Source organism: Erythranthe guttata, chromosome 11 (assembly GCF_056151865.1).
Source record: "Erythranthe guttata isolate IM_541 chromosome 11, IM_541, whole genome shotgun sequence".
NCBI classification, from domain to species: Eukaryota; Viridiplantae; Streptophyta; class Magnoliopsida; order Lamiales; family Phrymaceae; genus Erythranthe; species Erythranthe guttata.
Window position 1 is genome coordinate 17,397,364 of NC_142543.1, and position 114,961 is coordinate 17,512,324.

At 36.1% G+C, this 114,961-nt stretch overlaps 16 protein-coding genes across 20 annotated transcripts; 13 read left to right on the forward strand and 3 right to left on the reverse strand.

Moving 5' to 3' along the window:
* The first annotated feature begins 10,203 nt into the window (after positions 1-10,203).
* Positions 10,204-13,656, forward strand: GAUT9 (galacturonosyltransferase 9). Its single transcript, XM_012979595.2, has 3 exons — positions 10,204-10,764; positions 11,260-12,498; positions 13,078-13,656. The coding sequence occupies exons 1-3, from the start codon at positions 10,606-10,608 to the stop codon at positions 13,351-13,353; spliced, it is 1,674 nt and encodes a 557-aa protein (XP_012835049.1). The 5' UTR covers positions 10,204-10,605; the 3' UTR covers positions 13,354-13,656.
* An 8,312-nt stretch (positions 13,657-21,968) lies between these two features.
* LOC105955802 (uncharacterized) lies at positions 21,969-22,710 on the reverse strand. Its single transcript, XM_012979597.2, has 3 exons — positions 22,562-22,710; positions 22,381-22,449; positions 21,969-22,226 (listed from the first exon to the last, which is right to left on the reverse strand). Exons 1-3 carry the CDS (start codon positions 22,616-22,618, stop codon positions 22,152-22,154), a joined length of 201 nt encoding a protein of 66 aa, XP_012835051.1. The 5' UTR covers positions 22,619-22,710; the 3' UTR covers positions 21,969-22,151.
* Positions 22,711-25,192: 2,482 nt separating this feature from the next.
* On the forward strand, positions 25,193-28,470 carry LOC105955801 (ribosomal RNA-processing 7 protein). Its single transcript, XM_012979596.2, has 7 exons — positions 25,193-25,435; positions 26,049-26,150; positions 26,233-26,478; positions 26,592-26,741; positions 27,102-27,199; positions 27,299-27,509; positions 28,098-28,470. The coding sequence occupies exons 1-7, from the start codon at positions 25,324-25,326 to the stop codon at positions 28,181-28,183; spliced, it is 1,005 nt and encodes a 334-aa protein (XP_012835050.1). The 5' UTR covers positions 25,193-25,323; the 3' UTR covers positions 28,184-28,470.
* Positions 28,471-28,499: 29 nt separating this feature from the next.
* On the reverse strand, positions 28,500-31,981 carry LOC105955762 (proline dehydrogenase 2, mitochondrial). Its single transcript, XM_012979556.2, has 4 exons — positions 31,045-31,981; positions 29,455-30,103; positions 28,890-29,130; positions 28,500-28,789 (listed from the first exon to the last, which is right to left on the reverse strand). Exons 1-4 carry the CDS (start codon positions 31,816-31,818, stop codon positions 28,759-28,761), a joined length of 1,695 nt encoding a protein of 564 aa, XP_012835010.2. The 5' UTR covers positions 31,819-31,981; the 3' UTR covers positions 28,500-28,758.
* A 1,844-nt stretch (positions 31,982-33,825) lies between these two features.
* LOC105955803 (uncharacterized) lies at positions 33,826-37,596 on the forward strand. Of its 3 annotated transcripts, none has more exons than XM_012979598.2 (6): positions 33,826-34,142; positions 34,466-34,781; positions 35,412-35,557; positions 35,667-35,943; positions 36,571-36,843; positions 36,951-37,596. In XM_012979598.2, the coding sequence occupies exons 2-6, from the start codon at positions 34,473-34,475 to the stop codon at positions 37,413-37,415; spliced, it is 1,470 nt and encodes a 489-aa protein (XP_012835052.1). In that variant the 5' UTR covers positions 33,826-34,142; positions 34,466-34,472; the 3' UTR covers positions 37,416-37,596. The 3 variants fall into 3 exon arrangements, with proteins under 3 accessions (XP_012835052.1, XP_088681262.1, XP_012835053.1); XM_088825136.1 differs by having other exon boundaries at positions 33,996-34,159; XM_012979599.2 differs by having other exon boundaries at positions 34,011-34,142; positions 34,469-34,781.
* A 463-nt stretch (positions 37,597-38,059) lies between these two features.
* Positions 38,060-40,554, forward strand: LOC105955805 (2-oxoglutarate-dependent dioxygenase DAO). Its single transcript, XM_012979600.2, has 3 exons — positions 38,060-38,730; positions 39,085-39,403; positions 40,056-40,554. The coding sequence occupies exons 1-3, from the start codon at positions 38,384-38,386 to the stop codon at positions 40,311-40,313; spliced, it is 924 nt and encodes a 307-aa protein (XP_012835054.1). The 5' UTR covers positions 38,060-38,383; the 3' UTR covers positions 40,314-40,554.
* Positions 40,555-52,300: 11,746 nt separating this feature from the next.
* On the forward strand, positions 52,301-54,290 carry LOC148767120 (uncharacterized). The gene is made up of 4 exons (XM_088825965.1): positions 52,301-52,913; positions 53,136-53,952; positions 54,071-54,146; positions 54,236-54,290. Exons 1-4 carry the CDS (start codon positions 52,305-52,307, stop codon positions 54,288-54,290), a joined length of 1,557 nt encoding a protein of 518 aa, XP_088682091.1. The 5' UTR covers positions 52,301-52,304.
* Positions 54,291-59,994: 5,704 nt separating this feature from the next.
* LOC105955808 (2-oxoglutarate-dependent dioxygenase DAO) lies at positions 59,995-62,438 on the forward strand. The gene is made up of 3 exons (XM_012979605.2): positions 59,995-60,458; positions 61,335-61,650; positions 62,085-62,438. Exons 1-3 carry the CDS (start codon positions 60,124-60,126, stop codon positions 62,331-62,333), a joined length of 900 nt encoding a protein of 299 aa, XP_012835059.1. The 5' UTR covers positions 59,995-60,123; the 3' UTR covers positions 62,334-62,438.
* Positions 62,439-63,139: 701 nt separating this feature from the next.
* LOC105955807 (2-oxoglutarate-dependent dioxygenase DAO) lies at positions 63,140-65,351 on the forward strand. Of its 2 annotated transcripts, XR_016034323.1 has the most exons (4): positions 63,140-63,767; positions 64,142-64,460; positions 64,902-65,237; positions 65,290-65,351. XR_016034323.1 is itself a non-coding variant. In XM_012979604.2 (3 exons), the coding sequence occupies exons 1-3, from the start codon at positions 63,433-63,435 to the stop codon at positions 65,148-65,150; spliced, it is 903 nt and encodes a 300-aa protein (XP_012835058.1). In that variant the 5' UTR covers positions 63,140-63,432; the 3' UTR covers positions 65,151-65,351. The 2 variants fall into 2 exon arrangements, 1 of the variants encoding a protein (XP_012835058.1); XM_012979604.2 differs by having other exon boundaries at positions 64,902-65,351.
* A 1,092-nt stretch (positions 65,352-66,443) lies between these two features.
* On the forward strand, positions 66,444-69,566 carry LOC105955763 (protein trichome birefringence-like 19). The gene is made up of 2 exons (XM_012979557.2): positions 66,444-67,405; positions 68,512-69,566. Exons 1-2 carry the CDS (start codon positions 66,581-66,583, stop codon positions 69,277-69,279), a joined length of 1,593 nt encoding a protein of 530 aa, XP_012835011.1. The 5' UTR covers positions 66,444-66,580; the 3' UTR covers positions 69,280-69,566.
* A 1,715-nt stretch (positions 69,567-71,281) lies between these two features.
* LOC105955809 (protein trichome birefringence-like 19) lies at positions 71,282-76,485 on the forward strand. The gene is made up of 2 exons (XM_012979606.2): positions 71,282-71,846; positions 75,470-76,485. The coding sequence occupies exons 1-2, from the start codon at positions 71,322-71,324 to the stop codon at positions 76,265-76,267; spliced, it is 1,323 nt and encodes a 440-aa protein (XP_012835060.1). The 5' UTR covers positions 71,282-71,321; the 3' UTR covers positions 76,268-76,485.
* A 3,661-nt stretch (positions 76,486-80,146) lies between these two features.
* LOC105955764 (uncharacterized) lies at positions 80,147-82,370 on the forward strand. The gene is made up of 2 exons (XM_012979558.1): positions 80,147-81,230; positions 81,337-82,370. The coding sequence occupies exons 1-2, from the start codon at positions 80,147-80,149 to the stop codon at positions 82,368-82,370; spliced, it is 2,118 nt and encodes a 705-aa protein (XP_012835012.1).
* A 5,306-nt stretch (positions 82,371-87,676) lies between these two features.
* LOC105955810 (proline-rich receptor-like protein kinase PERK8) lies at positions 87,677-92,313 on the forward strand. 2 transcript variants are annotated; one of them, XM_012979608.2, is made up of 9 exons: positions 87,709-87,892; positions 88,036-89,153; positions 89,321-89,725; positions 89,864-89,950; positions 90,702-90,772; positions 90,891-90,973; positions 91,242-91,389; positions 91,628-91,789; positions 91,912-92,313. In XM_012979608.2, the coding sequence occupies exons 2-9, from the start codon at positions 88,265-88,267 to the stop codon at positions 92,098-92,100; spliced, it is 2,034 nt and encodes a 677-aa protein (XP_012835062.1). In that variant the 5' UTR covers positions 87,709-87,892; positions 88,036-88,264; the 3' UTR covers positions 92,101-92,313. The 2 variants fall into 2 exon arrangements, with proteins under 2 accessions (XP_012835061.1, XP_012835062.1); XM_012979607.1 differs by having other exon boundaries at positions 87,677-89,153.
* A 1,103-nt stretch (positions 92,314-93,416) lies between these two features.
* Positions 93,417-97,241, forward strand: LOC105955811 (uncharacterized). Its single transcript, XM_012979609.2, has 9 exons — positions 93,417-93,794; positions 94,483-94,591; positions 94,692-94,792; positions 94,911-95,036; positions 95,113-95,233; positions 95,343-95,427; positions 96,288-96,401; positions 96,511-96,550; positions 96,658-97,241. Exons 1-9 carry the CDS (start codon positions 93,609-93,611, stop codon positions 96,808-96,810), a joined length of 1,035 nt encoding a protein of 344 aa, XP_012835063.1. The 5' UTR covers positions 93,417-93,608; the 3' UTR covers positions 96,811-97,241.
* A 1,720-nt stretch (positions 97,242-98,961) lies between these two features.
* Positions 98,962-101,428, forward strand: LOC105955813 (transmembrane ascorbate ferrireductase 2). The gene is made up of 4 exons (XM_012979611.2): positions 98,962-99,384; positions 99,500-99,548; positions 100,408-100,586; positions 100,868-101,428. Exons 1-4 carry the CDS (start codon positions 99,238-99,240, stop codon positions 101,177-101,179), a joined length of 687 nt encoding a protein of 228 aa, XP_012835065.1. The 5' UTR covers positions 98,962-99,237; the 3' UTR covers positions 101,180-101,428.
* Positions 101,429-101,911: 483 nt separating this feature from the next.
* LOC105955812 (translation initiation factor eIF2B subunit delta) lies at positions 101,912-106,666 on the reverse strand. Its single transcript, XM_012979610.2, has 7 exons — positions 105,903-106,666; positions 105,646-105,777; positions 103,945-104,282; positions 103,082-103,826; positions 102,906-103,002; positions 102,760-102,814; positions 101,912-102,447 (listed from the first exon to the last, which is right to left on the reverse strand). Exons 1-7 carry the CDS (start codon positions 106,363-106,365, stop codon positions 102,385-102,387), a joined length of 1,893 nt encoding a protein of 630 aa, XP_012835064.1. The 5' UTR covers positions 106,366-106,666; the 3' UTR covers positions 101,912-102,384.
* Positions 106,667-114,961: the final 8,295 nt, after the last annotated feature.

The following is a 114,961-nucleotide window of genomic DNA, read 5'->3' on the forward strand; positions in this document are numbered from 1 at the left end:
GATTTATTGTATTTTAGGTACAAATTGAAGAATTGGAAAAGTATGGGGTCAAAACTGCAATTTTGGCGAAAATATGGGTCAAAAGTGAAAATATCAAAATTCTGAAGAAACAAGGCTCGGACCCCCGTCCCAGTTTTAGGGCAAATTATGGGACCCCCGTCCCATACCCCGAAATTGCGCAGTAAAGGGATTTTAATCGCACAAGGAAACTGCCTTCTTCCCCAAGTTCTTCACCCTATATAAGACCATTCCAAGCACACAATTATCCATCTTTTTACGCAATTTCAAGAGCAACAAAGCAATAACGAAGACGAAGAATACGAAGACTTCGAGCAAAGATTTATCGTCTATGATTTATATTATTTGCGTTTTTGATTTAATCATGAGTAGCTAAACTACTTATTTCTAGGATTTTATTTGGAACCCTATGTGGGATTTATGAACCCAATTCTATGATTTTATGCAAGTTTTAATTCCGGATTATTTCTTCTACTTGTTTTATTAAGTGCATGAACTTGATCAACTTATGTGCTTTTATGTTATTGTTAATCGCATGAATCGGAAGATCGGGTTAATAATTAGAACTGTGGTAGAAGAGCCTTTGTGGTATTAACATAGGAATATAGTTAATCTCTTAGGTAGCCATTATTGAGATTTGTGCTTAATGCTGTGTTCTAGAATTAATTGCATAGGAATATAGTAATTGAATCTAGAGTATTAGAATCGTAATACACGCGGAAGCGGGTTATGATTATTTTAGCATCTCAGGTTAATAATCCGGGTTAATTGCTTGCATAATTGAAGGAATTGGGGGAATAATAATCACATAGGGGGAAGAATAAAATCCTAGGCTTGTCTACTTTGATTAATCTTCGTATTTTAAATTGCTTTCTTGTTTTTGTCGTTTTAATTGCTTTAGTTTAATTTAGTTTATTAATCATCTTTCGACTGTGTAGGGTGGGCTTGATAATAATTGGTAGAATTTAGCGTCTAGGGTTAGATAATTAAATATTCCCTGTGGGTTCGATATCCGGACTTAATTGTCCACTATATTACTTGTACGATACGTGCACTTGCGTGTAGGTTTTCGACCAACAAGTTTTTGGCGCCGTTGCCGGGGAATATTTTAATTATTTATTTTATTCTAGCTCTAGATTTGAACAATTTTCACAATTATTTATTTTACTTGTAGATTTGAACAATTTTCACGCAATTTTGTCCCGCATCGTATCTTTTTATCGTATCTTTTTTTTTTTTTTTTTTTTTTTTTTTTTTATATTCCGGAAAAACGAGAAAAACAATAAAAACGAATAAAACCTAATGCATGCAAACTAAAACAAATAAGCACAAAAATAACATGTTTTTCACCCCCAAACTTAAAATTTTCGTTGCCCTCAACGAAATTAGCACAAAGTTTAAGGATAGAAAACACCTGATTTATTCGGAGTCGGTGTGATCGGGGTGCTCCTCCCTCGCTCTCTCATGCTCATCCTCATCGGAAAGCTCGGGTACGGGCTCAAGAATGGGTGCCGGTAAAGGTACCGGCTCGATGCAATCGGGCGTCCCGCATCCCAAGTGTTGGACAATAGCTTGTAGCATCTTGCTTGACCACCGTTGAAGTGCCTCCACCGTATTGACTTTATGCTCGACGGTAGTCACTTGGTTCCTAGTAATTATCATCTCTCGCTCCATCTTCTTTCGGAATCGTCGATCGGAACGGGAGCTTGAGGCTTCGGGCTCGTCTCGGGCTTGAAGAGCGGCTTGCGGCTCGTCATAGGTGGCTTCTTTGAATAGCGAAGCCGCAAAATCGGCAATCGGCTTCCGGATGTTGAGCTCGATATCATTGGGCAATTTGGGGACTTTCTCTCTTTTGCACAATCCCGTGACGAGGCTAGGGAAGAAGATGCCCTTTGTATTGTAGCGCATGGAAAGCCAAATTTGATCGGACATAATTGACCCGATGTCGACCGGCTTCCCCGTGATAATGTAATAAGCAAGCGCACACCGTTCGTGGTTGATTCGACTAAACGATGTAGTCGGGATTATGTTGGCGCAAATAAACGTCAACCACGCCTTGCCTTCATAATTGATGCTTTTCCAACTAAGCTCATACGTTCCTTTGTCCGGGTATTCGATCCATTTTGGATGCCCATCACTCAACACTTCACCAATTTGCTCTTTGGTGACTTCGTTGCTCATCTCTCGCCAATTTTGACCCAACCATGGGAGCCCGTAATATCGATTTATATCATCCGTCTTCCAACTAACATGAATTTTTCGTACCACACTTGCGAATTCTCGTGGATGCTTGAGCACCAACGTGTTTGCATAAAACTCTCGTACGATCGATATGTTGTAAATTGGCTCCGGTTCACAAACCCTTTGCCATCCCCGTCTTATGATTTCTTGGTTAAGATTGGCCAAGTGTGACAACGTGATTGTCAAGGCCCGTTCCGTGATGACGGTCTTTTTGCCTTGTTTATCGAATAGAGCCGCGGCGCCTTCCACACTAAAAGCTTCTTTTTCGGGAAAAGGAATAGACGTTTTGGTGGCACCTTTCTTGCCTTTGCCTTTGCCCTTGGAAGATGAAGCTTCCTCCGTGCGACCTCGTTTGTTGGACGTCATATTTGGGAAAACTTTTGGAATGAACTCGGTGAGAATTGGATGAGAATCGACCTCCAATTTTGGTTTAGGCAATTTGTCGAACACCTTGTGGGCGTGCCTTGAAAGATGAAATTTCGAAGAAGTTGGTTCGATTCTCTAGCCTCCCTGTCAATACCAACACAAAATAAGAATTAGAGAGTGTGTGGGGAATTATGTGAGTGAAATTTGAAGAATTTTCGGAAGAAAAACTCAAAAATTCGAAAATTGTGTATAGGAGGTTGAGAGGATGAAAGAGAAGGGTTTAGGGAGAAATGGGGGGCAAAATCTGATTTTTAGAAGTTTATAATGCCCAATATGTGCCTCGGACGGCCGTCCCACTATTTAGCCTAATTCTCGGACGGCCGTCCGAGTCTTCTGCCCAACCACTGCTCACGGGACGGCCGTCCCAGTTTATGCCTAGTTCTTCGGACGGCCGTCCGAAGATAATCGGTCCTTGCTGTTTTTGGGACGGCCGTCCGGGTCTTGTGCCCATTTTTTGGACGGCCGTCCGAAAATTACCGGTCCTCACTGGTTTGGGGACGGCCGTCCCGGTTTTATGCCTTTTTTTGTGGGACGGCCGTCTCAACACTTGTTCAATTTTTTTTTTTTTTTTTTTTTTTTTTTTTTTTTTTTTTTTTTTTTTTTATCCGGACGCTCGACTCGACCCTCGATCACGTTTTCGACCCTGAAAAGTAAAATTCAAATAAGAAGTTAGAATGCATGCTTATGATACTAAAAACGAAACGAAAAATTAAAGAAAAATACGAAAAACAATAAAGCTCGGGTTGCCTCCCGAGAAGCGCTAAGTTTAAAGTCTTCAGCCGGACTTTGCTTCTTTATTTTCAAGCAAAAGTGACCGAAGTCACTTGGCAATCTTCACTCGCTTCCCAATATGGTTTGAGCCGGCTCCGTTTTACGTTGAACGTACGATTTGAATCGCACTCCTTTATTTTGACAACCTCGTGAGGAAGAATTTCTTGGACAATAAACGGCCGCGACCACTTTGATTTGCGCTTCCTTGGAAACAACCAAAGACGGGATTTGCACAATAACACCAATTGTCCTTTGTGCAATTCCTTTTTGATTTGCTCCTTACGACCACAATAGCTTGACTCATCCTTCCCTCGTGACTTGCTCGAGCCTTTAGTTGGCAACATCTTCCTTGCATTCTCATCGTCGTTAAAACCTCGACTCGCATGACTTTCTCTCGGAGGATTTAAAAGTGAGTCCATGAAATAAACTTGCTCCGTCCGATTCCCGTTTCCGCCATCATCTCCTGCACTCAAAGATGCTTTCCCATTGTCCAAGATCGAAACATCAAACTTTTCATTATTTGTGAAATCCATAAGCTCAATAGCAAAACAATCATTATTATCACATGGATTTTTATTAGCACTAAAAACATTGAATTTGATTGTTTGATCATGCACAGTCATTGTAAGATCACCACTAGCACAATCAATGAGAGTTTTCGACGTGGCTAAAAACGGCCTCCCTACGATAAGAGGTATCTCCCTATCCTCATCTATATCTAGTATAACAAAATCGACAGGGAAGATAAATTTGTTGACTTTCACTAGCACATTCTCTAAAATACCTTTTGGGTAAACTAAAGATCTATCGGCTAATTGAAGAGTTATAGCCGTCGGTTCAATTTCTCCTAACCCAAGATTTTTAAAAGTAGAGTATGGCATTAGATTAATGCTAGCACCTAAATCAATGAGCGATCTAAAATTTTTACCTCCTATAGTACAAGGAATAGTAAACTTACCTGGATCGCCGAGTTTTTGTGGAAGAGGCCGAGTAAGAATTGCACTAATTTGCTCCGTGAGTTGGATCATCTCGTTTCCTTGCAATTTCTTACTTTTCTTCACGAGGTCCTTGAGGAACTTTACCCACTTTGGCATCTTTTGAAGTGCTTCAATGAAAGGAATATTTATGCGAATTTCCTTCAACTTGTCCAAAAATCTTTGATATTCGACATCGAGCTTCTTCTTTACAAATTTTTGAGGATAAGGAATTGGGGGGACTTGTGAAGGCACCGTTGATGGTGGCTCTTCATGAGTTGATTCTTTTTCCTCATTCACTTTCGGCTTCTCAATTACCGTGTTTCTCTTCTCTTTTTGTGGGGCTTCCTCCAATTTCTTGCCATTCTTCAAGGTGACTGCTTGGCACGTCTCGACCTCGATTTTTTTTGTTAGCAATCTTTGTGGATATGGGATTGGCTCGAACCATTCGGCTACAGTGACTTGCGGCTTGACTTGAATTTCTTCCCTTTTTTCGATCTTGACGTCGATAGCTTGGCACGTCTCGAACTTTTGCTTTCGAGGATCTTCCGTATTCGATGGCAATGCTCCTTGCGGACGGTTCTCTTGATTCAAAGCTAATTGAGCGAGTTGATTCTCCAAATTTCGCAACGAGGCTTGGGTAGCGGTCATGAATTGGGCCAATATCTCATCCGTGTTTGATTTTTGGGCCGGTGGATTGTTGCTTTGATAGCTTTGTTGAGGAGGGGCTTGATTTTGAAATTGACCTTGAGGTCTCTGATATCCTTGGCCTTGTTGATTTCCTCCATATTGCCCTTGTGATCTCCACCCTTGATTTTGGAATTGGCGAGGCGCGTTGTTGACGTAGTTGAGCGACTCCACATCTTGTTGGCATTGGAGTGTGTAGTGATTTCCACCGCAAATTTCACAACATGGAGAATCAATTGCTTGGACTTGTTGTGGTGGACTTGCTTTGATGTGCTGTAGAAGGAGTTGATTTTGTTGAGCAATTTGGGTCACTTGAGCTTGAAGGGCCGTAATTGCATCTAACTCCAACACTCCGGGAACTTTCTTGGCTCCACTAACCGTCCTTTCGCTTGACTTGGCAAACCGATTTTGTGCAATTTGATCCAACATGATAAATGCATCCGGTATCGATTGACTCATAAAATTACCCCCGGTTGAGGCATCTAAAACGGTTCGTGCATTCTCGTTGATCCCTTGGTAGAAGATGTGGATTTGCCGCCATTGTTCGACTCCATGTGTTGGACACTGCCTCAAAAGGGTTTTAAATCTCTCCCATGCCTCGTATAATTGCTCGCCTTGCTCTTGGACAAAATTGTGAATTTCTCGTCGGATTCTCTCGTCCTTCTCGGGTGAGCTATAGACTTTCATGAAAAGGTTGAGGAGTTGAGGCCACGACGAGATAGAGTGGGGGGCTTGGGACATCAACCACTGGCGAGCTCTTCCTTGTAAGGAGTGCTTGAAGAGGATTAATTGTAGCGCCTCTTGGGAAACGCCGTTTTGACGGTGAGAATTACAGGTATCTAGAAAATTGACAATGTGAAGATGGGGATCTTCACCTGCCAACCCACTAAATAGCCCGTTATTTTGGAGCATCGTCAAAAGGCCTTGCTTGATCTCAAAATTGTGCGCCTCAATGGGTGGATATTGGATGCTCGGGCGGAATCCGTCTAGAGTTGGGATTATGTAGTCTTGAAGTGCTCGTGGACGAACTGCCGGCTGTGCTGGAATTTGAGGGGGTGGGTCTTGGACTTGGTTTCCGTTGGCCTCGAGTAAATTGCCCGCGGCCCGTCTGCGTTCTTCGTCCTCCATTGTATTGTTTTCGCGTTGAAGTCTCCTAGCCGCTCGAAAAGTACGTTCGATTTCGGGATCAAACGGTTCTCTAGCAAGATCGAGTCTTCTACGCATACACAGTACCTAAAAAAAATAAAACAAAAATTAAATGGGTGAATCGTGAAAATTGTTCAAATCTAGAGCTAGAATAAAATAAATAATTAAAATATTCCCCGGCAACGGCGCCAAAAACTTGTTGGTCGAAAACCTACACGCAAGTGCACGTATCGTACAAGTAATATAGTGGACAATTAAGTCCGGATATCGAACCCACAGGGAATATTTAATTATCTAACCCTAGACGCTAAATTCTACCAATTATTATCAAGCCCACCCTACACAGTCGAAAGATGATTAATAAACTAAATTAAACTAAAGCAATTAAAACGACAAAAACAAGAAAGCAATTTAAAATACGAAGATTAATCAAAGTAGACAAGCCTAGGATTTTATTCTTCCCCCTATGTGATTATTATTCCCCCAATTCCTTCAATTATGCAAGCAATTAACCCGGATTATTAACCTGAGATGCTAAAATAATCATAACCCGCTTCCGCGTGTATTACGATTCTAATACTCTAGATTCAATTACTATATTCCTATGCAATTAATTCTAGAACACAGCATTAAGCACAAATCTCAATAATGGCTACCTAAGAGATTAACTATATTCCTATGTTAATACCACAAAGGCTCTTCTACCACAGTTCTAATTATTAACCCGATCTTCCGATTCATGCGATTAACAATAACATAAAAGCACATAAGTTGATCAAGTTCATGCACTTAATAAAACAAGTAGAAGAAATAATCCGGAATTAAAACTTGCATAAAATCATAGAATTGGGTTCATAAATCCCACATAGGGTTCCAAATAAAATCCTAGAAATAAGTAGTTTAGCTACTCATGATTAAATCAAAAACGCAAATAATATAAATCATAGACGATAAATCTTTGCTCGAAGTCTTCGTATTCTTCGTCTTCGTTATTGCTTTGTTGCTCTTGAAATTGCGTAAAAAGATGGATAATTGTGTGCTTGGAATGGTCTTATATAGGGTGAAGAACTTGGGGAAGAAGGCAGTTTCCTTGTGCGATTAAAATCCCTTTACTGCGCAATTTCGGGGTATGGGACGGGGGTCCCATAATTTGCCCTAAAACTGGGACGGGGGTCCGAGCCTTGTTTCTTCAGAATTTTGATATTTTCACTTTTGACCCATATTTTCGCCAAAATTGCAGTTTTGACCCCATACTTTTCCAATTCTTCAATTTGTACCTAAAATACAATAAATCAACTTTTTAAGCACCAATTATCGTTAAAACACACCAAAAGCTCAAATAAAAAGTTACGATAAAGTGTAAAAATATACACTTAACACTCGGTCTCGGTCCGGGCGGGCGGCGGCGGCGCGCGTGTGGCTTGGTACTTGATCCCTCACTTGATTATACCTCTAGCTATCCATTTGACACTATTTAAAGTGTTAACGAAAAAAACAAATTTTGAACAGCACTGTGAAGTTAACACGATTACAATTCTCACCGTCGAAACGTAATAAACAACGCCAACCACATCTAAACGGAATTGTAGGAGAAACGGCGTTTAGAGTTTGGAATCGGAGGATCTTTGAATCTGAACGGAAAAACTTTCGAAATTTCCGGAGTTGAACTGAAATTTCGCGCGGAAAACGTCTCCAGAGTAGAAAAACGTTTTTACGTTCATCTTTAGCTCATAAACTTTGCCATTTCTTTTTCTTATAATATTTTCATTTCGGCCCTGAAAGATTCTGATATCTACGTTGAATGCTTTTAAGTTTGGATATTTATATTTCTAGTACACAAAATTGGAAAAAATGAAATGGTACCATGGAATATGGATCGTGAAAAATACTAGCAAAGGGGCCTTTTTGGTTTGATGTAATTTTTGTTTTTCTTTCACATTGAAAGATGCTGATTTTAGTGTTATTTTCTCAATTCAAGTAAACTTACTAAGTTAAATTAAAAAAATTAAATCGATAATGTGACTGTGTTAATCTGAGTTTGTTAGTAATTGTCTACATGGGGAAGATTTGATAATGGCAGCCTACAATTAAATGATGTGATAGTTTGTGTGTGTTTAATGCACTATAAGGCCAGAAGTTTGCGCATTTTTCTTATACCGATTGATTTTATGACAACTGATAGAGGGGCAATCTCATAATGTTTTTGCAGAGGGGCAATCTCGTAATATGTCACTACTTTTTGGTGGAACTACATATTCTACTTGGATGAACCGTATGCAAGAATTCCTAATTTCAGTACGTTATGACCGATGGATTATTATACTAGAACAACCGTTCATTCCGAATTATCATCTAATACTTGCAATTATTGTGGTAAAATTGGGTATAAATTTTTTTCGTGTCCATTGTTGAGTGTTTACACTCAAATTACATTCTCTTACGTGATTTTTTGTAGATTTAATCGATTATATGGTGTTCAATGACTTGTTTTATGTGTTTTAGGTGCATGTTGGGAAATCGAAAGACAAAACGGTCAAAAAATGGATAAAAATGGGAAAAAAATTGAGAAAAGGCCGAAGTACACCAAGGAGGGGTTTCGGACGGCCGGCTGGAAAATGACCTGGAAACTCAGACGACCGTCCGGTTGAGAAGTGAGGTGGTCTATTGGACCAAGTGATTAAATTGGGCCATTTTAAGCCCTTAAATAAAGAAAACACTATGAAAACACAAGGGCTTGGCCCAACCCTGCCTAGTACTATTTCATAACACTATGGTCATGAACAAATTTAATGCTACTTAGATACTAATTATGATGTGATACGTTTTCTTGAATTTATAAATCTTCTATCCATACAAACTAAATGTATAACATATAAAAAAAATTAAAAAAAATAGAGTATTTTATTTTACAACAAATATTATTTGTTTTGTAAAACTATTTAGAATTAAGGGGTGAAAAGTTCTTCAACAAGCAACCTAATTTTTATTTTTATTATATTTTATGATTTTATCAATTCGCTCTTAATAAATCAGATAATTATCTCTATATATCCCCCTTTTATGTGCCTTCCGTGTCAAGTTAACCTATTAAAATTAGTTGAATCGAGTGAATTACAATAAAATAAGTTAACTGGTATACAATTGAGTCAAGTGATTTAAATCAATTGATTCGACCTATTTTGACTTAATTGGTTCGAAAAAAAAGGCAATTCAGTGCTTGAATTGTTGCATTTGAAAAGACGAGGGACTTTTCACAAATAAACTTATGAAAAAATATATACTTTTGCCCTACCGGGCACAAGTATATTGTACCGGACATCAATACCGTATATTGTATCGAATATCAAAATTTTAAAAAATCTTTATCGAATACCAGATTTTTGGTTCGAATACCCCTAATTTTCTCCAATTGCCCCTAGAATCAATGATAAATTTTCAAGGGGATCTATCAAAAAACACACACAAGAAGAAAAGGGTAAATTACAATCACCCTTGAGGTATGGTCAAATTACGAAAAATCCCTCATGTTTGGATAATTACAATTACCTCCTCAACCATGAATCTTCTTACACGTCCACCCTTATGGTGTCAAATTCAACATAATCTTCTAGATTCCGTGGAATGTTCTGTAGTTTGTACTCGTTTGGTGCAAAATGCAGTTTTTAATGCACCACAATCTGATATATACAAGCCAAAAAACACATCTTATGACCATCTTGCTTAAAAACATGGAGCTCAAATGGGATAAAACGTGTACAAAATTGAAAATATCCCATATAATCTTGAAAATTCCACTAAATTAAACACCGCAAGGGTGACGTGTAAGAAGATTTATAGTTGAGAGGGGTGGTTGTAATTACCCAAACATAAGGGGCTTTTTCGTAATTTGACCTATTTACAATTAGGGTGAAAAATGTAAATAAAGAAAATTGAAGAGGTTAACTTTTAACAGATTCCCTATCGGAAAACTCTTTCACATCAGATAATAATAAATAAATAAATAAAAAAAAAAACACACACCGACGCCGACGCGGGTCGGACCCGTAAATATCTCCATTTTCTTCTACACCTCGAAGCTTCACTCTCAGATCTCAACTCCTCTCCGTACACACACACACACACACACACGCACTACTCCGGCTAACAATACATACAAATTCACGTATCTATATCCCTGCTCGGAGACCCCACACACAACGCACAAATCCACCACATTTTCGTATTTTGTGTGTGTTGAATCGAGACCTTGATTTGTAGCAGCACTCGAAGAGATTGGGAATTGATTTAGGGTTCGTGATTTGAGAAACTGCAGTAATTACGGATTTGTCCTGGGGCGATCGTGATGGCGGTGGCGGTCCGGGGCGGTCGGGTCGGATCGGGAGGCGGATCCGTGATCCGGAGCTTCTTCAGCTACAAGATCTTCGTTTCGGCTATGTTCACCCTCCTCTTCCTTGCTACTCTCTCAGTTCTGCTCTCCTCTCACCAGTCACACAACGATGCCGTAAGCACTCAAAAATCTCCTCTTTCAATGCGTCTTTTTTTTTTTTTTTTACTCTTTAGCTACGGAACTCTGTGCGTATTTATGTTTAATTTAGTGTTCCCAGTCTTCTGAATTTTTTAGATTGCTTCGCGGTTTTGTTTACTTCGAGAATTTGAATTAGAATGTCTGAGAAAAATCTCCCCCTTTTTTTATTTTTTTACGAAATTGAAACAGATGTACTCTGCATTTGTTTATGAATTTTTGGTAAACACCAATTCCGTGTCGAATCCATTTTGTGTGAACTTAATTTCCTGGGTAGAATGTAATCTACATTTGATTTCTAGCAGTGGCAAACATCCTATGTTTCAAGATGGGTTTTTCTTGTTTAATCGGCATATAGTTTGTTTTGATGCGATTATTACTCGACTGTTATATTGCTGCTTTGTTGGAAATTTAATGTAAACAGCTTGATATGAACTTACGGTACTTTTCCGTGATTTTCCCAACTATGAACAGGTTATGGATACTACAGGAAATACACATGTACGGAGAACTTTTCTAGCATGGCAGTCGGATCCGCTGAAGACTAGGTTAGATATGATATACAATCAGGCAAATAATCACATTGCGTTAGTTAATGCGTACGCTACATATGCGAGGAAGCTGAAACTCGAGATATCTAAGCAGCTGAAAATGTTTGATGATTTGGCTTCGAATTTCTCGGACCTTCAATTGAGGCAGACCTATCGTGCCGCGTTGTTTGAAGCCAACGGGCCGGTTGACGAGGATGTGTTGAGGCAGTTCGAGAAGGAGGTCAAAGACAAAGTTAAGATTGCTAGGCTAATGATAGCAGAGTCTAAAGAGTCGTACGACAACCAGTTAAAGATACAGAAATTGAAAGACACGATTTTCGCTGTCAACGAGTTGCTTTTGAAGGCCAAGAAGAACGGTGCATTTGCCAGCTCGATCGCTGCAAAGTCAACCCCCAAGAGTCTGCATTGCCTTGCGATGCGGCTTATGGAGGAGAGAATTGCGCATCCAGAGAAATACGTGGATGACGAGCCAAAGCCTGAATTTGAGGACCCCACTTTGTATCATTACGCGTTATTTTCAGACAACGTGATTGCAATCTCTGTGGTTGTTAACTCGGTTGTTAAGAATGCAGAGGAGCCGTACAAGCACGTTTTCCATATTGTTACTGACAGGATGAATTTTGCTGCCACCAAAGTTTGGTTCAAGATGAGGCCGATACAAGGTGGGGCCCACATCGAGATCAAGGCGGTGGATAATTTCAAGTTCTTGAGTGCGTCGTACGCACCGGTCTTGAAACAAATTAAGTCCACAAACTTGCAGAAATTCTACTTCGAAACAAGGGCAGAGAACACTACTAAAGATGTGAACAGCATGAAATTTAGAAATCCCAAGTATTTATCCATGCTCAACCACCTCCGATTCTACCTGCCTGAACTTTACCCTAACCTGCAGAAGATTTTGTTTCTGGACGATGATGTAGTAGTTCAGAAAGATTTGACCGCCCTCTGGAAAATCGATATGGATGGAAAAGTTAACGGAGCTGTCAATACCTGCTTTGGGTCGTTCCATCGCTTTTCTGAATATTTAAACTTTTCTCACCCTCTCATCAAGGAGAAGTTTAATCCGAGGGCTTGTGCATGGGCTTTCGGCATGAATATGTTTGACCTTGATGCTTGGCGGCTGGAAAAATCCACCGACCAATATCATTATTGGCAGAATTTGGTAAGCTTTATGTTTTACTACCTTTATTTGGTTCTATAATTCTTCATATGTGCACGCATTCACACACACACACACACACACACACACACACTTAGAGGTGGAAATTGGACGGATTGGATTGGAATTCGTACTTTGAGATAATTCCATTTTTTTCAGAAGTGACGACTAATTCCAATTTGGCTGAAAAAGAAACAGAAATCGGAATGAACAAACTTGTCCCAAAATTGGAGATTTTTGGATAGGAATCGGTGGAGTGCGAAAATTTTCAATTTTTCAATTTTTCAGTCACCTAGAGCATAAAATGCATAATAATAATGATTAATAGTGTTATTTTCAGAAAAAAAAAAATCGGAATTTTCGGAATTTATTTGAAAATCCAAATTTCATGTACATTCCAATTTCCTACCAAAAAAAAAATGGAATTGGAATTTCCGGAATTCGGAATAAAAGATATTGTTCCAAAATTGGAAATTCCATTCCAATTTCACCCCTACACACACTGATACACATACATGCATTGCACATACAAATTAGATTCGCTAATAAAATATCTTTTTTATTTTTTAACGAATGATGCAGAACGAGGACCGTACATTATGGAAAATGGGTACACTGCCAGCTGGACTCGTAACTTTTTACTCAACAACGAAGTCATTGGACAAAGCATGGCATGTGCAGGGGCTTGGAATAAACCCCAGCATCAGCATGGAAGAGATCGACAAGGCTGCGGTTATCCATTTCAGCGGCGATATGAAACCTTGGCTGGATATTGCTATGAACCGCTACAAGCATCTCTGGACAAAGTACGTCGACAATGAAATGGAATTCGTGCAGATGTGCAATTTCGGCATGTAAAAGGAACACTTTTCAATTCGATGTAAGTCGGTTTAACTTTCATAAGGAAGGTTCTAGATTGTTCTAATGTTATTTGCTTTCTTGTTACTACGGGATTGGCCTAAAATCGAGACATCGTCTTTTTTTTGTATACACGAATATATTCTTTTGTAGAGGGTAGGCATAATGACTCGGAAATAGAGAGTGGGAGGGTTACTATCTTTGCTCTCTTGAAAGGTTCTTGATCCCGTTTTTGAGCTTGCCGTTATATTCTACTTTGGTTAGTTATGTGAAAATCCCACGTCGATTCGGTATTTTGGTAAATCTTTTAGCTACTGAAAATTGGTTTCGTTCCAAGATTGCACCTTCGATTCTACTATTAATGATATCCATGTATTATTAGACTGCATGTTCGATGCGTCTAACACTTCCCATTTTTTTTATGTCCGAAATAAATCGAGGGTAAATTACGGCCACACCCTGAGGTAAGGTCAAATTACGAAAATACCCCTCTCATGTCTGACTAATTACACACTAATTGTAATGAATGACCTCTAATTTTGCTTCACATTTTGTCATAAAAAAGCTGACATTTAATGTTGTAAATAATATTTGGGTTGAAATAAATTTATCTCATTTTCCACGTGGGCAAAGTTGATGTGCTGTAAATATCTTGTAGCATACAGGATATTTACATGTAGTGCTAACCAGGTGGTGCCGATCGGAAGTGGAGCAAATCCGCCGCCGGAATATACCATAAAAGATTTTTTGTGTCCGCCAAGTTAAAATGTTGCCAACAGATAAAGGGCACTTGGACTTGGTATTGAATGATGAATACCACTATTAATATTGCAATTTTGTCTCCCATTAACCATTTATTCATTATATATTTAACCAAAATAAAAATGAAAAACCCTTTTTTAATAAATTAAAATTCTATTTCTCCATAGTCATCATTGAATCATTGCGTGCACGAGCCGCTGCGTCCACCTACACAAGAATATAAGGAAGCTTCTTGCTAAATAGTTGGTTTTTGGATGCGATACATGTCGTTTTAGTTTTAATAATACTGTTTCGACTTTGTACGTGATTTTGATCATTTTTCAATTTAAATTTGGAAAAACTCAAAGTATTAAGTTCGTGGTTTTTTTAGTTAGCTTTGTAATCCGATTTGAACCACCAAAATCGGATGCCAGGTGAAAAAAATATGCATAAAGCAATGAACAGAACCTGCAACTTTGATATTTTGGATTATCTGAAATTCAAAATTTAACTATGCATAACTTTGTTATTCTACGTCCAATTTAGATGTTTCAAGTTGAATTAAAAAAAACTAATTCAAATGACTACGGTTTCCGTGTTTTGAATTTTGCTAAAACCAGACTAGAAAAATGGTCAAAACCACGTTCAAAATAAAAACAAGGGTAAATTACAAAAACCCCCCTGAGGTATGGTCAAATTACAAAAATCCCCCTCTTGTTTGGATAATTACATCTACCCCCCTCAACTATGATTTTTTCTTACACCTCCACCCCCATGGTGCCAAATTCAACATAATCATCTAGGTTCCATGAAATGTGCTCTAGTTTGTACTCATTTTGTGTAAAAATACAGTTTCCGATGCACCACAAACTGATATATACCAGTTAAAAATCACATATTCTGATCATCTTGTTTTATAATGTAGAGTTTGAATGAGATAAAACGGGTACAAAAGTGATAATATTCCATATAATCTCGAAGATTCCACTAAATTTGAGGAGTTGAGGGGATGGTTGTAATTATCCAAACAAGAGGGGTGTTTTTGTAATTTGACCATACCTTAGGGGGGTGTTTGTAATTTACCCTAAAAACAATATTTGTAAAATTAAAACGACGCTTAACATTTCAATTCTTTTCTAATCGAAAATTCTTGATTAATAGTTTGATTAATGCCCAGTATTTGAGTTCCAATTGTACAACTAGGGGAGTAATGGGGAAGGTGGACTCCAAATTTCCGTACTACTTTTTAGACGAAATGTATCGAATTTATCATTAGTACTCATTCGAACATAAAATTAGATACATTTATATTCGTGTATAGATCGATAGACATATTTTAGGTAGATCGATATCGTGTCCAACTTATCTATTTAATATGACATATTTTGGATCATTTATTCATTTGGTTTCACAGTTTGTGAACTTCGACGAGTAAGATATCATCATACACGTGCATTGATAACTATCCATTTTACACACATCTACATAGTTTACATTCACATTGAAGTCGCACAATAGTAGTTAATTTATTCAATAACTAATTTAATCAACAAATTGAGTCAAATTTAATTTCCATAAATAAAGGGATATACCTTTTTTAAATTATAAAATTGTCTTTTTAGATACATAAAACAACTTAGAAAACAAAATATAGCTAAACACCCTTGTTTTTCATGTTAAGAAGAGGAGACTGAAGTCAACTATTATCCACTTTCATGGTGACCCCACCTATCTAAATTGTGGAGAATTTAAATTGCTATAATTAATTAATTAATTAATTAATCATGTCTTCCACTAAAGTTGGTAAGAAAATTGTAACTTACTTTAGACTAATAATTGGATACAGCATTTAATTGGTTGTACTTTGAAGCCAATTCTCTTCTTCATTTTTTAGTTTTTTTTTGGGTAAATTACAAAAACCCCCCTGAGGTATGGTGAAATTACAAAAAAAAACCCCTCTTGTTTGAATAATTACATCTACCCCCCTCAACTATGATTTTTTTTTACCTTTATGGTGCCAAATTCAACATAGTCATCTAGATTCCGTGAAATGTGCTCTAGTTTGTACTCTTTGTGTAAAAAATACAGTTTCCGATGCACCACAAACTGATATATACAAGCTAAAAATCACATATTATGGTCATCTTGCTTCATAATGTAGAGTTTGAATGGGATAAAACGGGTACAAAAGTGATAATATTCCATATAATCTCGAAGATTCCACTAAATTTGATGAGTTGAGGGGGTGGTTGAATTATCCAAACAAGAGGGGTGTTTTTGTAATTTGGTCATACCTCAGGGGGGTGTTTGTAATTTACCCTTTTTTTTTTAAAGGAAACAATTCCCATTTTCAAACAACTTAATTACAGTAAAATTTCGATAAATTGATATTTTTTTCTCGATCCCAATTTGAAGACAACGTTGTACAAATTATATTGTTAAATTAATATTTCGACTGTATTAATTTATAGAGATTTAAATATATTTTCTAACATGTCCAATACGCCTCGAATTTCATCGACTAATCTCGTAAACAAAGACCATTAGCAAAATTATAATTTTATCGACTAATCTCATAATTCTTTTTGATATTCACAAGTACAAATTTGAACTTTCTGTTCTATAGTATAAAGATATAGAAAACAAAAATAATGATATTAATATATATAATTACAATTTCCTCAACAAATAATTAAAAAAAAAATCCAAACAAATAATTAACCTATCTAAACTCTAATGTCTATATAATTAAAATAGGTAGCAAAAATAGCATGTATATACACTAACCTATGATACTCAAATGAAAATAAAAAATAAATAAATAAATGCCATAAATAAATAAATAAAAGTTGTATCAAACTTGTTCTTCAATTCGCCTGGCGGCGGCGGCGGCGATTGGCTTAGCGAGATGGGTGGGGTTAGTTTCTCCGGCCATGATCACCACTATTCTGTGTTCTGCTTCAGCCTGTAAACTGTCCACGTGTTTCTTCGACTTCTCATTCGACGATTCCGAAGATGATGACGTGGCGGAAGAATTTCTGTAAGAGCAAGCCAGAATTACTAATGCCAGAGCTATGGCTCCCAGCATCAGAGCTATACCCCCGAACAGGTACGGTATCGGCGAATTCCACCGCTGCAGTCCGCCGCCACCTGCCGCCGCCGTCGTGGTGGTGGTGGTGGTCGGGTGTTGGATTCTTGGACTGATCATCTCTCTTAATTAGTTATATGTATATATACTCTCTCTCTAGATATATATATATCTAGTTTCTTGTCAGTTTTATGAGGATATGGTGTTGTGCGTCTGTATATATATATATATATATATATATATATATATATATATATATATATATATATATATATATATTATATATATATATATATATAAAAGTGGGGATTCTTTTCTTTTGCTTTGCTGTTTTCATGCTGATTCTCTATGGATTGATTTCTTCGCAAGTCTCTCTATTTATTTACTACCTAGGTTTCCAATTTTACCCTTTCTTTTTGGCCAATATTACTCTATACAATAGTGGACTATACAAATGGCAATTTTGATGGTGGTTTATTATATAAAGGGGCAAATAGTTGAGGTATGGTTAAATTACGAAAAAACTTTTCTTGTTAGGATAATTACAGCCACCTCTTCCTTTTAAATACTTTTACATAAAATTTATGCAATGCAGTTATTATCGAACCAAATTTCGGTTCAATTTTACCGATTTAACATCCCTAAATTCACCTATGGAGAAGTTTTTTCGTAAGATAATACACAGTTGAGGGGCGTGGCCGTAATTTGCCATATATATATATATATATTTGTTCAACATCCTCATTTACATGAATCTAACATAATGAATTGTCACTACTTAGACAAAAAATGTTGTATGCTGTGTTTTTTGTCACTATAAATCACTAATTCAATAGTAAATAATGATCGTCACTTCTCTGTAGTAAAGTGACAGTAAAACGGAATAACTGACAATAAAACAGATTAACCGACAACTTTTAGTGATTATTTTTGTTGTTGTCACGATTAGGGTATCACAAATGTTGTTTTTTCTTGTAGCAAGTAATACAACAATTCATCAATAATTCAATATATTTTGAATACAATAACGAGGTGAGGGTATTTTGGTAATTTGACATTTTAATTTAAATTTACAAAAGTAGTTAGGCTAAGGGACTTCTTTGTTTAAGTATGGCCTTCAGTACTCATTCTCACTGGACCCATTAAACGTGTTCTTTTTGTTCAAGTATATCCTTTTCTCATGGAATGGAAATAATTAGGGTTCGAATTTAGGTAATAATTAGTTTTTTTCTCTATTCTTTAATCTTTATTTAATAAATTCATAAAATTGATTCATGTTCGATTTCGCTTGCAAACGGGTCATTAGGTCGAGCTTGTTACACATGATTAGAGTAGTGTAGCTTACGTCTCGCGTATAGTTTAATTTGCTGATCGATAACAAATTAAACTCTCACCATCTTGAATTTGATTTTGATTGTTGTTATTATGAAATCGACAATGTGTGTACTCTTTAAAGCACAAAAGGGACCCAAAAATTATTCTCAACTTTTCCAATTTATTTTTTGTTAATTGTTATCTAATTGTAATGAGGCCACCACAAGTATTAATTCTTCTTAAACTTTTTCTCTTAGGTGACTAATTAAAAAAAAAAACTTGTTTTTAATGGATTAGTTAGGCATTAGAAGTAAAAGTGGACAATTGAGTCAAATTAGTGGAGTGTTTGTGACCAAACAATCTTGATTTAGTCATGGAGTAGTTGGAAATAAGGACAATAAATTGAGGTCACAAAGTAAATATTCATGGTCGTATTCGAGATGCTATATCTGGTGAAATTTATTGAATTTATAATCTGCTTACTAATGAATTCTTCAAATTCAAGTAACTATAATTATCCATATATATATATATATATATATATATATATATATATATATGTGTGTGTTTAAAAGGTGGTGGAAACCTGAGTTGGGAGGATTAGTATGAGATAATATGAATGAGTACTTGAGATTAGAAAGTGTTAGAGCCAGATTTTGTCAATTGGCCTCTCTCTCTCACCACTAATCCACTTTATTAAGTAATTAATACTTTTGCTTTTGAACACATTAATATCTAGAATTAAATAATGAAGACTTAATTGAAAAGGGAATTTGGAATTTGGAAATTGGGTTGATATATTCTCATTGCTTTTCTACAAGTTTAATTATGATTCTTTTTATATGGAAGTTTCGGATAAAATTAAATTTATAATCATGAGTTTGACTTAATTGCTTCCAAGTACTGGATTAATTATCAGCACGCGGCATCCTCTGACTTAAGCTTTGGAGTGTAATTGCTAGAGAACTCCCTCGCGTGTCATATACTGCGTTAAATGGTTTTGCATGAAAAACGAACTAGCGCCGTATACCTAGAACCCGTATTCCTAAACTAATTCTCTAATTCGACATTTGAACTATTCATATCAAGTGATCCCGCATCTCTCACACACACACACACACACATATATATATATATATATATATATATATATATATATATAAGAGTTGTGATAGAAAACACATTATTTATTAATGAAAATCGAATTTTGAGATTTGATCTAGATTTTGGAATGATGATTTCTTTAATGCTATGAAGCAACAAACCTCAGGTGGCTTTTCATGTACCCCCACAAGCCAATGTTGTTAATTATTAACAATTGATTTATTAAATTAATGTTCATTTAATTAATTAATAATAGATATTTTAATTACAAAAGACCATGGCCCAATCCATTTGTACAAAGCCGGATGACTCGTTACACAGTCTTGGGCCAATTTTAGTGGGCCGGGTAAGCTGTATGCACCGATTCGACCCATTTGTTCTCCAATTGAAACGGGCTAATTTGTTCACATTTAAATAGAAATAAAAAATAAAACAAAATAATAACAAGATAGTTTTGTATCAATTTTGTTTGGGGCCCTCACTATTTTTTTTAATTGAGGGAGGCCCAAAATATTTTAGTCCATTTGAGAAAAGTCTACACCCATTTTCAGCCATTATGCTTTCCAGCTTTGCCCCCACCCGCCACATCATCACTGGGTCACGCTCAGCGATTTTTATTTATTTATTTTTTTTTTCCGTTTTTTTTTTCTTCCGTCTTTTCTGTATCAGTTTCCTTAATCGACTATGAAGCATAGTCGATTAGCCTTAATCGACTATGCTTCATAGTCGATTAAGGAAATTATTTAATTATTTAATTATTTTATTTTTTTTTATTTTTGTTTTATATCAGGTATAGTAATCGACTATGATGTGAAGCATAGTCGATTAAGAATCTGCTACTAAAAATAACAAATCACAACTGCGAAAAAAATACAAAATCAACTATATATTACAAAAACAAAAAAATATACAAATATTATAAATGATTTATACAATTGAAAGCAATAAACAAAAAATCCAAAAAAATAAAAAAAAATTAGAGTCGATGAACCTTAATCGACTACCAGAGCATAGTCGATTAGATTAATCGACTATGAACATGTACATAGTCGATTAAGGTAACTGCGCGAAATTCTCTACACGCGCCTTCATCCGTTCAATCCACCAAAAAACCCTAAATCTGCCTCCCCATCGTCACCACACCGCCGTCACAACACACCATCATCACCTTACTTTGATATTATGATGGTTTTTTAATTACAAATAAATAAATAAAATCACAACTCGCACCACCAACCAAATCAGAACCACCACCCATCAAAAATTCGATTTCGATGACAAATCGACAATTTATGGCTTTTGTTAAGATCTGCCGACGACGACCCCGACCCCGACTTCGACAGCGACGACGAAGGAGACGGCACCGACGACAATGGCTTCAACGGAATTAGCATCGTTGTTCCGTTCCGATTGGTTCTTCATCTTCCGATCAAGAGAGAGTAATCTAAGAATTGAGAGAGAAAAGTATAAAATGGAGAAAAAAAAAACAGAGAATGGACGGGGAAAGAAGAGACGGAAGAGAAGAGAAAATAAGATTAGGGTTTGAAAGAGTATAGTAGATAATTAAGGGTAGTTTTGGAATTATGAAAATATCACTTGGGTGGAATGTTAGGTAAGGGGGTTTTCTCTAATTATTTTTGGAATGGGGTGTTTTCTTAACTCATTTACCTAGATGAGGGGGTTCTTGCTAATTATCCCATTTTGTTTATATTTCACCGCTTAATCGATTTTATGCTATATAGCATGAAAACTTCAACTTCTTAACGTATTCGTGTTTCGGGTATTTTTCATGTCCGACACTCGATGACACATGCCGAACACTTTAACGGTCATTTTGCAATTTCTAAAGTTAGACACATGTTTGAATGATGAATTTTCAAATATTTTTGTCGGTACAAGTAATTAATTACATGATTTAATAATCAATTGCAAATTGATAGTTAATAATAGTACTTATTTTGAATGTGTTTCTCTCTCTCTCTCTCTCTCTCTCTCTCTCTATATATATATATATATATATATATATATATATATATATATATATATATATATATATATATAAACTTATACATGTTTATATAGCATATTTATAAATACACCTATATACTTTTAATATTTATACGTTTCCCACGTATATGTTTCACCATTTTCCCCTATCGCCGTTTTCCGTGTCCGTGCTACATAGATTTTATATCATTTAAGTTGTGTTCGGATCGAAATCTTTTAAAATGAGAAAATTAAAAACACAAAATAAACAATGTTATTCTCAAAATGTTTAAATTATTTTATATAGTAATTCATACTTGCTATTTTATTTGATCCACTTAATTTTCTTCTAATGATGAAACTAAACATAATGAGATCTAAATTAACCAAAATAAGGGCAAAATGTATTTATTTGATCAAAAAAAGTACAGACTTTCGTGGCAGACATTTTTTATTTTTTATTTTGCCAAACTGAAGCAACCAAACATTGCCTAAATCAAAATCTGAAAAAATAAATAAAAATAAAATAGAAAAATAAAAAATAAAATGAAAAATGAAAAATCTCTCATTTGTTCATGTTTGTTGCATCTTTCACAGAGTCCACTGCACCTTGTGCCTTAGCCTGCATTTGTTGTCCTGCCTAAAAATACAAATAAATAAATTATTTATATAATAATTGTTAATTTAGCATAATTAATTATTATTCTTCATGAATATATATACATATATATACGCTAATATTAATTAATTTATTGTTATTATTATTATTTTTTATTTTATTCGAAAAAGATTACCTCTTGCATTGATTCCTTAGCAGATTGTGCAGCATTACCAGCCTTCTCCATCATTTGGCTACCCTTTTCCTGCACTCAATATATACACAAACTTTACTATATATACAATTATTAATATATATATATATATATATATATATATATATATATATATATATATATATATATATATGAAGGTAACCTGTGCTTGGCCCTTGGCTTCACCAGCTTTGTAGCTCATATCCTGGGAATTATCCATTTCTATTTATTAATATAATTTCTAATTAAGTGAAGCAAAATGTAATTAGTAAATATTTAAACTTAATTGAAAATTAGTAGTTGTGGTGTGAATATTTCATGTTATTGAGCATATGTATTTATAGTATTTGAGTCACTTAAACAATTATGGTACACTTTGTTCTTGACTATGCCCCATTTTCGCCACGTGTATTGATCTATGTGGTACACCGTTAGACTAGGAAGACGTTGAAATTTTTGCGGTGAGGTCTATTTATGAAAAAATCCTTAATTTTTTTTCATAATTACGTCGATCCTCTTGCAGTTTAAAGATTTCCTACATTAATACATATTTGTAGGGGTGAATGTAGGAAATTTACAAACTCTAATGGTCTGAATGCAATTTCTAAAAACGAGGTACCTTTTTCGTAAATTAATTTTATCTTAGGGCGGTGGTTGTAATTTATCCAAAATTTTATATTGGTCAGTTTATCCTAAAAATTATGAGAGGATGTTTAACTATTTGTATGTTTGTTATAACTATTTCTATTTCACATAGTCATGTTACAAGCATTTTATATATTTTTGTTTTTATTATTGACCAGATAATCAACAATTACTCAAAGTATATTCGGTAAATTTAGCTCTAGGCTGTAATGTAAATCATATTAAAGTATTCATTTATGATAAAATATATTATGGGCAAATTACCAAAACCCCCCTGAGGTAAGCATAAATAACGAAAATCCCCCCCATGTTCTCGTAATTACGAAAACCCCCCTGAGGTATGCAGACGTCTTACCAATTGCTCTAACGGTGTTAGACTCGATGGAATCTTTTTGATTCTCCCGAATATTCCTCCGATAATACCAATTTTGCCCTTGTACACGAAATTACCCTTAGGGGGGTAATTGTAAGCATTTTATTTAATGAGGGGTCATTATGAATGTACAAAATACTTATTTTTCTTAAATTAAACCCAATATAATCAATCATTATGAATGTACAATGTATTTTTATTGGATTAAAAAAAATCAATGAATGAGATTTCAAAATTTAATTATTTTTTATATATAAAATTAAATATTTTACAATTCGAGAAATACAACCATGCATCATTCAAGCTAAAAGCATAAATCCGTATGAATACTCCTCTGGATAAATAAAATCAATTAAAATATATAAATAAAAAAATATATAAGTGTCTGCAAAATACTTATTTTTCTTAAATTAAACCCAAATATAATCAAACATTATGAATGTACAATGTATTTTTATTGGATTAAAAAAAATCAATGAATGAGATTTCAAAATTTAATTATTTTTTATATATAAAATTAAATATTTTACAATTTGAGAAATACAACCATGCATCATTCAAGCTAAAAGCATAAATCCGTATGAATACTCCTTTGGATAAATAAAATCAATTAAAATATATAAATAAAAAAAATAAAAAATTATAATATCAAATTATCAATACAAATTACAAAGTAATAAATAAATTTATAAAAGCAATAAATCATCAACTGAAAGGGATGTCAGGGGGGATTTTCGTTATTTAGGCTTACCTCAGGGGGGTTTTGGTAATTTGCCTTTTTTCTTTTATTTTTCACATATTTAACAGAAGGATATAATAGACATTTCACGTTTTCGGTTAAAAAAATTCGGTCAACCGTTAGTCAAGGGGGGTTTTCGTAATTACGAGAACATGGGGGGGATTTTCGTTATTTAGGCTTACCTCAGGGGGGTTTTGGTAATTTGCCCAATATATTATCATTAAAATTAGGGTAAATTACAAACACCCCCCTGAGGTATGGCCAAATTACAAAAACACCCCTCTTGTTTGGATAATTACAACCACCCCCTCAACTCATCAAATTTAGTGGAATCTTTGAGATTATATGGAATATTATCACTTTTGTACCCGTTTTATCCCATTCAAACCTTACATTATGAAGCAAGATGACCATAATATGTGATTTTTAGCTTATATATATCAGTTTGTGGTGCATCAGAAACTGTATTTTTTACACAAAAATAGTACAAACTAGAGCACATTTCATGGAATCCAGATGACTATGTTGAATTTGGCACCATAAAGGTGGAGGTCTAAGAAAAAATAATAGTTGAGGGGGGTAGATGTAATTATCCAAACAAGAGGGGGGTTTTTGTAATTTGACCATACCTCAGGGGGGTGTTTGTAATTTACCCTTAAAATTATGTCATGCAATTTTTTTTCTTCGTTGCACCAAAATTGGAATAGATAGGAGTCACATTTTTTTATATGATTTTAATTCTCAAAAATAATTAAAAAAATTAAAAAAATCAGAAAATTTGTAAATATTATTATATAATTTATATTATATGTAAATAAAATATAGAATTTTCAAATTCTACTAATATTTACTAGTTTTTGTTTCGAAATTGTCGATTGAAACAAGTTCTATTATTTCGACTAATCCGATTTTTTTTAATAATAGAATTATAATTAATTTCCCATAAGTGCAAATTCGGATTATATCCGATTTTTTTTAATTTTTTATTTTTTGAGGAGGAAAAAAAATAAAAAAAGTTAATTGGTAATGAATATTTTGTAGGCAAACAAACTAATTTAATCCACGCAGCAAAACCCCCCCCTCTTCCAAAAACCCTAATTTCAATCTGCCTCTCTCTTTCAACCCCACTCCCTCTGTATATTTCAATCGATACTGAAAGTAGGGAGATATGGCTGCTGATGATTCACTGAAGAAATTAAGAAGGAAGAAAAACCCCTTGAAGAAGAAGATAGGAGAAGAAGCGAATTCGGAGTTGAGGAGCTCTCATCCTGAAAAAAAAGGTGCTTATTTCTTTTCCGTTAATTTCTGTATATTTTTTTTTCTTCTGGAATGAATTTTTTTAGTTGTTATTCATTTGAAAGAGTTCACATTTATCTCAAGATTTATTTTTTCTGTATATATTCAGCGCAGCTGGTCTATATATAGAAAATTCGAAGAGAAAGTTGTGATTTTACGTCATGAATTTAGAGAGAGATTATGTATGAGTGTGTGTGTGTGTGTGAGAGAGAGAGAGAGAGAGAGAGAGAGAGAGAGAGAGAGAGAGAGAGAGAGAGAGAGAGAGAGAGAGAGAGATAGAGAGAGAGAGAGAGAGAGAGAGAGAGATAGAGAGTTGGTTTGTGGGGGTGAAATTTCTGGATTCATTCGACTATAGGGTGTGTTCGAGGTTATGTTAACCACATTATTTGGGATGGTGATTGATTTATTTTCGATTCCAATTAAAGTACGAGAATTAAGTTTTACCGGAGATCGCGTTCTTAACAACTAAAAGACTAGAACTAAACCTCCTTCTAATTGTTGTAAAATCTGTACTCGAATGTCGTGGTTTTTACTTCCTTCCATTTTCCTGCCATTTAATTTTTTCGTCTACTACTAATCAAGTGTTTTCCCTTGTAGAAACAAACTCTTACAGAGCTAACGAGGAAAACAAGAAGAATAAGAATAAGAAGAAGAAGAAGAACTCGCCATTGAATATTGCCAACGAAGTCGATTCCAAAGGTAGGCTAAACACATGGATATTTCAGTAATAATCATTATTCGTTTCTATATTTACAGTAACCCTTTATGATGATATCAATAGATGAAGTAGACGACGTAAGTGGAGGAAATAAAAAGAGTAAGAAGTTGAGAAATAACAAGAGGAAGAAGACTGAGGAATTGGTTGCAGAGCCAAGTAATGAAGTTGAAGATGGAATTTCTAGTGAAAAATACGTTGAAAGTGAAATAGCAGAGGAAGATAAATTGCAGAAGAAATCAAGGAAAAAAAAGAGAATCAATAATGGTGATGAGGTCAGCAAAAAAGACGATGCATCTGAAAAACAAAATGGTATTTAAAATGAAAAGACAATCATTGTTATCAGAGTATATATTTTAGTTTATCTTCTGATGCTTCAATACTTGTATTTGGAAAATTAAATTATGGAATTATTTGTTCGATAGGCAAGTCGAAAAAGGCTGGAAAAAGAAAACAGAGAAGTCGGGCGGTGGCGAATGAATTGTCTGTAGATAGTTTGCCGGAAAAGGCAGATGCGGAAGATGAAGTTTACGAGATGTCATCAGGGGATGAAGATCACTCGAAAGGAATGAAAAGTATGATTCTTTTATAAGAACACCTTTTTTTTTTAATGTTATGCATTTTATATTGCTTGTACCACTCGAGAGAATACACGTCTATATAAAAATTTCAATGTGATATGTTTTATTCTTCGAGGTTATCTTATTTGGTTTCACATTCTTGAATTCAATGTCTTAATCAATAAAGCGTCATTTAGTTCAACCAGCTTGAACAATTAATCTTGGTTTTGCGTTTGTATCAACATAAATTAAATTTTAGCCAATTTTGTTAAATCATTTCGAATTTTGAAAAAAATGTATATTACAGTAAAATGCTGTTTTGATTTTTTTTGCTTTTTTTTTTAAACCAGTTTAAAATTTTTGTCTTTTATTCAGAATGGATAATGCAATACCATCAGAGTAGACCTGGGCTCGAGGTGCTGCAAGAAAGAATTGACGATTTCATAGTTGCTCACGAGGCAAAGGAGGAGCAGGTAATTAGGGCTAACTTATATCTTATAATTTTTAAATACGCAGCAAAAAAAATTCACCGTTAAATCAATTTTTTTTAATTCTTTCCTAATTTTGTGCAGGCAAAATTAGAGAGAGAAGCTAAAGCTGCAGAAGGTGGATGGACAGTTGTTGTACATCACAAAGGTCGTAAAAAGACAACCGAGGATGAAACTGGAGTTGCTGTGGGGTCCGTTGCACAAGCTGCTGTTCTTGATAAAATGGCTAAGAAGAAGAATAAAGAAGTTGGTCTCGATTTCTACCGATTTCAGAAAAGGGAAGCTCAAAGAAATGGTATGTGGTAATAATTCAATAGCAAATTGTTTTTACTTCATTTTTCAATAACCTTGATGGGCGTACTTAGGGGTGGAAATCGGACGGACTGCATCAAAGTTAGCATTTTTTGGGAAAAAAATCCAATTTTCTTCGGAAATGAAAAATTAATTCCAATTCCGTTTTGATTATTTTTATTTGGAAAATTGGAATGAAAACCCTCGTTCGAAAATCAGAATTTTTTGGATTCGAATTAGCAGGTTTCAGATTTTCTTATTTTCAGTTACTATATAATACATGATTAAATTGATATATAAAGTGAAGTTTTTGGGAAAAAAAAAATCGGAATTTTCGGAAATTAAAACTGATCGGGATTAGAAGCTAAATATGTATTCCAATTCCGTTCCTAATAAATCCGAAAATTCTGAAATCAGAACTTTTGGAATTCATAATGAAAATATTATTTCAAAATAAAAAATATTCGGATAAGAATTGGCGAAATTTCGTACCAATTTCCACCCCTAGCGGACACTCCATTATATGGTTATTTTATTATTCTCTGCTCGTTTTATATTGAAATAGTCACCGAATGTTCGTTGTTGTATGCAGAGGTGATGATGCTGCAGAGCAAATTCGAGGAGGATAAGAAACGGATACAGCAATTGAGAGCTGCAAGGAAATTCCGCCCCTATTGATTGCCTTTGTAAGTATTTTAAAACAATTTAAAATAACTTTTGTTTTTCTTTCACAAGTCGAGGGCTCCACGTGAAAGCGCACCAGGAGGTCGATCCAATTTTTGATATTTCTACACTTTTATTTAAAGATGAATTCAGTTGTTGTAGGTGTGAAATTGTAATTTCAATTGGGTTTTAGCAGACATCAATTAAGAGGTATATCTTAGCAGCTTCAGTCTGCTTTACAAATTTCTCGATGCTCGATCAATTAATAACCTTGCTTAAATAATATTTTTTACCGGTCCTCACTCTCGTTGTGAACGTACGTATGAAATTATTAATTCGATAATTTATATTTTGCTACACTTTTACACTTTTTTTTATATATAACTGCAAATTGATCAAACATTAGACAATAAACAGTTCAGGCATGTATAATTAAATTAAAAACTACAAATAAATTAAAGCCTCAAACAAAAAAAAAAAATTGCTTATTAATCGAAAAGAGACGACAATATTTTGTTTTGCTGTTCTCTTTATGAACTATGTACATTCGAACTCTGTCATTTTTACGACTTCGTCATCATCTATATATTTCAAGAAATGATCCTCCTCACCAACTCCTTCCTGCACATATAAAAAAGAACCCGAAAATTTAGCAATCTAACCCCGGAATTAAACTTAATCGAATCGCTAAAAAAACGAGATTCTATATAATTTTTATTACCTCATGAGTTGTCTGTCAAGAGAAGAAGTAGACAGAAGACCTCTATTCTCCTCAGCCCTCCTCAAAAGATAAGGCATAATTTGCTCCACAGGTCCAAACGGGACGTATTTACTAACCTTAAAACCCGCATTTCTCAGACCAAACGAAAGCGCTTGTGCCATTCCGTACAGCTGAGCAAATTCGAGGTTTTCGTTGTCCTTTTCTAGCCCTAATTCAACTGCTTTAGCAGCTGCCAATTTGCCTGCCCGAAAAAAAAAAAATAAAAAAAATAAAAAGCATCACCAACTTGTCATCAATGATTGAAGATAACAAGGTAAGCTTCCAAGATTTCTATTTATTTGAATTTATTGCGTTCGATACCCCTATGTTATATCGAATTGCTGTAAAACTCCTCGTGTTATAAATATATTAGCGAAAAAACCCTATAATGCATTTATGTAGTGCACAACCCCGCTAAACGATGCATTTTTTAGAGGCAGTTTACTATTAGAGTAGAGGTCTAGGCTTCGAATCCTGCCCCGCCCCTACTTCCCCGGTATATATCACATACTTAAAAAAAAATTACCCGATTCAATATTGTGGGTAGCAAGAACCAAAGAACCGGAGCCCTTAGCAATCTCCTCGAGCATAAAAGAAGCGCAACTATTGAAGCAAGCATGAGTATCTTGTATAGTCTCGTGGATGGGGGACTCGGCCCCCACGAAGAATGCCAATTTCCTCTCGCTCGACATGTAGGCCCCCCTAACCAACTTAACCCCCAGCGGGACCCCCATTTTGTTGGCGGATATCTTCGCAATCACGAGCCTCTCTCTCGCGTCCTTGAGATACGCTTGGATCGTGTTGAAGATCAAAGGGATGTTGTGGGCCCTACGGTACTTAATTGCGGCACAGTACGCGAAATAGTCGATCGCGGGTTGGATTAGTGTGTCCTCTGCATCGATTAGCATGGGGAGATTTGCTTCCAAGCTTTTATCGCAAATCTTGACTAGTCTTTTGTAGGCTAGATCGAGATCGTTTTCTTCTTTTGGGGTTAGTGGTGGTGGCATTTGTGGCGTGTGATAAAGTGCGGTTGAATCGGAGAAAATCGGGAAACTTTCGCGCTTCCACGGGAGATGCATTGACTTGTCCTTGTGCTCCCATCTTAGTAGATCACTCACTCTCTTGAGCAAACTTGGAGGGCAAATTGCTGTAATCTTCACCACTACAAAGCTAACCTGCACATATATAGGAAATACATATATATACCTTTAGGCCTCGTTTGGCACGACGAAAAATTGTTGTAATCTCACTTAAAATAAACTGGTTTAAGCTATAAAATTTCTAAAGCATCAACTTTTCTAGTTTAAAAGCACTTTTATTAATCAATGAACATTGCAACTGGTCGTATTATTATTTTTATTATCTAAAACTACTTTATTAAAATATTTTTGAGTACTTTCCAAAAATAAGTTGAAAATTATAACTTATTTGCAAACAGTACATTTAAATTACTCCCCTGTCCAGCAATATTTGTCGTTTTGGGTTGGTATGCACAAATGAAGGAAACAAATGAATATGCATGGATGGATTAATATCCAAGATTACTAAAACGCCCTTGTTATTAATTGATCATCTAGTAAGATGGTGTTTGTAAAATCTTACTTAAAAACAGAAGTAATGGATTGTGAGTTAAGTTGATTTTAATTGTTTATTTCTAAAAATTGGGGGTATCTGCGAATTTACTGAAAAATAAACTTAAATTAAAAAAAAAACTAGGTTATGGGTGCATAACAAATTATAGCTTAAAGTTACTTATTTTAACATAATCAAAAATAAAAATTCATTTTTGAAACACTTAAAAATAGGTTATATATAAGAAGAAAAAAAACTCATAATCTATTTATAATTTTTTTTTCAAACACCACCTAATTATCTTTCAATTAATTAAAAAAACTGATAAAGCACATAACTGATTTAAAAAAAAAAATTAATGCGTCTTTGGAGTTCTACGGTGTCAGATAATTTGAAAAGAATTCCAAAGTGACAAATATTTTGGGACACACGGAAGCAATTATTTCAAGATTTTCTTATGATCCACCATACGTGATCGAATGCATCAATACGATATTCGAAATTAGTTTAGTATTTTTGGAATATCGAGAAATTTTAAACTTACGGGTGAAGTTGGCGAGTGAGTGGCCGATTGAATCGTTTGAATGAACTCGTCCAAATTCGAGTCGCACGACCCGTTATCGAGGGCGTGCTCCATTCCGTAATCGAGCATTGCCCTAAGCCCGTAATCATCCCATATTCTCTTCACGGTGTTGTCGGCCTCCTTCAAATCTTTCCCGCCACAGAAATGCTCGTAAAACGTGTGCTTAATCGAACCCAAAACCAACCCCTTCGAAATCGGGTTTTGCATCAAACCCGATTTCAACACCCACGAACCCATATCCACCATGCTATCCATCGACGCCATGTGTAGAGTCACCGTCGATTTTATCAGCTTCGAAGTCGGAACCGACGAGAATAATTCCCTCGGATCGTCGAGGTTGATCGGAGGTTCGCCGCCGGCGACGGCGGCGCCGCCGCCGGAGCCGCCGCCGGAGCCGGCGGTGGTCGGGTCAATCGATTTGACCGGTGGAAGCTCCTCAGGATCATCGAGGCTGACCGGAGTTTTGGGGATTTTGATGAAATTCGGCTGCGGGACGGCGGCGGTGATGAACGGAGGTGCGGCGGTGTTCAGGCGGATCGTGACTGTTGACGAGAACAGATCCGTTGGATCATCGGCTGTTGATTTGGTGTCGAAGGGGTTGGGATCTCCGGTGAAATTCGCCTGCGGCACGGTGGCGGCGGCGGCGGTGGTTGACGGAGATGCGGCGGTGTTCAGGCGGCGGGAGAAAACGGGAAGATTCAGTAGTAGCTTTGAATGACCGATACGGCTGGCCATATAAATGTGATCAACCGAGCCTAATGACGATTAGCAAAAATTATGTGGGATTAGTGTATATATAATGAGGTGATTAATTAGTGCTTAAGTGTGTTTAGGAAGAACGGTAATATTTCTTTTTATTTATTTATATTACTTTATTTTAATATTTTCTAAGAGAAACATTCGGTCGATAGTCACCGCATGTATTTAGAATCTTTAGTGAACGTAAGAAATTGTTTGGCTAAATTTATCAGCTATTATAAATAGATTATAAGCTCTTTTAATGTGTTCGTAATTTTCTCAAAAAAAAAAACAAATTCAATGTAGAGTGTTTAAGATTGTTTTTAAAAAAATATCTTACAATGAATAATAGTTTATAAGTTCATTATTCAAATACTTTAAAAATTAATTCTGAAAATAAAACGTAACAACTTATCGACTTTTAAAACAGTTTATTAGACGTAATAACTTATCAGCTGTTTAAAATTAATATAGCCAAACAAGCCTCTAAGACAAGTGACTAGTGAGTGTTATGTCCTAAATCAAGTTATTATATTTTAGTTTTAAACAAAAATACAATATGAGAAGTTCTCCTTGAATCACTCTTTTACAAGGTAAAAAACCATTGAATCCACACAAATCCGTTGAACATGGGAGTGAGGTGTATTATCTAAGTATTTAATTAATGAAATTAAAAAGAAAAGTTGTTATGGAAGTTAGTTTTTTTATTTTCTTAAAGGAATCTACGGAGAAATTTTTTGCGCAGTGCATATTACCGTTACCGTTACCGTTTTCATTTTAAATACATGTAATAAAAAAGTTCAAAAATAAATTCTCGAAAGTCTTCAAAACAAAACCAATTTCAAATATAATTTGATTACTAGTTACTACACTAATAAAATAAATGTCTTCATTAAATAGAAATATAAAAAAAATTCGTATTTAATAGCATCAAATGTCACCCCCTAAAGAAATTAATGTACGTGGCCCCCACGGAGTTTAAATCTTGGTTCCGCTAATGACTCTGTCACACAGTTTCCTTTTAACATTGAAGATTATATTTGAAAAAAAAAGGTCTATATAACTTAGTTTGATGGTTAATTTAGTTATAGAATTTCTTTTTCACAACCTAATATTTTGGTGTATCCCATAATCCTTGAAGTTTGAAAGTTTGTAGAATCTTTTATTTTGATTTTAATTTTGATTTTGATTTTGATTTTGATTTTCTAGTTGAATATAAATAAAAAAATTAAATCCCATATGGGATTATTAATGAAAATAAATAAAATATTATGGAAATACTAATTATCATAGTATATTTGCAATTAAAGTGCAATTGCTTTAGTGCACCTAAACATTGATTTGAAAAAAAATTAGTCTTGCATTTGGATTTGAGGAAGATATTTGACATTCGTAATAACAAATTTATCGGACTTATCTAGACTGAGTCACGGCGAATTTCAAAATATTACTATTTAATCAATTGTGTAAGTTCACTTGTAGAGTCATTTCAAATCATTCCCATTTACAATTATTTTAAATCTTTGTATTTCAACTTTCGCAATTCAAATTAATCTCGGCACGTGGTTTTATGATTCTTGATAAATAGAATGATGGCAAAATTTTAGTACTTACCCAACATTTATCCGGTAATTTAAGTAAGATTTTTTTTTTCAAGCCAAAGGAAAAACCCTGATTATAATGTTAGAGACCGCTTCACCAATAACATTGTAAATCGGGGATATGCACGATTAACAGGAGTTCTGAGAAAGCGAACCAATAATATACAAAACACAAGACAAAACCCCCCAATATTTAAGTGAAAATTTACTACACACAAATTCGAATGCGCACTGCCGGGGAATGTTTCTCGCACCACTTCAACTCTTACGAGTTACGATCGCTACATGTTTCGATTACGCTAAAGTTTCGGTGAAAATCAACTATCTTTTAAAGTCTCTATGGACTTTGATTGTCTTCAATGGGCATCAATTATTTAGTTATTGAGCTTTAAACGTATTGTGCTCACATTATTTATCTAAAAAATAATAAAACTTGAAATTACTAGGGGGTAAAGTGTGAACGTTTCAGAAACAAAGGGGGCGGATATGTAATTCACCAAGCTTTACAGAGTCACAATTGCAAATTACGAATATTCTCTGGGAACAAGAAATTGCATTAAAACAACGCTACCTGGAATATGAAGACCCATAATCCTCTGCATACTATCCCAGTTCGATCCTTTGAAGCACAATATTTCATATTCTGCAGAAACCCAAATTTTCTACAAGTCAAGGAAAAAAATTAATCGCATTTCGGAAACACGAGATTTAAGTTCGCAGGTACGACATTGATTCTGGTAATTACGGATGAATTTTGATCCAAATGTTGTTAATCTGGGAGTTGAATTTTAGTTTTTATGCAGAAAATACAGTTTTCTTCTCCGATTACGATTACGATTCTTCATTTTCAGAAATGCTTATTTAGATTGAATTATGCTTTTTTTAGTAGATTAGTTCGGTTGATATCTGAAATTAAGAATTATTGGTGATTGGGAATTTAATTAGGGTTTTCCTGTGTCCGATTCAATTGAGAATTTTTTTTAGGGTTTCTGAAATTTAGGCTTACTTGAGCTGATTTTTGCTAGCTTGTGGTTTTATTACAGCAGAGAAATGGTGAAATCGGAGGAGGCAAAGAGAAGGGTAGCTTTTGTGCTGATTGATGGTTTGGGAGATGTATCACTGCCAATGTTTGGTAATAAAACTCCTCTGCAAGTAGCTAACCTACCTAATTTGGATGCTATTTCGTCGGCCGGAGTTAACGGGCTAATGGATCCAGTTGAAGTTGGATTAGCATGTGGAAGTGATACTGCACATCTTTCTCTATTGGGGTACGATCCTAGGGTTTATTATCGAGGACGAGGGGCGTTTGAGTCAATGGGTGCTGGTCTTGCAATGTCGCCTGGAGATATCGCGTTTAAGGTATTATTATGCATATCGATTTCGTTTGTTAAAGTTAGTAGTATACACTATCTTGTTATTTAGGGAATAATTTTGTGCAAATTCTTAACATGTTATCGTAATATGGTTGATTTCGCATGAAAATACTACGGTGCGTTTGGATTAAAGGATTTGAATCAATGGGTTTGAAAATAAAAAAAAATGAGAGCTAAGGATTTCTAATCTATTGTCAAGCGACTCAATCCAAACAAGCTGAATGGATTTTGTTGTTATGGATTTGAAAATCTCTCCCTCATATTGCTCATCCAAGTGCACCCTTATAAGTGGTTCGGATATCTTTTGGCATTTTGTACGAAGGTGAAATGATTGTGCCATGTAATTCCCCTTTTTGATTCTCCAAATAAAATATCGGCTTTTTTCGTACTATGTCAGTAATTCTTTATTAATTTACATTTTCTTTGTCTTGGACCTTTGATGTCTTGAAGAAAAAAAGTCTCGCATGTTGTTGTGTATCTCTCTTCTTAGATTTTTTTATTTATTTATAAATTATGTGATCTGTATCAACATCATTTATCGTTCCTAATTTTGGAAGTTCTTGGTTGCATGGTTGATTCTCAAAGTTGGCCTTTAATATTTAATTTCATTTTCCAGTCGAACTTCGCAACTCTAGATGAGAAAACTGGAGTAGTTACAAGCAGAAGGGCCGATAGGCATTTTGAAGAAGAAGGGCCTATTCTTTGTGCCGCACTGGACCAAATGAAACTGCCCAATTTTCCTCAATACGAAGTTAGAGTCAGGTGCAATTTTTTTGCTCCATCAAGTGATGAATTTTATTTTAATTGTAAGATAATGCAATATCGTAGACTTTATAGTACTATCATGTAATAAATCCATCTCCTTTTCTAGGTATGCAACGGAGCATAGATGTGGGGTAGTTGTGAAAGGACCAAAGTTAAGTGGAAACATATCTGGAACGGACCCATTGAAGGATAATCGTTTGCTTTTACAAGTTCAACCCCTCGATGATTCTGAAGAGGCAAAGAACACAGCTGCAGTTGTGAACGAGTTATCAAAGGAGATATCTCGTATTTTAGTCGATCATCCTATTAATGAAACAAGGGCAGCACAAGGAAAAACTATTGCCAATGTTGTCCTTTTACGAGGTTGTGGGATTCGAATTGAGGTAATACTTCTTTTGTTTGGCATAGGTAAATAGTAAATACCCTCTACTCTATCATTTGAGGAATATAACTAGGGTTGAAATCGAACGGATTGGATAGGAATCAGCACTTTCGGAAAATCCCTATTTTTTTTTTGCGGAAGTCAAACTATTTCCAGTTCCGTTCCTAGAAAAAATCGAAACACAATCGGGAATCTGAATTTCAGAAATTGGAATAAAAAGACTAATTCCAAAATCGGAAATTTTTGGATCAGAATAGTTGGAATTAATTCGTAAAATTCCAATTTTCAGTAACCTAAAATGTAAAATACATAATAAATTTGATATTATACATGTAATTTTCGGAAATAAATCACAATTTTTGGTATTATTTTCTGAAATTAAAATCGGATCGGGAAATCGGAATCTCATATATATTCCAATTCCAAACAAGAAAAACTGGAAATTCCAGAAATCAAATTTTTGCAATTCGAAATGAAAAGTATTGGTCCCAAATTTGCAAAATCGGCGGAAATCGGAAATTTCGTTCCAATTTCCACCCTTAGTTTTAACTATAGGAGTTCGTTTTTCTAATTTAAAAAATCTGTACTTTATATATTTGAGAGAAACTGAAAATTAAATTATCCGTAGGTGCCCGAGTTTGAAAAGTTGCACGGGTTAAGGCCATGTATGGTTGCTCCAACAAAGATTATAGCAGGTTTGGGTTTATCTCTTGGTATCGATATTCTAGAAGCTTCCGGAGCAACGGGAGATTACAGAACTCTTTTAACATCGAAAGCAACTGCAATAGCAAGTGCACTCTCAGCTCCTTTCAAGTCATGCCCTAATGTCTTTGTACCTGGTGAAGATGAACATAAACCTGGCCCTTCTGATGGCTATGATTTCGGTTTCCTTCACATTAAGGTGACCATATTACAAAAATGCCCCCATTCTATTTTGTCACCTAAATTACAATTATTTTCATGCTCGAATCCTTCAAAATTCGTTAATTGTAATTATGTATAATGCAGGCAATAGATGATGCTGGTCATGATAAAGCGAGCATCTTCAAAGCAAAAGGATTAGAAGCTGTTGATCGAGCAATAGGACAGCTGGCGAAGCTGCTTTGGCAAGCGGAGACAGGTGGCGATTTTCAGTACTACATTTGTGTAACCGGTGATCATTCTACTCCGGTCGAATATGGGGACCACAGCTTCGAACCGGTCCCTTTCGCACTTTGTCGTTTGAAGGACTTTGTCGGTGCAGTTGGTGGGGAATCACGGCTTCTGGAAACTTCTCTCGACCCGTTTCCACTTCCAAAGGTCGAACCCGGGGAGAACCTTCTGGATGGTTCTAGAATTCAAGAAGAGAAGAAACGGGCTTTTAGAGGTGACGGTGTTTCCGAGTTTAACGAGGTAGCTGCAGCCAGAGGGTTTCTTGGGAGATTCGGTGGGAGTGAAATGATGGGCATTATAAAGACATTTCTTCAGGTCTAACTTAAAGCTGCTTTGATTTTTTTTTTTTTTTAATATTTTTTTTATGTAACTCTTGTTTCTAATTGTGCATTTGAGGTTCTGTTATACACTGTTCTTTGTCTTAAAGGTTAATTAGAATAAAACTTTGGATGCTGTTCAGGCATTAAAGAAAAATGATATCAATTAATATTTCCGGTCTGAATCGTGTATGCAATATTTGGTGACGGAAAAAAAAAATATTGCGAAATTGTAATATCTTATGAGGGTTGTTTTTGTCATTAGCAAAAAGAAAATTACCCAAATACCTTCCATATTTGGGTAATTATAATCATTTCTCGACTATGAATCTTCTTAGACGTCTATCTTATGGTGTCAAATTAAATATAATCTTCTACATTATGTGAAATATTCTATAGTGTGTACTTGTTTTATACAAAAATACAGTTTTTGATGCATCACAATCTGATATTTACAAGGTAAGAGACACATCTTATTATCATCTCGTTTTAAAATGCGAAGCTCGAATGGGGTAGAACGAGTATAAACTAAAAAATATTGCACATGATCTAGAAAAATTCTAGTAAATTTGACATTGCGAGGGTGTAAGTGTAGAATATTCATAGTTGCGAGAGTATTTATAATTACCCAAACATAAGGGATTTTTTCGTAATTTAATCTTACTCGGGGCTGGCCGTAACTTATCCTTAAAAAAATTAACAGCAGCAAATTGTTACCTAACACTTGTTTAAAAAGAAAAAAAATTGTAATTCAACATTTTTCAGCATGTCGAGGACTGAAAACGACGCCGTGTCAAATGAACCGACCAGGAAACACGAAAACGGAAAACCCTGTCTGCGCTAACTGTCCAAACTCAAGTCTATATTTTCATCCCCACCCAAAAAAAAACAAATTGAAATTAAATCAAACGCCTGCAGCCTACATTTCTAACACCCGTCAGAAATTATTGCGGCGGAGCAATTTTTCCGGCCATGGCAAGCGGTGGCAGCAGTCCGATTCCGGTGATCGACGTGCAGGATTTCCCGGCGGAGTCCGAAAAGCTGATCGGCGCGTGCGAAGAATGGGGGTGTTTCAGGATCGTGAATTTCCAGAAAGTTCTCCCGGAATCGCTGATGCAGGAGATGAAGGCAGTGGTGAGATCTCTGTTCGAACAGCCGACGGAAATCAAAACGAGAAACCAGGCCGTAATCGCCGGCAGCGGTTATATGGCGCCGTCGAAAATCAATCCTCTGTATGAGGCTCTAGGGCTATACGATACATCCTCCCCTGAAGCCGTTGATACCTTCTGCTCAAACTTAGATGCAACTTCTCACCAAAGGTTCTAATTCCAATCCCCCCCCCCCCCTCTCTCTCTCTCTCTCTCTCTCTCTCTCTCTCTCTCTAATTAACTTTCTCTCTCTCTAATTAGCTCTATCTCTCTCTCTCTCTAATTAACTTTCTCTCTCTCTAATTAGCTCTATCTCTCTCTCTCTCTAATTAACTTTCTCTCTCTAATTAGCTATCTCTCTAATTAACTTTCTCTCTCTCTCTCTCTCTCTAATTAGCTCTATCTCTCTCTAATTAACTTTCTCTCTCTCTCTCTCTCTCTAATTAGCTATCTCTCTCTCTCTAATTAACTTTCTCTCTCTCTAATTAATTCTTAATTACGTTATAATGGTGTGATTATAATCAGGGGAGTGATCTTAAAGTATGCGAAAGCAGTGAATGAGCTGATGATGGATATCGGCCGTAAGATTGGGCAAGGGCTAGGGATCAACGGTCCGATTTCGTTTGAGGATTGGGCTTGCCAATTCAGGATCAACAAATACAGTTTCACCACTGAAACTGTAGGCACCGCAGGAGTGCAACTGCACACAGACTCTAGCTTCCTGACTATTCTGCAGGATGATGAAATCGTTGGTGGGCTTGAAGTGATGAAAAGATCTGGTGAATTTCAGGCCGTTGATCCTTCCCCCGGTACACTTGTTGTTAATCTTGGAGATATTGCACCGGTAAGTGAAAATTCTTCAACTAATATATATATATATATATATATATATATATATATATATATATATATATATGGATTTGAAAATTTAGTTACACTTTTCTTGAAATTTGGTTACGACGAGGGGTGGAAATCTAATGGATTAGACTGATATCAATATTTTCGGGTATTTGAATTGTTGTAAGTAAAAAATTAATTCCAATTTAGTTCCGAAAAAAATCTTAAAATCGAGAATCCTTGTTTTGAAAATGGAAACGAAAAAACTTGTTCCAAAATCAGAAATTTTCATATTGAAATCGATGAAATTCGACTTTTTGTTTTCTCCTTATTTACATATAATAATAAAATATTGCTATTGTAAATGTAATTTGGTAATAAAAAAATTGGAAATTTTGGTTATCGATATTGGAGTCTCGTTTATAATTCCAAGTCGGAAAAAAAATTCAAAATTTTGAAAATTGGAATGTGTAATATTTTTCAAAATAAAAAATTTCCGAATCCTGCTCCGATTTCCACCTCCTAGTTTCAACCGAAAATCCAACCTTTAGGTTTGAATAATTCGTCGAATTCGAGTAATTTCAGGGAAGTAATTCAATTTACTCTTAATATTCATCTTATGAGTCTAATTAATTATATATATGTTTGCATTACAAAAGGTGTGGAGCAATGGGAGATTCTTGAATGTGAAACACAGAGTGATGTGCAAGGAAGCAGGGGCAAGATTGTCAATTGCTTCATTTCTATTAGGACCAAAGGAGGGTATGGTTGAAGCGCCGCCGGAGCTCGTCGATTCCAAACATCCTCGTACGTTCGCTCCTTTCACATATAACGATTATAGGAGTCTCCGAATATCTAATAGCTTACACACCGGTGAAACCCTTGATTTGTTTTCGAATTCGGTCGCAAGTGTTTAAGCATCCGGTTATTTGGCCTAAGTGACAAAATAAATAAAATTAGCCCTATATGGGGTGTGAAAAATATGTACCATTGTACCAATTAAACATGTACAATAAAATAAAATTAGCCCTATATGGGGTGTGAAAAATATGTACCATTAATACAATTAAACATGTACCATTAAAATTAGCCCTATATGGGGTGGGACAATCTTCAATTACAATTAATACATAATTAAGTAGTATGTTTGATCTTTCACTTGTCAAGATACTATGAATCTTACAAATTGGTGAAACATTCTATTGTTTTGGATACATTTTGATATGAATTATGCCTTTAATATTAGTTTTGAAAAGTTTTAAGTAAATTCATGCCTTTGACTTGATTTAAAAATTAGGGTAAATTATGAAAAATCGTCTAATGTTTGGGTAATTACAATCACCTTCCTCAACTATGAATCTTCTTACACGTCCATCTTTATGATGTCAAATTCAACAAAATCTTGTAAATTTCGTGAAATGTTCTCTAGTTTATCCAAAAATGCAGTTTTTAATGCATAACAATCTGATATTTATAAGCCAATAGACATATTTTATGATCATCCAGTTTCATAATGTGGAGTTCGAACGAGGTAAAACGGATATAAACTGAAGAATATTCTAGATAATGTAAAAAATTCCACTAAATTTGACACCGTAAGAGCAGGCGTGTAAGAAGATTCATAATTAATGAGTGGTTGTAATTACCCAGAGAAAATGAGTTTTTCGTAATTTGACATTAGATCGTAATTTACTCATAAAAAATAGGGGAAACTACAGATAAATCCCTAATCCAAAACTCAAAACACAGATCAGTCCCTGGGTAGTTTCCCCAAGCAATTCAGTCCCTATTCACGCGTCTGACATGCAGATCAGTCCCTAATGTGAATTTTATATATTTTATTATATTTTCTCTTCACTCTCACCCTTTTCTCTCTCCTGCTTTTCTCTCTCTTCATCTTCTCTTTCTTTCTTCTCTCTCTTCATTTCTATCTGCTCTCTTTCTTCTCTATTTCTTCTCCATTTCTCTCCTCTGGTTTCCTCTTTTTCCGGCGAAAAAATCACTGTAAAACCCACAATGGCTACAAATGATGTATCTAATGATGCACCCACTGTGATTCTTGGAAGTTGTCGATACAAAAATCAACTTCACATTATTTCCATAAAAAGTAATTCGACCATAATGGAGATATATGGTGCTATTATCAACAAATGGAATCATATCCATCCAGATGCACTGATCCTCCAATACTTGGCTCCTCGGGAAAGATTGTATGTGACATTGGGCAGTGATGAAGATGTGGAGAATATGGTTGCATTGCATCTGATAATGAAGATGAGTGTGGTCGACATTGTCGTGATCCGCAAAGATGAAGCTAATTCGCGTGGAAAGAGGGTTCGCACCGATGGCTCGTAGGTCTCCATCTTTTTCTGTACTGCTGAAATGCATTTCTTTATGGTTGTTAATTATTGTGTGATATATAGTATAAAATATGGCACATAATAGTATCATGCTAATATAAATATGGTATGGACGTATCGTACTTACAGTACGTAACCTTCATCTGAGTAGTATGGGTGATAGGTAATGAAACACGTTGTTATAAAGTGTTTTTAACTCTCTTACTTTCAAACTAAATTTTAGTTATTACTTAGTGGCCTAAGTGTTATGACTTAGTGGGCTAAGTAGTGATTAGTGGGTTTAATTGTGGGTTTTATTCTAACTTCCTAACTAACCCACTAACCCATTATCTTGAGTGCTCTTGTGGTTGGTTTTCTTGCAGATCATGGGCTGAGGAGTGGAAGCTTGGCAAGTCTATAAATACCAAACTCAAGACTCAAGATTGATACAGATTTCGAGGAAACCAAAATAGAGCTGAAGTTTTAATCTCGAGAATTTTAGTGTGTTTTCTAGGATCTGTTGTACGTACTCATTATGAGTACATTCTTTGAAATCTAGAATTTTTAATATTTTTCTTTTAGTATCTAGATTTGATTGTAAGAATGGTCTTGAAAAAGATTCATTCATAAGGAAGAAGTTTTCGCACCTCTTCTGTTTGTATTCTTAGAATACTGTTTTTAATATATTTTTCCGTCCTGTAAAGGGCAAGTTCACAAGTCTTTACTTGTGAACATTTTTACTTCTGAGTGTTTGTCTTTTAATCTTTATATTTCCGCTGCATGTTGTCTCAAGTGTCATAACATTTTAGATAACATCTCTGTATAATACGAATTCGGGACCATAAATTCTTTCAATTGGCATCAAGAGCCAACACTTGACGTATACTAAGTGTTTGTTCCTATTTTTCTTTACAGAAACGAATTCGTGATGGATACTCAGATGACTGCTTCTATGCGACCTCCTGTACTTGATGGCACGAACTACACCTACTGGAAAGTCAAGATGAGGGCGTACATCAAAGCCATTGATGAGAGAGCATGTAGATCTATTCTCACTGGATGGAAGCCACCAACTATCACAGATGTGGACGGAGATGTTTTTCCAACTCCAGAATTACGGTGGACACCAGACGATCTATCAAATGCTAACCAAAACTCAAAGGCGTTAAATGCAATTTTCAATTCAGTAGATTTAACAATGTTTAAATTAATCTCTGTATGCACTTCTGCGAAGGATGCTTGGGAAGTTCTTCAGCTACATTGTGAGGGATCAGATAGTGTCAGAAGAACCAAGCTCAGATTACTCTCTTCCAAATTTGAGAGACTGAGAATGGAGGAAACTGAAACAATTTCTCAGTACAATAAGAAGTTGATTGATTTGGCTAATGAATTTCAATCCTTAGGTGGTCCTTTGAGCAACGAGACACTAGTGAATAAGGTATTGAGAACTCTTCCAGAAAGGTTCAGCATGACGGTTACTGCTATTGAGGAGGCTAAAGATACATCATCTCTACGGCTGGACGAATTAATTGGAAGTCTCAAGTCCAGAGAGATGAACTTCGAAGATCAAAGAAAGGAGAAAGGAAAGGCTATCTCAAATGCACTCCAGGCAGAATTAGAGAAGGAAGATGTTGCTCCGGAATATGATGATGATGCAGAAGAATGCCTCAACAATGTGGCATTTCAGATTCAGAAATTCAATAGGGCGTACAGACGAAGTGGAATCAAGCCCAGGCAGTTATTTTCAGAAGGGTCTCCACAAAATCGACAAACTCAGCCCCGGAACAGATCTATTCCACAGAGAACATTTCCTCAAACACCTTCTCAAAACAATTTAAAAAATTCTTCTTTTATTCGTTCAAATTCTGAACCACCTAACTTGGATCATATTAAATGCAGGGCCTGTTCAGGATTTGGACATTATGCTAATGAATGTGCAAATACCTTGAGAAGGAGAGGAATGAGTTTGATTTGTGCTGTCAGTGATGAGGAGGAAGAACAACCTGAACAGACAGAGGAACAACAATCCTCTAAACAAGCTCTTTCTGTCAGATATCTTACTGGAAGTTCCTCTGAAACAGAATCCCAAGGAGTCTCCCTGGATGCTGCAACACTTTCTGAAACGCTTTCAGTTTGTGAGTTAAATACTGATCATTATACATGTTTAAACTCTATTTCTGTGAATGCAGCAGAATCCAGTAATGAAGCAGTCAGTGATGATGAAGAAATGTGTAAAAAGCTGATCAGAAACTTGGAGAAGAAGACTCAAGCTCTAGATGCAGCCAACAAGGAAAATTCCTCCCTCAAAGAAACAATCACACATTTGGAGGTTGGAATCACCAAGAAGGATCTTGAACTGGCAAAAGTGAAAGAATAACTCAAAAAGGCAACTCTAGCAATCAAGAGGATGAACACTGGCACAACTAAACTCGAAGAGATTGTGTCAATGGAAAAGCACTACAAACATGAAGGGCTAGGGTTCAAAAAACAAATGAAGCCAGTTAAGAAGAAAGAAATTGTCTTTGTAAAAGAAAAGGGTGCAAACAGAAAGGATTGCAGGAAGTCCACAGTCACCACTCCAGATTCCAGAATAAGAGGTTATGTTTGTCATTACTGTTTCTCACCAGGACACATTCGTCCATTTTGTGAAAAACTCAGCAGTGACAAAATGTTGTATAAAATAAGCCACAACACTTCAAGGAACACCTCAAAGAAAAAGGTAGAATCTACCAAAAAGGAGTGTAAAATATGGACTCTCAAAGGTAAACTTTTGTGCAAGGCAGTATACACCTCTTTAAATGCTAACATTTCAGGTTCATGGTACTTTGATAGTGGATGCTCTAGGCACATGACTGGAACAAAAGAATTTCTATCAAACTACCACACACTAAATGGAGGACGTGTAACCTATGGAGGAGGAGCTAAAGGCAAAGTGGTTGGACGTGGAACACTCAGTATTGAGGGACTTCCAAAACTGTCAAATGTCCTGCATGTTGAAGGATTGGGATCAAATCTCATCAGTATCAGTCAATTGTGTGATGATGATCTACGTGTAGAATTTGATAAATACTGTTGTTCTGTGTTTGATAATCAAAACCATTGTGTATTGACAGGTTCCAGATCAATGGATAATTGTTATCAAACAAGTGACACCATCTCATGCAAGAGCTCAAGAGTGAGTGAAGTAGAGCTGTGGCACCAAAAACTAGGACACACAAATTTCAAGAATCTGAAGCTGCTCAACAAGTACAATGCTATACGAGGAGTACCAGATCTCAAGATCAAGGATATTCCTATATGTGGAATGTGCCAGAAGGGAAAACAAACCAGAGTACCATACAAAGTGTTGCAGCACGTTGGTACCACTATTTGTTTTGAACTTGTACATATGGATCTTATGGGTCCTATAGAGGTAGAAAGTCTAGGTGGTAAAAAATATGTCTTTGTATGTGTTGATGATTTTTCAAGATATACTTGGGTGTATTTTTTAAGAGAAAAATCAGACACTTTTGAAGTATTCAGAAATTTGTACAGGTTTGTTAGAACTCAATTTCAAGTTTCTGTACGTAGGATAAGATCTGATCATGGAAAAGAATTTGAGAATGCTTTATTTCTTGCATTTTGTAATAAAAAGGGTATAAAGCATGAATTTTCTGCTCCAAAAACTCCTCAGCAAAATGGCATTGCTGAAAGAAAAAACAGAACCATCCAGGAAATGGCTAGGGTGATGATGAGTGCAAAAAATCTGTCTAAAAGGTTTTGGGCTGAGGCTGTCAACACAGCCTGTCACATCTCAAACCGTGTGTATCTAAGATTAGGATCTATGATGACTTCATATGAAATTCTTTATGGTAAGAAACCTAATCTAGAATACATGCATGTGTTTGGATGTGTCTGCTATGTTCTAAATGATAGAGATCATCTAGCTAAATTTGATTCAAAAAGTGATTTGAGTTTATTTATGGGATACTCTAATAACAGTCATGCTTATAGAGTATATAATCTAAGAACTCGAACCATTATTGAATCTGTAAATGTGGTATTTGATGACTTTGCTGATCTCCGCAGTAAAACAGCTGAAGATGAAGTTGATGACTTAATTGCTGAAAGAGAAACAACAGAAGAAGACACTTCTACCACAAATAGCCCAGACACAAACAGTCCAGTTTTAAGAGAAGAAGGTGTTGAGCCAAGTGTCACCACATCTGACTCAGCACATCCTACAGAGACTGAAATGCAGCCAACCTTTGATGTCTGCAGAAAGGAACCATCAAGCAGAATCCAGAAAAATCACCCATCTACTCAAGTAGTGGGAGATATCTTTGATGGAATAAGGACCAGAAGAAAAGAGAGAGTAAACTACAGAGATATGGTAAGATTTGCAAATTTATCTTCTGAATGTGCACTAACTGGAACCACTTGTTTTGTGTCTTCAGTGGAACCAAGGAATATTGCAGAAGCTCTGAAGGATGAATTCTGGGTCAATGCAATGCATGAAGAGTTGAATCAATTCATCAGGAATGATGTTTGGTACTTAGTTCCCAGACCAAGCCATGTAAATGTGATAGGAACTAAGTGGATCTTCAAAAACAAAACTGATGAAAAAGGTACTGTTGTTAGAAATAAGGCTAGGCTAGTAGCACAAGGATACACTCAAATTGAGGGTATAGACTTTGATGAGACTTTTGCTCCAGTAGCTAGAATTGAATCTATTAGATTACTTCTTGCTATAGCCTGCTTTCTTAAAATCAAACTGTATCAGATGGATATCAAAAGTGCATTTCTGAATGGGGTTTTAAATGAAGAAGCATATGTAGAACAGCCAAAAGGTTTTGAAGATTCTGCCAAACCTAATCATGTTTTCAAGCTTAAGAAGGCACTGTATGGTCTTAAACAAGCTCCTAGAGCCTGGTATCAAAGACTCACTGACTTCTTACTTGAAATACAGTTCAATAGAGGGGAGGCAGACAGAACCTTGTTTGTTAGAAGAACTAATAATCATATCATCATTGTTCAGATATATGTTGATGACATTGTTTTTGGCTCTACTTGTGCTAACCTTTTGCAGTCTTTTGTAGATTCTATGTCTCACACTTTTGAAATGAGCATGGTAGGGGAGTTAAATTACTTCTTAGGACTCCAAATCAAACAGACAGGTGAAGGAATCTTTGTGAATCAAAAGAAGTATGCTCTCAATCTGGTCAAAAGGTTTGAGTTGGAATCAGCCAAGCACATGAAAACTCCAATGGGTTCCAGCCAAAAACTGTCTAAAGATGATGTTGCAGAAGATGTCGACATCACTCTCTACAGAAGCATGATTGGAAGCCTTCTGTATCTAACAGCAAGCAGGCCTGACATTATGTTTAGTGTTTGTGTGTGTGTCAGGTATCAAGCTAATCCCAAAGTCACTCATCTTAAAGCTGTGAAGAGGATTATTAGGTATGTTGCAGGTACATTAGACTTAGGGATTCAGTTTTTCAAAGACACTAATACAAATTTGATAGGTTTTAGTGATTCTGATTGGGCTGGGGATATTAGTGACAGAAAAAGCACCTCAGGTGCATGTTTCTTTTTGGGGAATAATCTAGTTTCTTGGTTTAGTAGAAAACAAAATTGTGTATCTCTTTCAACAGCTGAATCAGAATATGTAGCTGCTGGAGGATGTTGTGGTCAACTAATTTGGATGAAACAAATGTTGGGAGATTATGGATTGACCAGTGATACCCTGACCATATATTGTGATAATTCAAGTGCTATTGACATTTCAAAAAATCCTGTTCAACACTCACGAACTAAACACATAGATATTAAACATCATTTTATTCGTGATATAGTTGAGAAAAATATATTGTGCTTAAAGTACATTCCTACAGAAGATCAGCTGGCTGACATCTTTACAAAGGCATTAGATTATGAGAGGTTCTCTAAACTCAGAAAATCTCTCGGGATGTGTACTCAATAAACATGTCCTGAAATGTGTTGCAGCACCTCATCAAATATCTTAAGCTGCAACATAATTTATTGAAGCATTAGCTTCATTAAATAATGACTTCACTGTGATGTATTATTTTCTAAATTAGTAACTGGAAGTCTTTCACCTTGAAACGTGATCATGCTTCATGTAAACATTTAGACAATAATTACACTCACACAAGTCAAACTCCTCTATTTTGATAGTCATATCTTAGTAATTGAGGAACCTTCAAACTGAACACTTGATCATGTTCCATGTGAATTGTTTGACTTGAAAATAAGAGTTTATATATATTATTAAAAATATATATATATATATATATATATATATATATATATATATATATATATATATATATATATATATATACATACATATATAATATCATGCATGTCAGCAAATTTTTTCTCACTATTAATCATTAATAAATATATTGTTTTCATTTATGTGAATATTTCATGAGTGCTACGGTTTTTATTTTTTTATTTTTTTGAATTATCCCTATTTATATGGGTCATGGGTACATGGGTTAATTCCTTATTTTCCACTAAGTCCACTCCTTATTGTGCCATGTGTCACGGTTCTTCTTTAAACTGCCAAGGAAATATTATTCTCCTTAATCACACTCTCCCCAAGAAAAACGCACACCACTTCTTCACCTTCTCCACTTCAATTTTTCTTTCTTTCTTCAGCAAAATTAGGGCTTATAAATTTCGTGCTTATTCTCTCAAAAAAATCACACTCAAAAATTAAAAGCACAAAGAAGCTATTTTCCTTTATCTACTGTATCATGGCATCCCCACCTAGAAATCCTCCTCCAGCCGCCGATGGTGATGTCCACAACGATGCTGCAGCACCTGTACCAGCAGACCCAAATCTGGCCATCATCGTTCATCCAATCAACTTTGAAGCTGTACCAATCAGCTACATTGAGCCCGGAGATGAGCTGAACCCGATTGACCCAGACAATTTTGATTTTGTGGGTCCCTCTTCCACCGCCGGAAGGTTTCCAACGCGCCGGTCCAAGCGCACGAACCCTTTCCCAGATCTGAATACTGCGGTGCCACAACGCCGGAGAGGAGAAAACTCTCCCCGGAGAGGAAGCAGAGGTGGAAGAAGAGAAGGCAGAGGTGGCCGTACTCATGTTAGGCCAAATCCACCAAGAGGTCTTCATTTGGTGGATGAAGAAACTGATGATGAAGAAGGAGACCCTAACTTTGCAGCACCAGAGGCTCAACCTCCATCCTCCAGCTCCTCTGAGTCATCATCAAAGGATTCATCTCCCCCAGTGTCAACTCAGGGGGAGTCATCTCAGTCTAGCATGGCAGCAGCAGCCTCTCAACAGCCTGTCTCTGAAGATGTTACTGCACATGCTCCAGAAGATGCTGCTGCACTTACTGTCTCAGCAAATGTTCCTCAGAATGCTGCTGAGGATGCTGCCCCTTATCAGGATGAAGAGATGCCTGATTTTTCTGGAATGTCATCTGCAGAGCATGTTGCCATTCCATCTGTGGATGCTCAAGACTTCACTACTACTGAAGAAACTCCATCAGCACCTCATGGAGATCCTCTGGAAACCCTGGCAGAAGCAGCAGTTCAAGCAGATACATCTCCTCCTCAGGCTGAAGAACCAGAGAAAAGTGATGATAGTTGGGAGGTTCCTCTAGCTGCTTTTCGCAAAAATTTGCCCTCCTCTGATTCTGACAGTGAATCCTCTGAAGACTCTTCTCAGCAGGAAGAAGGTGTTGCCCCACCTGCTGCATCACCTGAACCAGCATACGTCCCTGATGAGCTTGAAGATTCAGAAGATGATGAATCCTCAGAAGACGAAGAACCAGACTTGGATGGGAAGAATTTGTCAACCCCTTTTGAGGTAACCAATGCCTTCAGTCCAAATTTTTATTTTGAATCTGATTCACTGTTGAGTCCTCAAGTCATGAATTGTCAATTCATTGAAGAAAAGAAAATTTCTAAGGAAGAATTTGATAGGCATAGGATAACTGCTTTTCTTCACCAAAGAAAAATCCTTAACCTAGTTGAGACTGCCTGCTCTTATGATCCCATGGTTGTGAAGGAATTTTATGCCAATTTGCAAACTTCTTTTTTAAAGAAAAATTCTCCAAACTTTGGCAAAGTTTTTGTGCGCAATTCCATCTTTTCTTTTTCTCCCAAAATTATCAACTCTCATTTACAAACTCCTACTGTGATTGATGAGGATAATTATGGTGATTTTACTGAGATTTGCAAAGTTATTTCTGGAAACCGTTTAAAAAGTTGGCCTGCACACCCAAGAAAATTCCAAGTGTCTCAACTCACTGCTTTTTACTCTGTCTTATTTAGACTCACAGTGGTGAATTGGATTCCATCCAAAAATGTCTCTGTGGTAACTAAACCTCATACTGTACTCATGTACAAATTGGGGATGGGATTACCAGTGGATTTTGGCAAACTGTTTTTTGATACTATTGGTCATCTTGCCCAGAAAATTTCACCCTCCACTCACCTTCCCTATCCTTCTCTCATCTATTCCATCTTACTCTCTCAAAACTTGGGCCAAGATGACTCAGAATATCTTCACACTCCACAAGGCATGATCATTGTTTCTCAAAATTTTCTAAGAGCTCCTCATGTCCAAGATCTTCCCTGGAATGGAGATAATTTTCTCTCAAGTGAATCAGGTCAAAATAATACTGGTGCTGAAGGTGTTGCTCCTCATGTTGACAACACTTCTAACCTTCTTGTGTCTGTCCCTAGAGATCTTCTGTTGCAACAGCTTACTCACTCTCTAGCTCAGCTTACCTACCATCAGTCCATGGTGGAGATGATTCAGAAGGCTCTTTCTGATCAAAAAGGGGGAGAAAAAGGTCATGAAGCTGAAGCAGGAACATCTCACCCTTTGGATGCTAGAGGCAGAGAGCAAGGGTTTAATGAAGAGGAAGCACAGAAAGAGGGTGAAGCTCAAGGAGCAGAAGAAAGCAGTGGATCTAGTGATGGAGGAGCAGCAGCTGATACTGAGGAGACTTTGGAGATTCTACTTTAAATGTTTTCATGAACAATATGTTGATTTTGTTCTGTTTTTTTATTTTCCCCTGAACCTTTAATTAGGACTGCACTTTGGTTATTTTTTGTTGGACTATCTTGCTGAATTTGTTTTGAATTGATCTTTCTATATTATTTTTGGTATTTTCAAATTCAGGGGGAGTTCTAGCTAAAATTTAGTTTTGATCAGAAAGTTAAAAAGGGGGAGTTTGAAACACGTTGTTATAAAGTGTTTTTAACTCTCTTACTTTCAAACTAAATTTTAGTTATTACTTAGTGGCCTAAGTGTTATGACTTAGTGGGCTAAGTAGTGATTAGTGGGTTTAATTGTGGGTTTTATTCTAACTTCATAACTAACCCACTAACCCATTATCTTGAGTGCTCTTGTGGTTGGTTTTCTTGCAGATCATGGGCTGAGGAGTGGAAGCTTGGCAAGTCTATAAATACCAAACTCAAGACTCAAGATTGATACAGATTTCGAGGAAACCAAAATAGAGCTGAAGTTTTAATCTCGAGAATTTTAGTGTGTTTTCTAGGATCTGTTGTACGTACTCATTATGAGTACATTCTTTGAAATCTAGAATTTTTAATATTTTTCTTTTAGTATCTAGATTTGATTGTAAGAATGGTCTTGAAAAAGATTCATTCATAAGGAAGAAGTTTTCGCACCTCTTCTGTTTGTATTCTTAGAATACTGTTTTTAATATATTTTTCCGTCCTGTAAAGGGCAAGTTCACAAGTCTTTACTTGTGAACATTTTTACTTCTGAGTGTTTGTCTTTTAATCTTTATATTTCCGCTGCATGTTGTCTCAAGTGTCATAACATTTTAGATAACATCTCTGTATAATACGAATTCGGGACCATAAATTCTTTCAGGTAAATTTGGTACTGCTGGTTGGAAAACATAGTATCATATAATGAGGAAGATAGTACGTAACCTTCATCTGAATAGTATGGGTGATAGGTAAATTTGGTACTGTTGGTGGGAAAACATAGTATCATATAATGGGGAATATAGTACGCAACCTTCATCTGAATAGTATGGGTGATAGGTAAACTTGGTACTATTTGTGGGAAAACTTAGTATTATATAATGGAGAAGATAGTATGGAACCAGTGCATTGTTATGATATTTTCATGTACATTGTTATTTGGATTCCACTCTATTGTAATCCATTTTTAAAATTTTTTTTAAACCAAAAGCGGCGATCAGTCGATGGAAATCGAGGGTAATCCGCTTGGAAATTCAATTGATGCATGGAGACATTGCATCCGTGGGGAGAATCAGTTTTTTAAAGATCCTGATGATTTTCGGCATATGCTGAAAAACTATTCTATTGCTAATAATCGATCATTTAAGTACATGAAAAATGATCAACAAAAGATCATAGCAGTATGCATTGACGAAAACTGCAAATGGAGGGTTTATGCATCATTGTACAAGTCGGATAAGTTATTTAGCATTCGCAAGTGCAATCTTGAGCACACTTGTGGTGATGTTACTCTTCGTACAAGGGGTCATCCTAAAGCCGATGCTACATGGATTGCCCAAATTATGAAACGAAAATTGAGAACGCAACCAGCTTACACACCATGTGGTATGTTAGAAGATATCCGAGACGATTATGGTCTGGAGCTTCAGTACTACACAGCATGGAGGGGTAAAGAAAAAGCAATGCGTGATATCCATGGTGATGAGACGACATGTTATGATAAACTGAGACGCTATTGTCGTGCATTAAAAATGCATAAACCTGGTAGCATGGCAGAGTATGAGATTGAACCTGCTACTCAAAAGTTTATTCGAATATTTATTAGTTTTGGGGGTTCTATTTCCGGCTTTCATCGGTGTAGGCCGATGATATGTTTGGATGGGACTCACATTAAAAATAAGTACAAAGGATGCTTGCTTTCTGCTGTGTGCAAGGATCCAAATGATTCCTTATATACATTGGCATACGCAGTTGTTGATGCTGAGAATGATAAAAACTGGGAGTGGTTTTGCATTAAACTGAAACAAATTCTAGATCTTCACAATGACAATAGATCTTTTACCATTTTCTCTGATCGTCATTCGGGGCTTCTTAAAGCCGTCCCGTTGGTATTTCCTAGTAGCCACCATGCATATTGTTTGCGACACTTGGTGGATAACTTTAGAACTCAGGTATTTTGATTCTCTTTAATATGCAAATTGGAACGTACCATTTGTCACCTCATGTCATACTTTTGTATAACATGTTTCATACTTTTGTATAACATGTTTCATACATTTGTGTAACATGTGTCATACTTTTGTATAACATGTTTCATACATTTGTATAGCATGTTTCATACATTTGTATAGCATGTTTCATACATTTGTATAACATGTTTCAAAATAATATAGGTCCTGAGGAAGTACCCATTGCACAACAAGTCATATTGGGCGAGTGTTTTACATAATGCTGCATATGCTCCTACTCGGCAGGAGTTCGATGCAACTATTTCTCGTATAGTGCAATCTATGCCTCTCGCGGCATCATTTATTTCGAATTCTGATCCAAATCATTGGGCCAATGCCTATTTTTCTGGAGAAAGATGGGGAATCGTGAACAATAATCAGGCAGAAAATTGGAATGGTTGGGTTAAAGATGCCCGATCTTTGCCTGTTCCATCCATGATTGATCACATACGGATCAAAATAATGGAGATGCTAGTTAAACGACAAGGAAAAAGTTTGGCAATGACTGGCATATTGTGCAAGAAAATTCTAAAGAGATTAACAATCAATCATATGTCCTCTCGTTCCTTAAAATATTGTAGATCAAGTAGTACCGCTTTTGAGGTCTATGATGAGGACAAGTCGTATAAGGTTGACTTGCAGCACAAGACTTGTTCTTGTAAAGCATGGCAATTAGAGAAACTTCCATGCAAACATGCATGTGCATGTTTGGAGTCAAAAGGATACTCTGTATATGAGTTTGTTGATCCATGCTTTCATATTGATACGTACAAACAGGTATATCAATTCACGATTAACCCAATTCCCTCGTTTGATGAGGACTTTGACTTGTACGATGCGTGTAATGCTCCGCCCGATGTCTTTGTTAATGCACCTGATTCGAGAACTCGACCGGGACGTAGAAAGACAAAAAGAATTCCTTCACAAGTGCAAACTCGTAAACTGAAGTGTACTCGGTGTGGGAAGCCTGGACACAATCGTCGTACTTGCACACAACCAATCTGACTAGCAATTTTTTTTTTAATGTAAATATTGTCTGCATTTGTGTTACTTAAACTAACTAGTTTTGTTTCTAATGTAAATTTTATGTTTTTCATCAGGGAGGACAAGATGGAGGAGAGCTTACATGATTGCCCATTATGTTATTCAAGTGATTGAAGTGAATGAAAACTGGCTGTTTGTACTTTATTATTATGTGATTTGTACTATGTTGATTTGAACTTTGTACTATGTTTCAATTTGCACTATGTTTTTGCTATTTGTAGTTTGTACTATGTATTAGGTACTCTGTTCATTGATGGTTTATCATTTTCAGTCTAATGGTACTATTTTTATTTACACATGGTATTATCTATGAGATAGGATGGTATGACTTACTCAATTTATGACCGTTACAATATAGCCGTTGCTTATAATATAGCCGTTGCTTATTGTCAGAACTAGTCAAGTCATAATATGACCATAAATGACACATAGGCTCATTTGTTTCTAATTCATGGCTTCTTCGAGTAGCACCACTCAAATGAGTGGGTTAAAATACAAAAAAGGGAAATGCAAGCGTCTTGATTGTGGGAAGAAAACAATAATCATGGTTTCAGAAACTATTTCGAATCCTGGAAGGTTATTTTACTGTTGCCCACACCATGGCTACTCCCATTGGTGTGAACCATTTGAAGTTGGGCAAACTTTTTCCAACTCAAATCGTGAAGAAAATGAAGCTACAAGTGCGTCGATGAACCAAGTCCATCAAGAAAGTGAAGTGAAGAATTGTAATTCTGAAGGTGGAGTAGTTCATAGTTTGATAGTGTTGAATCTAGTAATATTTGCAGTCTACATGCTATGTAAAACCTATGTACTGTTGTTTAATTAGTGAACATAAGAGTGCAATGTATAAGCTGGTAAAGTTCGGGTTATTCGTGAATATAGTACGTTTTGTTCACCAATTAAGTATAATGTATAAGCTGGTAAAGTACAAGTGAGTCGTGACTATAGTACGATTTGTTCACTGATAAAGTATATGTTTGCCATTCATATAGTATTTTTACACTCTATATATTATTGTCGGGCCAATGCATCCATATGATCGCATTTTAAGACACAACTCTTCAGTTTTAGACTATTAAGAATGAATGGAGACAATGTGGGAGTAGATCAACATCGACTATGGTAAGAATTGAGGAAAGTATTAGTTTTACACTTGAGCAATGTAGACTTGTATGAATATCTTGTATAGTATATGAGTATCATGTATGAAATTCAACATATTTATGGGATCTTGTATTCCAAACGCAAAAATAATGCTCACCTACCTTAAAATAATCATTTAAAACATAATTTATGCATCTCCCGTACTTATTGATCATTAAAACGTCGATGAAATTGGCACAATTCAATTCATCAAAAAATATAGTACGCTTTGTTCACCAATTAAGTATAATGTATAAGCTGGTAAAGTACAAGTGAGTCGTGACTATAGTACGATTTGTTCACTGATAAAGTATATGTTTGCATTCATATAGTATTTTTACACTCTATATATTATTGTCGGGCCAATGCATCCATATGATCGCATTTTAAGACACAACTCTTCAGTTTTAGACTATTAAGAATGAATGGAGACAATGTGGGAGTAGATCAACATCGACTATGGTAAGAATTGAGGAAAGTATTAGTTTTACACTTGAGCATTGTAGACTTGTATGAATATATTGTATAGTATATGAAATTCAACATATTTATGGGATCTTGTATTCCAAACGCAACAATAATGCTCACCTACCTTAAAATAATCATCTAAAACATAATTTATGCATCTCCCGTACTTATAGTACCATGTGTTCAAAAGGCAAGTACATTTCATCGAAACATATAGTACAATGTATACAATGAAAAAGTACGAGTAGAGCTAATCAATAGTATTATTAGCTCTACAACAAAAGGACAGATTGTTTATGGCGTAAAAACACATTCACCTGTTCATTAATTAATTACAAAAAAACACAAAAACCCCAAACCACTTCCACTCCCAGGTTTTTCACAATAACGCCAGATCTATTTCATATTTAGCTTCCACTTCTACTCCCCGATGCCTCAGAAAGATAGCTGCTAGTTTTGGGCGAAGTGTTTTGATATCGCAAGTTTTTGCCTTAAACCAAATATCTTCACTGTCTACAGCATGACAATATGCCCACATGCAGACAAACAAGCCGCAATCAAGGTTCCCATCCTGCTGCCTGCATCCATGAACCCATTTAGCTTCCGATTCTATCTCCAACCCAGACCTTCTTTCAATCACCTTGCTGTAAAACGAGGCCTACGAAAATAAAATATTATATTAGTCTACAAACTTTTATCAGAACAAGCAGGAACCAGTGTTCACTGGAATTGAGAGGTATCATGACAAACTTTTTACTGAAGATATTTGCTGTGTTTAGCTTGTCAAAAGCCATCGTTCCAAAAATAGTAAAATCATTGAGAAGACGATCAAACTTGGCATCGCTCATTCGTTCTACGTCCACCCGAGGTCGCGACAGTAACTCTTGCTACGGAACATAATAGAGAATATTAGATAAACATTGTAATGTAAGACATAACCACGTACTATTGGATAAGTAAACTTGTACTATGTACAAAGTTGCTACATACTATAACATGCAGTGAACATATACTATTGGATAAGTAGACTTATACTATGTACAAAGTTACTACATACTATAACATGCAGTAAACATGTACTATTGGATAAGTAAACTTATACTATGTACAAAGTTACCACATACTATAACATGCAGTCAACATGTACCATTGGATAAGTAAACTTATACTATGTACAAAGTTACTACATACTATAACATGCAGTCAACATGTACTATGCATTCACTTGACATATACCATTAAAGACATTAACGTGTACTATCAAGGTGGTTGTGCTCTTACCCTAAATCAACACTTTCCAAGAACTGATCCAACAATATCCTATCTTCTTCGGATATTTGGTCACGACGTACGTGGTCCTTTCTTCCCCGGTAATAATCGGCATTCTATATAACGAATAAATCACACCAATTATGACAAAAAATAATAATAATGTAATACTAATATTAGATAAAAATACCTTGATCCCAGGGACTGAAACCGAAACCTTGGACACAGGAACTTGTTTACGGCCACGTCCTCGTCCTCGTCCTCGCACGCGTGGAACTTTGGCCTTTGACTTTGACTTTGACTTTCGTCTCCTTCACCTTCCATCCCCTCTACTTCATTTTTTTCTCCTTCATTTTCCCTTTCCTCTATCTCTATCTCTGCCTCTATCTCTATCTCTTTCTCTGTCTCTGTCTCTCTCTCTTTTTCTGTCTCTCTCTCATTCTCTCTCTCATTCACTCTCTCTGTCTCTTTCTCTTTCTCTTTCTCCTTCTCTTTCTCCTTCTCTTTCTCCTGCTCTTTCTCTATCTCTATCTCCTTCTCTTTCTCTATCTCCTTTTCTTTCTTTCTCTTACTCTGCATTTTTTTTTCTTTATTTTTTTCTTATGTTACATTCCCCCTCTTCCTTTTTAAGTTATTCTTCTTATGCTGCAACTAAAAAAAACAATAGTACGAAACATGTTATACAATAGTATTATATTAGTTGACATATAGTATGTTCCAATGTGAATGGAAGTATGAATTTTAGGGTATATTGTATTAATGACTTACAGGTGTTGCTTCCACGTCTCCAATCTCATCTTCACTACTCTCAGAACTTATTTCAACAAATCTGTCAGCACTAATTCCAACAACTGGACCAGAAATTACTTCCAAAACCGGAGAAAGCAACGCTTTCTCTTTCGGGTACACAGAAAATGGTATAACCTAATAAACGTAAAAAAATTGTTAGCAAATACCTAATACATTATATATTTTGTAACTCAAAGTGTTACCTGCACTTGTTTTATCTGATCAAAAAACAACCTAGCTGCTTCTTCATCGATTGGGATTTTGCTGTCTTGCCACCGGAAGAACCGGGGAAATTTGTAAACACTGGTGCTAACCCCTAGTAACGTGATCCTTTCATGCACCCATGCCTGCGTATTTTGGAATCAATATTAATTGGTATATTCAATATAACATAATATATATTCACTATTAGATATCACTTACCAATAAGCCGATAGTGCATCCATCAAAATACTTCAACCCCCCCTTCAGATACCCTTCCATATTCTCAACAAGAATATCATACACCAACTTTCCCCATGCAAAAGACCCTAAAACCTCCAAATCTTCTACATGCGGATAAACCCACCTTTCTAACGTTTTGTTCCCCTTTGGCAGTAGAATAGTATTAAACAGATAAATAGTGTACAATCTGCTGAAATCTTCAACAGATTGTTGATCGGTCATAACTGCATAGGCCTCCAGTTTATAACCAATATATGGCCTCGTCATTAAAGATAACTTACCATAAAAAATACGTGTGATGAAATCAGTGTCTCTGCCATCCATATTCACATCCACCGGTACGCCTTTGTACTGCAGCCCTAATACGATAGATAATTGCTGCGGAGTGAATTCCAAGCGTATAGTATTTCCCCCAAACCAGAAGGCCCGATCTTCTGGATTGTACGCTTGCATGAGAGACACAACCCTATGGAAGCTGTGGTTTATTTTAGGCATGTCCATGTAGTGATAGAAGGGATTTTTCTTCAGTACTTCATGATGTTGTTTCTTCATCACTTTTTTCACACCTTCCATAGTTGTTTGAAAGGCGATCGGTGAGCACCTGCAGCCTATTGATAGCTTGCTGCCTTCTTCTTTTACAACAATTCCTGCAATTACATACACATAAAACAAATACAATTATAACAAATACAATTATAACAAATACAACGTACTATAAAGTTCCACATGTCAATACCATCCGAAGTTACTAGTAATACCATTCAAAGGCACTAGTAATACTATTATGGCATATGACTTATACTACAGGACAATCAAACATTATACTTCTAGTACCACATGTCAATACCATCCGAAGTCACTAGTAATACCATTCAAAGGCACTAGTAACAGTATTGTGGCATATGACACATGCTACAGAACCATCAAAGATTATACCATCTAAATGCACTATTAATACCATTACTGCGCATGACACATACTATAGAACCAGTACGAAAAATACAATAAGCCTCTTTCCCATATCCTATATGAAACCCTTGTTAGGACTCAAAATGCTTTGGGGACATGCTAATGTCACCGAAGAATAATACCCATGAGAAAACTGTTACAAAATCATGAAATTCGACAACAAATAAATGATCTTTGCAAACCCAAACAACAGAACAACAAATATTGGAACCGATTTAATGATTAGGGGAAACACCGAATAAAGTCGAGGCATAATACCCATGAGTGGATATGTTCAAAATCATGCAATTCTATAACAAATAAACCTTTTTGCCCTGCTTAAGCAACACCCAAATGGGTCTGTTTCCAAGAAAATGAAAAAAAAATAAAAAATCAAACCTTGTTGTTTGCCCTGCTTCACCATTGTTTATAAATGGGTTTGTTTATTTCTATTTTTCCGTTCGCTTTATACTATTTTTCTGCGGTTTGTTGATTCTTCGTGCTTCGTAATTTCTTCCTTCTTTGTTGTTTCTCTGTTCTTCGTTTCTCTGTTGCGTTTCTTCTTGGTCTGAAAATGGGTATAACTGAACGGTGGTTTTTTTCTGCGCCTTTTTAGCTTCTTTTTTGTTGTTTGATTTTTGAAATGTAACGGGCAAAGAGCGTGTAACACAAACGGCGCGTTGGAAGTTGAAAAGAAGTTATGTAAAATTAGTATAAAGTAAAGGGTATTTTAGTATTTGCACATTTTATTAGGGACTGATCTGCATGTTAGGCGCGTGAGTAGGGACTGAATTGCTTGGGGAAACTACCTAGGGACTGATCTGTGTTTCAAGTTTTGGATTAGGGATTTATCTGTAGTTTCCCCTAAAAAATAATATATAATGTTGGTCAAAGTACTAGTCAACGCACATGTAGCCGCCGAAGAAGAAAAGGAGAAAAGCAACACTCGATTCAACACCGCCACAACAATCCAAAAGTGCACCCACTTCTTAAATCCGCCATTCAGGCATTAACACAAACACTTAACGAGCAAAACCAGAAAAAAAAAATGGTGGAAGAGATTCCGGTGATCGATTTGCAGGATTTTCCGAGAAGCTTACCGAAGCTGGTCGAGGCCAGTAAAGAATGGGGATGCTTCCGGATCGTGAATTTCGAGAGGATCCTACCCGTTTCGCTGATGCACGAGATGAAGGCAGTCGTATCTTCTCTCATGGAGCTGCCGTTAGAGATCAAACGGCGTAACGTCGACGCAGTTGCGGGAAGCGGGCACAAATTGTCGGGTGGGGTCAACCCGATTCACGAGGGTTTGGGTTTCTATGACATTGCTTCCTCTCAGGCTGTCGATGAATTCTGTACTCAGTTAGCTGCTACTCCTCACCAAAGGTTCGAACTTTTTTTTATTTTTTATTTTATTTTTGAATAATTAAGCTATTTCTAGTTGCTATTATTACTGTAGCTTTTGATTTTTGATTTTGCGATGAATCAAGATTGTGTTTGGCTTCACTTCTGCTGGCAAATAATATCTTAAGATTCGGAGGTTTTAAGGTTTTAATTCTTAATTTTAAGGTTTTGTTTTACTGGTTTAATCTTGTCACTTGTGTGTGATCAAATTGAACTATTTTATTTGGTATTAATCGAAAAGGAAAATACAAGTTGGGATCTTCATATATGAAATTAACAACAACTGTTTTTTCTAAACTTACACAAGCTCCCAATTTTGAAGATTCGGGTCGGAAAACACGAATAATGTATGTTGAGAAGCAAGAAAAGGTCTTTGTTGCAATCCAAAAATTGTGTTCTTAGACAACCGTTCCGTGTAAGATCTTCCTATTGTTTACGCCTTCTTGATTTCTATGATTAATGATCAAGCTACTATTCGGCATTTGTACTGCAGATATATATATACATTTGTTGTCTTAAAGTTTGACTACTCAGTAAATCCTAGTTATCGCATCGCGTAAAGAACAGAGAAGAAAACGACTAGAAAATCCTATTCAATAAACCCTAATTTTGTCGTCTTCAAAGTCTGGTGTTGATTATGTCGTATTAATGATGATTTAAATTAATTACAGTTAAACCTCTATAAATTAATACAGTTGGGATCAGGGAAATTCTATTAATTTAGCGAATTATTAAATTATTGAGTTAATAATTTAACACGTTTTCACCAAGTCGGGACCGGGAGAAAATATTATTTAATCGAGGTTATTAATTTATCGAGGTTCTATTGTACTAACATTTTAGAATTATCACCATCAGGGAGACGATTACGAGATATGCTAAAGCAGTAAACGAACTTACTATCGATATCGGGCGTAAAATAGGACAAGGGCTGGGCCTAAAGGAAGTTCCGTTCGAAAGTTGGCCCAGCCGATTAAGGATTAACAAATACCCTTTTGCCCCCGAAACTATCGGCTCCGATGGGATAAAAACCCACACGGACAACGGATTTGTTACCATACTGCAGGCTGATGAGCAATTAAGTGGCCTCGAAATAATGCGAAAATCGGGCGAAATTGTTGCTGTTGAGCCTTGTCCGGGGGCTATTCTTGTCAATTTCGGGGATATTGCTACGGTAAGTGAATCTAATTTCTAGACGCTTCTCGTGAAATGCCGCGTTTGATTAGCAAGATAATGCGATAATTATCTTGAGTTTATTGCATTTAGTATCGAACTGCAAAAAAACTCCGTGTGCTATAAATATTACCAATAGCCCCCTTATTAATGCACTTTTTAACCGCACACCCCCTCAAAAGTGAGTTTTGAGGGGTTAATTTGCTAAAAAAAATTGAATCGTATGGGGGTGGTTTTGCTAATAAAATTAACAATTAGAGAAAGTCCAACTGTTTAATTAATCATGGCTAATCTCCCAAAACAGACAAGGCTTCTAAGATTGCCATTCTTTTCTTGATTATTCTTATCTTGGCAGCCAAACGAAGCCTAATAACATTTTTTATTTCAGAACAACTCATAAACACATACTTTTGTTTCCTCTTTTAAATTGTGAAGGCTTGGAGCAACGGAATTCTCTATAACGTGAAGCATCGAGTGGTGTGTAAGCAACCAGGAATCAGAATTTCGATAGCTACGTTCCAAATAGGACCAAGAGAAGGATTAGTGGATGCACCAAATGAATTAGTGACGAAAGAAAATCCTCGTCTTTTTGCTCCGTTCAGGTTCGAAGAATATCGGAACGCTAGGTTTTATAAGGACTTAAATGCCAGTGAAGCCCTTGATCTCTTTCGTGTCGAATCGTGATATACATATTTCGAAGCTGTTACTGTGTCTATTCTTTAGCTATGTAGTTTAAGAATTATACATACTCTGTTACAAATCTTAATAAAATGTCTTGTTTTGTGCGAACCAATGTGACATCAGTTAGCAACATTATGTTGCAGTATATACATATAAATTTTACATGTGCATTTAGCATCATACGTCGACTTGTTGAAAAATCGAAACGTAAAGAAACGAAAAGTTGGCTTTAATGAAGAAAATGCATCACTCTGAATCCTAGCGAATCATTAATAACCAATTACGGTCACCCCGTGAGTTAAAGTCAAATTACCAAAAAACATCTCTTGTTTAAGTAATTATAATCACCCTCTTCAACTACAACTATGAATCTTCTTACGTCCACTATTATGGTGTTCAATATAATATTCTCGATTCCGTGGAATATTTTCTAGTTTGTACTCGTTTTGTGTAAAAATGCAGTTTTTGATGCACCAAAATTTGAAATTTACAAGTCAAGAGACAAATCTTATGATCATCTTGTTTCAAAATGTGGAGCTCGAATGAGATAAAACTGGTACAAAATGGAGAGTATTCCATAAAATCTAGAATATTCCACTAAATTTGACACCGCAAAAGTGTACGTATAAGAAGATTCAGAGTCGAGGGAATTGTTGTAATTATCCAAACACGAGGGTTTTTTTTTCTCGTAATTTGACATCTTCTCAGGAGGTGGCCGTAATTTACCTGGGAAATATGAAATGAAGAGCGACGAAAAGACGGTCCAACAAGAAACCGACACATGTCGACACAAACAACGTATGAGAACTCTAAAGCTACTTTTTCTAGTAAATAAATACCAAACTCTCTTTCTATCTCATACCATCTTCAACAAATTGTTAACTTTGAGTTTGACAAAAAAGTTTAACAGAAAATGATTTAAAAGAAAAATAGAAAGCCTGGGGAACATGTTGTACCCACGATAAGAAGCACACCCGATTAAAACCCGGAAACCTGTCTCCACACAACAATCCAAAAGTGCACCCCCACCCCCCTTCTTAAATCCGCCATTCAGGCATTTACACAAACACTTAACGAGCAAACCAGAAAGAAGAAAAAAAAAATGGCGGAACAGATTCCGGTGATCGATTTGCAAGATTTTCCGAGAAGCTTACCGAAGCTGATCGACGCCAGTGAAGAATGGGGTTGCTTCCGGGTCGTGAATTTCGAGAGGATCCTACCCGTTTCGCTGATGCGCGAGATGAAGGCAGTTGTATCTTCTCTGCTGGACCTCCCGCTGGAGATCAAACAGCGTAACGGGCACGCGATTGCCGGAAGTGGGTACCTTGAACCGGGTCGGATCAACCCGATTCACGAGGGTTTGGGCCTCTACGACATTGCTTCCTCTCAAGCTGTTGATGAATTTTGTACGCTGCTGGAAGCTACTCCTCACCAAAGGTTCGAACTTTATTTCTTATTTAATCCATTTTCTAGTTGCTGTGAATGATTTAAGAGTAAATTACGAAAACCTACGTGAACCTACGCTAAATAATGAAAAACATCCCTACCGTAATTACCAAAAAACCCTGAGATTTGTTTCTGTCTTACACCAACTTTACACAATTTTAACAGTTTTAGATGTTTTCTTTCATTTCTGACCTATTTAACAGATATATAATAGACTGTAGACATTTTCCGTTAAAAAACTCGATCAACAGTTAATCAAAGGGGGATTTTGGTTATTATAGATATGTAAAAGTGTTTTTCGTTATTTAGCCTAAGTTCAAAGGGGTTTTCGTAAATACTAAATTATATAATTTTCTCACCATCAGGGAAACGATTACGAGATATTCGAAAGCAGTGAACGAACTCATTACGGATATCGCGCGTAAAATAGGAGAAGGGGTTGGCCTAAAAGATGATGTTCCCTTCGAAAAGTGGCCGAGCCAGTTCAGGATTAATAAGTACCCTTTTGCACCCGAAACTATCGGCTCCGATGCGCTGAGACTCCATACGGATAACGGATTTCTCACAATAGTGCAAGACGACGAGCATTTTGGTGGCCTTGAGATAATGCGGAAGTCGGGCGAATTCGTTGCTGTCGAGCCTCGTCTAGGGGGTATTCTTGTCAATTTTGGAGATGTTGCTACGGTAAGTCGGTCCTAATTTCTAGATACCCTTTTGTTAAAGTCTCGTTTGGTTGGCAAGATATAGCTGTAATTGATAAGATGCATGATTGGATCTTTGTTTGATATTGTTTGGCTAGTGAATAATTGGAACTCCTTAGGCCTCGTTTGGTTGGCAGGATTAGATTAGTCACGATAAGATTACAAAATCGTGTGTGAACACAATCGTGTAATTGGATTAGAGGAGGTCTAAAATGCAATTTCCCGATGCAATAAGATTAGGGTTCGGTCCGAATAGTTATTGGACTGACCAAACATTAAAAGTAAGGTCCAATATGTGTTTGACCGAACGAGACCTTAGTCAAATATCTTATCTTGGCAGCCGAACGAGGCTTGAGAAATTGTTTTAGAACTACTCGTTACAAAAGATACAATTTTTTTTTCTTTATTATTTTTTTTTTGGAAGGCTTGGAGCAACGGAAGATTCTATAATGTGAAGCATCGGGTGGTTTGCAAGCAAGAAGGAATCAGAATTTCGATAGCTACGTTTCTCTTAGGACCGAAAGAAGGATTAGTGGAGGCACCCCCTCAATTAGTGACTAAAGAAAATCCTCGTCTTTTTGCTCCGTTCAAATTCGAAGAACTTCGGAATGCTCGATTTTATAAGCACTTAAATGCCGGTGAAGTTCTTGATCTCTTTCGTGTGGAATCCTAATATTTTTGAGCTAGTATTGGTTGTTCTTCATCAAATTATCAATGTGTTGTTTAATAATGATGTATTATTACGTAAGTACAAGTATTGGTATTCCTTATTGAAAAATTATGTACTATAATAATCTTTAGAAATGCTCAAGTTCACACATATTTTATTTGAAAATAATGTTCTAATAAATTTGTGACCAAATTTATTTTCAAATATAGTTGGATTATCAATGGCGCCATTTTTTTTCCCCTTTTTTCTTCCATATTTATTGAAGTTCCAAACTCATAATGAAATATACAAGTATTGCACAACTGTTATGTATATAGTGGTTATTTATATCCTACACTAGGTAGATTATAATCGTTGATCTACACATACCGGTGTGTGTGTGAATGGTATAGATGGACGCGAAATATTTCACCTGATGTAGCTTGGAGGGTGTTTGGCTGAGCTTATGAGTTGTTGAAAAGAACTTATAAAATGTTTAAGAGCTTATAAGTTTTTCAAAGTGTTTGATAATTTGTTCTGAAAAAAATCGTAAAAATTCAAAAAAAATATAAGTTGTTGGTTGGAGAGCAAATAAGATTTTTTTTTAAATGTATCGATACCACAACTTTTTATTTAAGATGGTAAAAATAGATTATAAGTTCATTATCCAAACACTTAAAAAATAATTCTAAAAATAAGACATAACAACTTATCAGCAGCTCTTAAAACAATTTATCATACGTAAAAGTTTATCAATTATTTAAAATAAGCTTAGCCAAACATAACCTTTTGCTGCTTAAAACAATTTATCATATGTAAAAATTTATCAATTATTTAAAATAAGCTTAGCCAAACATAACCTAAGTATAAACATGCATATGGTTACCAACCCTCTCAAGATGTATATCATAATTTATTCTAAATAATATGATTTTTCGTCAATAAAAACAAATAATAATTTTGACATTTAACAAACTGTCACTTTTTGACAGATCATATATTAGTTTGTGAGAATAATTGGATTTCCATAAACATTTTTCTTTTCAATTATAATTTACCCAAAATAATATGAATTTTCATAAATGAAAACAAATGATTAAAATCATTAATATATACACATGCATATAAATGGAATTTTTTTTTTACTAAAAAACATATGACAGGCAAAGAGATGATGTTGAAATACAGCCATAGCTTACCTAAATCTTTTCCGAAATCCCCTTACCACATATTAAATCATTAGTTTCCTTTAAACTAGGATTAACCATCATCATTACCCAATTTAATTAGTTATTTATTACTACTAAATATATGAATACTTCAAATTTATATTTCCCTCCATTGAATTTTTTTAACCATTCATCCAAGCAAAAAAAATCTTTTTCTTCACAAATAATTTCATTTTTCTCTTCTTCCTTTTCCTTTTCTTGGTAGAAAGAAAATCATATAAAATAATGAAGTTTCAACCCTCGGAACTCCCCATAGGAAAGCCACAACCGAGACGAAGAACATCGAAACTCGCCCCGCTCGTCGCCCTAACGATTCTCCTAACAATCCCTTTATATTACCCTTCAATAAAAGATTCCACGAAAAAACTCTCCGTGGAAGAAACTTCGCAAACGTTCGAATCTTCTTTAGACGATTCGATTAAACGGTCTTTAGACAATTCAATTAAAGAGCCAACCTCCCATTTAGAGACTTCTCCTATCGAAAACCCCAGCACCGACCCCTGCTCTGGCGACGGTGCTGAATGCAATGTCGACAAGAGCAGGGATAATGATGATGATGTGGCGGCGGAGGCTGTGGTCCCACAACCGCCTCCGCCACCACATCATCAGTCACCGCAGAAAAAGAAGCACGAAAAGGGAGGGCAAAAACATAAAAAGCCCGCCCGTAAATACTCTTCTCCTTCGTCGTCGTCGTCGTCGTCGTCGTCTCACCAAGAGATTGTAAGCAGAGGGGGCGATAGGGGGGCGGTTAGAGAGAGAATTTTGGACGACGAACAATGCGATTTGTTTTCGGGCGAGTGGGTCCCGGATCCCGATGGGCCGTATTATACGAACGATACATGTAACGCGATACAAGAGCATCAAAATTGTTTGAAATTTGGAAGACCCGATAGAGGGTTCTTGAAATGGAGGTGGAAACCCAATGATTGCGAAATGCCCGTTTTCGACCCGACCCAGTTTCTGGAGCTTGTTAGGGGGAAATCAATTGCTTTTGTTGGTGATTCTGTGGCTAGGAATCACATGCAGTCTTTGATTTGTCTCTTGTCAAGGGTAAGTATATACATACATATATCTATACATATATATTAGTTTTGTTTTTATTTCTTTAATTTGCTGGTTTTAATGATTCTGAATTAACTAGTTTTTTTGTGCCTGCAAAAAAAATTGATGATGCAATTTGCAGTCAATGTAAGTCAGCCTGTTGATTAAGGAAAATTTTCTTGATGATGATATTAAAAACTAATATATCAACCATTGGATTCCTTTTAAGCAAATTACAATCACCTCCTTGAGGTAAAGGCTATTTACGAAAAAAACCTTTCGTGTTCTAGAAATTACATATAGTCCACTACAATGTGTAAATTTCTTTCATACACCTTCCCTACAAAAGGGTGTTAATGTAATAAATTTATAAGTTACGGGATTGGATGTATTTATAAAAAAATTGAGAGGTTTTTCATAAATCTCGAATGGCGGTTGTAAACTTGTAATAACCCTTCCTTTTATGCATTGTATGTAGGGGTAGAAATTAAAACCGAGTTTCTAAATTCCTCCCATATAAAAAATTTCCTATTTTTCGAACAATATTTTCTTTGGTTTATTTTTGTTATTCGAATTGGTATAGCAATTTTGATTTTCGATTTCCTATTCGGCCTTAATTTTCTAGAAAAAAAATCAAAACATAGAAAAAAGAAAATCCGAATTCCACCCATTTCAGTTCAAAATTTTCTATTCCGGGAACAAGTATTCACTTCTAAATTTTCAATTACTCCAATTTTTAATTTTAGGAAAAATTACGAAAACACTTCTTCTGTTTGGGTAATTACATTATTATTTTACAAAAATACCCATCCACAGGTAAATTTAGGCATGCTAAATCGGTAAAATCGAACAGAAATTTCGGTACGCCCATATTTTATATCGTTTACCGAACTGAATATACGATTTGATTCTGTAAATAACCGAGGGAGGTGGTTGTAATTACCCAAACAAGAAGAGTTTTTGATGACGGGTGGCCGTAATTTTCCTTATTTTTATTTTAGAATATAATAATGGGAATTAATTTACACTTCTAATCACGTATTAAATCTCATAGTATAGATTCTAATCATAATTAACGTTGCAATTATTTTATTTTTTAATTTTAAAATTATCAGGTAGCAATTCCGGTGGATTTATCTGATCCGTTGGATCAAAACCGACGGTACGAATTCCGCGACCACGATTTCAATATTTCCATGTTCTGGGCGCCCTATTTAGTAAGAACAGAAAAAACAGACCCAAAAGACGAAAAACGCCCTTTCAATCTCTACCTCGACGAATTCGACCGCCACTGGCAGACCGGAATCGCCGCCTTCGACTACCTCATCATCTCCGCCGGCCACTGGTTCTTCCGCCCCACCTACTTCTACCTCGACGGCCGCCTCGCCGGCTGCCTCTACTGCCCCGACCCCAACCTCCCCCACCTCACCTCCTACTTCAGCTACCGCCGCGCCTTCCGCACCGCCTTCAGCGCCATCAACGCCGCCGGATTCTCCGGCGTCACCTTCCTCCGTTCCTACGCGCCGTCGCACTTCGAGGGCGCCGCGTGGGACAAGGGCGGCGACTGCGTCCGCACGCGCCCCTTCCGGAAGGACGAGATCCAGTTGTCGGATTACAGCCTGGAGATGTACTTGATACAGCTGGAGGAGCTGAGAATTGCACAGAAAGTAGGGAGGAGAACCGGAGGGAAGTTTAGGCTTTTTGATGCCACCAGGGCTATGCTGCTTAGACCCGATGGCCATCCTAGTAAATATGGCCACTTACAAGGGGCAAATCAGTCATTTGCTAATGACTGTGTGCATTGGTGCTTGCCTGGCCCGATTGATGCTTGGAATGATTTCTTGCAGGAATTGTTGAAGAGGGAAGTTGGAGATAGCAGATGAATTATATAAATTAAAAATTAAAATATAGCAATTTGGTAACATTTTTTTATTAATATACATATTTATGTATATATTGATAAAAAAAAATACTAAATTGCAATAGAAGATTTTCGAGCGCGACGACACCTTCGATCGGTGAATATGCGGGTCTGTGTTGCAGCTCTTCGTCGCGATTGGTTATAGGATCTACGAAGAATTAAACGATAGATGAGTTGTATGAATTATTTGGTTGTAAATTCACGAAAAAAACGTAGAAATTTGATGCATTGATTTTTATTTCGTCTTTTATTTATTTATGATTATTGTTTATTTTATTGGTGTTTTCTTGGAATTTTATGAGACTCTGTTGTGACCGTTGTTGGCAAGTGAATTTCGAAATTGAGTCAATTGACACGGGTACTCTAGCTCTCCAATCATTAGATCATCGCTTGCGGGACGATTCTGAAAATTAATTAAGAAATCACTAAATTCGTGCATAGTGATAATTAAGTTATTGTATTATCAATTTATCATTATGCAATAAAAATTATTCAGCAATAAATAACACAAAATCAATTTTTTTTCAATTATACTTCCTCTGTTCCATAATATATTAATATCTGTCTCTTTTGAGAATTTCTTTTGTTTCATATTATCTGTCATTTTACAATTCCAATGCTACATTAATTGCTTATTTTTCAATTTTACCCTTATTAACTCTATAGCACTCTTCCTGCATTAATTAATAAACAAGGGTACTTTGGTCCATCAATACATATTTTTTAAAAATCAAGACATATTTATTGAGATTTTTAAGATTTGTGTAAAGATGAAAAACAACAAGTATTTAGAAGAAGAGAAAGTAATATTCAATCAACATCCATATAGTTATATACATCTGTCAATTTTTCTGTCCAAATGGAAATGAATGGGTATCCATGTGGGAACTTGATAGCGTATGAGCTAATAAATCCAAGGCGGCACACTATTGATAAATAAATAAATAAATAAATAAAACTTTGAAAAATATAATAATAAATATTTGGTATTGGCTAGGAAAATTTTATGATTTTTCAACATTTAGAAAGTATAGTTTAGTGATTCATATGTTTCCATTTTTTTGTGGTTTTCAACTGTTACACACGTATTGAAAAATAATAATAATAAATATACATGGATTATATGAAATATATAAACTAAACTTATTTTAAACGAGTGATAAGATCTTAGATCTGATAAATTGTTTTAAGAGCTCATAAGTTGTTATATATGTCCTATTTCTAAAATTACTTTTTGAAATGTTTGGATAATAAGCTTATAAAGTTGTTTTTAATGTTTTTAACATCTTAAATAAAAATGTGAGATATTAGAGGATGTTTGACTCAGCTTATAAGTTGTTAAAAACTGCTTATAAGATATTTAAGAACTTATGAGTTCTTTCAAAGTCTTTGATAATATTTTTTTTAAATCTTAAAAATTCAAAATAATAATTTGTTGGATAGCAAATAATTTTTTTTTAAAGTACTCATACCAAACACTGAGCAAAAATAGCTTATAAGTTCATTATCCAAACACTATAAAAAATAATTATAAAAATAAGACATAACAACATCGTATCAGCTCTTAAAACAACTTATCAGACGTAAGAGTTTATCAACTATTTTAAATAAGTTTAGCCAAACGGGGTAAGTATGTCTTTTAAAAGATCTTATAATCTATCTAACCAAATACTTTGAACGAGCTTATAAGCTCTAAACATCTTATAAACTATTTTTAACAGCTTACAGACTTAGCCAAACACCCTCTAAAGTCTAAATTATACTACCAATTTCTCATTAATTATTTCTTCACTAATTATCTCACAATTAATTAGCCAACAACCATGGACCAATTATAAGACAATAAAAAAGCTTCACTAGACCTTGTAAGTTGTTAGCTAATTTCACTTTCAATATTGTATAATATTAATTTTTAATACACACACACATATATATATATATATATATATATATATATATAAACATTTGCTCACACCATTTGAAGAAAAGCTCCACTAAACAACAATGGAGCTTCTCCTCTTCAAGAAACATGGTAACCTAAACAAAACAATTAAAAAAATAGTTGTAATAACAGCCATAGCAATAATCTTACTCGCCTTTATCCGTATCAACAATCCAATCCCGCATAATCATTACTCCAATCCTCCATTATCCAACTACCCAGCAGCAGGATTAGTTATCCCATCTCCAAACCAGCAGCTGATTAATATTAATATTGCGGCACAGGATATAAAGATAACAGACGTCCGAGAAGAGTGCGATGTATTCGCGGGCGAGTGGGTCCCGAATCCGGATGCTCCGTATTACACGAACGACACGTGCTGGGCGATCCACGAGCACCAGAACTGCATGAAGTACGGTCGACCCGATTCGGGTTTCTTGAAGTGGAAGTGGAAACCGGATGGGTGTGATTTGGATGTATTGAACCCGTTTCAGTTGTTGGATATTGTTCGGGGCAGGTCCTTGGCGTTTGTTGGAGATTCTGTTGGGAGGAACCAGTTGCAGTCCATGATTTGCCTCTTGTCCAGGGTAAGTTTTTTTTTACACACAAACACACACTTTTTGGTGTTATTTTCTTGGATTTTTCAAAAAGAAAATCTATATATATATATTTTTTCTTGATTTTATTTAGTGTTTTTTTTTTTTTTTGAGAGTAGTGTTTTTTTTTTTGATGTTATTAACTTTGAACGTGGCTTTGACCATTTTCTAGTCTGGTTTTTTGCAAAATTCAGGCATGGGAATTGTAGTCGTTTGAGATGGCTTTCTGATCGGTCCAACTTGAATCAGCTAGATTCGATGTTGGATGATAAATTTATGCATGAATGAATTATATTTTGAATTTTAGATAACTCAAAATATTAAAGTAGTTGGCATTTTTTGTTGATTCATGCATATCTTTTTTACCCTGTCTACATCCAATCTTGATAATTCAAGTTGGATTGGAAAGTCAATTCAAAGAATAGGTAAATTATGGCCAGATCCCTGATGTAAGGATAAATTACGAAAAAACACCCTAATGCTTGGATAATTACAATCAACCCTCAACTAAGAATCCTTTTACACGTCCACTCTTATGGTGTCAAATTCAACAGAATCTTCTAGATTCCGTAGAATGATCCCTAGTTTGTACTCGTTTTGTACAAAAATGAAGTTTCTGATACACCCCAATGTGATGTTTACAAACCAAAAGACAAATCTTATGATCATATTATGTTGTTTCAAAATATGAAGCTCAAATGGATAAAACGGTGACGTACTGGAGAATATTTCACATAATCTAGAAGATTCCACCAAATTTGACACCGCAAGGGTGGACATATAAGAAAATTCATTGTTGATGGGTAATTATAATTACTCAAACATAATGGGGTTTTCGAAATTTGACATTACTTCATTGGTGACCGTATTTACCCTTCAAATAATTATAAATTATATGTTTTGAGTTTAGCCAAATTCAAACTTAAAAATGGTTAGAGTCGTATTTGAAGTCAAAACAGTATATTTAAAACTCAAACAACATTTATTAATTACATCACTTTTTTTTTTTTTTTTTTTTTTTTTTTTTTAGAGGTTGCCTTAGCTTACTGCTTACCTAACTAATTAAGGCCTCTATTATTTCAAAATATTAGGTACATCAACTATATCAAAGATTAGATTAGATTAGATTAATTGTCTCCTGAAAATGAAAGCTAATTAAAGAATATCACCAGCTAATATGTATTATGTAACCACCTATATTATTTAAAAAAAAATAGAAATCAATGTTATTGTTATTTTTTAAATTAAAAAAAAAATATCAACCAAAAACATGTTAGCCAATATGTCATGTGTTTTTAAGTGTTTTTTGTTTTAAAAATAATAATTACATGTGTGTGAATCGTTTAGGGATAACATATTGTCATATTATATGGCTTAAGTGTCTTTCTCACCAATTATTTTTTTTATTAATTATTTGTATTATTTGTGAGAATTAATATTTGAAATAATAAAAGCAACATGATAAACATAGTAACTAATGTACATTGGTTCTATATAAAATGGCAAATAATATGAACAAGAAAATTCTCTAAAGCAATAATTAATTTGAAAGGATCCCACTAAAGATAATATACTAATTAATTATAGGACAAATAACACTTTATCGTCTGTGGTCTGACATTTTTGCACATGATCCCTAGTACTTTCAATATAAGTAAAGGTTAAATTACGAAAACTCCTCTAAACTTAAGCTAAATAATAAAAAACAACCCCATCTATTCGTAATTATCGAAAATCCGCTGAAGTTTGTTTCTATCTTACACCAACCCCCTTTTAGTGTGACTTTTCACGATTTTTTTTTTTTATTCTAGGGAATATAATTTACACAATTTTAAATGTTTTCTTTTATTTCTCGCCTACTTAACATAAAGTATAATAAACTGTACACATTTTCTGTTAAAAAATTCGATCAACAGTTAATAAGAGGGGAGTTTTAGTTACTACGGATAGGTAATGATGGTTTTTGCTATTTAGCCTAAGCTCAGAAGGAGTTTGTAATTCACCCTATAAGCGAATGACCCCCTTATTTAGTATCAACATATTATAACTTCCTTGTACTTTTAAAATTTTCATTTTCCCAACCAGCATAATTATTTGTCAAGTGAAATGTCACAAGGGATTATGTGCTTATATTGAGTACGAAGGAGTTGCGCGCAAAAGTATCAAATCACAGTGGATTAAGTGTTATTTACCCTTAATTATATGATGTAAATAATAGTTATTTGGGGGCAAGAATACAATAAAGAATTTGATGTTTTCAAGGGAAACCACATAGTATATATTTAGTTAGACAATATTCATATATAATTAGATATGAATAAAATACAAAAAGGAAAATGACAAGTTTGAGGGAATCCAATCTTGGCACGTGCGAACCTCATAAATATGTAGATCTATAAACTTTAACTAAAATTAAAAAAAATCATTTTGTCGTTTTCCCTCCAGCTGCACTTGTTTATCAATATTCCAGAGCTTGGATTTTTGTTCTGCAATCAGCACAATAATATTAACTACTCCTGATTTAGCATATTTGTCTGAAAACGACATGCTTCCCCTGACATTAACTATATAATAATATTATCTTTTTTTTTTTCTCACACTATATTATATTTAAAATTTAAATTAGATATACATAAAACCAAGATTAAATTATTGTCTTGGGTACTTTAATTGTTCACAAAAGAAGAACAGTGCCATGTGCCCTAATTTTGTCTGGAAATTGTTGGTGGCTATAATGAATTAAAGAACTTTTAGTCATTATCAAGATTTTAATTGTGATTAATAATTAACTATCAACAAAATTATTACTACCTCATTTCATATTAAGTGGCCTTCTGGTCACTACAAAAATTCCGATATTAAGTTTCACTTTAGGTTTTCAAGAAAAAATAATTTGTGTATCAAGTTTGCGCTTTTATCGTTGATTGTTCAAATTCATTACTAAGAACTCATTTAATAATATTGCGAAGTGTAATTTAAGGGTTTTCCATAAAAAGTAGACTATGAATTAGATTTCTTAATCGGTGTGCATTTTACTTAAACGCCTCTTAATATGAAAGGGATGTAGTATGTTAATATATATTTTGAGTTTGTATCAAGTGTTGATCGTGGTTAATAATTAAATACCAGCTAAATTAGGTCAAATTACGGTTATCTCCATAAAGTAATGTTAAATTACAAAGAAAAAAAAAATTTGGGGTAATTACCCGTCCAATTTTACGATATCAAATTTACATATTTAATGTGGAATTTTTTCTAAGAAACAATACATAGTTCATGGGTGGTTGTAATTACCCAAACATGATAAAAAAAATTTTCGTAATTTAATATTATCTCAAGGGATAACCGTAATTTGTCTACTAAATTATTACGTTTGCATCAAGTTTTGATCGTGATTAATAGTCAAGTAACAATTAAATTATTATGTTTGTATTTTAATTCTAATTATTCTGATTTTGAAATTTTCGATATTGGAACAATTTTTTTTATTCTAATCTCTAATTTGATTTCGGTGTTTTCAATTTCTTTTTAATAAATAATACAAATTCGTTGTTATTATTCCAATTTTTCTTTAAAGTTTAATAAATAAAATAATACTTTTGTTATTATTCAAGGTAGAGTACCCGATCGACGTGTCTCCAACAACAGACGAGCACTTCAAACGCTGGAAGTACGTAAATTACAATTTCACCCTCGCCTATTTCTGGTCGCCGTTCCTAATCCGGTCCGACGAGGGCGACCCGGACGGTCCAACAAAAACCGGTCTACTCAACCTCTACCTCGACGAACCGGACGAGTCATGGGCGACTCAGATCGACGAGTTCGACTACGTCATCCTCAACGCCGGCCACTGGTTCACGCGGCCCGCCATCTACCACGAGGACCGCCGCCCCGTCGGCTGCCGGTACTGCCAGCTCCCCAACCTCACCGACCTCCCCGCCACCTACGCCTACCGCCGCGTCTTCCGGACGGCGCTCAGATCCATCGCCGAGCGCGTGAGATTCAACGGCGTCGCGATCGTGCGCACGTACGCGCCGTCGCACTTCGAGGGCGGGCTCTGGGACGCCGGCGGGAACTGCGTGCGGCAGCGGCCGTACCGGAGGAACGAGACGGAGCTGGAGGGTTCAGATCTAGGCATGTACGAGGCGCAATTGGAGGAATTTATGGCGGCGGCGGCGGGGGCAAAGAAGAGATTCCGGTTGATGGACACGACGGCGGCGATGCAGCTGAGACCCGACGGGCACCCGAGTAGATACGGGCATTGGCCGGAGGAGAAAGTGGGTTTGTATAATGATTGTGTGCATTGGTGTTTGCCTGGGCCCATTGATACTTGGGCCGATTTTTTGCAGCATATGATAAAAATGGAGGCCCGGATTTCATATATGGAGAGAAAGAATATTAAAATGCATTAAATTCATTTACTCCGGATTTCATATATGGAGTTTTTTAATTTTATCCTTGAATAGTTGTAATTTCATATATATGAAAAATCGGACTGATCGGATAAGAATTTAATGAATAGGAAATTAGATTGTCTGACGCTTTCGAAGGATGCGTTCAGAATCTATATTTGTTTGCTGAGGCCTCGTTTGGTCTATAATGAAAGTAAGATTACATAGTTTTGTGAGAACTCAATTGTGTAAGTACACTAAGAGGAGGACTAATGAATAATTGTCCAATAAAGTAGGGGTGTGGGGGAAACAATGCGAATGTTTTGGATGAAGAATTCGAAATGAATTCGTTTGAATTGAGTTTAAGTAGGAATGATATGAAATGAGTGTAAATGAATATGGATTTGAAATTCACTAGAACCGGTAATAAAATAATCAAAACGAGAACTTGGATACAAGTTATGTACTTATATGTCGAATACCTGGATGCAAACATCGACAGATTTATTATTATGAATTTGTAATGTACCTTGCCAATTTTGGTGGACATTTTTTCTCTAAAACTACAGGTTGGGTCGAAAAGTTATTAAATTAACCAGATATCAAATAAAATTCAATTATTTAAATAATTCATAACTAATGTTTATAAAACAAATGAGGCTATAGAACAAACATTTTTTTATTAAATATAAAATGCGTTCAACTTCTTGAAAGCCATAGCCACAAAGCAAAGTGTTTAGTATTCAGTGATTTGGTGAACCAAACAGAGAGACTTGGTCCTCTATCAACTGCAATTTGCAATATAAAGAAAATCAAATCAAATCAATTGACAATTAGTTAATGACAAAAGCAAACGACAAGGAACTTTTTTATTTTGTGTTTGTAAACAATAACATCCACAAATAGTGCTGTTTTATTTTTTCTTTTAATAAAATTTTTTTTATTTTAATTTTGCTCAATTGAATTTGGAGGAATAATTTTTTTCGGAGGGTAATTTGCATCGACGTCCCCTCGACTTTGGTCTTTTGGTAACGACATTTTGGCTTATACATGCCCTCCGGATGGGGTGTGGTTACCAGAGGAGCAAAGTCGAGGGGAGGTGGATGCAAATTACCCAATTTTCAGATATACCACGTAAAAAAATGTGGCAATAATTACAATTTAATTTATAGGATTAACTCTTTTGGAGTGCATTTTAATTATTGTTCGGTTCATACTAATTGAAAAATGAAAAAATACAATATATTGTGTAGTATTTTGAATTTTTTATTTTTTATGTTAAACTATTTTAATTTTAAGACACGTGGCCTTAAATATTGAAATTTTATTATAATATTGTTGAACACTTATGTTTAATTGCAATACATATTATTTGAATTTTTATTCAAATATTGTTGAGTTAATTATGTTTAGTTATAAGAATATAATATGTTGTAAAAAATATTTAAAAAATTGATTTGTACCGTACTTGTGGACAAACCATCTATCCACCAAAAAAGTTGGATGTCAACCAACACGCACGTAACTCATTTAGTTGAGTCGATAATGGTTTTCAATATTAACCTAAGTCGATTTGTTGGGTTCGTGAGTTGGTTTAATAGCCAGTAATCGACTAACCCAACCCACAAACAACTCTAATAGAAGCAGACCGTGGGAGAAACGGAGCAGAGTTAAATAAATAGATGAAAGTAAATAAATGAGAAATTATTGGCCTCTTTTATGTGCAAGTGTTAAAAAATAAATTAATAAACTTTTGGTACCTTTACTAATAAATGTTAGAAAAATTAATTGGAAAATACAAATAAACATTAATAATTTAATAATTTATTTATGAAATTATTCTTGCAAAACATCATTCCTTAAAATAAAATAAAAATATGTTCCCAAATTGGATAAATAAAATAAAATATTTCTTATGGGAAAATAATTACCAAACTGACCAAACAGTTGCTAATGTTCTCAACGAATCAAAATGTTATTCATTTATAATAGCATTTTTTTGTTAATGATATATTACTTACATTATATTATTGATTATACTTGTGCAAGTGTTAATTAATATTTGAGTAACACTTTGTCGCCGATCAAATATAGCTTGAACGGTCAAAGTTGATATCTCGAGTTTTGACTTAAATTTCATAAGGTCCATATCTATTTAATGCATTCTTTCTTAGTTGTCACTTGTTCATTTCAACACTTATTAGATTTTTTCAAACTTTATATTACTAAAATTATAAAAAATAATGAAAATTCGAAACTCAATTTTGAATTTCCTAACAAAACACGGATCATAACAATTAGGCAAATTACAACCACCTCTGAATGTAATATTAAATTCGAAAAAAAAAAAGACAAATCTTTATATTTGGATAATTACAACCAACTCTCAACTATGTATTTTTTATGGAAAAAACTTCTCCAGTGAGTAAATTTAGGGGTGTTCATTCGGTAAGACTGTACCGAAATTTCGGTACGCTAAAATTTCATACCGTTTACCGAACCAAAAATATGCGGTTCGATTTAGTAAATAACCGAATTACTAAAATTTTATTCAAAGTATTCAAAATTTTGATTTTTTTAATAGATTTTAGTTTAAATAGTAATATTACATATACAACATGTAATAATAAATAAAAAACCGAATATCGGATTTTTGTTCGGTCGTTGCCAACCGATGAACACCCTTAGGTAAATTTAACACCGTAAAAATGAACGTGTAAGACAATACATAATTGAATCCGGTTATAATTACCCAAACATTATGAAAATTTTTTCTTCGTAATTTGCCGTATCTGAGGAGTGACTGTAATTACTAATTTGCCCTACCAATTAATTTAAGTTAATATATTCCCACACTTCCATCCGAATTCTCATTATATTTTTAACATGATAATAGTATTCTTTACACACGTATATACGGTGTATTTTTCATTATATACGGTATATAAATTAGGGGAAATGTGGGATAACCCCCTACTTTTGAAAATATATATGTGGAGGCCCAATGTTTTTTTCTCCCTAAGGCAAAAGCCCAGATTCTAAACTTAATTAGCTAGACCCCCCTGAGGACATAGGATATGACTATTTTACCCTTATTTTCTGTTTTTTTTGGCAAGGAAATTTCCCAACTGTAGAGAAGGAAGCAGCAGCTTATTTTTCTCCCTCCTCCCGGCCGTGTTTTTCACGGTGATTTCTCTCTCGCGCTTTCTCCATCTCAATCGCTTCCTTATACGATTGGGTAGGGTTTCGGATTTTTGGGCGTTTTTAGCGTGATTTGCGATCGTGGTTCAGCTTTCACCATCTCAATCGCTTCCTTAAGGTTCGTTTTTTAATTTTTTTTGCAGAGATTTCATGGCTCGTTTTTGTTTATGATCATGATGTGCGGCTGGGTGTTCGTTGATTTTTGAATTGTGATTATGCATTTTCCTGTGTTTTTGTACAGTATGGGGTTTTTATTCGTCAATTGTGTTTGTGTTTATGCATTTCGATATTACATTGTTTTTTGATTTTTTTAGAGATTTGTAATTATATATACCATAGTAGTCATGTTTAGCATCGTAGACCTGTTGCATATACAGAATTGTGTCGGTTTGATTTTTTCAGAATTTTGTATTTGATATATACCAGAGTAGTCATGTTTAGTATCATACACCTGTTATATACCAGAGTAGTCATGTTTAGCATCATACACCTGTTTTATATTAGAGTAGTCATATACATATTTGCTTTTTTTTGAATTTGTTTGTGTATATTTTTTGATTTGTATTGGTATACACAAGAGTAGTCATGTTTAGCATCATAGATCTGGTGCATGTCAGGGTAGTTAAATATATGTTACAGTAGTCATATACAGTACTTTTTGTTTACAGGGCCAGAATGTCTACAAATATTGTACTAATAATGAGGTTTGGAGAATTATTTGGTGTGAGGAAATGTGTTACTTCCTTTGGATTTCAAGAGTTGGTTGGATACGTAAGGGCCAAATGGGGCTCGTTGCACCAGAACACCATGTCTCTCACGTATACGGTTGTTGGTCATGGGGAGGGTGTGTTGTGTGATGATGACGATGTGTTTTACATGCTGTCATTAGCGCGCGATATGTCTCTTGATCGTGTTGAAGTGAGTGTTAAACAAAGAGAGGGAGTTGTTCCTGATGTGGTATCAAGTGTATCATGTTTGTCTAATCGCGCACAGATGCATGACGAGGTTGCGTTCGAATTTGGTCAAGGTAGTGGAATCAATCACGTGCAAAATGCTGGAATGTGTGGTCAAACTCAGTTGATGAGTGCTAACTGGGCTGATTTGATCAAGGATGTTGGTCAAGTTTTTCGTGGAGGTGCTGTGGAGTTTAGGAAAGCTTTATGCATGTATTCGGTGGAAACTGGATTTGAGTTTACATACGTTAAGAATGAGCGTGTACGTGTCACAGCTGAATGCAGACACAGGACATTAAAGAAATGTATGTGGAGGATACACGCATCAGTTGAGAAGGCCAATGGTTATTTTTATATAAAGAAATTTGAGAAGCATCACACTTGTGGATCTTCTTTTGGGTCGTCAAGGCAGAATAGAATGACGTCTGACATTATTGCTAGTATGATAGTTAATTTGGTACGAGCGAAGCCAGACATGGTTGCTAATGATGTTGTTGTGGATATGAAGCTGAATTATGGAGTCGACATTAGCTATTATGTGGCTTGGAGGTCTGTGACGGCAGGGAAGCAACATGTTTTTGGTGATGATACTAGTTCATACTCACACTTACCGTCGTACTTTGAAGAACTTGGTCGTACCAATCCGGATAGCGTTTACAATCTTGACATCGATGCAGATACGATGAAGTTTCGACGTTGTTTTTTTGCTTTTGGTGCATGCTTGTCGGGTTTTAAGTCATGTCGACCGTCACTCTCCCTGGATGGAACATTTCTGCACAACAAACACAAGGGCATTTTGTTAACTGCAATTGGGCAAGATGGTCATAATAGTAAGTTTCTGTACATTTTAATGTGATTTATGACTATATATGACTATATATGACTATATATGACTATATATTACTAAGGCTGTTGTTGTTTCCTTTTTTTACACAGAATTGTACCCAGTTGCATTTGGCATAGTTAGTGAAGAATCTGATAGCAATTGGGCTTACTTTCTTACTCATTTGAGGGTTTGCATTGGCACGGATCGTGTGGTGACGTTTTTCTCGGATCGCAATCATGGTATTTTGGATGGGGTGAAAAATATATTCCCTGATTGTCTTCATATATACTGCTTGTATCACTTGCAATTAAATTTGTCAAGTAAATGTAGAGGTTGTCCATCTGGTTTTCGAAAGAAGATGGCTCATTTGTTTAATGCCTGTGCCTACGCTCCTACGAAATCTGAGTTTGATGTGCATATAAAGGAGTTTATAGAAACTGGAGGTACAAGGATTATAAATTTTCTAGCAGACCTTCCGTATAACAACTGGACTTGTGCACATTTTGAGGGGAATAGATATGGGCAGATGGCATCTAGTGTTGCAGAATCGTGGAATATGAAGATTGGCGGCATTCGTGGCCTGCCTATAACAGATGTGGTTGATGGTCTTAGGAGTATTATGATGGTGGAAATGTGTGTAAGGGCAGAGGAGGCTGCGGTTATGTCAACTGTACTTTGCACTCCCATTCAGGGTGCTGTTAATAAACTAGTACATGACAGTAGAGTTTTGACAACAAAGAGGGCATCGGAGTACATTTACGAGGTGCTTAGTACTCCAACAGCTGTTGTTGACATTCGCAACAGGTCGTGCACGTGTAGAGCGTGGCAAGTCAACGGTCTGCCGTGTATACATGCTGCGTGTGTTCTGTTCCATAACAATAATGATGGTTACGCATATGTTGACTACTATTACACGGTTGAGTGTTATAAAACCACGTATTCGCACAGTATTTATCCATTTGTGAAGCCAGATTTTGATGGTGATTTGCCTTTGGTTGGACCTCCAGATTATCATATTCGGCGTGGCAGGCCGAAGGTGAAGAGAATTCCTTCGAGAGGTGAGAAGGTTAAGAGGAAGATAAAATGCAGCTCATGCAACCGTATGGGCAATCACAACAAGAAAACGTGCAGGAGGCCTGTATGAAATTTGAGTGGAACAGAAATGTATTTCAATTTCTTTTTTTCTTTTTATACCGCCTTGAATTTGTGTGGAACATAGGTTGTGAATTTTTTTCTTGAGTTTCTAAGTACATGATCTGTTTTTTCGAGTAATGAATTTCGCTATTACTGATACATGTAAGTACAGTTTTCTGTGTTTGGATTCTAACACTTGCAGTCACTTTAGTCATATGAGTATTTTACAACTACGGGGTCTTAAATAGTCATATGACTATGTGACTATAGGTGACTATGTAGTCACAGGTAGTCTTAATGTCATCTAACCTAAAAATATAAATTATTAATAAGTAGTCATTGATAGTCATACGACTTTGTGACTATAGGTGACTACGTAGTCACAGATAGTCACACGACTATGTGACTATAGGTGACTACATAGCCACAAATAGTCAAACTGAAATCTGACCAAAATATGTAGATCATAAACAAGTAGTCAACGATAGTCATAAGACAATGTGACTATATGTGACTATGTAGTCACATGTAGTCATATATAGTCACATTGTAATCTGACTTTATATGACTTTATGTAGTATTCGTAGATGTATGTAGTGGTGTCATACAAAAGTACTACAAAATAACATTTTTGAAGAATGGTAACGCATATAATAGCCATAAGAAAAGATATTTTAAGTACTGCAAAAATAGTCATTCAAAAGTACTACAAAATAGTCATATAAAAGTGCAAATAGTTTTACAGAAATAAAAGCTTCAATTAATAGGAATAATAATTGTCTAATTAATCTTGTAGTGGAGCAATGATTCAACAACGGACCTCCTCATGCAATCGACACCGGTCTCAGCGTCGTTGGTAACCAGTGGAATTTGGCGGAATGTGTTCCTTATAACAAACAGGACAAAAATACCACAATCCCTTGAATCATCTGCTTGTTGGGGTGAGTCATTTACCTCGTGCAGCGGTGCGTTTATGGGAATGGCGGAGATGTTAAACTCCCTAGCTGTGTTTTCGACATACATTTTCTGTGTACATGAATGAATTAGATATTTGTTTTATTAAATAAGTAGTTGTGGAAATAAATTGTCAGTAGTTGTTTACCATGTCGGTGGCGTCAATCAGGTATGGGTCCTTAAGACCTTTGCGAGGATGTAATGAGTTGTAGAAACGCCACTCATTTGAATTTCTGTCCAATATTAACAGTGTCCAGTGGTTAGCCCCGGTTTGAGGATTACCGTCGGAGTGTAATGGGAAGATGAGGTATCTATGTTTGCTAACTTCTGCTGGTATGCGGAATGTTTTATTTTTGGACTGCCTCAACGATGTCTGTTAGAACTACTGATTAGTTACCACGGGAAAACATATACTTCTTTTCTAAAAAAACAATTACAAATATATTATCGACTTTGTACCAGTAGCATGCTGGTGAACGTCATGCTTGTTCCCTTAAGCGACTCATAAGAGCTACCTTCAAACAACCCTGCAGCTTGCTGATGTCCCAATATCTCGCAGTAAGCATCTATAACCTGTGATTGTACAGTGTTATTAAATTTGTGTACATAACGTGAGCAGGATAGGTTGTACAGTGTTATTAAATTTTTTTTTACCTCGCCCGAAATAGCTTCCTTTCTGAGGATGATAAAGATGTCAGCCATCCGAACATGAATATTGCCATCTGGATTCTTCCACACTGTTCTACTGCATTTATAAACATTTTTTGAAGTATGAATAACACATGTGATTGTGCAGTCATGGGTAGTCATGGGTAGTCATATGACTATATGACTACTCTTGACTACATATATGAATAGTCATATAGAACTAGTCACTAATAGTCATATAGTTATATGACTATATATGATTGTATGAAGTAGTATAATTTTTCATATAGATGACTGGATATATGACTGTAGTTAGAGTTTACTTACTTCCCATGCACTATTTCATCTGCCATTGTGTTTATTATCGCCTTGTCTCTCGCACTCATGCCGATGAATGTGTTGTATTTTTTGTATCTGAAATCCCTACGTGCTTTCTTGGTGCTACGTGGTGTGACTTCATGTTTTTTTGACCTTGTACGCTTTCCAACTGCAGATTTTGGGTCCTTTAGCTTGGCCTCGATATCTTCGTCACATATCTCAAACTCACTGTCCGAATGTATTGGTGGGCGCTCATCAAGTGCCTTTGCATATTCTACACAATTAGCTTCCAACTCGGCTATCTTTTCATCCCTTTCTCTAATTTTATCAAGATGAGTTTTCTCAGCTGATTTTAGGAGGGTGATTTCAGCTTCCAAGAAGATTCGGGCTGCTGTGTGCTCAGGCATGTTTGTGAGTGAGATATTTTCTGCTTCAAACTCTTGTGTCAGCGAAAAAGGTTTTTCGGGTTGTACAGTTGTTGTAGCATTTGTCAACTCTTCAAGACGTTTGATGAGGGATTCATTCTCTGCCTTCAGTTCTGCATTCTCTTTGATTTTTTGTTGCAGCTCACTCTGGTTCGGCTGTGTTTGACTCAAGATATTGAAAGATGGCCCATCATCATTGCTAAGCGCGACCTCGTCCTGTAGTTTTGCAAGTTGAAGAGCGACATGTGCCTTTTCGTCAACAAGAACCTGCTTGTCGTTTTTTAACATGACTATCTCCATTTGAAGTTCTTCTACGACAGCTTGCAATTTCGACACTTGGGCCTCCTGTTCTGCTCTTTGTTTTGCTTCTACCTCCAACAGCCTCTTTGTTTCATTCAGCTCGGTTGTGATCTTGACTTCATCTGACGACTGCCGCTTTTTGCACCAGTTTTTGATTGGGACATTCTCGTCAGAATCAGAAGGAGTGGCAGAATGAACACTAGCATTGCTGTTGTTATCGTTGTTATGTTCATCGTTTACATCATTGCTGATATCGTCCAGGACCAAGTTTCCATCTAAGATTTGTTGTTCTTGCTCTGTTGGGATCAGCGGATTCTCGTTGACGAGTTGTGGATCGATATCGTTCATGTCTTTGCTGCTCAATGTAGATGCAAGCTCGGATATATCCCACCTCCGAAATCTTGGAAAAGCAAAATCAGCCAGCGGAGGCACGATTGCTACACGCTCACACATCCAATACTGCGTAAATAAACATAAACAATTAGTCACATTTGTGAATGTACATGATAGCAAGTGACTATAAGTGAATGTACATGACTGCAAGACTATAAGTGAATGTACATGACTGCAAGTGACTATAAGTGAATGTACATGACTGCAAGTGACTATACGTGACTGTACATGACTGCAAGTGACTATAAGTGAATGTACATTACTGCAAGTGACTATAAGTGAAAGTACATTACTGCAAGACTATAAGTGAATGTACATGACTGTAAGTGACTATAAGTGACTATTCATACTTACCAGGACAAGTGGTATGCAACCACGGACTTTGTCATTTTTGTTTGATGTGTGGATTTGCTTAACCAAGAAATCCGTTATCCCCCTGGCCCAGTTGAAGTCATTTGTTTGGTCGATATCATCGCAGTACTTGAACATCCACCAAGCTACGATTTCAGCTGAAGTGTTGAAAAGGACGGTTGACATAAGGTGTAGGATTATTAATCTGACCACATCTTCAATGTCTTCATCGTCATCGCTATCTATGTGCACTGCAGAAGCTGGTGTTTCAAAGTTTTTTGGTGGAGCGATGGGTGTGCGGCGAATCTTCGTGCTGCGAGTCCTTGTTGCGGCTTCTTTGACCAGTCAAAAGTCATCCGTGTGTTGCCAGATTGGATGCCAAAGATTAACTTGCAATCTTGTGGCGTGATTGTAATATTTTTGCCTCCTATATGGAATGCCCTTTCTATTCTGCTGTATGACGTCATTATTTTGAAAGTTCCATTCTGTGTGCCTGCGACTTCATCTCTGCTGAGTTTGTGTTTTGCGAACGGTAGAACGAGATGGTAGAATGGGGTACGGCGAAGACATGCATAGTGAGGTGGTCGTAGGTGTATATCTTCGAAGAAGGTCACGATTGATCGCATGTTGGCTCGGTATTGTGTCCATTTTCCCTTCTTATGTCTGTCTATTTGTTCATTTGTTTCAGTACCTGCATAAAGATGTTTATATATATGTTAGGGTGTGAACATGACTGCTAATAACTATTCTTGAAAACAATACTCACACACAAAACACACATGAGGTAGTAAGCAGGATGTAGTAAGAATGAATGTGACTGCATATGCAAATATGACTATGTAGTACTACCCATGACAACAACACCCAGACTCAGGAAAAACACACAAAAGCTGAAGTATCTATGTGACTACACATATGAATATGACTATCCAGAACTAGCCATGACAACAACACTCACAACAACAAAAAAAAGCACAATTGCTTCAGCAAAGGATGGATGTGACTATATATGAAAACAACACCCACACACAGAAACAGCACAAATACTGAAGCAGAGGATGGATGTGACTACATATGACTACATATGACTATGCATTACTACCAGTGACAGCAACACCCACAAACAAAAACAGCACAAACAAAACAGCATCCATGAATGTGAGCACATATGACAATATGACTACGAAGTGCTACCCATGAAAACAACACCCATACACAAAAAAGCACAAAATCTGTGGCATGCATGAATGTAACCACATATGCAAATATGACTACGAATTACTACTAATGGAAACAACAATCAGACACCAAAATTGGATACATGACTACGGTTTTTTCACAAATTTGAAGTAGTGAGATGGTTGAAGTAGGGTAGTACCTGTTGATAGGTTTTCAGCCTGTGCCATTTTTTCCTTTCGACTACGGCCTGGAAAAAAAATGTTTGAAGGGGTTTTTAGTTACCAACGGAGGGGGAAAACAAAGTATGTTGTTGTAATGTAGCCATAAACTTACGTTTTGCCGGTGTCTTCTTCGCCATTGATGGAAGGTAACTACTGTTGGTGGTATACGATTTTGAAGAGCAGAAGTTGACTAGAATTGCGGTTGTTTGGGTTGCTATCGACGAAGATGCCTAACCTTCCTCGGTTGGGTTGCCGTTTCCGGTGAATCCTCGCAGCGAGAAGATGGGTGCGATTTTGCAGAGAGGAGGTTGATTCTTCCGGTGGTTTTTTTGGTAGTGGAGGGACGGGTGATTTGGGAATTGATTTTGAAATTTGTGTAATTCCGTATATGGGCTGGGTTTGGGGTTCAGGGGTAATTTCGGGTTTTTTTGGGCCAGGGGTGTATCTCAAAGAAAGATTTTTAGGGGTGGACTTATGCCTATATATTTTACATTCTAGGGGTGTATATCTAATGGACCCTATAAATTAATTTCAAATATTCCTTTTTTTACTCTCTTCTGAAACAGCTAGTAGTTTTAGTTTCAGTGATTTGGTTGCTGAATCAAAAACTTCTCTCTCCATTTTGACCAAGTATATATTATTCAGTTAGTCGCCCCCACGTTTTCTTCTCATTGTTTACCATCTCTTCCTCGCCGGATCAACAACAATTTCTCCTTCTCGATTTCTGTTTCTGTTTCTGTAAGGTTAGAATTTCGCCGAATCAATTTTCTGCATTTCGATTTCTAGTAAATATATAATTCGGAATCTACAGTAACTGCTCTACTGCTTGATATCAGTCAGTGTTTAGAACTTGATTTTTGGGGTTTGTTTGAATTTATTGATCTAGGTTTTGTGTGCATTTGATTTTTTGCCCCCAATTCGACTTAATCGGCAACTGATTTCTGAAGTTCATCTGATGCTTATTGGAATTGAAGGATAGTTGTATAGATTTTAGTTTTTTTTTTTTTTTTTTTTTGAAGTGAAGACTGTAGAAATTAGTAGATTTTGGGTGCAAATTCGAATGAAGAATGTTTTGTGTTTGAATTGAATTGAGCACAAAAAGTATTCATAAAACGATGTCGTCTAGATCACCCCCTCCAAACACTCCCCCCATAGCAGAAGTCCCACCACCATCTTCTTCCACAAATTCCTCGTCTCCACCTCCTCAATCCTCTCCGCCGCCCGTTCCCCTTTCGCCGCCTCCATCACCGCCAGAAGCCCCTCCACCTTCCACATCTGCACCACCGCCTAAACCACCCCCTTCACCACCACCATTACCGCCATCACCACCTTCGCCTTCTTCACCTCCCTCATTGCCCCCACTATCACCCCCACCATCGCCGCCCCAACCTTCTCCACCACCCCCATTGCCACGACCATCACCCCCTGACGCCTCACCCACCGATTCACCCCCTCCTCCAGCCTTGTCTCCGCCCCCACCATCACGCGGTTCTCCACCAAAAGCACCCCCGGCCCCGCCCGTGGCATCACCCCCACCTTCACCCCCAGTTGTTACACCTTCTCCTCCTCCTCCTACCGCCGATTCTCCACCTCCGCCCGTTACACAACCACCAAAGCGTTCCCCTCCATTGCCACCCCCTCCAACTGACCCCACACCGACCAATCCTCCAACTCCAGCCTCCACTGTATCTCCTCCCCCTCCCCCGAATAATTCATCAGTCAACGGAAGCGCACCAGTCTCACCTCTTCCATCCTTGCCTCCAGAGAAACCTACTGCTAAATTAGCTCCATCTAGTCCGAATATAACCGCAAATACCCCTACCCCACCGGGGAGTTCTGGGGGTCTAAAAGATGGAGGTGTAGTTATAGGCAGCATTGTTGGCCTTTTAGCGCTGTCTTTAGTGGTTCTTGCTGTGTGGTTTACTCGTAGAAGAACGAAAAGGAAGTACGCATCTGCTCCTAACTCTGAAACACCCTCGCCTTTTGCATCCTCCCTAAATTCAGGTACTAGTTTGGTATGTTTTTATTTTCCCCTTTCGTGTACTTCTTATTGTTGTTCTATTCATCTTTACATATCAAGGGCCAAGAGGGGATTGTGTTTGTAGACATTCTCTTTTGTAAGTGAATAAAAACTCATTCTTTGAGTATTCCGTTCTTTTTTTCTCATTCAGAATCAGGTTTTTTAAGACCCCAACGATCATCTAAACCAGGCGGAAATGGTTCGCCGAATAATTTTCTGTACTCACCGGATGGTGGAATGGGCTCTTCAAGAACCTGGTTTACATACGAAGAAATGTCGCAGGCGACAAATGGATTTTCGGAAGAAAATATTTTAGGTGAAGGTGGATTTGGCTGTGTGTATAAAGGGGCTCTTGTAGATGGAAGAGTAGTTGCTGTAAAACAGTTGAAGGTTGGTGGTGGGCAAGGAGAGCGCGAATTCAGAGCAGAAGTTGAGATTATCAGCCGAATACACCATAGGCATTTGGTGTCGCTTGTGGGCTATTGTATCTCTGATCATCAAAGATTGCTCGTCTATGATTACGTTCCGAATAACACTCTGCACTACCATCTACACGGTAAGCCTAAATTTTAGTGGTGTTTAAGTTTGTTCCTTTTTGTGAAAAGTGTTTTCGAGTTTAGGTTTCGGAAGTTGAAAGCAAAAAGCTCCTTCGGGAATATATGCAATCACTGTCTTACTTCTCGAGTTTATGCAGCTGAAGGTAAACCAGTAATGGATTGGGCTAGTCGAGTGAAAGTTGCTGCTGGTGCCGCACGAGGACTAGCGTATCTTCATGAAGACTGTAAGCTCTCGCCACCAGTTTCAATATATATATATATATATATATATATATATATATATATATATATATATATATATATATATATATATATATATATATATGTTTCCACTTTTCCGGTTATTCTCGATACTATTTTTAAATATTGGATTTTCCGGTATTTAAATCGTGTATCTCCGTCACTTGTAGTTATTTATCATTCAATGAATGATTGATAAATGTAAATGATCCATCGACATTAATCTAATCCAATCAGAATGTTTCTTACTTTGTCTTTGTAGTTCTACATAAGGATTAAAAACTTTCTATCCAGGGGATTTTCATCCTATCGTATATATATATATATATATATATATATATATATATATATATATATATATATATATATATATATATATATATATATATATATATATATATATATATATATATTAAAATTCTGCTTGGAAATCCTAAATCTTTATATATGCATTACTGTAGAGACAGAGGACTGGTGTAAGACTTCATAAATGTGAACATTGTAAAAATGTACTCGGGCTTCATGTGAATTGAAGAATTCGAAACTACGAATTTCATATCCATAATAATTTTAAAAAAAAAAATAATTGACCTTATTTACATGATTTCATTTTTAGATGAATTTCAACTCTATGACCTCAATTTTGAACTTTTTTCTTTTTCGGAATCATATTTATGAAACAGAAATTCACGCTATATGGAGTCAATTATAACCATTTGGCTGTATATTTATCAGGTCAACCCCGCATCATTCACCGAGATATCAAGTCCACAAATATTCTCTTGGAGAACAACTTCGAAGCACGGGTATGCTAAATTTCTCTGTAACATAACAGCTCAATCCACTTTTACAGCATGTTTTTTCTAGGAAAAAAAAGCAATTAGATCATTTTCCATTAAGTGCTTTTATGCTGCTTTTCGACAGGTGGCAGATTTTGGGCTTGCAAAGCTAGCACTTGAATTGGATTTATATACCCACGTGTCAACCCGTGTAATGGGAACTTTCGGGTAGGTCACCACTTTCTTGAAAACTACGTTAAGTCAAATTAAGCTACGGTGTCTTCTAGACTGGAGCTAGCTTATTACATGCTATAGGAACATGACAGTGAGTCTAATATCATCGAACACATGGTTGTTTCTCCAAGTGCAGCATCACTACAAGGGATAATTTAGGATTGTTGCATGTTTGGTAGTAAATTATTTGCAAAGAAGTATGAACAATTGTTAAATAGTGCAATTTTCATTCATTAAAAGAGTTACATGCGATGAATTGCAGATACTTGGCTCCAGAGTATGCATCGACTGGTAAACTGACGGAGAAATCAGATGTTTATTCTTTTGGTGTTGTGCTTTTGGAGCTCATTACTGGTCGTAAACCTGTTGACTCATCTCAGCCCTTGGGCGACGAAAGCCTCGTTGAATGGGTAAGCTCCACCAACCTTCTTTTTTACTTTCTCGTTTAATTTTTCTAATTTCCTTTGAACCTCAACATAAATTAAGGCCTCGTTTGGTTCCCAAAATAAGATTACTCCAGTATTATGAGAACCCAATTGTATAATCGGACTAGGGGAGAATAAATTACTATCAATTTAGTATTCGTTTTGTGATATCTTTTTTGAGTTATGTAAGAACTTATTTGGAATGCCACCTCACCTTTTTCAGGCAAGACCATTGCTCACTCAAGCACTCGATGCTCAAAATTTTGGAGATCTCGTTGATTCTAAGCTCGGAAATAATTTCGTCGACATTGAAATGTTCCGAATGATTGAAGCTGCTGCAGCTTGTATTCGTCATTCAGCTTCCAAAAGGCCTAAAATGAGTCAGGTTTGTTTCGATTTTTTAATGATTCGTTATGTATTTATTTTTTTAATTTTTTTATCTTTCGAATTATTGATTCGTTATGTATTTATTTTTTATCATTATTAATATCTGTTTTTCGTTTACAGATAGTGAGAGCTCTAGATTCTTTAGACGAGTTAACGGATTTGAACAACGGAGTGAAACCTGGACAAAGTGGGGTTTTCGATTCGAGGGAACATTCTGCACAAATAAGATTGTTCCAAAGAATGGCATTTGGAAGTCGAGAACACAGCTCCGATTTCTTCGATAATTCTCAGAGTAGCTGGAAGAGTTGACCGTTTCGATTTTTTAATTCTTTTTTTTTTTTTTGACTAAAAATTTGGATGTAAATTTTGCTGACATTTATTGAATCCTAGTCACGATTCTTTTGTATTATTACGTCATCCTTAATGTTTTTTGATCCGTTTTGTAGATGAAGTAGCTTACCTCGTGTATATGCTCTAAGATCTTGTTTCTTTAATTGATACCAAAAGTTGCAATTTCTTGAACCCAATTATTGCAACTATGATTCGTTTAATCAGTGACTTTTCAATTATTATTTTCCACAATGGAATATTTTAATTTATTAATTTCTCATTTTACCTAAATATAATTTTGAAAAAGTAAGTTTAATCCACTTATAAATTCAACAAAAATTGATTAACTTATTTTTCAGAATTATCTAATTACTTTGACAAACGTGGCATATCAGATGGAGCAAGTGAACATGTGTCAATTGATCAAAGTTTGAATTTCATTGCCAATGGTCGCTAGGTCGAGCTTGTCACACATGGTTAGCCCGGTGTAGTTTACGTCTCTCGTATAATTTGCAAATTATTATATGAGAGCGTAAATTTACCCAATGCACCTATATAACTAGCTGCGGGGTTACTTCGTTACAAAAAAGGAAAAAAAAAGATTGAAAAAGGAAATGGTAGTGTGACAGTATCTTCTAAATTATTGTAAGGTGGTGTTTGCAAAAGCTTATTTAAAAGTAGAAGTTAGTGATTGTGAGTTAGGTTGAGATTAAGGTGGTGTTTGCATAAGCTTATAAAAATTAGGAGGTTTTTTTCTCAAGTAATTTATTATTAGGTGTATGCAAAACTGACTTTTGTTTTTGCTTCTCTTAAAATAAGCTGTTTTAAGCTATAATTTTAAAAACACACATGTACATGTTTTTTCTATTTAAATTGATTTTCCAATTTTTTGCAAACACCCCCAACTTTTAGAATTAAACACTTAATATCAACTTAACTCACAATTACTAACTTATGCTTTTAAATAAGCTTTTGCAAACACCACCTAAGTGTCTATTTCCAAAAGTTGGAGTGCTTGCAAATTAGCTAAAAATCAACTAAAATAGAAAAACAGGTACACGAGTACTTTTAAAATTATAGTTTAAAGCAGCTTATTTTAAGAGAAACAAAAGCAAAAATTTATTTTGCAAACATCTAAAAACAAATTATATGTGAGAAAAAACTCATAATCTATTTTTAAAAGGTTTTACAAAAAACACTTAAATGTTCCATGACATTTTGTGCTCTAGATTGCATTGACTAGTGGGTAACACGATTTTACGTCAAAATCGTAAATTTAGTTAAAAGCGTAAAACAAATAAAAACGCGCTATATATTGGGTAAACAAGTAAATAACAAGACGACTCTAGTTGAGAATTTGAGATTCTTCCCCGTTGAAGTATACAGCGTAGAAATCAAAATCAACAGTCCAATTTCATTTTCATTTTCGTTTTTTTTTCTTTTTTTCTTTCTCGGAGAGGGTTAGTATCGGCGGTTTAGAGGTGAAGATGAGCGGCGAAGGAGGAGGAGGAGAGGATCCGCAGAAATTGAAGCGGATTGCGGCGGCGGCGTACGATTACGATATGGACGCGCGGTGGTCGGATTACTGGTCGAATGTGCTCATTCCGCCGCACATGGCCGCTCGCGACGACGTCGTCAAACACTTCAAGTGCAAGTTCTACCAGCGCTACATCGTACGATGCTCTTTGCTTTGCTATTTCAGTCTAGTTGCTAAACTATGATGTGTTTTCATTTTTTCACTATTGTTCATTGCAATTGGATTTTTACTGAATTCCTTAGGAGTGAATCCTTTCACCAATTGAATTTTTCCTTGGTTATCTTCACTGATTTTGGACTACTTCGAACTTCCTGCAAAAGTTTATGTTGCTTTTCTTACTTTATTTGTAGAGGAGAGGGTAAATCAAACGAACAAGTGATTTCAGTTACTTGCCCTAATTTATTAGAAATGTTTGTCTGTCTTGTTTTTTTATTGTTGAATTAGGTCTGGACTCTGGACATAAAACTGATGCAGAAATCTCATGATATAGGGTTATTTTGCATTTGTATACTCTTCCAGAAGGTCGGATCTAAAACTGCCTTTTTCATATTTTGATGAATCGAGTTCCGTATTTTCTTCGTTGTGTTGGTAATTGTTGTAGAAATGTCGTTCCTGTTTGTACTCTAATGATGCTTTACTCGCTGGTAGATTTTGTATAGATAATGTCGGTATAAATTGTGGCTCTAACTATGGTTGATTTTATTGTATTTTAGCTTTTTATGGTCATTATAAGGAGAGATTATGACTCTGGAAATTTGCCTAATGACATTGTGGTTTTCTTGAGATATCATTATCTTTTGCTAATTTTATATGTTTATTTTCAGGATCCTGATTTAATTGTTGAGCCGATGGCTACTAGCAGCTCATCTCAGCCAGCAAGACCATCAGCTACATCAGCTACTCATGAAAGTAGTACTCGTCAAAGGAGTACAGGTCTAAATTTATAGCTTATAATATTAATCACAACCTTATGTTTTTCGGTAGAAGCGGGTTATTCTTTTACCTGAAATCCCACTGAAAAATCGTCTTGCAGGGTCATCTAGTAGACCATCAGGGGCATCTTCCACCCCACCTCCTAATTCCACTTCGTTACGTTGGGATCAGCAAACAATTCAATTTTCTGTCAATGCTTGGGTATGCTAAATTCATTCGATTTGTAATTAAGTAAAACTGCTTTTGGGATGAAGAAATTAGTTATGATATAAATTTATTGCTAGGAGATCTCATTTTTTTCTTTTTGTTTTTCTGGCAGGTCTTTGTTGTGGCAGTTCTTGCAATTTTTCCCCTTGTGCCAAAGAATCTCTCGGATCGAGCATACCGCCTTTCCTTGCTCGGAACTGCATGTTCTTCTGTGTATTCATTGTATTCACTATATGGGGTAATGCTCTAATAGTCTAATTTGTTCGTGCACCGTTTATATTGTACTTGGTTTTGTAACTGCTTGTTATCCGCAGAAACCTAGAGCATGGAACTTGCAGGCTGTGCAAGTGTGGTTCCAGACGGTGATAGTTACCAAAGATTTTATCTACTCCGTGTACTGCCTTACTTTCGTCAGTTCGAATCTGTGCCTCAAATGTCAGTATAACTCTATTACTAATTTTTATTAGATTCTATATCTTATATTACTTTATTTGTAGTGCTTCTCTTCAATGTGCTTAAGTTACGTTTATTTTAAATATGGCAGTTGCTTTAATTCCCATATTGTGCCGGGCCCTTGAGCATGTTGCGAAATTCCTGAGGCGTAACTTTAGCAGATCATCCCTGTACAGGTAAAAAAGCCTTATTTGTCTTTGCAAATGCTTTGAATGCATTTTTATTGCATGAATCAACTATCCAAACTTTTTAGCATGCTTTTGCATCTCTTGTATGCATTTCTTAGCGGTAACATAGACTTGAATGTGACTATGTTTATTGTTAAAGCATCTGTGGAAACTTATCTGGACACAAGTCAAAGTGTTTTAAAGGTGTAGATGACCTTTAAGGTATTTTATGTTATATTTAAAGATGTAGATGACCTTAAAGGTGTAGCTTGAGTACTTGCAGATATTTTCTAATTGAAACTAATTCGAGTTGAATCCACCATCCATGAATTTTAACTTTAGGCCTCGTTTGGTGCCGAGATAGGATTAGCCAAGATAAGATTAAATAATTGCATGAAAACCCAGTTGTATTATTGGCCATGAATGGTCCAACAAAAAAAAAAACACTACCAAAAGGCATGATAGACAGATAAAGCATGATATAAGGCATGATAACATAATATTTCCGGGTCGACTCGGGAAGGTATTGGGTTTACCTAACATCAAACAAAGTCCAATTATTTTAGTTAATAATGGCTTATCTCCGCCTTAGTGTATGATTCAAGCCCCAATTTATGCTCTGTAACCATTTATACATGTGATACAATGATTGTCATTTGATTATCCCATGAACTCTCTCTTATCGGGGGAAGAAGAAAAGAAACATCAAAGGAGAATTTTGGATGACAAAATTTTCATCATACACAGCATCGTTTTTAATGTTTCTATAGTTGTATTCCCCCCCCCCCCCCCCCCCCCCCCCCCCCTCCTCTTTTAGACAACTGTGGACAGCCTATTAAAAAATACACTTTTTCGGTGGACTTTGACAGGAAATACTTGGAAGACGCATGTATTTGGGTAGAGTCAAACACAACCACCCTTAGCATTCTCTCCTCACAAGCTGAGATTGGGCTTGGAGTCCTTCTCATTATTTCTCTACTCTCGTCAGTAACTCTTTCTTGTTCCTTTGTTTACTCTTTTCTTGAAATTCAATAATAAATGTCGTCACTTGTGAAGCTATATTCTTAACCTTATTACAATATTAATATGCAGGTGGCAGCGCAACATTATACAAACATTTATGTACTGGCAGGTGCGAGTCATATTTATTTCGAACGGCAGTCACTTTTATTGATTAATTTCACAACCAAAAGTTCATGTGACGTGTGAATTTACCTTTTTGTCCTTCCTTATTTTCAGCTTCTGAAGCTCATGTACCATACTCCTGCTACGGCTAGTTACCATCAGAGTGCATGGGCCAAGATTGGACGGTCTGTAAATCCGTTAATCCAGCGCTACACTCCATTTCTCAGCACTCCAATTTCTGCCGCCCAGAGATGGTTTTTAAGATAGAAGTTTTGATAGAGTAAGAGAAGAAAGCGGAACAAGTAGGGAAAAAAGAAAAAAAAAAAGAGGTGAAATTACAGATTTTCGATTAAAAGCCGTTCCTAGTAATAACTACTTAAGAGAGCTAACTTTCTTACTGAACTCTCTCGTGCTCTCCCTCTCCTGAATGGGAAGGACAAGAAGTGATCTTCTTTGACTTACTTCTACAGGTTTTTTTTTATGCAAAATCGTTATCTCAGAGAAAAAATAGCAGACACTAAATCTCGTATTTTTACCTACTTTGTTCTCTTACAGATGATTCTAGTTTACGATACTTTTGCATGTGACTTCGTGACTTTTTACGACAGTTTATTATATTCTAGTTTCCCGACACTAAATATGTACGCTCGTTATTTTTGGCTTAGACTTGTTGCACAGTAATATTTTCTTCGAGGAAACTCTCTTGCATCCTATGTCTTGTGAAATTGTATGCAACAATTGAACTAGTTAATGGATTCTGTGGTTTGTATGGAATTCAGTTTCTTATAGGTATCAAATGAATAAACAAAAACACCAAAAAAAAAAAAAAAATCCAATATATTATTTTGGTTGATAATTTAATCTATGCTTCGATATATGTTAATAAAATTACGTAAAATACATACGACTAAACGGTAATTTAAAGAAGTACAAGACTATGCTACATGCTCCTTGGGCAAGGATGGTTGGTAGCCGGGATTTCCTTCTCCGTTTACATTCCCTTTATCGGCTCCTATGACATACTATGAATGAAGGTGCAGCTGTTGAAACTGATGAATGCAGTCGTCGTACGCGATCGGAGTGGCATAATTAGGGCTAATTAAACCCAATTTCATCAAATACGAATCCATTGACTCGCTGACTCGGTCAATAAACAAAGTTGTTATAGACGCAGCCTCGTCAAGCCATGCCGGGTGTACACACACATACCTGTACTCATCCCCGTACCATTGCGGTGGGTAAGCCGTTTCCATATACATGGCCATGTATTTTATCAAACTCGCCATATTCCTCAGCTATTTCCAGTTGTTTAGTATTCACGACCTCTATTTTCTTGAAATCATAATCATAATCATAATCATAACAATCTTCTTTTGATGTTTCGTAAAAAATCGTCTGCTTTGGTAGTTGGCTCAATAGGCTGAAACATCCACAAGTTTCCGAGATTCGATTTCATAGAGTCGACTGCCTCGTTAACTTCCTTCACCAACTCTTCCACCGCATTAATATAGACTTCGTTGGAGCATGTTCCTATATATGGCAATTTTCTCATCTTCATCATGCATATTCATTCCCACTTCAATATCAGATTCTAATCAAAAACTCAAAACTATTTATTAATGTAAGAACTAGAATCCTAGTCATAGTTAATCAAAATAAAATAAAAAATAATGTAATCCTGATAAGGTAATTACTAATTACCATATAAATATTCTTTTGAAAATATTATCATATAAATGTAATTGTACTATATCGAATTTTTGCGGTCAAAATTAATAAAATTATAATTAAATTAAAGTTACAATTGGAAAGTGAGTTTCAACTTTCAAGGTTCACGGGTGATTTCATCATAAATATTAAGTTAACGGGATGAGTTTATTGGTGAACAAAATGTAACACGTAAACATAAATTAATAAAGGTTGTTAGCCAGGAACGTATACATAAAAACTCATAACTTTTAAGGTAAATTACGGCCATTCACCTGAAGTAAGGTCAAATTATAAAAAAAAAATCCATAATGTTTGGTAATTGCTACCACCCCCTCATCTATGAATCTTCTTATATGTCCACAATTGTGTTGTCAGATTTAGTAAAATCATCTAGATTATGTGGAATATTCTCCAGTTTGTACTCGTTTTACTCCATTCGAGCTCCACATTTTGAAACAAGATGGTTATAAGATGTGTCTCTTAACTTGTAAATATATTTGATTGCAGTGCATCATAAACTGCATTTTTTATTACAATTTAGATAACATCTAACGGAAGCTAAAAGTTTATGTTGAATTTAACAACATAAGGATGAACAAGCAACATGAGGAGTAGTTATAATTATCTGGATTTATTTTGTAATTTGACCTTAGTTCCGGGGGTTAACCGTAATTTATCCTATATAATGTTTATTTTCTGCAAGTGAAAGGGGAAATGAACAAGGAAAAAAGTCAATTTGTCCAATTTTTTATTCGCTATTCCCAAACAATCCCTTACATCCGGCGGGCGTACCACCCATTGAAACTCAAAACTCCGGCTTAAATTGAGCCAATTTCTCTCTCTCTCTCTCTCTCTCTCTCTCTCTCTCTCTCTCTCTCTCATCCAGCCCCTCTCGGCGCCGGTCGATTATCTTCTTTTTCTGGCATCGATTCATCTTAATCACAATTCTTCTTCAATTTACCTTTTCTTCTAGAATCTTCTTCGATGGCGGCGGCGCCGGTGGCTAGGTTTCCGATCCTGCCGGTGGTGAGAGTAATCGGTGTAGCAGTCGCCGCTTTGTTATTGATATGGACTTTGCATTACAGAGGTGGATTGTCTCTCTCACCGGAGAACAAGACTCTCCTCTTTAACGTACATTCCGTTGCTTCTTCTTCTTTTTTTTTTTTTGTTTTTTTTTTTGAAGAAGAATTATAGGTGAACTATTAAATATTATCTAAATCGGATGAATTTGCTGTGAAATTTTCAGGTTCATCCTTTATTAATGGTGATCGGCCTCGTGCTTCTGAATGGAGAAGGTATGTATTTTGTGCATTTCACAATTATTAAATTAAAACTAGAGTGTTATTTGGTATTTTTTGTTTGATGCAATTAACTTCGGTTTTGCAATATGGTGTTCATGTGTTGGATGCGTCTGCAACTTACTCTGCTTAAATATAAGAAATTTGCTGCATAATGTTTGGAACTATTTTACGGCAGTCGTAAGTTGTCGTTTAGAATCAAGATAGCTTCGTCGATACATAATTACATATCCTAACTTAGCACATTAATGAATAGAGATTGAATCTATACGATTATGTGAATTTATGAGTCTACTAAAATTATCTCAAAATTCATTGTCTTCCATCTCCATCTGGACATATTATTTTGCTAGGGTCGACAATAAAAGGCAGATGAAATGAAGAGTTCGTTGTTATATTTACAACTTTAGTTTTTTCAACCAACATCGATCGGGTGGGTGAATTATCAAGAACTTTAGTTTTTGCCAGGGTCGATGAGGAGATGGACAAAATGAACAAGTTGATATGCTATAACTAAACCTCTGCTTAGCTGAGCTGGCATCCGTTTATTTGTTTTAACAAATTTACCTTTAAAAACCAACTCAATCCGCACCAGCACGTATTATTTTCACTGTCTATATAAACGATGAGAAACCAATACCGAAAATTGATAGTTATACATTTCGACGAACTTGATACTTTTTCACTTGTTCCTCTTCACTATCTCTTGCTTCGGTGCTTTTATCAATTGCATATTGTTTGGATATCGAAATAGAGTTTTCACTTGTTTAATTTATACGGACATGCTCGCGCGTGGGAGCGTATATATGTCTCTAATTAGATAGACTCATCCTCTAATTTATATAGATTCTTGCAGCAATGCTGGCGTACAAGACTTTGTTGGGAACTAAGGATTTCAAAAAATCGGTTCATCTTTCCCTCCAATTCCTGGCCTTCTTTTTGAGCATTGTCGGACTATGGGCTGTTTGGAAGTTTCACATACATAGCCTCCACTCATGGCTAGGCCTAGCCAGCCTTTTCTTGTTTGGAATTCAGGTAGAGTCTTCTAGAAACTTCGATAGTATCTTCTCTTAGTTAATTCCTTTTTGGCCTTGTTTGCGAATTATGATAAGACTTGATAGACAATATTATCAAGCAAATGTTTGGGGTTCAAGTTTCAAGCGCGTGATAATATACTCCCTATCTATTCAATCAATCTTATCAATCCCATCAACATTCCCAAACGAAGCCTTATTGTTGCAAATTTTGTCACTGGAAGAGAAATCAGCAGTTTCTGCTATCGAGGCCGTAATATTTTTAATTTTTTTCTAGTGCAGTGGGCTTGTGGATTTGTAACTTTCTGGTATCCGGGTGGATCAAGAAAGAGTCGAGCTAGCTTATTGCCATGGCACATATACATTGGCCTATATATATACGCTCTATCTGTGATTACATGTGTCACTGGTTTACTAATGAAGGCCACATCTCTTCAAAGAAAGGAGATAATAACACGCTACTCGAGGGAGGCATTTCTAATTAATTCTTTAGGTATGTTGCTTGTTACTTTGGCTGGTTTTGTGATTCTTGGGGTCGTCGCCCCTCTTTATGGAAACATTGAAGTTGTCAAAGGAACTACGGAGCAGGTTTAGTGAATCCAATTTGGAAACTTTGGTTATAACGTTAGTGATTATCTAGACGTAAATTGAGGAAAACGGAACAAAAAAAAGACGAAATTTCTATATTTCGTCACGAGAATTTTATAAAATCAAATGAAAATGAAAGTTTTACCTATGTTTTTTTTTCCTGGTTTGGTTAATTTTGATCTTCCTGGGATGTATAACTGTGACCTACTACTGTTGACATAAAGTGGTGATTTTAAGTGTTTATTTTTAAAAGTTGAGGGTGTGTGTTTGTAAATTTACTGGAAAATTAACTTAAATAGAAAAAACAAGTTCATGGGTGCTTAATAAATTATAACTTAAAGTTGTTTATTACAAGAGAAGCAAAAGCATAAGTTCATTTTGCGAACACTTAAAAATAGATTATGGGCAAAAAAAAGCTCATAATCTATTTGTAAAAGCTTGCCAATAAGTATTTGCACGTTCATGTATTTGGGAATAATATGAATTGAATCAATTTCTGCTTTGACTAGTGTTGGTTTTATTTATATAAAAAAAATAAAAAAAATCCAATGTATCTAAAAAGATAAATTAAAAAATGGCGCAAATAATTTAAATAATAAAGTCATTTTAAATTAGGAAAAACAAAAAATAAAAAAATAAAAAAAAAATCGAATCTTTAAAGAAGATAAATTGGCAAATATGTCACGTTGTTAAATACAATTGACACAAAATAAAATTAAAATGGGACAAAACGGAATGTACAGCTCACATGAGCAGTAGCTGTTGGTTCAAATGTTCAATCATTGGCTTATATAGTGTGGTACGTACTTCTTTTGTTGCTTATTTATTTTTACAAATTGTAGACAAATTGTCACATACTCCAACTCCCAACCCCAAAACCCCCTCCAAAACAAAAATGCAAATAAACCATCTAAATAAATTTACCTACAAATGATGCAAGCCTTTGGTGGTATAAAAATTACTACTACTTCACTATCCGCAAGAAAGAAAAAAAAAAAAAAAAAACCGTCAAAACATACCGCCCGGAAAGGGAGGCGGAATGTTCTCACACTTTACAGAGGTCAAAATCGAAAGCAGTTTGGGTTGGAACATATATATATAGCTTTATTCCAATAAGGTATAAATAAGTTAAATGTGAAGGTGCCGGAAAGGGTGGGGCCTTCAAATTGCCTCGTCATTTGTAACCAGATTGTAGCACAAATTTGCATCCTCTATACCCATAAGTATTCTCTGCCGTATTCTCGGACAATAACAGGAACACTAGTAGGCGGTATCTATATACATCACATCAAACCTTAATTAATGCAAAAAACAATCGAACTACTTACTGATGTAGAATGAACAAAAAGGGTCAAACAAAAAATGAACATGTGATGAAGCCAACTACACAGTTAGAAGAAACGACGGAGAGATGAAATTTCATCGTTCACTTTATGCAGACACAAAAAATTTACAATCGCACGACAGATATAGTGAGTCCTTCCTAAGCATGGATCAAAAGCCGACTGAATGCTGACTTGTCAGAAAAGAACTATCAACTTTTTTAAGAGTATGCAAGAATAAGAATTAACACTGTCCGAACTTACCATGCCATAGTCTGTTATGATCACTGATACATAATCCGAAGGTGTTGCATCGTACCTGATAAACGAAAAAACTTAAGAAAGTTAGCCATTTAATAATAATAATATGTAATATCAATAAGCAGCATAATCTCGAAAATCACCCTTACATTAGGTTTAAGGGTCGTAGATTCTCGCTATTGGACCAACCATCCAAATAATTTATATCCTTTCTACCAGGAACATTCGAAATCGCATCAGGATCACCTGCAATTAGTGTAACAGCAAAATCAGAAGTTAAAAAAAATTATTAAAAAAATAATAAATAAACAGGAGCTTTTCGTACCAAGTTCATTAGAGCAAATTGAATCAAGTTGAACCCTTTCATGAAACTTGTAAGCTTCGCAGCATATCAAAACTGGTACACGAAACTGATTTGCCACCATAGCAACACATGCTGAACCAACCCTCGAGTAGACCGTTCCATTGGACAAAATCGAAGACGCACCCAAAAATACCCTCGTCACTTCATGCATGACGTACGAGACAGCATTTATATGAGTGTATGTACAACTTATACCCTTCTGTACAAGCCTGCGAAGCAGCTTCTGCCCTTCAAGCTTGGGGCGCGAATCCACTATCACTACTCTGAATTGCTTACCAAGTTCGTGAGCATGCAGTAGTATCATCTCAACAGCGGACGAAGATGCGTATGTGAGAAGAACATCACCATCTCTAATTTTGGTTACAGCTTGCTTTACGATAACTTTATCCGCTAGCATTATCTTCTCGCTTATAAAACGATCGATATCGGAAACAAGACTGGCTTTTGCCTCTGCCTCGGACAGGCTCAAGGGCAATTTGGCAATTCGAGTTTTGAGTAACCTGATTGCATTTCCCATGCTCATTGAAAGGGGTCTACATTCGATCAGAAACGAAACATAAGAGTTGATTTTTGCAGTCAAGTCCCTGATAAGGGCTTTCTCTGGTGGGGTAGAGTAGTCCTTGATCGATTCTTGGAAGGCTTGAAGCATAGCCATGCATCGATTATTGCCACCAGATATATTCCCTGCTAGATATTGCATCCCAACCTGACAAACATAAGCACCAGTATACATTAGCAAGAACCAAAAATAATTTTATCCCAAGATTTTTCATTTCAAGAATGTTCGGACAAAGTAAAAAAAAAATATAGTGACTCAAAAGTACCTTGTAGACAGCAGGATGTACAGAGTTAAGTTGGAAGAATTTCGATTCCAGGTCGGGGAGCCTTGTACCATGTTCGTATTGAGGTAGATGCCTAAAGAGTTCAACTCTGTTCCGGGATTCAGTTTGTTTTACTACAGAGCGCTTCTTTGCTTTCTCGACTCTGTTTTCATCATCAAACTGCATCCTTGGATGAGGGGCATCTTTCTTCTTATCTTTATCCGGTTGACCACCTTTTTTCTCCGAAGGTGCTGCAAGTGGAGAGTTGTCTTTTCTTTGGGGCACTGCTTTCACAGACTTCACCGTATTGGTTGAGTTGACCCCAGCATTACCTCCCTCACCTACAAAGATGCAATTTTCAGAATGCGAGAGAATTATACGAAATATGTCTTATCCAAGACAGCAGAAACTATAGCTATGCATAGCAACAAAAGCTTTGAAAAAAAAAGACAACATTGGATTAATTTGAAGAAATTAGTGAGGAAGACAATATTAAATTTTGCAGCTGAAGAGAAAAAGAAATAGATCAATGGCATGGTCTAAAGAATCTGATCAGTCTACGAAAAAGACTAGGTAGCTCATCAAGCACAGGATAATTACATATTTGCCCCTGAGAACATCGTCAAAAGCACATCAATGAAGGTAAATGATTATTTGATGATTCCGTTCGGTTATGAAGTAATGTCACTAAAATATTTGCTTCTCTATTTTCACAAGCATCCAAAAGCAACAACGGTATTAAACAAATTGATATCATGCATCGTTTTCCTTTTGTATCACATTGCATCATGAATCGTAAGATAAACGACACATTGTTATAAAAAGCACAAAATATTACCGCTTAAGAAACAAATATGTAAAGGTTAGCATTTTAAAATCAATACCCATATCAAATCCCACAAGAACAGCAACAAATCGCACAATAACCAATTGAATTCGCAAAATACCAACTCTAACCACAAGAAGTAACTGAAATCGTAAATGCCCAAACTAATCACACAAGAACCAACTATAATCGCACAATACCCACTCTAAATCATGTTGCATGGAGAAAAAACAGCGCCTAAAACACGATAACTTTCTAGAAATCACAGTTTTAGGAAATAGGGTTTCAGAATTTGAGGATTTTGTGAAGCAAATTGAAGAAAAAAGTAGTTCGATTGAATTAGGGTTTGAAGAATTGGGAAAGAATGAACATGGCTTTTTTTTCTGAAAAACAAACGCTGAAATTTATGTTGTTAGTTTGAAAAATAAATTGCACTGCACCAATCCGACACGGTTCAAATGTGTGGTATTGCTACGTTTGATACAGCACAAGAAATATGCTGAAACGAATATAAGTAAATGTATACTTCCAACACTTCAATACTAGTCGAATACAAAGTCACTGTTACCACTTGCTTAACACGTGTAAGCTTTCCATAATAATATCGGATGCAATAAAAACTCCGGAATTCCACGACGAAATATAAAGATCAATCGATTCCTCGTATAATACATTGCTCCTTTCACCACTTGTAATAAATCAAAAACTCAACCACATAGATTAACAAAATGCTAATACACACATTAACATCAGCACGTATAGCGAATATTCCAATTTATATCTCAAAATAGCTTAATTGAAATTAAAAATACCAACTAAAAATATACTACTAAAAACTAGTGAGTATCTTAAAAAAAATATAAGCACAGTATATTTACCTTTAGCGGCAGCCTTTGCAGCTCGTTGCGCTTCTTGCATTGCGCGTCTTTCTGCTTTCGTAGTCTTCTCCTTTAACGGCTTTTCACCAGCTACCTTCTTCTCCTTGTGCACTTCCTTATCCGCCGCGCCATCTTTTCAACAAATTAAATATAGAAAAAAATATCAGAAAACAATATACAGAAATAATCAGAAACAAGAAAAAATTAATAATAATAATAATAATAATAATAATAAAAAGAGAAAACCTAAATTTGACCTTGTACACGAGGACGCAAGCTCACACCATTGTTCTGCTTGGCCAGCGCCATCTCGAATCCGCCAGCTGGCAAAGACGAAGCGAATTTTCCGGAACTACCCTTGCGGCCGGACCTGGGCGAGAGCGGATCCTCGGAGAACTCCGTGGTGGCCGAAGGGGACAAAAATTCCGACGGATTGTAACTGCCGGCGGGGATTGAGTACTCGACGGCGCGGGGGCCGCGGAGGGGGGAGTGAGGCGGCGGCGGGTGGGGGAAATGGCGGGAAAGGTCGGTCGAGAGGTGGCGCGGCGGCGGGATCATGACTGGGGATAGGGAGTTGCCGGAGGGGGAGAAGTCCGAGGCGCGAGGCGAGGATGGTATCGGGTCGGGCGGACCCGAATTGGAGCGGTCGGGCGCAGTGATGAATCCGACGTGCCGGACCTTCGGGTCGATGACGGTGCGGGGCACGCGCCGAGGATCCATTTGCTTGCCCTCGGGGTTGGGGGTTAGGGTTCGGGTGCTGACGGAATTTGGGGTTTCTGGTTTTTTCGTATTTTGATTGGGATGAGAGGGAAACAAGGGTTGACAAGAAGGCGGCGCAGGAAATTAAGGTGGGGGAGACTTACAGGGTAGAAGAAGCTTAGAGCCTGTTTGGCTACTGAGCTTATAAGCTCTTAAAAATTTCTTAAAACATGGTTAAGAGCTTATAAGCTGTTAAAAGATGTTTAGTAAAAAAAATTAATTTAATTTTTTTTATAATAAACTCAGAGAGAGCTTATTAGATGTTTCAAAAAAAAAAAATATTAAGGGTAAAAAATATTTTGTCCCCTAAACTTTGCGGTGTTTTGCACGGCACACCCGAATTTATGAAATTTGCACGTTTCTACCTAAACATAGTTAGTTGTTGAACGGTGCCCCTTAAGTGCCAATTTTTGAAGAAAAAAAAAATAGTCGGAATCTCACCCACGTACTTCACACATGCAAATTGAGGGATATGCAAGTCTTTCCTCATCACCATTAACCCTCGTTAACCCTTATTCAACCACAAGTTATTTTTCTGCTCCAATTAGTCTGTTTTCCCTCTTCTACTTCTGTCTTTTCTCATATGAAAAATCTAGGATTTGTATTCCACATAAAATTATTCATTTTGGAACACAATTATCTACATCGTTTATCAGCAACATGGTTTGGAAGTTAAGGGCCAATGGAGACGTGCCTCCAAATTACGGTAGTAGTTATATATTTTTTGTTTATTTGTTGCATAACATGTTTAAATTATTGGGTTCTGAGTTTATTTGTTTATTATTATAGATATTGTTGTTTATGTGTATGTTTTCTTGGTTAATGTTGATTATTTTGGGGCATCCATGTTTTGAATGTTTTACCCAATACTTGTCGTAAGTGGTGTATCTTCTTCCTATATTCAGATCAATCCATGAAGTTTTCATGACAGGTCTTCTTGAACAAAAGCATGTCGCATCCATACGAAATAGAAATCAAATCAATAGATAAATTGGAAGAAGAAGAAGCAGTGGCAATTCAAGAACGGGAATTGCAATAACATAGAAGAGACAAAAAAATTAGGGCTTATAACAATTATAAATGGAGGAAAATTGGGGATCCTAACGGTAACAAAGGATAAGATGGAACCATGATTAAAGTGTATTGGAAAAGACGAATTAACCCTTGTATTCGCATGTGCGAACCACATGTGTGACAATCCGATCTTTTTTTTTTTTTTACAAAGAACATCTTATAAGTGGTGTCGTTCAACAACTAACTAAGTTCAGGTAAAAACGTACAAATTTCGTAAGTTCGGGGTTGCCGTGCAAAACATCCCAAAGTCCAGGGGGCAAAATGTTTTTTACCCAATTATTAAAGTCTACTGTGTTGTGGGCTAATAAGTAATAATTGAATTTTTTTTTAATGGAATAATTGACTGGTCTTTTTTTAGGATTAAAAGAAATTGACAGTGGTTGAATTTTTTGAAGAGTTGGGTGTTGCCTTGCAATTTATAGAAGAATTTAATTTAATTTTTAGAGGTGAAAGTCGATGGAACGAACAAGAATTAACATATTCGAAAATTTTAATTTTTTATTTGGAAGTAAAAAAAACTAATTCCAATCCAAAAAAATAAAAATAAAAACTCAGAAAGTTGGAATCTTAATAACCGGAATGCAAAATGTTGCTCCAAAACGTAATATAAAATAAAAAATCGTATTAAATGAATTATTTCAATTATATGGTATTAAATTTAATTTCTTATTGGATTAAAGCCACTTAGGTGGTATTTGTAAAAACTTTAAGAAAGTGATTATGAGCTTTTTTTTGCTCATAATCTAATTAGTGTTTGTAAAATTAACTTTTGTTTTGCTTCTCTTAAAATAAGCTGCTTTAAGCTAATTTTTTAGGTGGTGTTTGCAAAAGCTTATATAAAATAGAAGTTAGTGATTGTAAATTTAAGTTGAAATTAAGTGATTATTTCTAAAAGTTGGGAGTGTTTGCAATTTAGCTGAAATGTCTACTAAAATAGAAAAAGCAAGTACATGGATGTTTTTAAAATTATAGCTTCAAACAACTTATTTTAAGAGAAACAAAAGGAAAAGCTTGTTTTGCAAACACATAAAAAACAGATTATATGCAATAAAAAACTCATAATTTATTTCTAAAAACATCTGCAAACACCATCTTAAAAGCATCTTTGTACCTGCTTTTTCTATTTAAATTTATTTTGTAGAACATTTGCAAACACCCCCAACTTTTAGAAATAATCACTTAAAAGCAACTTAGAAGAAAAGTGATTATCCATAAGCAGGAAAAACCTTTTAGAAATAATCATTTAAAACCAACTTAGAAGAAATGTGAGGAAAAAATTTTCGTACAAACATTAACTTTGGATTATATATCAATTAGCATCTAAAATCTGCAAAATAAGAATAATAAATAATTAGAAAATTTAACTTCGAATTAAATTCAAACATATTTATCAAACACAAACACACGAATTATCACAGGACCACAGCCGATTGATTCCCAAGAATTACCAAAATTCAAAAATTAAAATAAAACAGCACAACAGGCAATTAATTCACAAGAATTACGTACGAAATTCAAAAATTAAAGTGAAGCGCAAAATTTCGAAACAATCGACAACTTCCAATTCGAGAAAACCAATTCGCAAAAATTACAAACCACAAATCGAAAATTGAAGTGAAACAGAAATTCAAACATTATACTTACCCCACAACTAATGAACGAGGATTACATCCGATATTCTAAACGATATTCGAAAAATGAATTTGAAACAGAATTCCCGAAAAAAACCGAAGCACTTCCAATTTTAGCACACAAAAACACATCCAAATTAACAATATTCAAAAAATTGAAATGAAACATCAAAGTACCGAATAAAATCAGAATAAATCAAAAAGTTCCAATTCCGAAAAAACAAACACACAAAGCCAAATTAACGAGGGTTCCAATTCCACGAAACAACACATCACGAAAACCCGATTACAAAAAAATGCGTACGAAAATACGAAAATTACCTTTAATCGACAAACACACATCCAAATTAACGATATTCAAAAAAATGAAATGATAGGGTTCCAATTCCACGAAACAACACATCACGAAAACCCGATTACGAAAAAATGCGTACGAAAATACGAAAATGAAAATTACGTCTAATCGCCACCTTGGCCATGTTGATCGGAGTTGGAGTTGCCACGATTCCAAAACTGATTTAGAGGGCCGTCGAAACGGGCAACACGATACCTTGGCGGCACGAGCAAGTATATGGACGGTATCGGATGGAGATAGACAGAATAGGGAGGCGTGAGAGCAAGATCAAGAACGATAGGTTACGGATTTTGACGGATTCCAGGAAGAGGAGAGTGAGCTCAAGATCCACCGGCTTTGGAGTTCGGCGAAAGAGAACGTACTTGTAGAAAGGTGGGAGTTGAGGGAGTAGAATTTAAACAAGTTGGTTGAGTACAAGGCCGAGATTTTTCAATTTCGTCTCTGAAAATAGTATATTGAACCGCCGTCATCGCGGCCGCGGTGGTTGATTATTCATAATGGTATTCACGTGTCATATTCCGATTTTTTTTTTTTAATGAAAATATGAAAGTATTTTGTAATGTTTTGTAAGGAGAGTCTTAATTTATACATATTATGTGTACAAAAAATATTATAATTTTGGATATTAGATCAATGGAGTTGGATTTGGATTGGACTGAACTGTCACGAACTTGAACCTTGATCAAGTATGGTGCGGCACTTAGCCATGAATTAGCGACTCACTCGAAAATTCACAAGAGTGTGTGCAAGTGTTTGTGAAAGAATATAAGTGTTAGAGAATACTAAGAAATATTCTCAAGCTTTATACTCTGTTTGATTAATGAATTGTTGGATGATTACAAATGAATGGGCTTACCCCTATTTATATTATTCCACCTCCTTAATGTATGGTGGTGATCATCTTGATCTAAATGCTACTATTAAATCATATAATCTTCTACCAAATATATATAGAGGAAGATCATCTAAGGATTTTTACATTAATGAGAGGATTCTAAAAGATCTTCTAGAATCATCTACTCTTGGGCCCCTTCGACTTGGGCTCGCTTGGCGAGCCATCTTTAACCTCTTGGTTCCAAGGTGAAACGAGCGGCCCGTGACATTCTCTCCCATCTAATCTAGCGACATCCTCGTCTCAAATGCCTCAACGATGACCGCAAATCTTTCTTGGGTTCCCACGTCATCTCGGATTCGGGTAGTCCCTTCCACTTGATTAAGTATTGTGTACTCGGTTGCACACCTTGTCAGCGAACGACGCGTCTCTCGAGTACCGCTTCAACCTCCTTGTCGTAAGACTTGGTTACCACGGGTAGTGTTCGATGTGAATAACCTCGGTTTGAGTAGACTCGCGTGGACGATCGGATGAATTTTTAAAGTGCTAGGTAGGTCAAATCTATAAGATACTTTACCTACTTTAACCACAAAGGGGAAGGGTCCTTCGTACCTCTGGATAAGACCCTTGTACATGCCCCTTAACGACTTGAACTATTGCGGTAGTAGTTTCACCATAACTCAATCGCCTACCGCAAAATCCCGACCTCGACGCTTGCCATCAGCCCACTTCTTCATACGCGGTCGTACCTTCTCTAAGTAGGAATGGGCAAGGTCGGTGTTAAGTGTATATTTATACACTTAATTGTACCTTTTAATTGGAGCTTTTGATGTGTTTTTACGATAATTGGTTCTTAAAATGGTTATTATTTGTATTTTAGGTGCAAATTGAAGAATTGGCAACTTTTGGGGTGAAAACTGCAAATTCGGAGAAAAAGTGGGCCAAAAGTGAAATAATCAGAATTCAGAAGATTTGAAGACCGCACGGCCGTGCGGATTTTAAGCTTATATTTCACACGGCCGTCCGGATTGACGTAGGGGCGCAGTGAAGGAAGTTTAATTACACAAGGAAACCCGCCCTATTATATTTTTGCACCCTATTTAAAGGCCACAAGCACACAATTAGGATTATCTTGTACTTTTTAATCTTTTTAATCTTTAGTTTTTATCTTTCTACAAGCAATCGAGGAGCAAGAGAACGAAGACGAAGACTTGACGAATCTTCATCCTAGTTTTCCTTTTTACTTTTCTTTTCTGAGTTTTATGAATTTTCGTATTTTGATTATGCTTTTCGTAACGAACATGAGTAGCTAAGTTTTTATTCTAGGATTTTATTGAAACCCTATGTGGTAATTCGAACCTCTTTTTCGACTTTTATGCAAGTTTAATTCTTCGATTATTTCTTCTATCTTGATCTTATTTAGCGCATGAACGTAGCTAATTTATGTTGCTATGTGTTATTGTTAGAATTGATTGACAGATCGTTGTAATAATTAGAACAGGGATAGAAGAGCCTTCGAGTAGTTTTTCACCGAATGCGTGTGTTGATTGCATGTATTATCGTAGACATACAGATAATACCTTAGGTAGCCGTTTACGAGACTTGTTATTTAATGCCTTATTTGTACTAGGTTTGCATAGACATATAGTGAATCTTTTATGAATAATAGGCTTATAACGCAGCGACAGCTGGTTATGAGTAATTTCGTGTCTTGGGTTAATAATCGGGAATCGTAACTTGCATGATAGGAGATTAATTGGGTGAAGAATTATCGCATAGGGGGAAGATAAAATCCTAGATCCGTTTTATATTGATATTTTCTCGTGATTAATTGCTTTCTTAATTAGTTTAATTTATTTAGTTAATTAAATTGACAACCCTGCGTAGGCTGGATAAAAATCACAATTGTTAGAATTTGGTACTTAGGATTAAATAATTTACGTATTCCCTGTGGGATCGACATCCGACTCTCACGAGTCTACTTTACTACTTGTTTGCGATACGTGCACTTGCGTGTGGGTATTTAGCACCCAACAAGTTTTTGGCGCCGTTGCCGGGGAACTACGGCTAAATTATTTATTTATCCTAATATTAAATTTGAGCAATTTTTCTTACTTCAGCCAATTTTTTTTATTTTTTTTAATTATTTTATTATTTTGTTTTAAGGTACTTTTTATGCGAAGAGGACACGACACGAGCCAGCTACCTCTTGATCCCGAAATTGAGCGAACGTTTAGGCAAGCCAGGAGAAATCAACGGTTAGCCCAAAACACTCCGGCAACGATGGAAGACGAGAATATTCGTGGGGGAGGTGACCAAGGGCGCCCACTGAATGCAGCAGGGGAAATCGTTATCGAGCAAGAGCAACGCCAGCTAATCAATCCACTGCCTCGTCAACGAGCACTGCATGAGTACACCGTCCCGACACTCAATGGGTTTCAATCAAGTATCCAGCAGCCCCCCATTGAAGCCAACAATTTCGAGATTCGAGCGGGACTCCTCACGATGCTCCAAAACAATGGTCTATTCAGCGGATTGGCTCACGAAGATCCACATCTTCACTTGGTCAACTTTCTCGAAACGTGTGACTCGCACAAGATGAACGGAGTAACACCCGAAGCACTGCAACTCCGCCTGTTCAAGGACTCCCTACAAGGAGCAGCCCGAGAATGGTTGCAAACTCGTGCACTGCACTCCATCTCGTCGTGGGCCCAGCTAGCTCAACTTTTCATGAACACATACAACTCCCCAACAAAAACTGAGAGAATCCGGTGAGAAATTCAAAACTTCATACAAGAAGCCGGTGAAGCGTTATTCGAGACGTGGGAGCGGTTCAAGCAGCTAGTAAGGAGGTGCCCGAATCACGGACTTCAAGAGTGGCGCCAACTGCAAATATTTTACGATGGATTGCAAGACAACTCGAGAACCGTGCTTGATTCGGCAGCTGGAGGTATGTTCATGAGTTTAACCTACGACGAAGCGTACGAGCTCTTGGAACGAATCGCTAGAAATAAATACATGCGGGCATCGGACCGGTCGAATAGCGGAGCAGTCAAGACGGGAGGAATTTTGGAGTTAGACGGAGTCACTGCAATCACGGCCCAATTGGAGAAGCTATCGAAGCAAGTAGCGGCTTTGCAGACTCAGCAAGTCCATGCAATCCAAGTGCCCAACCAACGCATAGAATAAACGGAGTCTCTGAATTATGTGCATGACACCAACCGACAACAGAGGAACCCGTACTCCAACACGTACAATCCCGGATGGAAGGATCACCCTAACTTTGGGTGGGGAGGAAATCAGCAAGGATAAAGTCAAGCCCCACCTCAAGGTCAACCGCCTAATTATTCTCGACCAGCTCCCGGATTTCAAAATCGCCTCAAGCTCAACCTCAAGGAGGAGATCTCGCAAATATATTGGCGCAATTTATGACAACCACCCAAGCCTCCATCCGGAATTTGGAAACACAAATGGGTCAACTTGCAACCCAGCTAACCACGAGGCCATCGGGAGCACTGCCGTCAAATACAGAAGATCCTCGGAAGAACAACGTCGAGCAGTGCAACGCTGTGAGTTTAAGGAATGGGAGACAATTGGAGGAAGCCCCACGAAAAGAGAAGGAACACACGATAATCGAGAAGCCGAGAGTGATAGAGGAAAAAGAAGCAACTCACGAAGAACCACTATCATCCCCAGTGAAATCACGAGCCCCTCCAATTCCATATCCTCAGAAGCTTATAAAGAAGAAGCTCGATGCCGATTATCAAAAATTTTTGGACAAGCTGAAGGAAATCCAAATAAATATCCCGTTTATTGAAGCCCTTCAAAAGATGCCAAAGTGGGTGAAGTTCCTCAAGGATCTCGTGACAAAAAGGAAGAAATTGCAAGGGAACGAGATGATCCAACTCACAGAACAATGTAGTGCAATTCTTACACGGCCCCTTCCACAAAAACTCGGCGATCCAGGTAAGTTCACTATCCCTTGTACTATAGGAGGTAAAAATTTTAGATCGCTTATTGATTTGGGGGCTAGCATTAATCTTATGCCTTATTCCACTTATAAAAATCTTGGGTTAGGTGAGATTGAACCTACGGCTATAACTCTTCAATTAGCCGATAGGTCTTTGGTTTACCCAAAAGGTATTTTAGAGAATGTGCTAGTAAAGGTGAACAAATTTATCTTCCCAGTTGATTTTGTTGTACTCGATATAGATGAAGATAGGGAGATACCTCTTATTTTAGGGAGACCGTTTTTAGCCACTTCGAAAACTCTAATTGATTGTGCTAGTGGTGATCTTACAATGACGGTGCATGATGAAACGATCAAATTTAATGTTTTTTGTGCTAATAAAAATCCATGTGAGAATAATGAGTGTTTTACTATTGAGCTTATGGATTTTACAAATCATGAAAAAATTGATGTTTCAATTTTGGACCATGGGAAAGCATCGTTGAGTGCAGGAGATGACAACGGAAAAGGGAATCGGAAGGAGCACGTTTGTTGTGCGAACTCAATTTCAACATCTCCGAGAGATGGTCAAAAGAGTTGGGGTGCTAACGGTGATGAACGTGCAAGGAGGATGTGGCCACCTAAAAAATCAAACGAGCGTCATCGGGGAGAGGAATTCAATTGCCAAGTGACTTCGGTCACGTTAGCTTGAACAA

Coding starts and splice junctions, on each gene's coding strand:
- GAUT9 (XM_012979595.2), top strand. CDS start 10,606: ATGGCGGTGGCGGTCCGGGGCGGTCGGGTCGGATCGGGAGGCGGATCC. Junction 10,765..11,259: donor ACCAGTCACACAACGATGCC/GTAAGCACTCAA, acceptor AACTATGAACAG/GTTATGGATACTACAGGAAA. Junction 12,499..13,077: donor ATCATTATTGGCAGAATTTG/GTAAGCTTTATG, acceptor CGAATGATGCAG/AACGAGGACCGTACATTATG.
- LOC105955802 (XM_012979597.2), bottom strand. CDS start 22,618: ATGGATAATTCCCAGGATATGAGCTACAAAGCTGGTGAAGCCAAGGGC. Junction 22,450..22,561: donor AAGCCAAGGGCCAAGCACAG/GTTACCTTCATA, acceptor TATTGAGTGCAG/GAAAAGGGTAGCCAAATGAT. Junction 22,227..22,380: donor CTAAGGAATCAATGCAAGAG/GTAATCTTTTTC, acceptor TTGTATTTTTAG/GCAGGACAACAAATGCAGGC.
- LOC105955801 (XM_012979596.2), top strand. CDS start 25,324: ATGGCTGCTGATGATTCACTGAAGAAATTAAGAAGGAAGAAAAACCCC. Junction 26,151..26,232: donor CAACGAAGTCGATTCCAAAG/GTAGGCTAAACA, acceptor TGATATCAATAG/ATGAAGTAGACGACGTAAGT. Junction 26,479..26,591: donor TGCATCTGAAAAACAAAATG/GTATTTAAAATG, acceptor TTTGTTCGATAG/GCAAGTCGAAAAAGGCTGGA.
- LOC105955762 (XM_012979556.2), bottom strand. CDS start 31,818: ATGGCCAGCCGTATCGGTCATTCAAAGCTACTACTGAATCTTCCCGTT. Junction 30,104..31,044: donor CTCACTCGCCAACTTCACCC/GTAAGTTTAAAA, acceptor ATATATGTGCAG/GTTAGCTTTGTAGTGGTGAA. Junction 28,790..28,889: donor CTTGACAGACAACTCATGAG/GTAATAAAAATT, acceptor TTATATGTGCAG/GAAGGAGTTGGTGAGGAGGA.
- LOC105955803 (XM_012979598.2), top strand. CDS start 34,473: ATGGTGAAATCGGAGGAGGCAAAGAGAAGGGTAGCTTTTGTGCTGATT. Junction 35,944..36,570: donor GTTGTGGGATTCGAATTGAG/GTAATACTTCTT, acceptor AATTATCCGTAG/GTGCCCGAGTTTGAAAAGTT. Junction 36,844..36,950: donor TCGGTTTCCTTCACATTAAG/GTGACCATATTA, acceptor TGTATAATGCAG/GCAATAGATGATGCTGGTCA.
- LOC105955805 (XM_012979600.2), top strand. CDS start 38,384: ATGGCAAGCGGTGGCAGCAGTCCGATTCCGGTGATCGACGTGCAGGAT. Junction 38,731..39,084: donor GATGCAACTTCTCACCAAAG/GTTCTAATTCCA, acceptor GATTATAATCAG/GGGAGTGATCTTAAAGTATG. Junction 39,404..40,055: donor ATCTTGGAGATATTGCACCG/GTAAGTGAAAAT, acceptor GCATTACAAAAG/GTGTGGAGCAATGGGAGATT.
- LOC148767120 (XM_088825965.1), top strand. CDS start 52,305: ATGAAACGAAAATTGAGAACGCAACCAGCTTACACACCATGTGGTATG. Junction 52,914..53,135: donor TGGATAACTTTAGAACTCAG/GTATTTTGATTC, acceptor AAAATAATATAG/GTCCTGAGGAAGTACCCATT. Junction 53,953..54,070: donor GAAGCCTGGACACAATCGTC/GTACTTGCACAC, acceptor GTTTTTCATCAG/GGAGGACAAGATGGAGGAGA.
- LOC105955808 (XM_012979605.2), top strand. CDS start 60,124: ATGGTGGAAGAGATTCCGGTGATCGATTTGCAGGATTTTCCGAGAAGC. Junction 60,459..61,334: donor GCTGCTACTCCTCACCAAAG/GTTCGAACTTTT, acceptor TATCACCATCAG/GGAGACGATTACGAGATATG. Junction 61,651..62,084: donor ATTTCGGGGATATTGCTACG/GTAAGTGAATCT, acceptor TAAATTGTGAAG/GCTTGGAGCAACGGAATTCT.
- LOC105955807 (XM_012979604.2), top strand. CDS start 63,433: ATGGCGGAACAGATTCCGGTGATCGATTTGCAAGATTTTCCGAGAAGC. Junction 63,768..64,141: donor GAAGCTACTCCTCACCAAAG/GTTCGAACTTTA, acceptor TCTCACCATCAG/GGAAACGATTACGAGATATT. Junction 64,461..64,901: donor ATTTTGGAGATGTTGCTACG/GTAAGTCGGTCC, acceptor TTTTTTTGGAAG/GCTTGGAGCAACGGAAGATT.
- LOC105955763 (XM_012979557.2), top strand. CDS start 66,581: ATGAAGTTTCAACCCTCGGAACTCCCCATAGGAAAGCCACAACCGAGA. Junction 67,406..68,511: donor TGATTTGTCTCTTGTCAAGG/GTAAGTATATAC, acceptor TAAAATTATCAG/GTAGCAATTCCGGTGGATTT.
- LOC105955809 (XM_012979606.2), top strand. CDS start 71,322: ATGGAGCTTCTCCTCTTCAAGAAACATGGTAACCTAAACAAAACAATT. Junction 71,847..75,469: donor TGATTTGCCTCTTGTCCAGG/GTAAGTTTTTTT, acceptor TTATTATTCAAG/GTAGAGTACCCGATCGACGT.
- LOC105955764 (XM_012979558.1), top strand. CDS start 80,147: ATGAGGTTTGGAGAATTATTTGGTGTGAGGAAATGTGTTACTTCCTTT. Junction 81,231..81,336: donor TGGGCAAGATGGTCATAATA/GTAAGTTTCTGT, acceptor TTTTTTACACAG/AATTGTACCCAGTTGCATTT.
- LOC105955810 (XM_012979607.1), top strand. CDS start 88,265: ATGTCGTCTAGATCACCCCCTCCAAACACTCCCCCCATAGCAGAAGTC. Junction 89,726..89,863: donor TCTGCACTACCATCTACACG/GTAAGCCTAAAT, acceptor GAGTTTATGCAG/CTGAAGGTAAACCAGTAATG. Junction 90,974..91,241: donor CGTGTAATGGGAACTTTCGG/GTAGGTCACCAC, acceptor GATGAATTGCAG/ATACTTGGCTCCAGAGTATG.
- LOC105955811 (XM_012979609.2), top strand. CDS start 93,609: ATGAGCGGCGAAGGAGGAGGAGGAGAGGATCCGCAGAAATTGAAGCGG. Junction 93,795..94,482: donor AGTTCTACCAGCGCTACATC/GTACGATGCTCT, acceptor GTTTATTTTCAG/GATCCTGATTTAATTGTTGA. Junction 95,428..96,287: donor AGCAGATCATCCCTGTACAG/GTAAAAAAGCCT, acceptor GGACTTTGACAG/GAAATACTTGGAAGACGCAT.
- LOC105955813 (XM_012979611.2), top strand. CDS start 99,238: ATGGCGGCGGCGCCGGTGGCTAGGTTTCCGATCCTGCCGGTGGTGAGA. Junction 99,549..100,407: donor CGTGCTTCTGAATGGAGAAG/GTATGTATTTTG, acceptor AGATTCTTGCAG/CAATGCTGGCGTACAAGACT. Junction 100,587..100,867: donor TTTTCTTGTTTGGAATTCAG/GTAGAGTCTTCT, acceptor TTTCTAGTGCAG/TGGGCTTGTGGATTTGTAAC.
- LOC105955812 (XM_012979610.2), bottom strand. CDS start 106,365: ATGGATCCTCGGCGCGTGCCCCGCACCGTCATCGACCCGAAGGTCCGG. Junction 105,778..105,902: donor CTTGCGTCCTCGTGTACAAG/GTCAAATTTAGG, acceptor TTTGTTGAAAAG/ATGGCGCGGCGGATAAGGAA. Junction 104,283..105,645: donor TGCAAAGGCTGCCGCTAAAG/GTAAATATACTG, acceptor GCATCTTTGTAG/GTGAGGGAGGTAATGCTGGG.